Here is a 144,179-nt window from a genome sequence, read left to right on the forward strand (position 1 = left end):
GGATACGGCGCAAAAAATCTTCTTGTGAAGTGTCAAGGGAGACTAACACCGACAAACAATCAGCGAGAATAATAACATGAGACACATGGCATGGAATTTTGTGAAGGGCCATTCCAAGAGCCAAAAATTCCGCAAAGAATATAGGAATATAATCTGGGATGCGGACAGAATAGCTCCATGCCAAATCCTGCGAAAAGATGCCAACTGCAGCTTTCTGGCAGTTGACGGAGGCATCGGTAGCAAGCACCGTATGATGGGGGTATTCCTCTATGTGATCCGAGAGAATACCGTTTAAAATGTTTGCGGGCATGCGTTTCGCATGAGATGGGAAGATGTGGTTGAAATGGAATTCCACTGCTGCCGGCGTGCCATCAATCCACTGCAAAGAACTGAGATCAACACCAATCGGTGTTAAAAGGTTCTGCGTTAACATAAGTTCTGGCATTTGATACCGTGGCCAATGATGAGAAAAGAATAAGGCCGGATGAGACACAAAAATAGGAGTACTGACATCAGACACTGGGTCCATCGACCTGAGGAAAGTTCGCACCGTGAGTATTTGAAAACGGGAAGTTAGATCAGGGATACGGGCTTCCAGATAAAGCAGGACGTTTGAAACTGATTTTGGGAGACCAAGGCAGAGGCGGAGAGCGCGCCTTTCCAGTAAGATTAAGGTTTGAATCTTGTAGCTTGCGCTACCAGAGAACAGAATGCAACCAAATTCAAGCATAGGTCTTACGTAGGCTTTGTACAGTAACAATAACGTGTCGCGGCGCATCCCAAACTTTTTATTGGCGATTCCTGTCAGCCGGCCTAGTTCTTTATATGAAGGCTCCAATCTAATGCTGGGTGATAAGTAACACCCAGATATTTTACGGATTCCACATGTGGAATCTGGAGAGAGCGATGGACTAATGAAATGTGCAAAGGCCTGTCTGGAGGAAATACCAAAACTCCACATTTGTCTACATTCAGGGATAAATTAATACCCTGCAACCATTTTGGGTGGAAAAAACAGCGCGAAAGGGACGGAAGACAAAGAAGGAAACCACACGGACGAGCGCTTCTTCTTTGTCTTCCGTCCCTTTCGCGCTGTTTTTTTCCACCCAAAATGAACGCATACCAACTCGCCCAACTTTCCATTCTACTACCCTGCAACCATACTCCAAAAGCATGCAAATATCCCTGCAGAATGTGGTAAAGGGAGTGGATATCCCTGGCCGAGGCGAAAAAAGCTATGTCATCTGCATACACAAAAACTGTTATATCAGGACGAATGGGGATGCCACTGACCAAAATATTAAAAAGCAGAGGGGATAGCTGTAGGTTGGAGGATGTAGGTTGGAGGATGTAACTGAGCAAGTCTGCTAAGTAAAATAGTATGCTCTACACTGTCATAGGCCTTTGCTACATCAAGAGTGACCAAAGCTGAAACTTCTCTTCTGCGTAGCGAGAGCCGGATCCTGCTCTCTAGATCCACATGCGCGGACTATATAGAGCATCCACGACGAAAGCCAATCTGGGCTGAGCTGAGACCGTTGATGTCATGGACATGTTTTGTGAGGCGACTGTGCACTATTCTTTCTATTAATTTGACTAAATTTGAAGTCAATGCAATTGGCCGAATATTATCCAAGACGTATCCTTTTCCTACATCTTTCATTAATAAAATAATTTTCGCCGTCTTCCAAATGCTTGGAATCCATGCATTTTCCAGAGAAGCATTGGTCATATCTAAGAGGGGCTTGTAAACTCCTCGGCTAAAATTTTAATATCAACAGTGACACCATCTGGTCCAGGAGCTGCAGGATGCAACATTGCCAGGACTGAGAGGAGCTCTGATGCGTCAACCTCGGTATAATCCGAAGAGGGTGAAATTGTGCACAAAGGGACGTTTCTCTGCGTCTGGAAGCGTAACGCCAATCCCTGAGCAATACACTCCAGGCTCTCCTGAGCCTTTTGTGGTGATAACACTGTTGAACTAGTGAGAAGAGGGACGGCAGAACTCTTGTTACGTTCCATAAATCTATACAGGGATTTCCGATGACGAGGATTTGAAAGATGTGTGTTTAAATTTTGGTTGTACTCCTCCTTGGCATTTGCAATTGTTCTCTTGAAAGATGCAGAGAAGAATTTGTAATTTAACCAATTAGCCGGACTCTGGTTGCAGGACAGCCTCTTCCAGGCCGCTTTTCTGCGACGATAGGCCTTCTCACATTCTTCTGTCCACCAAGGAGACGGCTGTTTATTAGAGGCTGCTGCGGGCACAGCGAATATTGAGTGGTCTATTGCATTTTGCAAAAATGAAACCGTCTGCTGAACTCTGTCATCCCGGCTTGTATTAACTATAGAAGCAAGTGAGGCGGACATCAGATTTTTATAAATTTTGTGGTTGACAAATTTATGAGTTACACAACTAGTTTTAAGAGGAGATAACCGGATAGTGAAAGTTATGGGAAAGTGATCACTAGACGTACCCGAATCCTCTGTCGACCAATCAGTCGCATCTAGCCTACCTGCAGATAATGTTAAGTCAATGGCTGAGCGAGCAACCCCTCGTGTAAAGGTTATTTCTCTAGAATTGCAGCACCGTACAGCATTTGCAGACAGCCACGACCAGAGAAGCTGGCCGCAGGAATCAGTGCGACTTCCCCAGTAACTATGGTGAGAATTAAAATCTCCTGCGATGAGTGCACTGTTTGTGCCAATCACCAAGCTGTCTAAACAGTCTGTCCTGTGTACACCTAAAGGAAAATAGACATTAGCAATTGTAATATCAGCACAATGCGGAAATGAAAGTTTGATCGCTAAAAGCTCACAGTCAGGGAGAAGAATTTTCTTAGAGATACATGCGTGATGACATAAATTTTTAGATATCATGGTTAGCAGTCCACCTCCCCTGCCAACATTTCGATCTGACCTGAAAACTCGAAAGTTTTTCATTGAGAATGATTTATACGGTGATAACCACGTTTCTTGTAAAAGTACAATATCAGGCTTATGCTTGTGAATAAGTATGTCTAGATCTGGAAGAGAAGACTAGACGGAACGGCAATTCCATTGTAACACTTTGATACCTGCCATGATTATTGACCAATTGAAGAGGCCGAAAAAGCCTCTTTAAGGATATCAACATGGGGATGAAGTTTGGGTGGTCCCTTTTTAGCTTTCATCTGTGGAGAACTAGAATTAGATGATGAGGAAGCACGGCGCTTCTGCGTAGGGCACGACATTTTCGACATCTGTTGTGCAGATGTCACTGCGACATTCACTGCTAGGAACAGAGATGTGAGGTGGGGCCTGGGGATCATCAGGAGGTGATGTTGAGCGGCTAGCACTAACTGCAGAAGCTGAAACAGATGCAGACGTTGCTGCCAGGACGGGTGTTGATGGTGACGCAGACTGAACTGCAACAAACTGAGCCAACACCTCAGAGAAAGTGTTTAGCATTCGCTCAACCACATTATTAAGAGCTTTTCTACTGTGGTCACAATTGAGGCAGCCAAGTTGAACTCAATGTCCCCAACAGAAGCGCGCACACGACTAGCATATGAATCTTTTTTCCTGTTAAGAACAGCGTAAGGATCGGCTCTTGAGAACCGCTTCTCTTTGATAATGTCCAACAAGCTACGCTCTTCACTAAGTTTTGCGCTGTTGGCATCATCAGCCGAGTGATTGTTGCTGCAGAGGCAACAATGAGGCTGCTCTGAGGTGCAGTTATCAGCAGAATGACCTTGTCCACATAAACGGCAGCGGGACTCCGACTTGCATGCTTTGCCGCTATGCCCGAACCGCCAACAGTTGGTGCATTGAAGAGGGCGGGGTTCAAGAGGGTCCACATGGTATACAATCGGCCAGATTTTTAGTTCAGCAGGGCAGGAAGAGCCAGCAAAAGTTGTTATTACCGACTCAGTAGCAACGCGCGAGCCGTTTACCTCTCTACTGCAGCGGTAGACTGAAAGGACCCCAACGCCTGCATCCTGATATTCCTGTAGAATTTCTTGCGGGGACGATGCTGGGTCGACACCTCTTACAACACCCTTGACACATGCAAGCTGTTCGGGAATGAATGCTTTCACCGGCAGCGAGCTGAAAATTGTGCACTTAAGCAAGTCTGCAACACAAACGATGTCCGAGGACTTGCACACAATTTTTCGACGGCCAAATGGACGCACTTCAGAGATCTGCAGGTATTGGGCAGTCAATGATCTTAGCTCCTGTTGAATTAGTTTTGGGGATTTCATTTTGATCGCACCCTCACCGATTGGGACGATAGCCACGGGAACCGCATCAATGCCATTTTTGTGGAAGGACTAAAGTGGCAGCCTTTGGGCTGGCAAGCTGGCAAACCAAGCTGCCGACCCTCCACCTGGGGAGGTCAACGACATCTCTCAGCAAAACGCGCTCTCAGGTTCACATGAACTGCGTCTTAAACTACGCCTTGGCCAAAACCCCCCAACGTAGTACGGGCTCACCAAGGATGATCAAGCCGGAACCACCAGAAGATGAAGAAAACAGCAGCGGCCAGCAAGAACACGTCAGCACGTCTGTTCTAACTTCTTCTTCTTCTTCTCCTCAAGTAATATGGCACACGGTCTTCTTCTTTTTCTTCTTCTTCTTCTTCTTCTTCTTCTTCTTCTTCTTCTTCTTCTTCTTCTCACTGCTGTGCATTTGCTTGCCTTTCTTTTTCTTCCTCCTTTTACTTTTCCTCGAATCGTGGAGCTCAGACCGTGGTTGCTTTTTCAATGAAAAATTGAAAACAACATTTTGACAGATTTGCCTGTCTGGTTGGGTTTAAAGACTTATAAAACTGCTAGTCTGCAACCAAAACTGGTATTTTAGGACGCAGAATGTTCGGCTGCGGCGGTGTTGCAGTTGTCTAATGCAGTAACCAGTAAAACTGATGTGTTCTCGCCGTCCCAGGTTCGAGACTCACTCGCGGCCGTAAAACATTTCCTATTATTTTATTTCCGGTCAAGTAAATTTCAGACGTACAGACAGGCCACGTCAAAATCCAAAATTGAAGCCTGAGCGCCAGAATAAAAAATGCGACCCCGTAAGCCCGCGGTTGTTCTACCAGCTTGTGGAGGCAGCGGTTGGTACCAATGCGGCCGCTCGATGGAACCGCATCATCGAGTGGCCGTGGTTCTCATCTGCTCACTCACTGAAAAAGGCGGCACGCTGAAAGGCTTTTCCTTAGAGCCTTTACTTCGTTCCTTGTCATGCAACGTGAGCGCACTGTGCTTTTATGGCCTGTGTACAGTACAAAATAAAACCAACCATCGTGAACGGGCGACACCTTTCCGCGGCCCCGTGATTGGTGAAAGCTTCAAAAACCACGTGTTTTCGGCTTGTGTGGCAAAAAATGAGTCAAATAGAGCACAACTGTCCAACTGTCCAAAGCTGGCTCAGCATTGCATTTAACGTCGGAGGAATGAAATTCATCGAACAAATATACGGGAGGTGAAGAAAGCCGCCAAACGATTTCATTATTATTGATATGAAGATTCTTCCAAAGTCGGCAAAACATAGCAAACGTTAGGAAACTATATTCTGCTAAGCGATAATTCGAAACGCTTGGCAATTTCCAGGCTACTGCTGACAAGAAAAATCTGCAGAGATTGTTTACATCCCAGTCATTGCGAAAGCACGGATTTGTGCTACGTAGAACACGACAATGAGCGGGCAGTGCCGCGGGACGGAGCGGATAGAAGTTGACGAAGACGACGCTCTGCAATGTACAGAGCAAGAGTGCGGTGGAATTTAATGCGAGGCATGTTCGGCTGCGCAGATAACCTCAGTTGTAGCATCACAGGCTACAACTTAGGACGTTTATGACCGAACAGACTTTCTGCAGGACTGGTTTCAGCTGTTGAGCCGGTGTCTATATTTGCCGCCGTTTTAGTTGTGTTGCCTTTTGTCAAGCTCGTGCTGTGCAGCTACTAGCTGAGTGCTTAGTAAATAATCTGTATATAGCCCCTTTCTATACATACATAACCTCGTGCAGTAAGTGCCATGTTGAAAAAAAAGCTGCGATCTATATCCAAGTATTCTTGCGCAGCGGCCGTTGTTCGTGTCTCCGCGGGCTCGACTCCCATTCTTTGATATTTCTTATTTCCTTCCGCTTTTTTTCTATGCTCGGGAAGGAGTGGACATACATTGGGAAGAGACGATCTTTCTAGGCTCTGCACCTCCGGATTAGTGCTTTCGCAGATATACATGCCGACGGAATAATTTTAGACAGCCCAAAGGAAGGCTCAAAGTAAGAATTGGTAGAAATCCGCGTATCGGGCATGGCTACGACTTGATGTGAGAACGTATCTATAGCGTCACGCATGATGTTATCGAAACGAACTGCTGACGTAGCGATAACATTTCGAGGACATTTGGTAATTCAGGAAGAGCTCTGTTGGGATTCCAGCCACAAGTTTAAAACCTGGACCCAAGACTTGGTTCTCTGAGTTCGTTTTACTGAACTCACAAAGGAAATTATTCAGTGATCCTAAACATCTTCACAAAAACAGCGCGTACGAAAGTACGGATGGCAAGAACACGCTGTATGCTATGATCCCGTCACTAAAGTTGTTTGAAAGTACACAGACATACTATCGGCTAGCAAAGGACAAAAGAACAACGTAAATTCGACAGCGGCACAATGAAACACGAGTAAAACTTAAAAAAACTCATTTCCGGCAAAGGTTATCGCGACTGCGGCTTTCAAAACCGCTAATGGATTTCTGTGCTAGGACAGGCTTAGTTAAGCTTATTTCTGGGCGCTGTACACAGTGACACTGAAAGGCACGTACGAAAGGTGCCACTGTTCCCTAGTCAAAGGAGATTCGGCCATGTCCGGGAAATCAGCGTCGAATGCGCAGCAAAGCTGTCTGCATTGCTGGAAGGGAGGCAATTTTCAATTCTTAGAAAATAAGAATGCTTGGCCGGGGCGCGCACATGTGCATGTGCATGGAAGAACAGCTCTATTCCTTCCCCAAGGGCATGCCAGAAGCGGAAAAGTGTTTGCATTCCATAGGCGAAAGGCGTGAGCGAGGCGCTGGCTCGCATTCTCGGTAAAGAAGGGGTACATACAACGCACAAACCGACTACCACCATCGGACGCTTCTCCCCTCCCCCCCACACCCCCCCAAAAGACCATCACCCAAAAGAAAGGGCCCAAGGCGTTGTATAGAAAATCCCCTGCTCGGTCTGCCTGGCTTCGTGCTTAGGGGAAACGAAGAACTTCGCCGAAATAATGAGGCAACACAAGCCGGAGGTTTGACAAATTAACCGTCAGCGCAGCGCTGCGGCCGAACACTGCGAGGCATGCGACCACCGAATTGACTTTGACGGCACTATTGTACTAGACACCGAAGCTAACCCACGAAGGAGGCTTCTACTCTAGTCGTGGCACATCCAACAGACACGGAAGAATGTTAATAGCTCACAGGAGACACTTACCTCTTCTTACATCCATGGTTTGCGGATGGTGCCCCCCCCCCCTCCCCTCCATCGTCATGGCTCTAACCATAATGACGCAGTTTGTGAGGTGTGAACACTGTACCCTCGAGAGAGCTGGGATTCTTGCTCTGTGAATTCCGCACAGTGGAAGAAGAGACTGCAACGCATAACGAGGCACTATTAAACGGGAGAACAGTGGTGGCGGAAGAGCGTTCCCGAACCGGCTCCGGGGGCAAAGCAGTTCTGAACATTTTTAGCATACCGTAGACGTACTACCGGAGACGTATACCAGTTTACCGGACCCCTCCTGCGCATGCGCAGTGGCATTGTTGGGGTGATGGGCAGCCACTGCGCGTGCGCAGCCGGCCTTCCGGTAAATTGGTATACGTCTCCGGTTGCACATCTACGGTGTGCTTTGCAGTCTTTCAACGTCACGTTGTTTAGACCGGTGGAAAGTTTTTGCGGAAAGCACATGTGTGCTCGGAACCGCTCTGGGCGTTGTGTGAACAAGGATGCAGACTTGATATCTTGTTAGGTGAAGATTTTTGCTAGAAAATGATGTCTTTTCGCAAAATGAAGAAAAGTATTGGCCGGGTCGCGTGTGTGTACACGGGTTGACTCATTCCCACGTGCAGGTGTTTAACAGAGCGGCTTCCTGGCTAACAAAACTAGGAAGTGTGTTGCCGTGCATATCCGCCATCACCCCCATTACCCCTTTTCCTCGGCTCCTGCACCGTTTAAATACGGCAGGACCTAACTGTCTCGCTACTGTCTGTCATCAGCTGTATCTGGTTGGCCAGTTCCCTGGGTCCATTGACTTTCTTCTGCTGAAGATTTGATGTATCACCTGGTCGAGAGAGTCATTACCAAAACGGTAAGTAACAAGCTTCCCAAGCTATTTATGTAAGCACCTGGGTCCATGTTGTGTTTTGTGTTTGTTTGCGTGTCCTGATTACGCAATTGAGGGCGGTGGATGTGGTTTTTAGTGCGAAAGCAAATGTATTATTAATTCCCGAAGGTTATGCAAGACAAGAAAGCTAATTTACCGAAGCTTTAAGAGTTAATATGCATAGGTCCGTCTAATGCAGAAATATAGCAGTGGCCTACGGCTGGTCATAATATTTCTGAAGTGCGTAATTAACAAGCAGCGCTATCTCTTTTCTTTACATAATTTGATCTCATCATTTTCAACATAAGTGTAGACCAAGTGAGAACTTTATTTACATATGTACACATGCCAAGGTTAGCGGATACATTGCCATTCACAAGTATACATTATGCTAAGCATGTAAGGCGAGCGAAAAGTATCTTTGAGTAACTAACAGGAATTGCTCGTGGGCGATGTAAAACGGTATAGCATACCTATTGACAGAAGAGTGAAGCGGCAATACTTAAAAAAAAGAAACCTGCAGCTCTTTCGCTTTGACGAAAACAACTGAAGTTTACATTCCCATGTGGAGGAATAAAAATTACCGCATAACAATATGTTTGTATGGAAAAGATGACAACCTAAACCTTTCAAGTGTCGAATATTTGCAGAGTGCGCGGTTAATTGTTTCCTCAAGCTTTCATAGGATTAGCTGAGCGACTCTGTTTACCAGGTGTTACAGGGAAGAAATTTTTAAAGGTATGCTTTTTGGCTTTAAGATGTGACTTTTTCGGCACAGTATTACTACTGTTGGGCACCAGAAAACCGGTGAATTGTTTTAGTAGTAAGCTGGTTAACTAGATTTTAATAATTAACTTTTAACGATTGGTGTAAGGCGCTTAGTTGCAATCATAGATTTGTAGCCGGTCGTTAGTAATAGCCATACAAGTCTTTTATAATTTCGAAACATGGCTGTCTTTGGCGCTCTGCCTCGACAAAATTTGGGTTTTTTGACTAGTTACGTGCACCGGAAAGGTTTCTTTGCCTGCATGCTTTCGAAAGCGCATGTATTTTGGTGCTAATTGGTTCTTGGCGGTAAGTGGTTTTTTATTAATATAATAGTAAAAAGGAATGAAAAGATTTTTGCTAGCCCCGGCATCTGCCATCGATACTGAAGCACCTGAGCTGGGGCAGCGGAAATAAAGGATAGTAGACAGAAGGGAGAAATGAAACGAAAGAGGTGAGGGGACAGGAAGAGAGGATAGGGGGATTAATAATATATACAAACTATTTACACAATAAGAAATGTGCTATTTGGTTCTTGAAGATTGGTTTTTGAGGAAAGGAAATGACGCAGTAACTGTCTCGCCTATCTCGGCGGACACCCGAACCGCACCGTAAGGGAAGAGATCAAAAGAGTAAAAGAAGAAAGGAACAAAGTGGCGCCGTTGTGGAGAACTCCGGAATAATTTCGACCAACTGGGGATCTTCAAAGTGGACTGATATTGCACAGCACATGGGTGCCTTTTGCGTTTCACCTCCATAGAACCGCAGTGGCTGCGGTTGAGTGCCAACGCGGGTACTCCAGCTCAGTAGACAACACCTTAACCACTGGGCCATCGCACAGTGTGGCCAAATTTTGTCGAGCCACTGCGATGAGGGTAATCGCGTTTTCGAAATTACTATCGGTTACTTACCGGTTAACTACTGAGTAACTAACGGTTAACTACCGGAGCGATTACGCCGTTGCCTCACGTTTGACCTTGAACGTCTTTGCAGCACCGCAGCCATAGCAAGGAATCACGTGACTTCGCCGCGCAGCCAAGCCTAGTCTTTGCCGTCGTTGCGCAGGGGCTCCGCAGCTGCGGAGCGGCTGCTTCCGGACCACGTGATTTAGCCGAGCCTCAGCTGGATAAACAAAAAATTAGTTGTGGTTCAACTACTCCTGAACATTGTTAGAGCGAGAGCTGTGACGTGTTGTGCAAGTAGATGCGGCTTGGCGTCTGTAGCGTTGATTGCGTTCCGCTCGCTGGATAGGCAGCGCGCCCACCTTGGCAGGTGGCAGGTAAATTAATGGTTGATCGCGAGAGGTTGGTCGCCCAATGAACGCTGTGGCCTATTGCTGCAGTGCCGCGTGTCTCCCACAACGTTATGAGCGCTAATGCATGCGGCCCACATCTCTCGCCACCGCCACGTACCTCAAAGCGCGATTGAGGCGTCCACTGACCCAGGTGGCCAGTCATATGCGCCCTTCCTTTCCACAAAATCATCGGAGTCTAGAACGTTGTCAGCGCCAATGCTAATGAACACAATGAATGCCGACAGCTTTCGCTTTGTTAGTTTATAAGAGAGCCCAGGAAAATGCAAAGCTTTTTGTTTTGCCTTTTTTATTCATGTTTGAAATAATGTCGCTAGCTAAAATATATATAAGCTGGGAGGAATACACATTTTAAAGGCGTCTTGAGCCCCGCCGCGGTGGCTCAGTGGTTAGGGCGCTCGACTACTGATCCGGAGTTCCCGGGTTCGAACCCGACCGCGGCGGCTGTGTTTTTATGGGGGAAAAACGTTAAGGCGCCCGTGTGCTGTGCGATGTCAGTGCACGTTAAAGATCCCCAGGTGGTCGAAATTATTCCGGAGCCCTCCACTACGGCACCTCTTCTTCCTTTCTTCTTTCACTCCCTCCTTTATCTCTTCCCTTACGGCCCGGTTCAGGTGTCCAACGATATATGAGACAGATACTGTGCCATTTCCTTCCCCCCAAAAAAAGCAATTATAAAAGGTGCCTTGATCAGGTTTTCTTTAGGTTTTTTCAGGTTTTCATTGACGAACATGTATCACAGAAATTAGTGGTTTCGGAAATTTGGACAGTAGGAGGTCCAAAACGCAGCAGTCAGGGACACTTCTTATAACAAAATGCCTCCGTAACTATTTGTATACCGCCAGTTTTGAGTACTCGATTTCCAAACTTAGCGATGATTCCAAAGACAACGCATTTTTCATATATGTATTTTTTCACGCTGAGCGGGCAGTCTGAGTTAGGTAGATAGCGCGTGGTCAAGATTTTGAGCAAAGCCTCCCAGTAACTGAAGAAGGCATACATTTCGTCACAAATGGATATGTTAACATTTGCATAAATTATTGTTCAATTTCATTGTCTCTCATTTCGTAGCGACATGTCTTTCCTTTGTCTTTTCTTTGGTTCACTTGTGCTTCGCTTTTTCGTTCCTCGGCGTGTGTGAGTTTTCTTGCGCTAAGTGTTTCACCATGCCATCTTTGGCTTCTTTCTTACAGAGCAAGGGATACCTTGGAAAGGATATTCCAAGTGGCATTGCTCCGTTGAATCAAGAAAAAGTCTGAACGGCGCCTGTCTCCGGGAATTTAAGCACCCAAGCAAGTCATCACCACAACGACTGGAAGCTGCTGCTGAGGAAGTCATTTACGCTGTGCAAAAGAAACTTTCAAACAGCCGTCGGTCCAGCGGGCTTGTCAAGGTGAACATATACCTGGACATCTTTAGATGGGTTTTCAGTAGGAAAGGAAGACGGCTAGAAAGGGTTTGGATTCTGTGCAGTGATCATGATCGAGGCAGACTTCTCGAAGCTGAATTTTCCCTTTGGGTGGTATACTCGATTAGTACGTGGAAAATAACGAGAGACCTGAGCGAGAAACGAAACTTGCAGTGCAGTGGCGATTGAGTTTCCAGTGCGGGTGAAGGCTACTGTGACACGACAGAAAGCTTGCAAACTCTTTCCAAACGGCTATCCTGTGGAAAGTCTGCAAATGTTCCTTGTGTCGAAGGTTGTTGCAGGCAGAACCTAACGCAGAGAAATGTCCTGATTTATGTTTTAGTGAGTCCTCCGCCTTTCAAATCTATGTTTCCAGCGCATACGTTTTGCAACTTTGTTTTTGTTTTTTATATAGTATTGATTCTTGCATTTCAATTTGTGTTGTTTAGTATTTCTTTTAAAAATGAGCTCGGGAGCTTCGCGCTTAGAGATTTCTGAATGTGGCATTTCATTTACATTGACAAATCAAACAGTTCTGAAAATCTCTAGCAACAAAATGCTTTTGGAGAAATCGTATTTTGAGACAATAAACTCTTTGACTCCACATAGCATGCCCAGCTCAGAGAGTTTAAAGGTTTGTTGAGACAAGATCTAGAAGCTTCTGCACCCCGGTAGCCACTCAGCACCGAAATATTAAAGGCAGAGCAAAAGAGGGGCTCCTTAAAAAAGAGCCATTTAAACATTCCATTTGATAAGGAAAGTTCTGTCCAAAATCCAAATAACAATATCAAGGACACGATTATTCAAGCTTTACAATAAGAAATGAAGCTAATGGAGGGTGTATCAGAGCGGTCTCTTTCAGAGCTGCGTAAGTCCATTCAAGATTTTGAGAAAAAATGCCTTCAGCTGCAAGACGAAAATAAAAGCCTGTCATCACAGGCAAAAACAGCCGCTTGCTCAACAACCGCGGAAAAAGGTTCGGGGAAGGTTCGAAAAGCACCGATAGAAGAAAGCTGCATTCTGCAGGATGTGTGATAGTTCAAGTGCTAGAAGAAATTTTAGAAAGCTATGGGTTGAACTTATGCCTGTTGGTTGTAGAAGACCTTCAAGGGCTACTGCACAAAATAATTTTTCTGACATTGACGGCATCTGTGTAGCGCGAAATATCAAAAATAATACCGCAGTAATGGTAAAACTGACTATCGGAATCCATCTTCCCCCGAGAAGAAAAGCGTCCGTGCAATCACCGCGCTCTGAAAGAACCACTTTGTAAGCAATGTTTTTTGGGAAAAAATGTCTTCAACTGTCCCTAATTTACCCTCGCTCCGTGTCATCAACTCGTACATGCAAAAACTAGACGAAAGCACTGCTGTGTAAATTTAAAACCCCAGGAGAGGTAACTGGCGCTCAGGTGTCTTTTGTGCACGAACTGGAAATCTGTTGGGGAGTACGCAGTCAAAAGAGGTACGACAGGAGAAGGGCTCAGGTCGCAGTCAATTTTGGTTACAATAGAAGGAGATGGCTGTGTTGTCAGCAAACGACCAAGCTCGACAACTCTTTTCTCCTGATTGACAGCAGCAGGCTGCTGTCAATCATACTCAATCATCAATCAATCATACCGCCATACTTTTCAACGCCCGCTCGCAGTCGTCGCAGTTTCTGACAACTATTTTCAGATTACACAAAGTCTGAAGGATTTGATTGACGAAGTTACCAGTGTTGTGAAAAGGGGCAGTGTTATCTTGGAGGGACAGGAAGTTCCTGCCTTAGTCTGTGTGGGCTCCGATCTAAAATTCTTGCTCATAGTTCAAGGAATGCAGTCAGCGTCTTCTAGGCACCCATGTCCTTTCTATCGTGCAAATTTAAAGGAACGAAGCAGAGCTGGGGCGAACACAGAGCTTAATAAGCCGCCTCTTCTGCGCACTCTAAAAAATATGAGAGAGGACGGCCTTGCTAAAGAACACGGAATGAAAGTAGTTCCCTTATTCAACATTGAACCTGCGTTTGTGGTTCCAGATATTTTACACATGCGCATTAGAGTCGTTAATCGTCTGGTTGATGGATTGATTGTTGAAGCAATGGACAAAGACAACCGCGATAAAGTTACGAACCTAAACACCAAGGGCACTCACGTAGAAGCGATTGTGCAGGCAATTAACAGCTGTGGTATAAAATTTGAACTGTGGTAGGACGAAAGAAAAGGAAAAAAATTACCTCATTCAAGGAGACTCCTGCGAGCGCCTGCTCGAAATGCTGCCAGAGAGGCTCCTTGGAAAACTCAGCCCGGAAACAGAAAAGAAAATCATCTCACTTTGGAAAATGCTTAGTCGCGTTTTTGATCATATTGAGCATAACACGAGCGGCGAAAGCATCGAGCAAGAAACGACAAAATTTCATAAAACCTACTTAGAACTTGGAGAACTAGGGCATACGGTTTGCGGGGCTGAGAGAATGACGTCATATATGCATATTCTTTCCTGTCATGCCTCAAAGAAGCATAAAGAATTCAAGTGTTTGGGGTGGCTTTCCATCGAAGGCATTGAGAAAAAGAATGATATTCTGAAACAATTGCATCATGCAAAATCCAATAAATGGAATGCTGCTGCCGCCGACGCACTGAAGCTGGCAAAATGCCTTGAGAATAGCGCACACGCAACAATAAGTCGCGCGTACAAAAAAACACGATCCTTTATACTGGGTTGAAGGTATGATTATAAGAGAGTCGCACAAATAGGGCTCGAAGCGCTCCCGAAACGGAGCACGAGGATACACCTCCCGCTTGCATCGAGGATATGGACGCGGTTGAACTGCGGACCTAACTGAAAGCCGCTGGCGTTTCAACGAAACTAAAATCAGTTCCCAAACTGCGTGAGATGCTTCGCAAAGAAAGAGAAAAGCGATGTGTTCAGCAGCCGACTTGACTTCTAATGGCAAAAAGTTCCCTTGCCTGTTCGCGACGTTGCACAAGTCTGTATGCCTGTTTTCACTTTTTTAAGGAAATATCGACCAAAAATTTTTGTACTGCAGTATGTGCACACTTGCAGCTTGTTACGGTTTACTACGTCTCTTCACTCAGTGCTAAAACTCGCAGTATCGCTTGCACGACTAAGCGAATGTGAAATTCTTTGTTTATTCTTATATATAGTAACTTATATGTGCACTAAATGTTCTTCGTTCTTCGCCATATTTGTGATAATTTGTCTCGATGTGCAATATATACCCGCTGTATGTGTATTGATGTATGAGATGTTTATACTTTTTTCTATAGTGTCACGCTGTGCTGTTTTGTGTTCTTTGTGTTTCATGAAAATTAGGCCACCTGTGTTTTATAATTAGTGCAGTGCACGTTTGAAATGCCACCGGAGTGCACATATGGCTGCCCATGTTCCCTCCAAAACAGCGCGGTTCATGTGGCTGACCTGATTGTAGCGCGGCTATTGCACCTCTCCTTTCCTCACAACCAACCTAGTGATGTGTGGCAGTTGCAAGTGGTACACGTCTGTGTAAAAAGTGTAAAGTTTTGTCATACTTAATATTTACTACTGACACTTTCAGAAGCTGGTTCAGTGCATGAGTGATATTGTGTATTTCTAGGAAACGGTCGAAATGTATCATTTAGACTTTTTCTGCGCCATGATGTAATGCGATAATAAATGTATTCAGTTATGTCAAGTAAAGTTCCCTTTTGAATTTTTTCGACGAGTTTTTGTAGCGATAGCCACATTACGGTGGCATTTCGTCCCTTCAGCGTGGCGGCGCCGTGGCAGTGGCGGCGCCGACACCCTGTGTCTGCGCCGCCATGCTCTCACGTGGTTGGACACGTGGTGCGGACAGCTGCCGGCGGCGCGGCGCCGTGGCTTATCACGTGGTTCGTCACGTGGTTGGTCACGTGACCAAGTTTCACTCGGCCAGCTGTAGAGCTGTAGCTAGAGCTGTAGCTATCGCGTCACTCCAGGTTTAAGCAAAGCTAAAGCACCGCCAATATTTTTCTTGCAACTAGCTGGCACAAAAGGACAGGAACAAAGAATTGAGCAAAACGCTCAACAGGTTAGGAAATTTGGTAGGCTGTAGAGCCACGTTTAGGGTGCTGTTGCTAATGCAGGGAACATGAATAAGTGCCATACGCATTGCTACATTTAATTTTCGCTATTTTCAACTTCTCTCCGCAACTTAATGTGGCCCCCTTTTGGAGATTCTCATTTGCGACTATGTTCTATTTGAGAGCCTGTATCCGCAAATGGGTTCCGTCGATCGCACCGACGACGCAAGGAAAGCCGGCGACCGCGTAGAAGCCGCCTTGGGCTTCCCGCAGTTGGCTAGGCGACGGCCAGCTGGAAAGAAAACGGGGGTGGTCATCTTCCGTTTCACGCCGATGCCATGCGCGGGCTTGCACACACTCGATCGCACGCGCACATATTAAGGGAGTCACATTTATAATGATATTAATCTCACCTGACCATTACACAGCCTCGCACGGTGTCGGCTCGAAAGAACAGAATCAAGAAATATGCGCTCGAACACCAAAACATTCACGGCCAGCGATAATTATACACACTGCTTGCGATCCTTTCGCGTGAAAAAGAACGCATTTGAGACGTCGGACGTGCGGCAGCTGATGTTCAAGCCGCGCAACTGGTTAAAATACATGCGAAAATACGCAGAGCCAAAGAAAGCAAGCGGCAGTAACAACACAGAGGGAAAGATAGAAGGCTGGAGACAGGCTTACCAGATCCAATCTTTGCTGCGGCGGACGAGGGCGACAGCAACTCGGCGTACTGTGCGGCTTGCTGTAGATTCGTGGGCGCCGATCACACCTCCGGCAGTAATTCAGGAAACAGCCGGAGGCAAAAACTTCAGTGCCAGCATCAGCTGCAGCTCGGTGCACAAAGCGCCGCTCCGAACGCTCCAACGCGTCGAGGGCTCGATCTTGGAGCGAAGAAGCTTGGCTTGGCTCGGCGAGAAATGCCTTCACGCCCGAGCCGTAAGCGGCGCTGCAGCTGCTCCTTTCTGAATGTGTCAAGCCGATCTGTCCCGTCACTAAATACGCGTTCGCGGTGCAACAGCCGATCGGCGAGCAACTCGAGGCGGATCAACCGCACAGCAGCCATGTTGGAGAAGACTGCAATATTTTTCGTTGAGACTGCCCGAAGCAGGCTAGGTTTCCTGCCTATTGAAAGCTTCACTTCCTGCCTTGTTGCAGGCTAGTTTCTTTCGTGCAAGCAACTTTTCGGCTAGGGAAGATATACTCCAATGAGCTGCGATTGCGTCTGAAGTTTAGAGTAAGACTGGACTAACGAGTTTTGTGCAAGCGGGCCCTGGTATTTGCGTTGTCGGCGTCGGCGCCATGAGAGAAAAAAAAACTCACGGGCATGGCTCTGGCAGGTGGTCTCAAGGGAACAACGTGTTGGAGGCTGGTGGGCCACCTAGGTGACGTTAAGGGGTACGCTATCGCGTCATACCTTTAAGGCGGATATTGCGTCCCTCCAATTTTTCCTAGCACTGAATGCATAAAATCCGCGAGTATTAGAACATGTAACATCTGTCCTGGGCTAATTTGATCATGTACAGATCACGAGAATGTCTTTCGACGTAGTTGTGTGCAGCCTTCGTGTGCATGTCTTATGTTATTCGTATGTTCGCACTAATGTTTTGTGACCGCTTTAGTTGGCGATGCTCCCTGCGCGGGAAGCTGTGTTGTCAGCGTGCAAGCTGGCAATTTGAATCAGTGGTATAACTCTATGCTTGCATGTTTTTTTTTCAGGTCTTCAGCAGCAGGGCTGACTGGTGGCACCCTTTCTTCTTTCATTTTTGTGTGCAGTGGCATTCAAGGGTACTTGATGCTCTTTGTTGTTTTTGTTTGAACTTTGAAATAAAGTGACTTCTGCTTGTTGCATCACTGCGTTGTTTTATTCTCAAATTAATGACAGTAAATGAAATGACTCCAGTTCGGGTGAGCGATAGGGGCAGGGAGTAACAGTATGTAAATAATGGAGTAATTATTCAGCATCCTCTGTAGCCATATGGCTGCTCTTGTGTGGATGCTAATAGGCAAATTGCCTAGACAGCTACTACGCCATTTGCTTTCCTCAAAACCAACCTTACTACACCGTTCCTACAAACTCCGTTCTCTTCCCCCCACCCTTCCCTGCTGTCCTGCTAGCAGTCTAGGTTAGCTCTGAACACCGGATGTTTCTTCATAAATAGCGGGGTTCCCGTGGAAGCGTTTTCCTTGGTTTCATTACTTCCTTTTTACCCGGAAGGATGCGCATGGGCGGATACTAATGTGCGATTAAACCTCCAAAACCTTACTCCACCTTTGGGAATTGGGCCTGCAACTATGTACAACCTCTGTCAAGACTGTTGCTTTTCAGCAGTTTACAAAGGTCTGTTGTAGCACAAGTCCACACAATGTGTGCTGCTCCCGCTTCCTCCAGGTAAGTGATCTACGTGCACAATATTGCTACGTGGCCCGAAGTCTATAGGCAGGCAGACGGACGACCGGAGCACAGGGCACAGAGAACACTGAGCGGATAGCGCGCACACACCCGGCAATTCCTCCACGTCGTCTTTACGAAGATTATCCGTTGCGCGGACTCCCGGTCGAAAAGGCACCGTCCCGGTGTACATCAGTGCAGTGAATGGGATTGCGAGACATATCACAACATCAGGCTCATGCTGAGAGGACCTGGCACCGAGGAAGGCCGCAGCGATCTCATAAGTGTCTGCGGTGACTTGGCGCAGCACACGGTACGGTCCGATATAGCAGGACAGAAGTTTTTCAGAGCCCCACGCGGCGAGATGGCGAGGGAGCCAGGGGAGGAGGAGACCACACGGTGAGAACGGCTGTAGACTTCCTGCTGAGAGCTCTGGGAAGCGAGTAGCCGGGAAGCGAGTAGCAGTAAAAGTGGGAAGCAGCGTCTCCAGAGGCAGTAGGGGCTCGCGGCAGTACAAAAGATAAAAAGGGGAGCAGCCGGCAGTGTCATGGAGGGAGAATTTTACGCGAAGGTCACATAGGGTAGAGCGATATCCAAGTCGCGGTAGTCCGGAGAAACGTACATGGCCAACATTTTGGTGAGTGCGGTTGAGGTGTTCTGTGAGGCCGTTTGTCGGCGGGTGGTAGGCAGTGATGAGCTTATGTTCTGTAGTGCACGGCCGAAGAATGTCCGCGACAACTCTGGACATGAAGCATCCGCCTCGGTCGGTAAGAAGTTGACGAGGAGCACCATAATGTAGGATGCGGTCAGTCAAAAGAAAATCGGCAACATCAATAGCAGTACTGGTGGGAAGTACCCGCGTGATTGCGTAACGAGTAGTGTGTCTGTGGCAACAGCTACCCATCTGTTACCCGAGGTGGATTGCAGAAACGTTCCCAAAAGGTCTAAGCCGAGGCGTTCGAATGGTTTGGGTGGGACGTCAATCGGCAGAAGCAGACCGGCCGACAGAGTGGTGGGGCGTTTCCGGCGCTGGCACTCCTCGCAGGCAGCAACATAGGGGCGTACACAGAGGTACAGAGGTAGAGGCGGGGCCAAAAGAATCGACGACTCACGCCGTAGTAAGTACTGGAGACACCCAAGTGGCCAGCAGTGGGAAGATCATGCAGCTCTCGGAGGACAGCAGTGCGGAGGTGTTTGGGCACAACGAGGAGGAGGCCAGGGCCTGCTTGATTAAGGCTCCTACGGTATAAAACTCCATCACGGAGCACAAAGCGGCACTTCGGAGGGTCTAATAAGGTGGTATGGAGGTGGTCGATAATTTAGCGCAGCACCGCAGCGTGGCGCTGTTCTTCGGCCATGTTGGCGAGGGCAGAGAGAGAGAGCACAGGGCGTCCTCGCTGTCAGTGCCAGGATTGTCACACGGGCGAACAGGGTAACGGGAAAGGCAGTCAGCATCGGCGTGCAAGCGACCAGACTTGTAGAATACAGAGTAATCGTACTGCTGCAGGCTCAGTGCTCAACGACCTAGCCGTCCTGTAGGGTCTTTCAGGGAAGAGACACAGCACAACGCATGGTGGTCAGTGACAACTGTAAAGTAGCGGCCGTATAAATATGGGCGGAATTTCCCAACCGCCCACACAAGGGCTAAGCACTCACGTTCCGTAATTGAGTAATTGCGCTCCGGGGCAGAGAGGAGGCGGCTGGCGTAGGGGATGACACGGTGCTGTCCGGATTGCCTCTGAGAGAGGATAGCGCCGATGCCGTAGCCCCTAGCGTCAGTGCGGACTTCAGTGGGAGCGGTCACACCGAAGTGTGCCAGAACTGGCGTGGTAGTAAGCTTCAATATCAGGGTGGAAAACGCTTGTACTTGGTCGGGACCCCAGATGAAGGTGGCGTCCTTTTTCAGGACGTCGGTGAGGCAGCTAGCGATGTCGGCGAGGCCTTCAACAATTTGACGAAAGTAGGAGCACAGCCCTAAGAGGCTTCGGACGTCGTTACAGGAACGTGGCTGGGGAAAGTCTGACGGCTCGGTTCTTATCAGGGTCACGATGGACCCCGTGTGGTCGACCACATAACCCAAGATGGCGAGCTGACGGCGCGCGAAACTGCACTTAGACGAGTTGAGGTGCAGGCCGGAACTTGGCGGAAGAGGGAAATGATTTGGGAAAGGTCAGCGAGATGAGAGGAAAACGTCGGCGAAAAGACAATGACTCATCGAGATAGCACAGGCAGGTGGACCACTTAAAGCCTTGCAAAATGGCACCCATCATGCGTTCGAATGTTGCTGACGCGTTGCATAATCCGAAAGGCATAACTTTAAATTGATAAATGCCATCAGGGGTCACAAAGGCGGTCTTCTCTCGGTCCTGCTCATTTACAACAATTTACCAGAAGCCCAAACGAAGATCTATGGATAAGAAGAATTTGGCACCATGGAGCCAATCAAGTGCGTCATCGATGCGCGTCGGGAGGTACACGTCCTTTATAGTGATTTTATTCAAGTGGCGATAATCAATTGAAAAACTCCTTCTTCTTGACAAGTAACTTCCGCATTGATTACCTGACGCCCGGCGTGAGAGACCCGGTAGGGGCAGCAGCGGATGGGAGGGGCATCACCGGTTTCAATGCGGTGCCTGACGGCGAGAGTTTGACCCAGCGTGGTGTTGTTCACATGAAAATCAAAAAATATCCGAAAAATACTCGATAAGGGCACGAAGCTGGGCAGTTTGGTCGGGACGGAGGTCGGTAGCCATCATTGTCGTGAAGGCGTCTGTCGACAGAGGATCCTGCCGGCGCGTGGCGGCGGTGTCTTGAACAGGGGTGGCGGCCAACGTAGCGACGTGGCAAGGAGCGATAGGGGATAGCGTAGCCACGCAGATGCCGGACGGGAGCACTTAAGAAGAGACGCCGAAGTTGAGGAAATGCAGCGAGAGGGCGTTGTCTAAGACGATGGCGATGGTATGAGGTAGGGCATCGTTACGGGTCAGCAAGAGGTCAAGATTGGGACTGGGCGAGGTGGGGTCAGTGGAACGAAAGAGGCGGTTCGGGATGACAGGCGAGAGTATTTGGCCCTGAACAGTCGCAGTGATACAACGAATGGTTCTGAATCCAGCAGTGGAAGTTGGAGGTCTAGGACACCCCCCGATCAGTCAATAAGGGCGGAATGTTCAGTCAAAAAATCCAAGCCGAGGATAAGGTCATGCGCACCAGTGGTCAGCACGGTGAACTGAACCGGTACACTCTGGCCGGCAATAGTAACGCGCACGGTACACATACCGTCCACAGCAGGCGTGACGCCATCCGCAATACGCACACGGGACATTCCAGGCGTGAGGACTTTGCGGAGGCGACGGCGGAGGGCAGCACTCATCGCTGATACATGGGCACTGGTGTCAATCAGGGCGCGCACAGTAACACGGTCGATAGTGACGTCCATGAGATTAGGTCGAGTGGTCGAGAGACGATTTGTGTATTGTATGGTATTGTATTGTATTGGGATTCTATATGGCGCATAAGCTACTCAGGCTATCATGCGCCAAACACATGGTAGGATTTATTTCAAGCATTGGTTGTCCTCAGTGAAAGTCCTTGTCCGGACAGGGACTCCAAGGAGACCAACTAATCAAATGTAGACCTCAGCCGCCTTCTCAGGTCTGAGAAAATGAATGAGGTGTATCGTAAAATGCGTCAAAGCATAGGGTAAGGATTTTTAGAAATAATAGTTATGTGATATTATTTTTTGTTTAAAATCGCTGCGTCTTTCAGAAAACTAAAAACACATGAAATTCTTACAGATGAATTATCTCCTAAAAGTAAATTGGGGTGGAAGGGAATGCGTTCATTGTAAAATACGGTAAAATATCTTTTTTCTTTGCCGTTCGAGTTGTGTGCACGAGAATAGGATGTGATTTATTGTGAGCTCATCTCCACATTTCTACAATAAAGGTCTGTCTTGTTTTGTCAATAGAAAGTTGTGTTAGGTTTGCGTGTCCATTACGGAGACGGCAAAAATAACTTCGATGAAAATGTTTTTGCTTTGAGCATGACTTCCATTCTTCTATTAAGGGATTTACTAAGTGTAGCTTATTATTTCTATCAGTGTTCCATTGAGACTGTCATACCTGATTTTACACTGTACCAGCTTCATGCCATCTTTGTATGGAATGTTCACGTTATTTCTTTGTTCCGAGCTTTTGCAGCACTTGCATCCGCCTTCTCATTGCCTGTGATTCCGATGTAGCTTGACACCCAGCAAAATTTTTGTCTTCTCCCTGTGTTCTAGCTCTTCTTATGATATGAATGATGTCACCGATTAGTGGTCTAACTGTGTTTTTATGGTGAAGTGAGGTGAGTACGCTCAGAGAATCAGTGTAAATGATGCTATTCACAATGTGCTCATTTATAATTTTTTCTACAGCTCACAGACTGCGTAACACACTGCCTTGAAAATTGATGCGTACTCAGGCAGCCGTACTGTTTTTCTCAATTATTTTGAACCGCAGAACTTGCGACGTAGTGTGGAGATTTTGATCCATCAGTATAAAATGCTGTATATTCCCTGTATTTTTCGTTTACGGTTAAGTATTCTTGTAATATTGCCACAGTACCAAGCAATCCAGTGGCGCCATACCGCGGCCGAACTGTTTTAGATGGGACTTGTCATGCCTTGCGAACTCGAAGGGCTAGGGGATTCGTCTTCTTCCTCGCTCGAGATCCCTGCTGTCTTGCAATCCCAGCACGTCGAATTAAACCTGGTTTGAGTGCTTCGCCCGTTTGTCGGTGACATATTTGATGGAACCGCTGGGTAACGGTCCATGTACGCTGACCTCGAGGACGCTCTTGACGTCAGTTCTCAACGCGTGTCTACAACACCAGTCCACAAGGCGAGCCGCCGCCTGCGAGGCCTACAGCCAGAGTTCGAACAACTCGCAAGACCAGCAAGGGCCATGACGTCCGCTACGGCTAGCCAGACAAGTCCGCATTCCGGGAATGCCCCGCCGTTCGTCCTTCACACGCCTCGGTCGCCCCCATCATTCCACGGTAAGAGGTTTGAAGACGTCGAAGACTGGTTGGCCAGCTTTGATCGTGTGGCGGGCTTCAACGAGAGGGACGGCGAGCGCAAATTGCGGAACGTGCACTTCGCACTACAGGACTCGGCCAAGACGTGGTATGAGAACCACGAAGCTTCCTTCACTAACTGGGAGATCTTTCGCCGAGAGCTCTTAGCCACGTTCAACACCAGCGAACGAAAAAAGGCTGAAATCGCACTGCACTCAAGATCACAGCAGCCGAATGAGAGGGTCGCGATGTTCATAGAGGACATGACGCGACTGTTGAATCGGGGCGACCCGGCTATGCACGAAGCCCAGAAGGTACGCCACTTCATGCGTGGCGTAAAAGAGCAGCTATTTGCCGGAATGGTCCGTGACCCGCCACGAACAGTGTCCGACTTCACCAAGGAGGCAATGGGTATCGAACGCTCTCTGCAGGAACGAGGCGCCCACTACGGACGTCAGGCTACTGTAGCAGCCGCTTCTCAGTGCACGCCTACGTCGCTGCCCGCCGAGGATCTTCGGGAGCTTGTAAGAAGCCTTATGCGCGAATAACTGGCGAAACTTCGCTTTGAAGTTCCACAGGTCAGCGCCGCTGCCGTAACGGACGTGGTCCGCGAATAAATCCGACGAGTTGTGCAGCCAACCCCAGCTCCACACCCGGCGCCCTCCGTTATGACGTACAGCTAGGTGCTACGAAGTCCCGGGCCAGTGATGCGAACCTTTTTCCCCGTCGCTCCTGTGCCATACCTGCAGGAGCCAGTCGCAACTGTACCCTCCGTGCAGCAGGAGTTCAGGCCACCCGTGAGCAAAGCGCACGTTTGGCGTACGCCAAACAATCGGACGCTCTGTTACCTCTGCGGGGAGCCCGGCCACATCCGCCGCCACTGCCCTTACCGCAGAATGGGTTTAAGGGGTATTTCACCTGACGCACCTCGACCACGCTACAGTGAAAGACCACGTGATATCGAGCAGTACTTGGCTGATAACGTGCAATCTTCGACCTCGAAGCTACGCCAGTCCCGATCGCCATCCCTCCCCAAGGCGGTTCTCTTCGCCCGGCCGCCCATCATCCTCTGGCCAGTTCAGAGGCACGTCCCCACGTCGGGAAAACTGAAGACGGCGTCCTCCGCGGGTAGGGCTGCCGCTACAGGACCGAGTCAAGAGCCTCCAACCGGTGATCCGCCGCGATGCTCCGACCGACAACGACCTGAACCGACGACCTCGACGACGCGCTCCGACCGACTGGTCTCCGCCGAAATGCCGGTATCCGCCGACAACCACGACGTTACTGCACTCGTGGATACCGGCGCCGATTTTTCCGTAATGAGCAGACGGTTAGCCACGGCCTTGAGGAAGGTTCTGACTTCTTGGTCTGGGCCGCAGATCCGGACAGCTGGTGGCCACGTGGTAACTCCGATCGGTGTCTGCACTTCGCGAATCCAGATCCGCGGTGTTACTTTCCCTGGCTGCTTTGCTGTGTTACCCGAGTGCTCCAAAGACCTCATACTCGGTTTGGATTTCCTTCAGGAGTACGGTGCCCTTATCAACCTCCAGGAGCTAATTGTGTCGTTTTCCACCCAAGGCCCTGTCGACGACGATACCGAGCCACGCAGGGCTAAGTTATGCGTCTGTGACGACGACGTATTGATCCCGTCCAGAGCCAGCATGTTTGTTACCGTCGAGTGTGATCACAGCCCCAGCACTCGTGGCATCGCTGAAACCAACATCTCACTGCTTCTGTGTGTAGCTCGCGGAATTATTGAATTGAACTGTGGGCGAACCGAACATTTAGTGACCAATTTTGGTTCTGAACCCCAGTGTTTGCCTGGCAAAACAGCTATAGCGTATTTCGAAGAACTTAGCGAATTCGCGGGACAGCACTCGCTGTCCGAAATCCAGGCATCAGTGGAGGCACCGACCACTCCCATAAAAACCGACGTGAACCCGAACCTCCCGTCTAATCAGAAAGGCTGCCTCGAGAGCATTATCGAATCTTTACGCGACTGTTTTGCCTCGACCTCGAAGGTTGGGCAGACTCCGCTCATGAAGCACCGCATTATAGTTGACGCAAACCAACGACCGTTATGCCAGCCGCCTTATCAGATCTCTTCGAAGGAACGGGATGCCATTCGCCGCCAAGTTCAAGAAATGCTCCAAGACGACGTGATACAACCGTCGACGAACCCGTGGGCGTCGCTTCTAGTAGCAAAGAAAGATGGAACCATACGGTTCTGTGCTGATTACAGGCGTCTGAACAACGTCACCATAAAACACGTTTATCCTCTGCCACACATTGATGACTCCCTGGACTGGTTACGCCACGCCACGTACTTCTCGTCTCTAGATTTACGCAGTGGCTATTGGCAAATCGAGGTGGACGAATGCGACCGGGAAAAGACCGCCTTTATTACACCGGATGGTCTGTACGAATTCCAGGTGCTTCCTTTCGGCCTGTGCTCGGCTCCTGCTACCTTTCAGCGGATGATGGACACCGTGCTTGCCGATCTAAAATGGAAGTCCTGCGTAGTGTACCTAGATGACGTTGTCATCTTCTCCGCCACGTTCGAAGAGCACCTGAGGCGCCTGCGCGCTGTGTTCGCACCAGTTCGTTCGGCCGGTATTTCCCTTAAGTCCGAAAAGTGTCACTTCGCCTTCCAGGAGTTGAAGTTTCTCGGCCACAACGGGAGCTCTAAGGGAGTCAGCCCTGAACCCGATAAGGCAGCCGCCGTCGCTGCTTTTCCCGTGCAAACCGATAAGCGCAGCAGTGTGCGCCGCTTTCTGTGTCTCTGCGCCTATTATCGGCGTTTTGTGCCGAACTTCTCCCAGATCGCTGAGCCCCTCACCCACCTCACGAAAGATGCCGAATCGTTCCTCTGGGGCCAGGAGCAACAACAGGCCTTCGAAGACCTCCGTACTCGTCTCCAGAGTACGCCCATCCTTGACCACTTCGATGAATCAGCCGACATTGAACTGCACACCGACGCCAGCAACATCGGCCTCGGTGCGGTCCTTGTGCAGTGGCTGAATAGTATCAAACGTATCATCGCATACGAAAGCCGCACTTCTTCACGCTCGGAGGCGAACTATTCCACTACTGAAAAAGAATGCCTGGCAATTATGTGGGCAGTGACCAAATTTCGCCCGTATTTATACGGCCGCCCTTTTAGAGTCGTCAGTGATCACCATTCGCTTTGTTGGCTGGCGAACCTCGAAGACCCCTCGGGACGGCTTGCACGCTGGAGCCTTCGCCTTCAAGAGTTCGATGTCACCATCGTTTATAAGTCCGGTAGGAAGCACAGTGATGCCGACTGTCTGTCTCGTGCTCCTATCGAGGATAACCGAGTTTATCCCGACGACGATTCTATTTCTCTCTGCGCCATCTCTACGTCCATCCTCACGCAACACCAAATGGACGACATTGAACTACGGCCTCTCATTGAGTCTTGAAAGAAGCGCTGCGTCGCCCCCGCAAATCTTCTCACGTGGACTGTCATCATTCTGTTTTTGCGATGGCGTTCTGTATAAGAAAAAACTACAACCCGACAGAAGCTGCCTATCTGCTCGTCGTACCTGCGGCATTGCGCGACGAAGTCCTGCAGGCGTGCCACGATGACCCATCTTCTGGTCACCTGGGTTTTTCCCGCACTTTGGCGCGGATACGCCAAAAGTACTACTGGCCCAGGGTTGCTGCAATTGTCCAGCGTTACGTCAGAACTTGCCACGAGTGCCAACGTCGCAAGACGCCGCCGACTATGCCAGCCAGACTACTGCAGCCTATTGATCCGCCTCAAGTCCCCTTCCACCAAGTCGGCATGGACTTACTCGGCCCATTTTCTGAGTCCTCGCTGGGTAACCGTTACATTGTGGTCGCCACCGACTACCTCAGCCGGTACTGTGAAACTTAAGCTCTCCCTCGTGGTACCGCTGAAGAAATTGCGAACTTTTTCGTTCAAAATATTGTGCTTCGTCACGGTGCACCTGCCATCGTTTTAACTGACAGAGGAACGGCCTTCACCTCGGCCCTTACGCAGGAGGTTATGCGCCTGAGCGGCAACAGTCACCGCAAGACAACCGCTTACCACCCTCAAACGAACGAACGGCTCAACAAGACAATCGCCAACATGATTTCCATGTATGTTGACGCAAACCACCGCAACTGGGACGCCATTATCCCTTACGTCACATTTGCCTATAACACTGCTCTACACGCTTCCCTCCATTTCGTTTAGCGCATGGTCGCGAAACCACAACCATGCTGGACGCCATGCTGCTCCCGACTAGTAGTACCTCATCTGTTATGGGTGCTGCCCAATTCTTTCGTCACGCCGAGGCCGCCCGGCAACTCGCCCGACAGCGCATCTGGCACCAGCAAGCCCTCGACGCTCGCCGCTATAACCTCCACCACCGAGCTGTTAGTTACCAGCCCGGCGAACAAGTCTGGGTTTGGAGCCCAATACGCATGCGTGGGTGCTCCGAAAAGCTTCTACGTCGATATTTTGGCCTCTACGAGGTACTCCGCCAAGTCAGTGAGGTGAACTATGAGGTTCTTTCTCAGGGTACAGTTCGCTCCTCTAGACGGCCGACCCCCGAAGTCGTCCATGTCGCACGGAAGGAGCCGTACCATCCCGCTAGCTCTTCAGGCGTGTCTACACCAGCCGCCGGAACATTCGCCGTCGCTTGCCTTCCTGCTTCTCATTGTTGCGGCACCGAGTCGTTGCCCTTCAGCGAGGGGCAGTAATGCCACAGTACCCAGCAATCCAGTGGCGCCATACCACGGCCGAACTGTTTTAGATGGGACTTGCCATGCCTTGCGCACTCGAGGGGATAGGGTATTCGTCTTCTTCCTCGCTCGAGCTCCCTGCTGTCTTGCACTCCCAGCACGTCTAATTAAACCTGGTTTGAGTGCTTCGCCCGTTTGTCGGTGACAATATATGCTCATGTGGTGTTTCTCTTTGAAAATGATTTATAAGGTGATAACCACGTTTCTTGTAAAAGCACAACATAGGTTTATGTTTGCGAATAGGTAATTTTGGATCTGGAAGAGAAGAAAATATGGAGCGGCAATTTTATTGTAACACTTTTATACCTGCCATGATTATTGACCAATTGAAGAGGCATAAATCGCCTCTTTAAGGATATCAACATGGGGAAGAAGTTTGGGTGGTCCTTTTTTAGCTTTCATCTGTCCAGAACTAGATTTAGATGGTGACGAGGAAGCAGGGCGCTTCTGCGTAGCGCACTACATTTCGACATCTGTTGTGCAGATGTCGGTGCGACACGCAATGCTAGGAACAGAGATGTTAGGTGAGACCTGGGGAGCATCAGGAGGTTATATTGAGCGGGTAGCATTAGCTGCACAAGCTGAAACAGATGCAGGCGTTGCTGCCAGAATGGATGTTGATGGTGTCACAGATTGAACTGCAACAAACTGAGCCAACGCCTCAGAAAAAGTGTTTAACATTCCGGCAACCACATTATTAAGGGCTTTTTCTACTGAGGTCACAATTGAGGCAGTCAAGTTGGATTCAATGTTCCCAACAGAAGCGCGCACACGGCTAGCGTATGAGTCTTTTTTCCTGTTAAGAACAGCGTAAGCATCGGCTCTTTAGCACCGCTTCTCTTTGATAATATCCAACAAGCTACGCTCTTCACTACGTTTTGCGCAGTCGGCATCATCAGCTGAGTGGATGTTGCTGCAGAGGCAACAATGACGCTGCTATGAGGTGCAGTTATCAGCAGAATGACCTTCTCGACATAAACGGCAGCGTGTCTCCGACTTCCATGCTTTGCCGCTATGTCCGAACCGCCAGCAGTTGGTGCATTGAAGAGGGCGGGGATGTAGAGTGTCCACATTGTAGACAATCGGCCAAATTTTTAGTTCATCAGGCAGGGAAAAGCCAGAAAAAGTTGTTATTACAGACTCAGTTGCAACATGCGAGCCGTTTACCTCTCTACTGCAGCGGTAGACTGAAAGGACCCCACCTCCTACATCCTGTATTTCTTCTAGAATTTCTTGCGGAGAAGGTGCTTGGTCAATACCACGTACAATACCCTTGACACATGCAAGCTGTTCGGGAATGAATGCTTTAACCGGTAGTGAGCTGAAAATTTTGCACTGAAGCAAGTCTGCAACACAAGCGATGTCCGAGTACTTGCACACCATGCCTCTACCGCCAAATAATAATAATAATTAATAATTGGTTTTTGGGGAAAGGAAATGGCGCAGTATCTGTCTCATATATCTTTGGACACCTGAACCGCGCCGTAAGGGAAGGGATAAAGGAGGGAGTGAAAGAAGATGATGCACTTCAGAGATCGGCAGATAGTGGGCTGTCAATGATCTTAGCTATTGTTGAATTAGTTGGGGGGTTTTCATTTTGATCGCACCCTCACCGATTGGGACGACAGCCACGGCAATTGCATCAATGCTATTTTTTAAGGACTCAAGCGGCAGGCTTTGGGCTGGCAAGCTGGCAAACCAAGCTGTCAACCCTCCACCTGGAGAGGTCAACGACATCTCTCAGCAAAAACGCGCCCTCAGGTTCGCATGAACTGCATCTTATCCTACGCCTTGGCCAAAACCGCCAACGTAGTACGGCCTCACCAATGATGAACAAGTCGGAACCACCAGGAGAAGCAGAGAACAGCAGCAGCCAGCAAGGACCTGTCCCCTTTGCGAACCTGCAAGAGCGTTACAATCACCGAGGATGTTGTTGTTGCCTCAAATACGATGGCACATACCCACGGTGGGGGATTGGCCAGGGTTTGGTGCAGATCCAAACACGAAAAATCTCATCCAGGTTTATCTCAAGCGGCTCATAAATAGGACTCTGAGAGAAAAAGAAAATCAAGAATTTTGAGAGAGCTTGAGGAATTTGGAATGAAAATCAAGGAAACAAAGCGGTGCGAGTAGAATAACTAAATTTTACGAACTGATCAAAAGAAACTAATTTTGAGAGGAAAGTAAAGGCATCGAGAAGTTAACACAAAAATCTCCCGGTTTCAATGATATACTTGTGAAGAAGCTGACACACCTGCCTAATGGCATGCCCTTTGACGGTTCCACCTAACGGGAGGAGGACGGAAAGAGTAAACGGCAAACTTAATTAAGCGAGAGGGTTTTGCAAAAACTGAATTCTCTGCCGTGCAAACCGCCGGCAACACAGGATGAAATGATCTATTGTTTCAACGTCCCCGAATGACACATAGAATCGACGGCGTGAACCCAGAACGGCATAAATATAGATGAAGGCAAGGAATCCTACAGCGCAACAGTGTCATGGAAACCTCACATTGTCTTGATGCGCAGGAACGTATGTTCTATGGGAATTTCAAATGTTCGAAATGCGCTGTACCAAGGATGGGCTCAGGTAATGGTGTATTAGGTAAAGTTCATAACGGGACGTGGCCAGAAGGGTGAGGTTCGTAACGACATGGGCAAATGGCCCATTGATGGCTGATTTCGCTAAGAAATCGGGCATCGAATTTGAAGTAACGCCACAGTGCCCTAGGATCCACTGAAAGCGCACCTCTAGGACATGACGTGGCACAAAGTACATTAGGAATCGGTACAGGAGACTAGTTGCCGAACTTTCTAGTGCAGCCAAGACTGAGAGGCAGTCCGAGATAATGATAACTTGAGAAATATTGCGGGGAACTTTTTGAAGGGCCGAACCAATAGCGAGAAATTCAGAAGCGAAAATTGGTGTGTAATCAGGGGCCCGGAGAGAATAACTCCAATCAAGTGTGTGGGAATAAACGCTTACTGCTGCCTTTTCGCCTTGTTGAGAGGCATCTGTGAAAATTGCAGCATGGCTCGAATACTGAAACAGATATTCCTCCAGGAGACCGTTTAGCACATTGGCAGATAAGTGCTTTGTATATAGCTGCTGCGTATGGTCGAAGCAAACAGCTTGGTGCAGCCTGAAAACTGCTGACGCATTGCACAGACCTAAGCGAGACTGCCATCCTGGGCAAAAGGTGGTCAGTAAACACAAATTGAGGCAGTTTGTAAAGCGGCCAATGTTTATCTATAAACAAAGCTGGGTTAGTAAAAAAAATTGGAGGAGCCACTCCAGGCATTACCTCAAGCCCCGGAAGAAGGTGCGCACTGTAAGAAGCTGGAAGCGAGAGTTCAAGTCCCGTATGCGAGCTTCCAGAAAGAGGACACAACTCGCCACTGATTTTGGTAAACCCAGACAAAGCTGTAGAGCGCGCCTCTTCAAAAGAACCAGAGGTTGGATTTTGTATTTAGGACAACCGGAGAACAGAACGTAACCGAACGCCAGAATTGGTCTTGCGTAAGTCTTATAGAGAAATAAGGGAGCGTCTCTGCGCATTCCGAATTTCTTATTGCTGATTCGCCTCAGGCGACAAAGAGCTCGCTCACCTTTGAGGATTATAGTTCTGTTATGAGGTCGCCAGTCTAGATGAGGGTAGTAAATTACACCTAGGTACTTTAAGGACTCAACTGGAGGGATTTGGGCGCCACAATACAGTAGACAGATATAAAGAGGAGACGCTGGAGAAAAAACGAGAACGGAAGATTTGTTCACGATGAGAATTAAATGAGACTAAATTAAATGAGGCCTGCAAAAGCTAGTAAAGCAAGTGAATGTCTCTAGCAGAAGCAAAACAGGCGATGTCGTCCGCATACACTTACACTTTGACGTCACCTTGAATTGGTATATCCCGCATAAGTATATTAAAAATAAAAGGAGACAGTACCGAACCCTGAGGCACACCCTTAGTCCGTGAAAAAGTCTCGTAAGTAAAGGAACCGTCAGAACAGAAGAAACGCATATCTTTTAGGAATTCCTGAACCCATGCAAGAATATAAAACGGCGGCCGAATTTCGTCAAGCTTGTTCAATATTATTGAATGCTCTAGGCTGTCATATGCTTTAACGATATCCAAAGTGACTAAAGCCGCGACCTCTTCCTTCTCCATTGCAATCCTAATTCTTCTTTCCAAATCTAAATGTGCGATTCAAATCGACCACACCGACGAAACCCCATCTGAGAAGCACTGAAGGCTTCTATTGCAAGGACGTGATCTTTAAGACGGCTGTGAACAATGCGTTCAATAAGTTTAACTAAAATAGGCAAGAGGGAAATCGGCCGAATATTATCAAATACAAAACCCTTTGTTGTATCTTTGAGAAGTAAGATTATTTTCGCAATTTTCCATCCACGAGAGAGCCAAGCTGTCTTCAGGGACATATTAACCATATGCAATACATCCGAGGTAAATTCATCCGCAATAGACTTCAACATAACGATAGAGATCCCATCGCATCCGGGAGCTGGAGGTTTGAGGCCAGGAGCAATGGAAAATAATTCAGAGGGTGCAATCGCAATAAAGTCTACGCGCGGAGGGGGTAGGACGAATGGAACCACCAACCGCGCTTGAAAGCGCAGAGCAAGGCCTTGTGCTGTCTGGTCAAGTTGTTTTTTGCATCCTGGGGTGGTAACACCACTGACTGTATAACATGAGAGGACGGCGTATTATGGTTTCGTTCCATGAATCGGTATAAAGCTTTGCGCTTATTTGGGCTTGATAGATAGCTGTTCAAATTCGCGTCGTACTCCTCCTTCTCCTTACCAATGGTCCTTTTAAATGCAGAAGCGAAAAATTAGTAATTTATCCAATTCCGCGGGCAGTGGCTATGACAGAGGGTTTTCCAGGCAGCTTTTATAAGTCGATATGCACTCTCACACTTATCAATCCACCCCAGGGAGGGTTGCTTGTTTTTGACCGTAGACTGCACCGTGAACACGCAATAGAGAACTTGGTTAGCGCGATCCAAGTTAACAGATGATGCAATGAAGGTGAAAGAGGATTGCACAAGTTTTTTAAAAGTGTGCGGTTTACGAATTTTTGTGGGGAAGCAGTCACACTGAGGGGAGAAGCTGCTATTGTGAAAGATATCGGAAAGTGATCACCGGAAGTACCACAATCCACTGTAGACCACGAATAAACCCCGTTCACTGCTAATGTTAAGTTTGTGAAGAAGCAGTCGCCCTGAGGGGAGAAGCTGCTATTGTGAAAGATATCGGAAAGTTTTCACTGGAAGTACCACAATCCACTATAGACCACGAAGAAACCCCGTTAATGACTAATGTTAAGTCAATGACAGACCGAGAAAAGGAACGCAAGAAAGTAACTCCTGGACTTTTGCAGCAACGCACGTCCCTTGCCGACATCCATGACCAAATAAGCTGCCCAGCTGCCCACATGCATCAGTACGAAAACCCCAAATTGCGTGATGAGAATTGAAATCACCAGCAAACACCCCTCTATTGTTAGACCGCAAAAGATCATTTAATGATCTGTGCTTTGGACACCTGAAGGAACGTAAACATTAGCAACGGTAAGGGGAGTACACTGTGGAACTGCGATATCAACAGCCAACAATTCGCAGTCAGGTCTTTGAATTTGATGTGACACATGCACCCGATGAACAAATTTAGAAGAAATTAATGTTAGCAAGCCACCACCCTGGCCGCAATTGCGATCGGCTCGGAATACCCGGAACTTTTTGAGAGATAATGACCTAATAGGAGTAAGCCAAGTTTCTTGAAGTAAGATTATGTCTGTGTCAAATTGTGAGACAAGGTTCTGTAAAGCGTGAAACGAAGATACGTCTGAACGGCAATTCCACTGTAGTACTTTTAACCTCGCCATTGTTACTGTAAAAGCAGAGAGGCTGTGACAGCCTCCTTTAACACATCAGTTGTATGTGGATTACTGGGGGAACCTTTCTTGCTTTTGTTGTTTGGGAGGGCAGACTTCGACGGAGAGGAAGGAGCTCGACGCTTCTGGGAAGGATTCGCCATCTGGACGTCCGTAGTGCAAACGGTAAAAAGGCTTGTATCCCCGGCGCCACGTACAGGCACAGACTAGGACGCAGCAGGAATAGGAGCCAGGGGAGAGACACCAGGGAGGCTATGGGAAGGATATAGTTCATAGAACTGGAAGGCCAGCAGTTGAATGAGCAACGTGACTTGAAATGCCCTGGGATAGAGCTTCAGTGAATGTAGTCAGCATACGGTCCACAATAACTGCAAGCGCCTTCTCGACAGCTGACACCACAAACTTTGTCAGCAACGCCTGTGCCTCAGAACCAAATGATCTTGCAAGACCCGCATAAAATTGCCTCTTCCGGTCTAATTGTGCATAAGCATCAGCTCTAGAGCACCTTCTCTGTTAAATGATAACCAGAACATTCTGCTCATCTGAACGTTTGGCACAGCCAGCATCATCAGCCGGATGAATGCCGCCACAGAGCATGCAAATAGGACCCTCAGATGAGCAGAGGTCTGCGGAATGGTTCTACCCGCATAGTCGGCAACGCGTCGCAGATTTGTAAGCTTTGCTGCTATGACTTAAGCGCCAGCTGTTCCTGCATTGCAACGGACGAGGATATAGCGGGTCGACTCGGTACACTATGGGCCAAACCTTAAGCTCAGACGGGCATGAAGATCCTGCAAACGTTGCAGTCACAGACTCTGTCGGCACATGTGAGCCATTAGCATCTCTGGTGCAGCGGTAAACTGATAACACGCCGATACCAGCGTCCTGAAAGTCGTCAAGTAGTTCCTGAGGAGAGGCCTATGGGTCCACGTCGCGGATGATCTCTTTTGAACATGCCAGTTGCTCTAGAATAAAATGATTTAGAGGAAATGATGCGAAGGATGTGCAGCGCAGAAACTCCGACACGCACTGCACATCCGAGGATCGGCACAGAATGCCCCTACGGCCGAAAGGGCGCACTTCAGAGATTTCCAGGTGGCGGCTGGTAACAGCCTTCAACTGCTCCTGGATAATTTTAATTTTTTTTCAATTTTAGGGCCCCGTCTCCAATGGGTACAAGCGCCACTGGGATGTCACTGACGCCATTTCGACCGAAAGAATCCAAGGGCAAACTTTCGGCCGGCAGGCTATCGAACCAGGGAGCCGGACCCCCACCCGGGGAAGCTAAATATATTGCACGAGGCCTAGGGGGACATTGACCAATACATTGACTTTGACATTGAGCAATAAAAAACACCTGGCCAAACTCCCAACACGTGCAACGGCCTCACCGTGTCACCGTAGAAGGAAGAAGGGAGCCCTGAAGAGGCAACAAGATCTGCCACGGTGGGCAGATTGTGAAGACGTCAGTAGGTCACATGACCTGTCACGTGACACCACGTGAAACCTGTCACATGACTGAACTGACTCTGCCCCGTTGAAAACCTAGCGTAGTGAAGCTTTCGCTAAAAAAAACCTCTGATGACAATGCCGACAGATGGTCGCACCGGGGTCCTTATATTCATGTAACAAGAAGCACGGGCCCTCTTTTAATAAATAATAAATCCGAGGAGAAATGAATCCAGCAATGACTGCTTAGGAACAGCCATGCACAAACCACGTCGATGCAAGCACATGGTATACTTTCACCTGTAGGCCTCAAGGATATGCACAATTGTACTTTCGAGCCTCATAAGTGCAGCAGCAGAAGTGTAACTGAAGAATACTCTCGGAATTCGCTCCCTAAGGATGTCGCAGAGGATGCCCGCCAACAGTCTGCGGACAACGGTTTGAGAACCGGCGCCGTATTGGCATTGACCGGAAGCACCTAGTTGTCGCACCTGTTCCATGTAGTTCAGGGGTAGGACGGTGCCCCCGCAGAAGTTGTGCGTGTTCTCGAGGCAAAGCAGCGAAGTCCTGGGGCAGTAGTGGAAGTCCCTGTATCTGACGCGGGGCTTCAGGTCCTCCAGAAGGAGGCGGCTGTCCTTCTGATGGGTACATCCCAGCTATGAACCCCCGCCACCTGTGGGGAGAAACTCTTTCTAATAAAGCGACTCACAATCCGAGCTACAGTGGCGACGTGGTTATATTGAAGTGCAACAGGCGGGGGGATCTGCTCCAGCAGGTATGTACGGTAATGCATTGGTCAAGTGGCCTTCTTCGGTTTGTCCCCCTTGATTAAGTTCTGAATATCTCACTTAACTGCTGGAGCGTCCAAGGGTGCTCAATTGTCAAAAGGTGATGAAGCGAGGACGGTGAGGAGGGTGCATCTAAAAAGAAGAGCTCAAGTCCATAAAATAAAGGGGACACCTAGTTTCATTGTTGTGTGTTGGCAATGTGTTAGCGCTAGCAGCTGTTGATGCTTTACGGTATCGATGCCACTTCCGCTCTGATGACGTCACTTCCCTATAGCCAGTCTGAACGCTCCCGTCTGGTGACGTCATCTTCTTCTCCCAATGGGAATGCTCCGGTCTGGGGACGTCGGTTCTTTCCAGCAAAAGGGAGAATTTTACAACCCAAGACGAATGTTGGCCCTGGCTTCTAATGCTACCAACACTAAAACATTGTCCCGGGAACCGTCTTAGACTAGCACTTACACGAGGAGGATATAATCCGCCGCTTCCGTCAGCACTGCTTTACATATTCAAAACGCATCCGCTTTTGACCTATATAATGGCCATCAAAATGCTTGCCCGTAGAAGAAAAATACGCTCAAGACGTACACACACATACACGAGTGAACACGGTGTGGATTACAAGGTAGCGACTCGGCGACACTACACCAAAGGGAGCGGTGCAGTCCTACATTTTGACTCTGAAGATACTTACTAGTCTCTTCTATCAGAGCCATTATTGTTATTGTTATTGGTTATTTACACTGTAAACACGTATACGTCTGTATACACGGGAGTCAAAAGGGAGTAAGCACTCTAGTTCGCTCCCTTTTGTGCAAGGGAGTGCGCTAGAGAATTGCTTACTCTCTTTTTGCTCCTTTCTGTTTGAAGTGTGGGGCACCGAAGTAGACACCGAGAGAAGGCAAGCGTAGCAGAGGGCGGCAGAAGGTCAGGTGGGTGAATGAGAATAAGAAGTCTGCCGGGATAAGGGGGCCACAGGCAGCACAGTACAGGGTTATTCATTGGGATAAAGGTAAGGCCCTTGTCCTGCAGTGGGCGTAGTTAGTCTGATGATGATGATGATCATGATGATGATGCTTCGAGCGCCCCTTGCACATGCATGTGCCGCGCCTCCTTGCTCATTGATAAAGATGCGCGAGACGTCGCCCACCAGAATCTCTTGTCTCCGCTGGTCGCAGTGGGCCATCGAAATGGCCTCGGAATGAACGAGAAGGGCACAGGGTAAAACGCGCTGGCGTTCAATAAAACACACCATGTCAATTATTTCTCTGCCTAACTGTTGTTGAACAATCAGCTCGACTGAGTGAAACTACTAGTTTTACATTGGACGTCATTTTTTGCAGCAGCAATGCGGGTGACGGCAAGCTCCAAGGAGATCAGCCAAACCCGCTCACCACTCAGTTTTGCGATCCGGGCTATTTTTGTCCTGCTAAATGGCATTAAAGCGTGCCCACTCAAAAGATATTCTCCAAGGTTTTGTCATTCACGATTGGTAGAAAAGTAAAAATGATTTTTTTCAATTTTAGCTTACCCCGCTTATGGATCGGACCCCTTTTTTGGCCTAGATAATTTATTAAAAATGCGGTTATACCCTTTTTGGTACTTATTGTATGGGCCGCAACTTCAATATTCTCTCCTGCATTTTAAAAACAAAAGTGCGGCCCTCACACCAGTTTATGCGACATGTACTGCAGTTCTTGAACTGTTCCTTTTGCAGTGCCTTCGTTTTTTTGCTGGTTGAGGAAGTTACTCTTTCTCCCCCTCCCCACCCTTTGCTCACACTCATCAACATGTGACACATTGATAGACTTGTGTAGAGGGACATTGACTTCGTCATCTACAAGTTACTCGTCCACGTGCCCGTACTGTAACCTTCTCCACCTCTTTCTTTCCACGAGCCGCGTCAGACTGGAACGGCCTCTCCCACTCCGCTGCTGCTATCACCTGCCCGTCACTCTTCAACGCCAATATTGAACGTCATATGTCATCGTGAAAAAAATGTACCAATTTTTGATTACCCCACCCCTTATGTAATACCCCGAAAGAGGCCTTTAAGGTAAATAAATGAAATGAATGAAAAAGCGAACAGGCCGGGAACCAGGAATCAACTGTATTTATTCTACGCCGCACGTGGCCCCACGTAGCCAGCGCGAGCACTATGTTACGAGCCGAGGCGGCGTAGCGCTGCTGACGATGATAGTGCCGCTACAGGCCACCCCTCCCCCCCCGGCGGAGAGGAAGGAGAATGGCAGTCAACAGCCCGGCACCCATGAGACATGCTTGCTGACGGTGCGGACAGAGTCAGTGGAAGGAGTGAGGCTTCAGATTTCGTGGTGGAGGGTGGAAAGAGAAATTTAGTTCATAAACTGTTCCCCGCTCAAAAATGCCTTTGTCCACAATTTTTGGGTATGAATACTGGGTGACGCTTGAAGTGTGTCACAGCAAGAGCCTGTGTATTTGTTCCATGAAGGAAGGATTCGTTTTAACGAGTGTTTTCGCCCTGTTTCTCGCTGACATTGTACAGAGTACGTGAATTTCGTGTTTTGCTTCCCCCGAGAGGCCGCTTGCGAAGAGGCACGTATTTGTACCTGCACCCGCGCAGCTGGTGGAGAGCTTCGACTCAGAGAGAGATGCGAGTTCTGCGTTAGGGTAAATTAGTTAAGGTGAATTCCAAAGATCGGCTTCCTGTGCCTTAATATGTATTTTTTTGAAGCGAAAAGCTTCACTTCTGTAGGTAAAGCAGTCGTCGCCTAGGCCGGAGAATGACCTTCAACTACCTTCAGCCCAACCACGTAAGCCGTGTATGACCATATGTGGTACAGTTATGGCGTCAAACCCTTGACCATTGACCTTTAGTTGACCTTTAACTTCTGACCTTGAAATGACCTCTAACTTTTGATCTTGGCCTTTGGCGTTGGGTGACCTTTGGGATGACCTTTGCCCTTAAGAACATCCGATGGTGGGATGTGAGGTCACGTGATGACATCCGATAGGGGTGTCGTAAGACCCCGTGATACCACGTAATAGCCACGTGGTCGTGTGGTACATAGAACGGCTGTCACGAGCGGGCAGCGGAGTCGCCATGAACGAGCCTCAGACGCTTAGCAAGCGTCCTTGCTTTTCGCTGAATTCCAGGCTTAGCTAAGTTAAGCCACTGCCAATTTTGTTTTCTCGGGGATCGAGAACGCAAGCCTGTGTGTTCGATTCGAAGCAAGGAAGTAAGGTTCCTTCGTCAGTTCAGACCGACTCGCTTCGAGTCTACCAGCGAAGCATGCCCATCGTGCAGCCAAAGATACGAATGCTATTTCATACCCCTGAAAAAAAAAGTAATAGCTGTTGCAAAACCAGCTCCAGAATTCGCCACTACACAAAGGGAAGGCATAAATCTAATTCGCGTATCAACGTCAGCAACCCAATTGACAGCATTAGTATAAATAGATTGAAAAGCTTACACAACAGCACTTAAAGGGACACTGAGGAGAACTCTATCATTTTTTTTGTTAGCAAAATCTGATTCTTCGGCATTTCATGGCATTGTTGCCGCTTGTCCGGGCGCGAAAGATGCATTTATTTCAAAGAAATTTGGATTCGAAGTTGAGAACGTTTTTCCCGCCGCTCTGATTCAAACTCGAGAACTCTTATGACGACACGGAGAACTCTTATGACGTCACAGAACGGAGTGACGTGATACGTGACGTAAACGCAGACTCCGTGATTTCTGACGGCTAGCGGTGCGGTGCGCAACCTTCCTTTGCCAGCCTCAGAGATTCACGACTTCCATGAAGTAAGGAAAATTCCTCCAAGGTGGCGCCTCTTGTCCTAGGAAGTCATCACGCTTGTACTTGCTAGTATGGCCTGTGGCGGCGATACCTGTATTTTGGTTCTTGCTATTTTCTACATTACAAGAGCTTTGTTTTCAGTAAGAGTGGCGTTTTTGTGATCAGGAGCTGCTATTCTATCGATACAAGCCAACTTCAATTTCTCCTCAGTGTCCCTTTAATCCTGCGCTTTACAGGGCAGCGTGTATGTCTGGCTGTCTCGAATTGAACACTCAATAGCATCTGCCTAAAGCCCATGGAAGATAACGCGATACTTATAGTCGATGAACTTTCATAGTATAGACCTTGTCGCAACCCTCAGATCAAGCTTTATTCTGGGATGTGGGGAAAGCGGGAGATCCCCTCGTACCTCAACTCTTTCCTGTTTTACGAGCAAATGTTCGCAATTTCCTCGCCCAGCCCGTTTTATTGCTACCGCATTGCATGGTTGATTTAATAGCGAGGTAATTTCGGTCGAATTTTTTTTCTTGCTGTTTAAAAAAAAGCTCGGCCACCGCTTAACATACCCTTAAGTGTATAATGCGAAAGCATTGTAGATCCCTCCCATGCAAGTACTCTTTCCCCTTCAAAGATCATGGGGTGTCCTCATACCACTACTGGCGGAGTGCTGTGGCGGTTAATGAAACCCAGGCTGCTCTTCCAAGGCTCCCATCAGGCTCATTGTCGCACCAATAGTTCTCCAGGGCGCTGTTTATCCCTCGACCAATGTACTGATGCGCAGTGCCTCGGTGGGCAGGCAGCATGTGCATTGAATTCATTTGAATTAATTTCATGGTCACCTTCCATGGTGGCTAGGTTGCCACCTGCCCAGCATGGCAGGTTGACGACCTGTTTTTTCGTTACCCGGACGGGCGGACGTACGCCGGTTTTTCTCGAGAACAGGACAGGGCCTCTAATGCCATCGCATTAGTATTTTACCCCTGTGCGTTTCACCCTGCTTACCGTTGACGGTAGGGTCCTCCTTGTAGACGTCGTCCCCCACCTCAGCGTCTCTCATAGCCTGACGCATCTCGGGTGTCCGCTTGGTCAGTGTCCGACCGCAGGTCCACTACGTGCGGATTGTCCAGGGCTACCGTGTCTGCAACGACCAGCATAAGCCATTGAATTAGCTGGGATCGTCAATGAATTGTTTTTCAGTCGTTTCCCACTCGCTGCGGCGTAAGCACTCTTAAAGGGACACTGAGGAGAAATTGAAGTTGGCTTGTATCGATAGAATAGCAGCTCCTGATCACAAAAACGCCACTCTTACTGAAAACAAAGCTCTTGTAATGTAGAAAAAGCAAGAACCAAAATACAGGTATCGCCGCCACAGGCCAATCTCGCAAGTACAAGCGTGATGACTTCCTAGGACAAGAGGTGCCACCTTGGAGGAATTTTCCTTACTTCATGGAAGTCGTGAATCTCTGAGGCTGGCAAAGGAAGGTTGCGCACCGCACCGCTAGCCGTCAGAAATCACGGAGTCTGCGTTTACGTCACGTGTCACGTCACTCCGTTCTGAGACGTCATAAGAGTTGCCGTGGCGTCATAAGAGTTCCCTGAGTTTGAATCAGAGCGGCGGGAAAGACTTCTTCGTCTTCGAATTCAAACTTCTTTCAAATAAATGCATCTTTCGCTCCCGGACAAGCGGCAACGAAGCCATGAAATGCCGAACTATCAGATTTTGCTAACAAAAAAAATTGATAGAGCTCTCCTCAGTGTCCTTTTAAACGACCCAAACCATGTCACCACGACTTGACTAGACCCTTACCTGTTTGGGCACAGTGTCGCCATATGTGTGCATAACCCGTTTCGCGTCGGTTTTGGTTACTGCTAGGATATCATCAGCATCAGCAGCAGCGGTAGCATCGACCTGACTATGCCCACTGCAGGGCAAAGGCCTCTGTCATATCTCTGCAATTAACTTGATCATGCGCCAGCTGAGGCACATCACATCCACTTCGACGCGTAAGAATTAACAGCTCTGTACGGCCATCCGTATGTTAAATCAACTAACATACCTGCTGCTCGTATATAATGTGCCGCTAATGGCTGGAGCTTTTGAAAAAGTTAGGAAGGGTTTAACCACGGTTATACCCAAGCTCGAGCGATAGCATTTTGGCAATGGTCCGGGCAAAACTTGGGGGTTGACATCGTGTCGGGGACGGTCAGTTATGGTTGGACATGAATTTTGGTCTAAATCGCCCAAGGTCAAATTTCGGGGATGGCGCGGGCCGTATTTTTGGAAATGACCCGGGCCAAATTTGGAGGTCATTATCGGGTCGGGCATGCTGAATTATGGTTGGACATCGATTTTGGTCCAAATCGGCCAAGGTCAATTTCTGTAGTGGTGCGGCCGAAAATATTGGAAATTACCCGAACCAAATTCATAGGTCGCCATCGTGTCGGGCACGGTCAGTTATGGTTGGACATAGATTTTGATCCAAATCGGCCGAGGTCAACTTGTCAAAGCCATTCTGTTGCTATGTTGTGCTTCTCAAGGTTAAACCAAGGTCAAATCAGGCACGGAATGGTGAGCGACTTTTGCATTGAGTAGAGCTACTGCTCTAAAAGCAGCCGCACACTGTATTGTTCACAGTGTCGAGAGTGTGCCACCCGTGCTGCACGAGCGAGGGTGCGTGAGATGCACTGCGCATGCTCCTTCCCGCAGCTCGTTGCCGATGCTCACAGGAAGTTCTACATAGCGGTAAAAAAAAGTGAAAGCGGAAGGTGAGGCGTCCGCTCATTCGCATTGTTCATTTGCTCCGGTTGCCGCTCGCCAACATCCGAATTGTCTTTGCTTCCCACAATCCCAACATTCACCTTCTATGAAGCAAAAGTTTCGTTTTTCAGTTCATCAGAAAAATCAATTTAAGATTTGATGTAATTGCCGCGGGGAATATTCACGTCTTTTAACAGAGTATACTGAGGGGCCAGTTGGTCAGACATGTTATAAACAAAAACGTAGCATATGGACGGGACGTAGAAGGACAGGACCGTCCTGTCTTCGCCCTTCTATAGACGTCCCGTCCATATGCTACGTTTTTGTTTATAATATTCACGTCCGCAGTAAAAAAAAAACTCATCTCTATCAATGCATCCTCAAAAAGACTAGCAGATCTTCTTCTAGAAAGATTGCTTATCATCAGTCAATGTCTACCGCTGGCACCCGTTGAACCGTGGTGACGTCAATATCGCACATGTAAAAAAACTTGGTACAGAAAAGCCTCTACGTATGCAATAATATTTCGTTGCGTATACGAGCTTGCAAAAAGTGTTTCTCAAAGCATATAAAAAGCTGAAAGGGAAGAAAAGGAGTGTTCAGCGAGGTATAAATTAATTCCCCATACTTCGGCTTCTTCAGCCGTTCCTATCATGCTGCTTCTTCTTCAAACCGCACAGATGAGTGGAAATGCCAGAACAGTGATGCCGATAGCAACAGGGATCCAGGAAGACAGACAGACGATAAAAGTGGCTGCGGTTCAACTCAGCTGAGCCAGGATATACAGAGCGAAAGCTTTGTTCACCGTGGTTAGACACGGTGTAGCCTTGGTCCATCTTTAATGTTTCAAGACTTCAGCGAGAGCAAATTGTTTCAGCGAGAGCAGATCACGTTAAGCGTCACGTGCCACAAGTGCAAAAGCGAGCGTCCGGGAACGGCGGTCGACGCGGCAGCGGCGGTGACTGCCAAGCGCAAAGCGAATCACATGACAAATCACGAAAACATCTTCGACGGAAGTCCGGCTGGTTGGGTTCTTGAGATAGCGGAGAGAAAACAGACGCCCACCAATATTTTTAACTTCACCCAAGTCACCCCTGAAGAAGGGACCAAGTTGGTCTCGAAACGTTGGGTAAAGTTAAAAGCATTGGTTGGCGTCAGTTTTCTCTCAACTATGACACATCGCATGCCACAACTGGCGAGGAGGAGCGGCCGAGCAGCAGCCAACACAGCGGCGGGCGTGACTGCCAAGGACGCAGAGGAGGAAGATGTAGGCGAATAACAAGATGAAGACTGAGGCACATTAAATTACATTAAATTGGTTTTTGGTGAAAGGAAATGGCACAGTATCTGTCTCACCTATCGCCGGACACCTGAACCGCGCCATAAAGGAAAGGATAAAGGAGCGCGTGAGAGAATAAAGGAAGAAAGAGGTGCCATAGTGGAGGGCTCCGGAATGATTTCGACCACCTGGGGGTCTTCAACGCGCACTGATATCGCACAGCACATGGGCGCCTTTGCGTTTCGCCTCCGTCGGAAAGCAGCCACCGCGGTCGAGTTCGAAACCGGGAACTCCGGATGAGTAGCCGAGCGCCCTAATCACTGAGCCACCGCAGCGGGTACCTACCACGCGCGATTTTGCACACGCGACGCGCCTCCCGTTAGAGGTGAAATCTAAGAGCCAGACTAACTTCAGGCTCTGCATGGGAGCAGTATAGCTTTTCGCTCTAAAACGTTATTAGCTGATTGGGAAGGGCGGGGCCCCTCAAAACACAGCACGTCAGCCCCGCCGGATGGCCAAGAGCTTATGCGCCATCCCTGGAGCCATCTGCTCAAGTGATCTGATACCTGTTCGAGTGGACTTGGTGGCACCGACCAGAGACCAATGCTCAAATTCTTTGTCTTTGTTGTACAGGTTGTTCTGTGGCCGTCCAGCCTGATCACCAGCACGGAGGCACATGACCTGCTGGAAGGCAGTTTATCGGCGGATGCGGCAAAGCAGCTGCTTTTCCAAAAAGATGCGTGTGATCTGCGCTACATCGAAGCAAGCCCTGAGCGCCACTATCACCGTGCTGTTGCTGGGACTTCAACGGAACCACGCCTACCCGGAAATATAACCAGGATCCCGCCAGTTGGATACTTCAGTGGACTTGGTGGCACAAACCCGAGACCAATGCTCAAATTCTTCGTCTTTGTTGTACAGGTTGGTGGCAAATACTCTGTTTCCTCAGTTAGAGACAATGATGTAACCCTGATAATGCTACCAGGTCCACAATTTCTCCTTAGTATGCTTTGTGATTGTAATAGTGTCATTAGGCTTTTACTGCTGACATCGGGTAACATTGAACTCAACCCAGGCCCCAACTCTGACTCTGATTCTGACGGTCAACCTAGCAATGAACTACTGAAAAAGATTCTGAAAGAACAAGCAAAAACCAACAAAACTTTGCGGGAACTAGTTACAAACCTAAAACACGTCGAGAAAACGGTCGATAATATGAGCCTGAGAATTGAAACAATTGAAAACGATTTGGGTAGGCTGAAGAAATGCGATGAAAGAATTGATGAAAGTGAAAGACTATTCAGGAGTACGAACAAACACATTCAAGGTATAACGGCAAAATAGATGATTTAGAAAACCGTAGTAAGCGCAACAACTTAGTGATTTACGGTGTGATCGAGAAACCGGAGGAGGATGCTAAATCACTTGAGGAACACGTTAAGCAAGAAATCTTCAAAGACAAGCTGGGCATGGAAGTAGAATCTGTCTAAAGAATTCACAGGATAGGTAATCCTAAGAGCAAAAAAAACCACGTCCAGTCATAGTTCGGCTCTTCAATTTTGCAGAGAAAACGGATATTATGTCAAGCTGTTTCAAACTAAAAGGTTCTAACATTTCCATGTGTGAAGATTTTTCAAAAAGGGTACGAGACTTACGCGCTAAGCTATGGCGCTCATCGGAACGCGAGAGGGCGGCTGGGGCGAAGGTTTTCGCTTTCCTTTGACAAGCTAAAGGTCAATGGCAAGGTTTTCATTTGGGACGAAACACAACAAACCAGGGTCGACATAACCAGAAGGACCGATGATGCAAGGCAAACCCAACCAATTTCCTCTCCAGGAACAGCAAACTCGAGCAGCAATCATATCTGACCAACCAAAACCAAAACACTAAGAATCCTTTCATTTAATGCTAGAAGTATAGTAAATAAATTAGGTCACCTTGAGCAGCTAATTCTGGGGCACCATCCTCACATTATAATTATAACGGAAACATGGTTACAAGCAGGGGTACGTGATTCCGAAGTTGTCCCATCAACATATAAATTGCTACGTAAAGATAGAGGATCACGAGGGGGAGGAGTAGCTATAGCATTTAAAAGCAACATAAAATATTCAGTCCTGAAGAGTATCGATGACCACGAAAGTGTGTGGTGCAAAATAACATATTCCGGTAAAAGCATATTACTGGGAGGCGTGTATCAACCGCCAAACGCCCCTCCAGATTATATTGAAAAAATGTACGATTACCTGTCCCAGCACACTAATTCAAGATCTAAGTTGATTTTATCGGGTGACTTTAATCTGCCAGGGATAAATTGGGCGGACTTTTCACATGACGGAAAAAATGCCCAAAGCGCGGAAACACTTTTATTTACTGCATTTGGTTTTTCCTTAGATCAGGTGGTTGCCGATAACACCCGAGTTCTATCGTCCTCCTCTTCACTTCTTGATTTAATGTTCGTTAGCAATACACTTCCAGGGTGTTCAGTGCGTATCGAAGATGGCATATCTGACCACAAATTGCTAGTACTATCATGTCCCATATCAGTCACCTGCAAAAAAAAGAAAACACCACCTACCTTTGTCAAGGACTATGAGCGTGCAGATGATCCTGCAAATTTTAAATGCCCGTGAGTGCAGCTTTGCCGAATTCAGCGCATTGACGGATGTGCGTGAACTGTGGTCTTGTTTCAAGAACATTGTACATACTTGCGAAAAGAGATACGTTCCGCTCCGAAAAAAACGCATAAACAGAGAGTACCCGTGGATAAAGCGCGAGATAATTCAAATTAAAAGAAAAATAAAACGACGGCGAAAAAAGGGAAACGAGAACGAAATTGCAAGCCTTGTTAACTGTTTACAGAGCAAAGTCCGAGATGCAAAATCTCGTTTCTTTGATTTGACGCTGCCTTCCTTCATAGCCCACAACCCTCATAAGTTTTGGCGGTACTTATATGAAGACCAGTCAACTGGTTCCATCATTACAGATTTCAGTGATACCACAAGTAAACCTGATGCTATTGCAAATGAATTCAATAAGTTTTTCCAGTCAGTTTTCACCCGAACAGCCTCCCACGCTTCGCTACCCGCTTACACAATCAAGCAACCCATGACAGAACTAGCCATTAGTGAAGTCGGAATCCTTTCTCTTTTACAAAAACTTGACACCAAAAAATCTCCGGGTCCTGATTTCATCTCAAACACATTTTTAGCCCGATACGTTGAATGGGTGTCCAAATACCTGAATATAATTTATACAAGATCCTTAAAAACACTCGTAATCCCAGATGACTGGCGCTGTGCCAAAATAATTCCTATAAACAAATCGGGTTCTAAAACTGAACTGAATAACTATAGTCCAATATCACTAATAAGTACAAGCTGCAAAATGATGGAACACGTTATTTTTAAAGATATAGTTTCATATCTAGAAAACAATAATCTAATTTACGAAAAACAACATGGTTTCAGAACAGGGCTTTCAACAGTAACGCAGCTTGCTGAAATTACTCATGACATAGCTAACACAATTAATGAAGGCAACCAGATAGATGCAATATTCTTAGATTTCTCTAAAGCGTTTGATGTTGTTCCTCACGATTACCTTATAACAAAATTACTATCTTTTGGAATTGATTGTAACATTGTTTCTTGGATTTCTTGCTATTTATAGAACAGAAAATAATGTGTTAAAATAGGTGAATACGTCTCGCAGAACCTGGATGTGTATTCGTGTGTACCCCAGGGATCAGTTCTTGCGCCTCTTTTGTTTCTCATTTACATAAATGATATTAATTCCTGTGTTAGTTCATCGATCCAGCTTCGCCTTTTTGCAGACGACTGTGTCGTATACATAGCTGCAAAAAAATTAGAAGATCAAATTCTCCTTAACAATTTTTTAGAATCAATCCACACTTGGTGTAAGACCTGGGGAATGAAACTTAACGCGAAAAAGACCAAAAGCATCACATTCACTAATAAGAAGCAGCCTCTAAGTTTTACATACACACTTGGCGACACACAGGTCAAAAAATTTGATCAGGTGAAATATCTAGGACTCATCCTAACATCCAACCTGCGTTGGGAACCCTACATCAAAACAATTTGCTCTAAAGCTAAAGGTAAATTAAATTATTTAAGGAGAAAGCTGCGTAACACGCCGGCCCATATTAAACTCAGTGCCTATAAAGCTCTCATCAGACCTACCCTAGAATATGCGGATATAGTCTGGAGCCCCCATCAAAAAATTTTAATCAACAAATTAGAGCGCATCCAAAAACTAGCAGTAAGGTTTGTATACTCAAAGTATTCTCGCCAGACTACCGCTACCAGTCTAATAATTCAATCAAATTTGCAAAGCCTGTCACAGGGAAGAATCATTTCAAGATTAAAGTTTTTGTTCCAGCTTCTTCACGGCCACTTCAAAATAACAAATTCACAATACTTACACCCTCCTTTCGAACACTCGTCTAGAACTAACCATAGTAAAACAGTCCGTCAACCAGTCAGCCGTGTAACTATCCACAAGTACTCCCTGTTTCCAGATGCTATATCCTATTGGAATAAACTGCCTGAAGATGCGATGAAGTGTACGTCCGTGAAATTATTTGTTAATTATATTGAAAAAATTGACTTTTCTGTTTATTTTTCTTTATTATTTTTGTGTTTAGATCACAGAAGATCTGTATTTTTGTGTTTGATCACATTGATGCCTTGTTAACACTCCTGCATGGGCCCGAAAAGGGCCTGCAGTATGTTGAAATAATAATAAATAAATAATAACCGAGGTGGGGACGATTTCATTTGATTTAGCCATGGTTTAACGCCATAGAATGGTACATACGTGTGACCGGACGTGGGGGCCGAATTAACGGAGGTCCAATTAACGAGATTTTTTCTGTTCTTGCGAACTTGCAGTGTTTATATTTTAAACTTCTCATTCAATCAGCTTTTGTTTTCTGTGATGACAAGAAGAATAAATGGCAGTGACCCATCCACGTCTAACTGACGGTGCCAATTTTCAATTTTCTATCTCTCTGGCACATGGGATGGTGCATCTTTATATTGCCCATGGAGATCATACTTACGGCGTTCGAAATCCGTTTCAGTGGAAGCCTTAGCGTTTTACGGTGCAGTTCACGTGTCCGCCGATATGTGAGACAGATACTGCGCCATTTTCTTTCCCTATAATAATAATAATAATAATAATAATAATAATAATAATAATAATAATAATAATAATAATAATAATAATAATAATAATAATAATAATAATAATAATAATAATAATAATAAAAATAATAATAATAATAATAATAATAATAATAATAATAATAATAATAATAATTGGTTTTTTTGGGGAAAGGAAATGGCGCAGTATCTGTCTCATATATCGTTGGACACCTGAACCGCACCGTAAGGGAAGGGTAAAGGAGGGAGTGAAAGAAGAAAGGAAGAGAGAGGTGCCGTAGTGGAGGGCTCCGGAATAATTTCGACCACCTGGGGATCTTTAACGTGCACTGACATCGCACAGCACACGGGCGCCTATAAACCAATTTTCATTTTCATTTCTTTATACGACCACAAAAAAAATTGCGGCATGTGAAGCTGATGCGCCAGTGTTACTGAGCCCGCCGAGTAGATTTGCGGGCGCAAGTCAGCCCAATAAAGAGTTCATACGAGGGCTACACCTACCTGCCAGTTCATTTGTTGCCTGCGGCATTGTCACCACCACGTGACATTATAGCATTGACAGCAATAGCATTTGTTGATGACTGCCGGACATGTTAACCTCAATGTTAATTTCTCACTTTTCTGCATAACTGCGTTCTTGCTCCTATGCTTATTTAATGTATCGTTGCGACAGCAACTTAATTTGGTTATTTTACCATGTGGTGTCCTATGTCTGCACTAAAGTTCGCTTTTCACTTTTTCAGAACTGTCAGCAGTCTCGTAAGGATCATGACGTCTGTTTACAGCGCAAGAATCGCATCCAGGCTCTAACAGTGTACAGCAAATCAAGGACTTCCTGCAGCTGTTATCACGCTGTGAAACGCATGCAAATGGTGCAGGATTCAAAAGTTTGTCCACAGCAGTTGGCTTTAAGGTCACACTTTCTACCACCCTCGAACTATTGGACTTCCCGAGTACACAGGGCTTTAAGTATTTAATGACATCGCGCTTGAGCCAGGACCAATTGGAGAACTTTTTCGGTATCGTTAGGCAGTCCTGTGGATCTAACGATCACCCTAAACCAACCCAATTTTTTATTGTAGTGAATTGTCTTTCGTTTTACAATCTAGCGAGCGTAGTGAGATCAGGCAACGCCGACAGCAATGAGCCACTTAGGTCCTTGCTGGACGCATATGATGCCAACACTGCAGAGAAAGACATTGGCAAACTCATAGAGTCCGGCAATCTCTCATTGGCTGAAGGCGAACTACTCCAAATATCTCCAGATCACAGCGGTTATGTTACTGAAAACAGCGATGACCGGCTAATACACTACATGGCGGGTTATGTAGCGCGCAAGTTCACTGCACCTAGTGACTCTGTCGAATGCAAAAACTTGCTTCTACAGGCGCCAAATCAGGAAAGCCAAGACAGTGAGTGTATTGCAATTTGTGACAAAGGAGGGTTGCTCTACCCGTCCCGTGGGCTTTTTTTTTTGACGGTGAGAAGGCTGGAAAACCTTTACACAACTTTTTTTAGTCAGGAAAAGCTGTGCAGTAACAGCATAGTAGATGTTATGGTGCTGGGCAAATCTCAGATTTCATGTGGTGTAGGGTGCAGCCAGCACGCAGAAGCACTCACTGCCAGCACTGTCAAGTTTTATGTTTTGACAAGGCTGTATTTTTATGTTAAAGCAATCAATGAGTCGCGAGAAGCTCGCAGGAAAAAGAAGCTTCATGCTAAGATGGGTAAGTGTTCATAGTGACGCGGCTAAATGTACTGTGCAAAGAAGAAAACACGCCATTCCTTTGAGAAATTCAAGAATATGTTTCACACTGTGCATAGTTGGCGCGCTGCAATAAAGGAGTGCTTTATTTTATAAAAAGTTATTTTGCCTTGTCTTGCATTCATCAGCGTTTATACATCGGCGGCAATTGACCCTTCGTTTTGAAGAGAAAACAAATGCATGCATCAGAACAACAACTAAAACAGGGGCATGCATACCACACTTAAAGTTATCGCATTCTCATATAGTTCGCGGTACACACAACGCTCTCTAAGTGAAGCGTTTTTTTTTTTTATTCCAATTTCTTGTTGCCGTCCCTCTACTAAAACATTTCCGATAGCTCAAGCTGGAGTACGCTCGGCCACGTTTGCCGACAGCTTCGAGTTGGCCGCTGGATAACCCCGATGATCGATAGAATGTTTACCCCTCTCCCTTTACTCAGCCTTTCTTAAGGGCGGCGATAATACTGCTATGCACTAACGTTGAAGTATGGGAGCCGTACCTGCAAAAGAGCACGATCAGCGTTGCGAAGCATTAACGGGGCCGCTCGTCCGCACCACCGCGCTACCGGCTGCTGGCTACTACTACATCTAATTCTCTTGATTCGCCGAGAATATCTGTGTGCAGCTTCACCTATTTGTAGGACCTGTTTTAAAAGACAGAGCCTTGTTTATTTCTCAGACGATTCTATGCAGAGCGCGCAGCCACGGCGCGGCGCGCCGCATTTCATACAGCCCATGCTCTGGTGGCGCCATCTGGTATCGTCGACACAAGTCGCCTCACCGGCGGCCGCTCCCTGAACCCACTACCCATATTCTAGATCACTGTAGCAGGGGTGCATCACGTGACCACTACACCAGTGATCACATGAATAGAAACCTAGACAGCTATTGCTGAATCTCGCAATACATAGTCGCAACCATGCAGTGAGGTTTTTTATTTTATTTTTCAACTCTGTTTCATTGCAGGTGTTCATCACGGTGTCTGTTTATTCGTTCGCGTCGTGTAATCTGTAACTGCTGTCATACTCCTGTATGTCCTAGTGTCAGTCATTGAGCTGCGATGAGCCTCTTCCAAACAGCTACCCAATTCATGCAGTACAACACTTCCCTGCGATAAGTGACTGGGAGAGAGCAGATTTGCTTTAGCGTACAAATGCCTGTTAATGGTTACTGTACTGCGGTAACAGCTGGAAATAGCAAGTCACATGCCGGATGTATGGTGTGTACCTAGCTTATACAAGTTTGCACTCGATGATTAGCTTCTTTGTACAGTTACTGTAGAATTCGTGGACGCGGACTACACCACTGCAGTAGCCACACATCCACATTTTAAGTTGGCGTGGCTCCAGGACGAGAAACTTCACCAAAAACAAATGGCCGCTTTCCACTCCTGTTACCAGGGTCATTTCAGAGGTGATGAGTCTGAAGATCAAGCCACTGCACCGCCCACAACTGACGCTGATGACAGTTTGTTCAAAATAAAGAGGACACGACCACATGACGCAATGAACGATGACTTTCGCCAGCGGATGAAGAACGAAGTAGGTGATTGTACAACTTTTGAGTTGTAATCAAGGGTGAAAAAGTCATTTATGATGTAGAACCCTGAGTTGCCCTCATTTGCCTCTGCAGAGAGGCTGTTCAGCATGGCGAAGAACACCCTTTCTTCAAAGCAGGGCAAAATTTCCGATGGCCATTTTGAAGCTCAGTTATTCTAGCAATAAAGAAATATGAAATGCTTGACAGCTGTAACCAGAGTACTTCTTTAACACAGAGTAAGATAGACAGGTGCTCCAGTTCAGGCTTGCCGCAATGCAATCAGCAGGCACGATTTTGCTACACGAATGCCCAGTGCACGTCGGGCACTAAGCTTTCAGCTTTGCACAGTACTCTTTCCTTCCGCTATCCTTCGCTCACTGTTGCGGCTATGTACACATTTTCCCCATTTCGCTGTTCACCTTGCAAAAATAACCTCATCGATGCTCCACGTTTCGACAAACGAAATGCTGTTTTGATCAGTGGCTGTGCCGTTGCAAGTGGTGTGCTAGAGCGGCACTGTGAAGCAGATGACAACCACGACGCTTGCGTGTGCCTGCAGAATAAGAGGGAGAGAGTTTCCAGCACCAATGACCCTGGAACCGGTGGAGCTGCAGTGCAGTGGGAGTTTTCTACCCGCGCCAATGCCAAATCTAAGCACCGCCAATCAGATGGCCCACTGAGGTTTCACCAGTGTGGTAAAGATCATGTCCTGTTATCAGCCAAACAGGCGCTCCTTTTTATGTTATTCCGTGGTCAGAAACCAAAGGTAATTTAAAAGTAATTGCTCTAGTTTTATGAAGTAATTGTAACGTAATTAAATTACATTTATGAGATTTGTGAGGAAGTAATTGTCAATATAATCTGATCAAAAAATTCGTCATGTATGCCGCATTTGTTGAGCTACCATTACAGGGTATTATCCGCTAAGGTATGAGGACACTCGTGAAGGAAGAATTCTTTTTTTTGTAATAAACATTAATTAGTAATATTAATAAAATAGTAAATATAAGTCAATTTACTATTTCTAATTTATAGGCATACCATGTTGATGTCATCAGTGAGTATGTTTTGTTTTTATTTTTAAACATGATGTTTTACTTTGAAATGTGCTAAATTTGCCTCTAAGTTAACAGTGATAACACGGAAACGTACCATTGTGAGCCATATTGCTTCGGAATTTATGCGGGTCTATCTATTACCTGTGCAGTGAACTCGAATAAAGAGCCTGTGATGAGTTTTCAGGCAGTTATCACAAGAAAATTAAACGCATACACAAAAACTGGCTTTTCACAAGCATGATCGTTCAGATAACAGGCTACAACATAAAAAATATTAGCGGATTTCGGTAATCCTTGTTCATTGGTCCCTTGATACATAATTAATGAGCGTACAAAGTTTGAAATTTTCACTGAGTGCAGCTCTATCCATATTGGAAAAACACAACAAAGAACTAAACTTCATTTTAGAAAAACAAGATTTAAACAGATGCGTTATAGACACAAGCATGTTGCAGGTAACAATGTAGCCTGTAAATTTTGAACACCACAAGACCGAATCATATTTTTTTTCGTAAAAGGTAGAGGTGTGTTTTTGGCTACAAAAAGTTTAAAAATTCATACCATTTTTTAAGGCAGAGAGAAATAAGTTCTCTCTCTCTCTTCAAAAAATGATAGTTTGCATTTTTATATTTTTGGTAACCTCAAACGCCCTTATAACTTTTGCCAAAAAAGTGCAATATAGCATTTTTTTAGAATTTCAGGAGTGTCCTCATACCTCAGGGAGAGTAATGGTTATGAATTTGACTTCGAATTTGGTGCATATAGTTGCATTTTGAGTAAACACAGGGAAGAATCTCGGAAGGTAACTTGGAAGCATGTTTTTGCTTGTTGGCTTCATTAGTAAGTCATAACATGAATAAGTTTGCTTCTTTGCGAGGAGTTTGTACTTCTGGCCTATGCAACTCTTATTTTTGCTGGGCTTCTTGGGTATTTGAAGGTAATTTGGCTTGGGATTAGTTTTATAAAATGTCTTGCAATCAAGTATAGCCACTTTAATGCAACTTAGACCAAAGGCGAAATATTTCGTAATGCTTTATGCTTTTGGGACTCTAAAATCCACTAGGAAAGCCCTTTAATGCCAGATATTTGAACTGCCTGTATATGTTGGCAAGTTAAAGCTGCCTGTGCCCTTGGCAAGTGGAGGTGGTGCTGAGCAGATGTAATTTGCACCACAAAAACATTTGAATTCAGTAGTGGGCACCAAAAGGTAACGGCAACTTGGGAGTCAGATGAGATGCTTAAAAGGCTCTGACTTTGTAATTGCTATTAAATAACTTTAAAGGAAGGCCACAGAATTACTCTCCACAACTACACAAGATATGTCCAAACAGGATGTCGTAAAGGAAGGTGGAGCTATCTGAAGAAATCATTTTTTTGCATTGTCACTTTGTTAACAGAGTACTGAACAGGTGGGTGTCTAAATGCAGTCAAAGTGTACCACGCGGCGTGCCAAGGATAAATGAGTAAAATGCAACAAATGCAAGCGACGTAAAAGATGCAAAAAGGAAGACGACGGACGTACGCGCGAGCCGCATGGCCATCGCCTGGTGGACGCTCCTGGCTGGAGTAGTTGACCTCGGACTGCTGTTGGCCCTGCTCCCGTTAAGAAGCTTCTCCGAATTAAACCCATCTTACATTTAGCGCAGGTGCCGGGTAATATCGTCTCGCCCTGGAACTCCGCAACCGAACGCTACCCCCTACCGCGATGCCTTCGGATGCAAACCACTAAACCGTACAAGTGAGCCCGACCGCCGTCGTCTGTGCTGGTTCTCTCCGCCAGCAAGACCCCGCTATCTTCAGCGGCACGGATGACCATGATGTTGAGGATTGGCTCACATCGTATGAGCGAGTGAACGCATACAACAAGTGGGACGTGGATACCAAACTGAACAATGTGATTCGCTATCTGACGGGTGTGGCGAATATGTATCGAAACCACGAGGCGGACGTTACAACATGATCCGTTTTCAAAGCAAACTCCTCAGAGGTATTCGGCCTTCCGGCTGTCAGAAAACTCCGTGCCGAACAGCGCTTGCGTGCGCGGTCGCCGCAGGTAGGAGAGACCTTCACGAGTTACATCGAGGATGTTGTCGATCTGTGCAAGAGGGTGAACGCGCAGATGTCCGAAGCCGACAAGATCAGGCATACTCTCAAGGGCAATGATGACGATGCCTTTCATATGTTGTTTGCGCGAGACCTTCGCATCGTCGCGGAAGTCGTAACCCTGTGTCAGAGCTTCGACGTGTAGCGGCGCTGAAGATGAAGCTGGGAAAGCGACCTGAAACGCGCAACACAGAACGCTTTGGGCAACTGGCCTGGCCAGCGACGTCAACAGCCCGCTCCGCCGGCTCACCAGCTGCGGCTACCGGGACTTCAATAAATGTGGTCTTCCCACCTCATCTGGTGACACTGGACGACAGCTTCGACGCACGCAACGCCGCTCCCACCGGCTCGGCGCTCCTGCCCGTTCTGTCCCTCCACTTGGCCTTGCCGCTGCACGCCCACTGTTCGCACCAGGCCTTCGGCAGTTTCTTTTCTCCTCGCCACCATGCATGCGCCTATCATCGCATCCGGTGAGCTTCCCCCGCCGTATCAACGCTCCTTCCTTCCTCGGGTGCCCGGCCTGCCCGCGTTTTATGCCAGGGACCCCGTTTTGTGGCTGGCGCTGCTGGACTCGCACTTTCATGTCAACAACGTGTCCAGCCAGCTGCTGCGCTATCAGCACGCCAGCCGCGAACTCCCACCCGGTCCCCTGGCACAGCTGCGGTTGCAGCCTCCTGGCCCCGACATATACGCCGATTTCAAGAAGGGCCTGACGGGGTATTTTGGCTTGGAGCTCCCGCCGCCTCTTTGCGCTCATCTTCCCGACTCATAGGCTGCGGCTCCACTCGACCCACCACCTCTGGCCACATTCCCTACCCGAGCTGTTTCGGCTTTCCCTCCGCTCGCTCCTGCGTCGGCGCCCCTTCCCACACCGGTCTCTCCGCTATCGCCGCCACCGCATGTACCCCCACCCACGGTTCGGCAAGTGCCACGTGAGCGCGCGTCGGCCTCTTGCCCATCTTCACACCCAGCTGCCTCGTACTACATCCCGGTCTCTCCCAAGTTTGCTGCAACGGCCCCTACGGACGGCCATACACCTGCGAGCTCCCGTCCCTGGGCGCCTCCTGCCCAGCCCTGCTTCCCAGCTGCGGCACCTGCCCTTGGGCCATCACCGGCAGCACCCTCGCTCGACCCGGGCCCAGACTCCCTTCTAGTCCCAAGTTCCCTGCTCCTTGAAGCCCAACCACAGTGAGCCCAACTGTCCTTCCCGTCGCGAGGCGCGCATGCAAGTCAAACCGGAGCCTTGTCGCGCAAAATGCGCCACCCGAACCGCCTGCCACGGCTCCTTTCCCACTTGGTGCCTTCCCACGTGACTGTGCCTCTGCGACAGACGAGACGGCCACCGAAAGTGGTGGAATGCTTACGACGCATTACAGCGGGCTCCATCCACCACCTGCTATGGACTCGGCAATACCTCATCCTTCCGATTCCGATAGCTACGCCCCGGACTTGCGTCCTCTGCCCCAAGCCACATGTCCCAATGCCACAGTGAGTTCGTTTTTGCAGACAGCCGGTGCACCCCGTCGACCATTTCGACCGCTTCCTACACGGCAGGCCAGGCCCCACGAAGCAGATCTCCAGCCAAGTGTCGTGCGCCATCGTTTTACCGTCGGCAGTGGGCGAGGCATCCCCTTCTCTTCTATTGCTGCGGTTTCCGCAAGCCATACGTTCGTCTGCACTCACGGGGCCAGCGCACATCACATACCGTCCGTAAATACCGCCCGCCCGATCAGCTACTTCTGCGGTTTGCCAGGTCATGTGGCGCGGCTCTGCCGTCGACGCATGAACGTCTCACGAACACCTCCTGAAGTTCCCGGTTACTGGTCCCAGCGTCAGTACCCACCTCCTGCTGAGCCGCCCCTAAGCCGTTCTCTGTCTCCTGAGCGCACTGCTTTATCTGGACGCCGTTCGCCTTCTCCACGTCGGCGCTCCATCTCTTCGATGGGACGGCGTCCCTCGACCACTCAAGAGGAAAACTAGGCGCCGCAGTTCCTGAGGCGAGAACTGGGCCGTCGTCGAAATTTCAAAGTCCTCGTTTGTCTGCCACTAATTTAATTGAAGTATTTGTAGAGGGCGTATCTGTGTTGGCGCTTGTCGACACCGATGCTGCGGTTTCTGTCATGGATGCAGCGCTTAGCCGCGCTCTTTGAGGAAAGTGAAGACGCCCCTTTCTAGCCTGTCGTTACGAACTGCAAGTGCACACCTCATCCAGCCGTTAGCAGCGTGTGTTGCTCGAGTAGTCATAGAAGACATTTTATATTTGGTTGAGTTCATCTTTCTACCCTCATGTTCGCATTCGATCATCTAGGGCTGGCACTTGCTATCGCTCCACGACGCGGTCATCGACTGTACTCGGGCTCAAGTAGCCCTCTCTACATTGCCGAATCCCGTGCCAGAGACTGAAATTTGTGGCGCTCCTGTTTCTGCCAAAGCTTTTGTCGCCGACAGTACCGATTTTCCTGCGTGCTCTTCCGTGATTGTGCCCTCTGTCCTGTGCTTGTGTTCGCGATGTCAGTGTCATCGTCACGCCGTCTCCTACTTTTCTACGCCGCCATTGTCTGCCGCTGCCTTATGCCCTGCTCACTTTCTCCGCCGGCCTAACCGCACTGTGGGTCTTCAACCCGTTTTCAAGCCCATTCGCTTTGCGCCGCGGGGAATGCGTCGGCACCGTGCAGCTCTTTGATTCTGTTTTCAAACACCCCGACGCTGCCGCAGAATCAGCGCCGGTCGGCATGGACGCTCTCAGCTCACCTACTCCTGCGTACGCCCCGTTGTTGACCCACCTACTCCTTCGCTCTATAGACGCCACTCTTCCTCCAACTCAGCGCACCCAGCTTCTTGCGCTTCTTGAGGAGTTTCGCTCCTCCTTCGTTTGCCACTAACGCGTTTTGGGGCGCACGTCGACTGTCGAGCATCGCATTGAAACCAGCGCCGATGCCCCTCTGCGACAGTGCCCATATCGTGTTTCCGCCAGTGAACGACGAGTTATTGAAGAACAGGTAGACACCATGCTTCGGAGCGGCGTTATTAAGCCTTCCACCAGCCCCTGGGCCTCCCCGGTTGCCCTAGTCAAGAAGAAGGATGGCTCCGTTGGATTTTGCGTCGATTGCCACCGCATTAATATTATCAAACGCAAAGACGTCTACCCTCTGTCTCGTATTTATGATGCTCTAGACTGTCTACAAGGCGCGGAGCTCTTTTATTCTCTTGATTGGCCCTCTAGTTATTGGCAAGTGCCAATGGCAGCTGCAGATCGTGCCAAAACCGCGTTTGTGACCCCAGACGGCCTCTGCGAGTTTACCGTCATGTCTTTCGGCCTCTGTAACGCTCCTGCTACTTTCGAGCGAATGATGGATACCGTTTTGCGTGGCCTCAAGTGGAAGACGTGCCTGTGCAACCTGAACGATATCGTTACCTTTTCACCCGGCTTTCAAACGCATCTATGTCGCCTGAAGCACGCCTTGACATGCCACACAAACGCAGGCCTGCTGTTGAACTTAAAAAATGCAACTTTGCTGCCCGTGAACTGCCAATTTTAGGTCACGTTGTGTCGAAAGACGGTGCACGCCCTGACCACGCGAAACTTCGTGCCGTGACTGAATTTCCCAAACTTTCCACCAGTAAGGAACTTGGCAGCTTCCTAGGGCTCTGCTCTTATTTTAGGCATTTCATTCGCAACTTTGCCTCAATTGCTGCCCCTTTGACTCAGCTACTCGGCATTGATTTATACGGGCCCCTCCCGCACACTGCTTCTGTCAAACGATGGATCATTATTGCCGTCGATCACCTCACGAGGTATGCTGAAACCGCCGCGCTCTCTGCTGCCACGGCACAGGATGTGGCGTCCTTTCTTCTGCGTCGGTTCATACTTCGCCACGGTGCCCCTCGAGAACTCCTAAGCGACAGAGGCCGTGTCTTCCTATCTGATGTCATCAAAGCACTGCTCCGTGAGTGCAACGTCATCCATCGGACTTCCACCGCTTACCACCCTCAGAACAACGGCCTCACTGAACGCTTTAACTGCACTCTGGGGGACATGCTGGCTATGTACGTCGGTTCGAACCACACGAACTGAGACCTTATTCTCCCGTATATTACGTTCGCGTACATTACTGCTACTCAGTCTACAGCAGCATTTTCTCTTTTTTTCCTCCTTTATGGCCGACACCCCTCCGTTCCCATTGATACTTTTCTGCCCTATCACCCTGACGCATCTGAGTGCACTACCATTTCCGAAGCACAAAGGCACAGTTAAGGCTGCCGCCAGACCGCCCGGTCACTCACGACAGCTACCCAGTCCCTTCAAAAAATCTGCCGAGATGAAGATCAACCTTCCCAGCATTTCTCGCCCGGCTCTCTTGTCTGGCTGTGGATACCTCCCCATACTCCGGGTAACTACCGGAAACTGCTCGCTAAATATCAAGTGCCCTATCGCATCTTGTACCAAACATCTCCAGTCAGCTATATTGTTGAGCCCCTCACGTCGTCAACCGATCTCAGACGCCGCGGCCGTAAGGCTGTAAATATCTAGCGCCTCAAGAGATACTACGACCCCGCTGTCTTATCCGCGCCTTAAGTCGCCAGGATGGATCTTTTTCTGTTCGGGGGCCATTCTAAGGAAGACGACCGGCATACGCGCGAAACGCATGGCCATCGCCTGGTGCACGCTCCTGGCTGGACTAGCTGACCTAAGACTGCTGTTGGCCCTGCTCTAGTTTAGAAGCTTATCCGAATAAACCACCATCTTACACATGACAAAATCAAGAGCGAGCCATAAAAGCCAGCCAAAGTAAAGCGAAATTATTTGGCAAAAACTATCAAGCAACTGCGTGTGGCAAAAGGGAAAAGCATAATCCTAAGAGCGTGGGAATGTTGTACCATTTGCGCCAACCTGCGCTAACCTGCGCGATTTCATTAAACCTGCTGCGCGCTGGTACAAATCCATGATATTTGATGAAATTGCGCCAATGCTGCACCAAAATGCCATTTCAGAAACCAAGAACTGTGGCACATCCGAGGTGGCACAGGTAACCGCTGAAATACGCAGGCATCAGTCTGGTTTCTTCTCTCAGTTTATGACGAGACAGATGAACTACAGAGTCCAAATCCGCCCCGTTTCACTTGTTAGTCTTTTACCGCCTACTGTGAGTATACGGCATCCATGCATTTTGCACATCTGCCTCGACGACGCTGCCAACATTGTCCGAAACGAACACGAAAAGTGCATATTAAAAAAAAAAACGCTTTTGAAGAACCTTATGTAGTGCTTGCCCGACACCATCCCCTCTCCCACAGGGTAAATGTTTGCCCACGAGTAAGGTTTCGCACGTGTTACGGCTGATACCTCTATTACACTGGACCTCATTCATGCTCGCTGTAACCCCGGACCAGCACTAATTTTTCCTCAACTGCAAGGTTTCTGTGAAATCTGTTTGGCTTTCCTTTGTAGCTTTATGGCTGTGCTTGGGTGGATGCAGTGAGTAATTACTTTGGTCTGTTACCACAGGTAAAATACTTAATTGAAACTTTCGGAGTAGAAAGTCAGTTCGCTTAAATAGGAGTTCATATTGTATTACTTACAATGACGGGGCGGACATACCGCGACCACACTGTACGCTCATGATCTCGAGCTTGTGCCATGTGAGCTTGTGAATTATAAATTCACCATGGTGGCTCAGTGGTTAGCGTTAGCGTACAGCAGCAGCGGCAGCAGCAGGGCAGCGGCAACAGCACCACCACCGGCAGTAAGCCCTAGACCATCTGGCAGCTGTGGCTGCAATGACACGCCGTGCTGGCGTGGCGAGTTGTCGTAGCCACTCTTGCTACAGGCAGTGCCATTGCCCTCTGTTAGTGCGTGAGCCCCTGTGTGATATGATGCCCTTGGCCACTGGTAGCCACATTCCAGCATTTGTAAATTACTTTTTCTTACGTGTGCTTGAAAGCCTCCAGTGGCAAGATATGAAGTGCACACACCAACTGCTGCTCCACCGGCAGTGGTCACCAGTACGCCTTTCAGTGCATCAGCAAGCTTGCCGCACAGCTACTGCACTTTCTCCTTCTCAAGTCGAAATACACGCCGAAACAGGTCGTCCAACAAGTGAAATGCATCCTTGTACACCGTCTTTCGCCGTTGGGTACGTCGACCTGCCCACTTAGGCAAACAGTTGCTTGCGGTAACTATGTGTTTGATGAATGTGCACGAGGGAAAAGTGTGGTGTGGAGACTGCTAGGCACCAGTAAAGCGTTTGTTTTTGCACCACGTTTATTCATTGGTCACAATAAATTTTTTCGCCACAGCTCTTCATACTAGTTTCCCAACTGTAACACACAGCAGGGAAACAAAAGCATACAACATCAACAGTGATTTGCATATGCCATTTCGAGTGCTGCGCAGAGATTGCACAAGAACAGTTGTATCTTACACTGTGGCCAAACGGGCGAGTTGGCTGTACATTTTTAAGGCGAACAGTGCGAAAGACATAGCCGGAAAGCACAGGAAACACAGGATGAGCACTCGTCCTATGTTTTCTTTGCTTTCCGTCTAAGTCTTACGCGCTGTTTGTCCCTTAAAAAAAAAGCTTCATCTTGACTGCCAGCTTGAATGCTAGTAATCACAGGTTTGGCATGTTGTGCATACTTGTAGGCCCGATGTAGCCCTGGTTTGCACTTTGCTGAAACACATTACATAACTGGTGGAATGCACAGCAAGTGCTACACAAGACATTGGTCTTCGTAGATTTTACTGGACTAAAAAAACCATGTTACGTGTAAAAGACACACGAGTAACACAGACGATGATGCCAACATGGCTGCGTTTGAAGTTGTAAAGGGACCCACAAACGAGAGCCATTAACATTGTTGCATCATACCTTTAAAGGCGGAGCTCAAGCGTCCGCCAATTTTTTTTTTGCCTGCATTCAACACTAGTTCAGAAGTGACTTTGGACGAATGCTGGCAAGCCTCATTTTTCCTCGGGTCTACTGAGGATAGAACATGTTACAACGCACACAATGGACACTGTACGGAAAAGCAGGAAAAGTAATGCGAAAAAAAACGACTCAGGAACATGCAAACAACCTTAACAGACACAAAATCGAAGTGTTCAAAATGTATCCAGAATCCCCATATTATGATGCCCTTCATAACTACAGTCACTTCGGAACAACTTTGCCCCACATATTGCACTTGCCCACATATTGCAATGAAAGAAAACAAGCACTAGAAATTGCACCTTGTGCACCTGCCACAGCTGCAGGTAAACATTTTAAAGGAATGGAAAATAAAAGAGTATAGGAGGCTTTCACACCTGGCAGAGCTTAAATTACATAACTGGAAGAAAATAAAGAGTGTGAAGCATCCTAGTCTGCAGAGCTTACAAGAAATAAAAAAATGATGCTATGGCGCATGGCAGAGATGATCTTGAATAAATACAGAAACCTGACAGAGAAGCAAACAATGTAAATAAATATAAACACATAAAACGGAAATTTTAACAAGCAAACTAAAAATAGTTCAATGAGTCTGCACCTGGCAGAGAAGTAAATAATGTTCTTGAATAAATATAAACATATGAAGCTGTTCTTTCATAAATATAAAAACACGCAAATAATTCAAATAAATATGAACAATTCAATGTGGTGCAGGTGGCTCAAGCTGCTTTTGTAAGATTAGCGTCGGTAGTTCACGTTCCGGATGAGTAGCTCTTGCTGACCATTTGACGCCTGCACAGCATCTGTCACCTCCCATATGGCCTGCATGTAAAAATACTTCCAATTACAAATTATTACTGACAACCAATTTTGAGATCTCGCTTAAGCTTTATGTAAAATTTCAGGTGCTGAGATATTTTGGACAAAGTATGGTTGTAGAAGACTCGTGTCAGTTTCATAAACTCAGCTGTCCCAACGACCTCCCACAAGAGGCGTCAAAATAGAAGTAGAGGTGCTCAAAAGAGAGCACTGATATTTATGCTTCAGGTGACGGCTTCGACTCTTCAAAGTGCAGTGTGCGCAGCGAGTACACACCTCCAGCATACTCTGATGAAAAGCAGCGTCCTGGCGGTTCCGGGCGTCAGTGAGGGAATCCAAACGATGCGATTCATACAGCATCTGGCGCAGCACCTTATTGGCCCCATCGTCTCGCCGTCGCTTCCCAAGAAGGCTAGGCGTGGCACGCGTTGAGGGCTGCAGTGGGGGCTCTGGTGTGTGCTGCTGTGAGGGCTGCGGTGAGGGCACCGGTGTAGCTGTCGGGAAAGAAAATGTGCTCATCACGTGGTGGAATACGCAAAACATTTGGTACAATGTGTTAGAGGACTTGACATAAATATACAGGACAGCAATCTTGGGCAGCATTGTAGTAGCATATTTCATGTGCAGATTTGCTAGACTGCTAGGAGATGTCACAGCCTCACTGCAAGAGAAATAAACATTCTGCACTGCGTGGCAAAGCCAGAGAGAGTTTTGTGTGTACTGTAGAATCACTGCAGTATTTTGGCTACTGCTGCAAATGCTGCCAGAGAGTATAGTGCTATTACTTTCAAGCAGCTGCCAGAAAGGGTAGTATGGAGCTTGAATAATGACAAGCCAACTCACGGTCTGTGGGGCTCCGTGTGTCTTGTCGACAACTTGCTGAGGCTCCCCGTTCATCTCCTCTGCTGTAACAGGGTAAAAGGTGCGGCTGATTGGTACTGGCAATTCATGAAACTAAAAGAGCACTAGCAAAAGAGATGCAATCAATAATGCTCAACCACTTGTCTATGCATTCCTGCACCTCCTCCGAGACTAAAATACACCACAGATGGAATAAACAGTGCTAGCAAGGCGCAAGGCACAGACATCAAGTTTTTAAACGCCCGACCCCTTGTTGTTGAGAATTGACGCAAGCTGGATCCACAGCTCGCGCTTTTCAACAGCTGTGTATGAGTTTGTTAGGTCGGCAGAAGCCCGAGCCAAGAGCGGATGGCTCTCCATAAACTCTATTATGATAAGCTCTTGCTCGCTTGGCATTCTTCGTGTTGGCACCATTTCGAGACTATAATTCCCGCTTAGAGAATTGCAGCAGCGAACACAGCGGGGAAAACAAACAGGGAATAGTTTCTGCTCCGCTTTTCGAAAGCAGGGAATAACAGGGAAAAACCTTTGCTCTGAGTTCGGGCTAATATGTTTTTACAGGAACATATGCATGTGCTGCGCTGCAGCAACTTATAGCACAGCCAAGAACGACCGAAAACGAGCAAGGTTGTTAGCGTGCGCCCAACCGCCTTGCTTGGTTCTTCCTCCTTCCCAACTGAATCATTTGTGCCAGACGTTTATGAATCCAAAAAAGTTGATTTTATCCAACAAGCCGTGCTTCGTGGACGTCTTGTATTTGCTAAAGCAAAAGAAACAGAACCCGAATCTTATGCTTGGCATGTGGCATCTTTAAACCAATAACACAGCCCATAGGCTTAACTGAAGTTGTCTTCGTCGATTTTCGGGCCCGACGTTTCGTGCAGGTTCCTTTCTGGAGGCCCGTGACCTTCACTGGCTTCGATAATTGTTATCCGCTCACTTTGGACAACCAAATAGAACCTTGATTTCAGACGACGCGTAAAAAAGCAGGAACTAGCCGTGGGATCAGCTGTTTTTTAGAAGGCCGCCATGTTCAGTGTTTACATCTGCCAGCGCGCCCTCATGACAACAAAACTTACCCACGAAAGCAGTTAATTGCAAAAGTGAATGTCCTTCTTGTTTTACTCTATGGCAGTGAGAGTGAAATACACTTTTATGAAAGAATAAAACAACGTTTATTTTATTCACAGCGTGTTCTCATAAAAAAGTTAGCATACGGCCCCTTGCCGTGCAAATTTGGCGTCTTGTGCAAATAAACTCTTCCGGGGCGGCACCCTACTAACCATTGGTTGATTCCGCGTTCCGTCACGCGTTGACGTCTCGCCTTGTCGTCATGCTGTCGTCATTTTGACGTAACGCTCTACAACTTTAGAGCGAGTTCCGTAATTCGGGCCCAGTCGTACCACGGACAGGACACGGACAGCTCTAGGTCTTTTATAGGAGAGTGTGCATAAGCGACCAAAAGCTCTGGATATCAAGCGACCGCGGCCTCACACTGTCACCAATGTCAGACGGTCGGTGAGTGGCGTTCAAGCTGTACCAATCCGATAGCCAAACGAGGAGGGCCATGAATTATTTAGTTTGGTTAATGGGTTCAAATAAGTTGCGAATCTTGAGCGGGTGATTTAAAGAATATAAATCAGTGCTGGATGTAGATGCCTCTGAATAAAATATGGTTTGTTTTGGTTTTATGGGCGTTAACATCACAAAGCGACTAAAGCTATGAGGGACGCCGTATTAGAGGGCTACGGATAATTTCACCCATCTGTTGTTCTTTAGCGTGCACTCACATTGCACAGTACACGCGCCTCCAGCATTTCGCCTCAATCGAAATGCAACCGCAGTTGCCGGGGTCGATTTCACGTGCTCCGGGTCAGCGGCCGAGCACTACCGCCGCGGAGCCTCAGCGGCGCCTTATAGGAAAGAGGATGTTGTACTCAGCATACTATATGGGTGCGCTCAGGTAAGGACAGCATGCGAGGACCCATGACAATTTTTTTTTCCATGAAATGCTTATGTGTGATGTGCAAATGCGTCGACACAACAGAATGTACCGTCTGTTACAAAAGCTTATAGTCCGCATGGTTCGAATGAATGGCATGGTGGGCTGTCAACATTTGCAGCGGACGGTAAAACGTTATGCAAGAACCTCTGTAGTTTTCTAGGGAAAAATGTATATAACATGATGTGGAAAACATCGTTTCGCAATTTCGCAAAATTACAAGCTTGAAGCTATATTGAACGAAGCAACATTTTCTAGAGCTCAAATATTCTTAAGTACATATATGAAAATATTTCCGTTTTAATAAATACGAAAAAAACCTTTCGCAGCTGCTATTTCACTGCGATAAAGACAAACATTGAACATTGCTCAAAAGTTATGCGTTACAGAAAAGGCACATTTCACGGCAAGCATTCTACAAGATCAAGTGAGAACATGACGAAGAAGCTTGTCCTCAGTATTTTTCTGTGTGTTCTTCTACTAAAAGATATTTAAAGAAGTTGCCTTCACGCAACTGAGGCCATGCAATAACATGCAACGAACCTTTGATCATCAGTGTTATTTTAAGAACCAATAAAATTTGAAACAGCGGGGACTTTACAGTTATATGAGCAGGAGCACACTTATATTCCTGTGGACTGTGGTCTGACCTCAAAGTCCAATAGATAATGACAAAAGCAGCAAAAGCTCCTTTTTTCACACATTAGCAGCCGCCTAAAAATACGATCCTTGCTTCTTTGCTCAATCAGTTTCTGCCGTTAAGGGGCAAAATCGGTGGTGCTGTGCATGTTAATATTTTTGTCACAGTTTAAAAGGATGAAATCAAGACAGTGTTGTGTCTTCTCTTTTAGAAAGGATCTTTGCTCTCGGTGCTCAGATGCTTTGTGAGAAGTTTGTCACAGCACCGCCGCTACTTATACTATGTGATGTGCTGTACCACTCGCCGGTTGATGGCTCGGCGCACGTGTCGGTCAACCCATGCAGCATTCCAGTTTTTTTTGCTCTTCACAAAGTTCTCATTCTCAAACAATTATCAACGTGTACGTGCGTAAGTGAAATAAAAATTTGACGAATCTTACTGGTACTCTTAAATGAGAATCTATTGCAGAGACTAACAACTAACTTAGAGCTGAGAACAGTCCAGCAACCAATGGAAAAGCAAATATTACGAAGCAATTGAGGGAGAGGAAAATATGTGTACAGAGAAGAAATACAAGTTGAGGGTAATTCAGCTTAACTTAAGATGATGAATGATGTATAACCTCATGGCATATCATGCAATCTCATGTCGTGTAATGGCATCACATGTGAAGGCAAATGTACAGGACAGGTAGAAAACTCGCTAGAAAATTGTGTAGAGTGGTAAGGTTGAGAAATTCATGGGGATAGTTCGGCTGGGGCTTAGAGAAGACAAGGGTATTTAAAGATTCATTAAAGAGGGCTGTGTACTAAGCCAATTTCACTTAGACTATGGTGTCTAGTCAGAATAGGTGAGCCAAATGGCAATGGAGCAAACGTGTTTTTTTCGACCATGGCACGGCGCGTGCGCCACCATTGAAAAAACGGCCCGCGCCCGCTTCCTGCTGCCTTTGTCGTGTCTATATGAAACCGATTTACCTTAGTTATTTTCGAGTACGCCTGAATTTATTGCGAGTAAACTGCCAGGATGACAAAAGAGAGAGACAGAGAGATACGCATATGTATTACAGTGGCCGCGATGCTGAGTTTGTAGTGGTTGTCTCGTTCAATTCGCCCGCTGCAGTACCTTATTTTCCCTCGAAACGCCATTACGGCAATCGTTTCTAGTTTTCTTCACTATATGCCTGCACTATCATGTAACCGTATGACATGTATTTTAACAGAATAAATGCATATCGCATTTAATCGTTGAACAGGGATCTTGCGAATCGGGAGTGATGAGTTGATAGAATATGAGCTTATACTTCAAAACAAGGTGCCATATTTGAAGCGAATCTATAAATGAGCAAAGTGGAGTAAATCACGGAGACAGGAGTGTTGTCTGGCATTCAAAGTGACATAAGAGAATGTGTCCATGCAGTAAAGCATGTTTTTGAACGATATGCTTTTTTCCTTACGGTTCTTTTATTTATTTGGTGGGGGGGGGGGGGGGGGGTGTAGGTAGTAGAGGGGCCTTGACCATGAATGAAATGGTTTGCGATAGATTGAAGCTTGATGGAGTGGTTTTTGAGTTGGCCTTATGTGCTGCTCAATACAGCTCTCATTAAGGCGAATGCTTGAGCAACGAAAAAGAGCTCGGTGAATTCAGCCAGGCTCGACCATGCCTCCTCGAAGTAAACGAGCAAGTGATGGTTTCTTTTTCCAACGAATCGCAATGCTGTCCAAAGCATCAGGCGGGAATACGAGGTCTCTCATGTACACGCAGGCTTGCTGTGATTACGGTCACAGAGGAATGGGAGCTTCAGCCGGCACCGAAAACAAAACAAAGAACTTGTCTTGTGTACGTGTCTTCTGTACTGTTGGCGTTTATTTCTCGGCTGTAGTTTTCTTGCCCTATAATTCAACACAGAACGTTTGCTCCACGTAGCCTGCTATGTAGAAAATGACTTGGGCATGCGGAAGACATAAGGCAAATGTGTAGTCCTGGTAGATGAAGTGCTCCTCGAAGTGGCATTCACTGACAACGCGGAGTGCGGTAGTTCCTCAGCCCAATGGAGAGCAAAGTCGCATTTTCTAGACGATTCGCAATACTGCAGCGCCAAAGGAATGAAAATTTAGATATCTTTTCCACCGATTTCAAGCCCGATTTAAATTGTCTTCATTGTTACTTTAAATACCAAGGCCTGATGCGAATTGTGCTGCTCGAGAACCGACCGAAACACACGAAAATAACATAACGCCTGGCTAGTACTTTTAATTTTCATTGCCAAACACTCCATATCTGCTTTAGGCTTTGTGTCTAGTAATACAACGAAGCGCGCTTATGACCGGCTGCCGATATATCGAAAGCTTGCTTATTACGAACAAATGTGGTGGTGCCGTCCAAATATGCGTTAGGACTACATTGGCAAAACCCATCAGATATAGCGAACTGTGCCCACTCCACTCGGTTATAGCTTACGAGGAGGCGCCGTGAACTCGTCCCCCATGGGAGAAAAACTCGCGCCTCCTACAAGCGCAGATTCCGGAGAACGTCTCTCAGCCCCATGACGTGGTGGCCAGGCAAGATTGTGCCTAGACAAAAAAGCAATAAAAATCAAAATTGTAGATACCGACCAGTCAGGCACGTGCCGAAGGTTTATAAAGTAGATCCCTGTTTGCGTGTATGCCGACTGAAAAAGCGTCTCCTGGAGAAAGATTAGCGTGGTGGACACGAGTCAGGCGAAACGTCGAAAAGGAAGCTCCTGCGCTCGATCAACTAGCGGCAGAGACCTCAGCAGTTAAATGGCTTGCTGGTCCTGCCATTCACGTGGCTTGTGTTGCCTCCGGGTCGGATCCCCAACTTTTGGGGTGTTACCGAGTGCAAGAAGTGCGCAGAGCAGGCAGTGCGGCCCATATGTTCGGAGCGCACGCGTGATTCGCTACATTTGTCGCTGCGTGAGCCTATGAACGACCGCTTCTGCTGTGAAAAAACAATGTGATCATTAGCATAAAATTTGTGGCAACGCACCGTTGATGAACCCAGATGGCCGGATTCGTCAAACCACGTCAATGCCATGTTGCCGTCCGCAACAACATTGTCATCCCAGGTGGCCGGATGCCACCTGGGATGACAATGTTGTTGCGGACGGCAACATGGCATTGACGTGGTTTGACGAAGACAGTGTTCCTGCTACCAGCTGCGGAGAGAATTTCAACCGTAATTATTTTTATCGCATCCCTAAAGCACCTGGTTTGCGGCCTGGGTGTCAGAGAGAAGACATGACTGCGTTGAGAATTTTGGAATGCGCTATGATAGGATGTGATTTGGAGGAATCGACGAACATAACGCATTCTCTAAGAAATGATCGCCACTTTTGTCGGGGAACCGTATATCTTTAGATGCAATATGAGAAGTGTTCTTACTACGAGCGCAGCGCTCGCACTAGGCCAGCTGCGAAGAGACAACGCGACAACGGACGACTTTGTTCGGAGCTGATACTCACCGGATTAGTGCTCACGCACTTAGTGTTTAATCTTCATAGATAATATAAACAGTGCTTCAGGTACGTATCGCATAGGACACCTCCCCTGCAGTGTAAGCTGAATAACATGCTTCAGTTACCAAAGATTTATATAGATTAGGAACAAAATTTATTACAAATGCCAACTCCGGTTGGAATGTTTCGGAGTGTAAGATTAAATACTAACATATCAACTCATTAAAGTAGCTCCGAGCCATTCGAAGCGTCCATCGTAGTACAATGCAGCATGACTGAAGGCGACGATTCTCCGACGTAACAGTGGTCCGCGCTCTAAGCGTTTGGTTGTAGTTCAGGTCTGTAACCTTGAGTGCAACGCCACTCACTCTGACTCTAGACTGGCAAGTGTGTAGTCGACAGTCCGGAATAGGTGCTCCCCCATGGCTAACATTTCACTGTCCTAGCAGTTCGAGCGGGTGACGTACAGCAGGCAATGTAGCAAAGGGGGCGTGCCGGGTGGTCAGATGCAGCTTAGTGTCAACAAATAGTGCCGCAATCCTCTGGACCTGCACCATTTTATGAAAAAGGGGTACAGTTATCTATCACGAATTCCGTGAGAGTTGTGGCCCGAATTAGCTATTGTCAGCTACGAAAAAGACCAAAATATATGCGTTATGGATTGATTGAGGGCCTGTAAAAGAGCTGTGACTCGGGTGAATAGACTGCTCACAGTGAGTGCTGAGGGATAACTGAACCTTCGCGTCTTCGGCGCCAAGAAAAAAACATCACCACTTATGTGATCTGTGCTATAGACGGAGCACTGTGGTATCAGTACACATGTTCCGGTGCGTAGTTGGCTCAAATGGTTGTTCAAAAACACCTCGCTTCCTCGAAGAACACATTGGTATGGTGTAGTACGGGTAGCAGACAGCCAGGCTAAGGGCGGACAATGACATACGGAGGAACACAGGAACTGGACTTGACAATACCTCAACAACAATACAGGAAACAATGCATGCAGAAGAAAATAGCTTCAAGCTACCAAAGCTGACGTAGTAAGTTCCACTCGAGCTCACTGCTCGCACTTTACGGCTTTCTGAAATCTGGGGCCTGTACACTTCCTTGAGCGAAGCCTGACAAAAAACTGCCTGACGACGTTTAACACGCTCTTTTATAACAACGCCCGAAATCTCTAGAAGCGGGCGATGGCGCTGTGAAAGGGGAGTAGGCGCCGCAGTGCGCGTTAAGCTGAATCTCCCTCCCCCTGTCTTCAAAAGGGGGCTCGAGCCACCTCGAACCGCCTGTCCGCGAGCCCCGCTTCGCCAAGGTTACGGGGAAAGGAGGACCTGGGCCGTGAGCTGGGACGCACTCGCGGCCGGTTTCGAATCCGTTCAAGAAATCTCTCATTCTTTTCCTCCGGCGGGCACGCCATGCGTTATCCAAAGCGACCTTACAAACACCTCGTGATCAGTCAAGAATGCTGGAATTTTTACGCACTCAATGTGAGTTGGAACGCTCTCTCTCGGGACTCTTAAGTATGCAGTTGCGACTAGCCTAGGTTCGCATGTCACGAAGGCCAGGTGGAGTGCCATCTGTGAAACGAATAAAGTGGGCACCACTCGTTTTTTTTTCTGAACAATCTCTATCAAGGTTCAAAGCCACCGGTGGCAGCGACTACCGCATGTTTATGACTTTTTCGACTAGCCTTGCAGAAACAGTGGCTTTAAGACCTATGGACCTGTGCCTGAGACCATCACGTTGGCGTCACAACACTGGCGTGTCACCTTTTTCTGTGGATATGTTGGATGCCACAAAGCTTCAGGTTCCTCATGTCTGCACAAAACCTGGAAAACTTTGCGCTCTTCACCATGTAGTTTTCTTTGCAGCCAAGACACATCAGGAACAAGTCCCCTTTCGAGCAATTGTCTGCGAAAAGTGTGCATGGCAACTGAACGTCTCCAAGTACTTGTAGCAACACCTGTCAAGTTTACACACTGATGATCCTCTGGTCATAGCGAACTCGCTAGCCCTTGTTCTTCAGGACACGAACGTGACGACATGCAAAGTCTTCAGCATGAACATGAAGGATTTATACTATTCTTTACCTCAAGACAGTGCTTTGAGGTGTGTAAGCAACTGAATCACAGAGGACAACGCCGAGCACGCCTTCATAGGCAAGTGTGGGATTTCTGTAGAGTTTTGTAGTTCTGCATTTTTATCTGTGTTGCGCGTTCCGTGGCTGGGAGGGCACCTGTTCGCACAAAAAGCGGAAATTTGTGCTGGTTCAAGTGTAGTGCCGATCCTAGTGCAGTTTTGTTTAGCTATGTGGATAGATCCCAGGAAGTGGCATTGGCTGGGCTTCACCATAAGACGTTTAAATTTGTTGATGACTGCCTAATATTTGCTGAACGTTCGTCTTTCAACACCAAGAGTATTAAAATTCTATAAGTTTTCAAGGAATGTGGCTGCGGGCTAAAATTCACATTTGAGACCGCCAAAGACAATTTTCTTCAATTTTTAGACAAACAGAATAAATTGGAAAAAGATCACGTCTTCTGGCGTTGCGACACAAGGACCAGGAAGTCAATCCTAAGTTTTAACTCCGGGCATTTCCAAAATAGTAAAGAACTGCGTAGCCAAATTATGCCTCAAAATATCATAAAGAGGTAATTTTTCACATGACGAAGACCAGATTTTGAATTCCTGGTCACCAGATTGAGGCAGGACACGGGCAACAATTGACAGCACGCATCTCCGGAGAACTGGTTTAAGTCCAGAAAAAAAAAGCATGGATAAGAGGAAGAAATTCACAGTCAATCATTATGCTCACTCCTCCCACATTGTCTAAAGAATATGGCTAAGCGATGTGAGGTAGAGATATTTTTATTCGCCCCCATAAAATAGGCCAGCATCTGTCCATCTGTGCATCGCAGCCTCGGCACATAGAACCGAGCTGCCCACAATGACTGCAATACACGCCATGAAGCAGCTTTTGCTGAGTGCACAAAAGGCATCGTGCACCTGTTTCGTTTTTCCTGTGGCGCTCAGTACATAGGACAGACGTGACGATGTTTTAACACGCCTTTGAGAGCACAGCAGTGATGTCCAAAACAACGACAAAGATTCACACGCCGTAGCCCACTGGCTCACGTGCGAGGGGTGCTCGCCAAGCCTCACTTCAACAAGAGTGTTGAGCAGGCACTTCGACACGAAAACGCGAGACCAAAAACCGAGACATGTGCATGATCAAACCAAATATATATCTAACCGGCAATGAAACTGCAGTTCTTGACACCTAAATATAGGACTGTTTTGTATATTCTTGCGTGTTTGTAAATATTTAATTTACTTTATCCTCGTGGTCTGAGCCGCTCAGGAGTGTAAATTGTGCAACATGGCGAATAAAGTTTGTTGAGAGTAAGTGCTCATCTTGTGTTGTCGTTTCTTCAGACTGTTTTTTCGCGCTGTTTGCTTCAATGAATTTAAATTCCCATTGTGTCAGTGCCGTTGCAAGCTGCCCTTGTCGTAAAACGTTTAAAAGTCTCTTTTGAGCAGCATTTATCGTGGTCAATACAAGCCTATACGAAAACCTGGCAAATTATCAAAAATTTTCTGCGTCCTGAGTTAACAGTGCTATTTTATGCCACAAAACATAAAAATCATTATAATTCGATGTTCGCTTCTGCTTTAAACTACTGCTTTACTTACTAGGGAACTACAACACACTCTGATCTATGAAGGCTTCATGTAATAAACAAACCGCAATAACAAGCATTGGTTACATTCCGCGCGACATTAGGACTTAAGCTTTTTTAATTATTTGAAAACAACACCAATACCTTTATTGTACACAAAAAGCCTAACAAAGCGGTATAACAGAAAAAATGCCCATCAAAATTTTCTTGAAGCGTCTTACCTAAAACGCAGAACACACACTCATACGCCAGAAGAAATCACGGCGAATGGTTCATTCCACAGATTTTAATCAATCACGGAGGTTAAGTTCTCAGTCATTACTTTCCATCATTACTGAATTCCTTGAGTTAGTGTCGTGAAATTCTTTTTTGCATATTTTAATGATTTCATGCCTTTTTTCTCCTCTGCAGTGTCTAGCTTTCTTTTCTCGAATAAAATTAGTTTACGAATTTGCCAATGCATGATATATAAAACATTTGTTATCTTGTACAAGGGCGCAGGCGCGCAATCTAACTTCAGAGTGAGCTTTTTGTCTGGCGCTTCTAGCATCTGGATGATGTAAATAAAGACTTGATTGGTTGATTTTATGATGTGCGAGTGACTCATGCGTCTGAGGCTAGCTGAAGTGATAAATAATTTCCCACAACTAAATTAGCACCGTTCCGTGTATTTAAGGCAGAGAAAACACCCTGGTTCATGGAATCATGATGATTACAAAGCTTCAAGTGCGAACATTCGGTACACAAATCATAAAGATGGCCATAACAAGAGCGAGTTTTTGGAATGTTACACACATTTATGCACGAGAAATAAGAACTAAAGGCATAATTAACTGTGTAAAATTGTAGACATGGGAAGAACAAGCACAATTAAAGAACCCGAAAAAAATTGTGCGGAACTGCATCGCGCACTTGGATGACATCGCGAGGATTTTTCCAAGTGCTCGTACGCGCACCCAGGATAAGGGCGTGCTCTCGACGAACTCCTGGAGAAGCATCCCTGTCTGCACTCTCAGCGGCCGTCTGAACACAGCGCCGACTACGGCGTATGCTGCCATCTGTTGAGACAGCGCGTGATCCAGTTGCTGCTATTTTTTGCGGAAATCAGTGCCCCTGGTGGAGTGTGGTGCGCAGTTGGTCATGCGGGAGATTACTGCACGTGCCGCGCAGCCAACGTCGCCGGTTCCCCCAGGCAGAGCTCGCGCGCCATCGGCATGGCCGTGAAGGGCGCAGTGTCCAGGACACGCCCTGTGAGAGTGTTCCGTAGCCAGTGTTAAAGCGATACTCCGTAGTCACTTATTCTCATGTGCAGCGAAATACATATGAGCATGCGGTGAAAAAAAATGCCAGCTTTCCGTCATGACGGCAAATTACGTAAAAAGACCTTCAGTATTGAAGTATATATACCCTGAGATATTTATTTTTGTGATCCTCAAGAAAGACGCTCCTTTTGAAGACAGCCTATTCAGGCCGTTTTAGCCGAAGAAAGGCAGATTTGAAGCGTATACATGTTTAATATCCGCAGGGAGGTCGGGAAGGAGGAGAAAGAGCAGAACCTACACATTAGAATGCTGCATGTGAGCCGCAGAGATAAGGCAGGTACTAAAGTAAGAGGTTAACAACAACAAAAGCAACAAAAACGCTTGAGCCACCGATCACGTAAAGAAGTTCTAGGTGGCGCGCCGTCTGAAATATGGCTTGCATCTAAGCTGACGTTACGAGCATGAAAATGCATATGACCATTGGGCAGCTATGTGCACTTAACACGCCTGTTGTCCTACAAGACTGCAGTCACTAACTACAGCTCCTTCGCTACGGGCCTATCCCTCGCTGGCGGCGCATCCTTTGCACTGGTCTTTTGCAGGGAAACGGGAGGAAACAGAGATGAGAGGACAGGACAGGGATACAACAGACTCTTAAAAAGACTGCACTAACAAGTCCCGTTTGGATTTTTGCTGCTACACACACTAACACCCGTGCATCATCAGAGACATAAAATTAACTTCATGACTATTTCCGAAGGCGCAACTCGGCTTCACCCTAGACCACATACAATATGGTTCTTAGGAAACTATATGTCGCTCAGGAGACACCTATTACGAGCATTTTTGTACATTTTTTCTTTTTTTTTTTTGGTGCCGATGTCGACATGAAAGCGGTAAAACGCGGATCCCGGCGGTGATTCCATAGCAAGTACCCATTTTTTTGGCTTTTATTCATGACACTAGTCACAACATCGCCACTACACGGCTTCAATGCATGGCAGGAATGTCTTGCGGCGAACGTGCACGCCAGACCGAAAGTGACTTGATTATGGTCGCCCTTTGACAACACGCAACGTCGCGCGCTTTCGTTTACCGCCGCTCTCGCTGATCTTGGCCTTGCGAAACCAGGGGGACGTCGATACTGCCAAGCTCAATAAACCCACTGCTAACAAATCACATCACGAGCCCAAGCGACAGTGCAGACCGCACTGGCAGCCGACAGTACACACCGCGCTGCATCACGTCGCTCGGCAGGCGTCCTGCTTGTTTCCAACGATGATGGGTGCACCACCGTCAATATTTTGTCGCGCCAAATCAGTGCCGACGAATCGTCCACGCGAGCCCCACTTCCCACGCTTGAAAAGCTGTGCGCATGTTTCATGCTTTTTATGGACAAGCCGGGTAATGCGTGATAATTTCAATTCGCCTCTGCCCATGGCCACATAGAGTTGTTTCGCAACATTACAAATTTCTATAGTCAGCGCCAAATGCCCCGTGACATTCGTTTGGGGCTCATTATGCCCCTTCTCGGGAAGATTTGACTTCTAAAAACGAGATAATAAATGCATGGTCTTCTAAGAGAGCTCACAGAGGGAATCACTGTTCATTTGTTGTGTACATTATTTCGTTATAAACCGTTTGGCTATAGCGAGGTTTGACTGTACATGCAGTTTGTGCTTACTGTACATGCAGGCCAGGATTGAAAGATGCCAACCAACTTCTAAGAAGCCCTTATTCTAGCTGTCATCATGGCAAAAAGCACTGCTGTGGAGATCGAAATTATTTTAAACGAATGCGGGCGTTAGGGGACAGTTTGGGAACTAAGAAAAAGTGTTTTTTTTTTCCGAGGAAAGAAATAGTGTTGCAAGTGTGAGCCTTAGAGCGCATCAGGGGTTTGCAAACTGTTGCTAACAAAATTGCTGAGCAGTTCTGCAAGCTTCCTCCAAGCGTGTTGAATTCTGTGGAGCTAAGGTGGCGTAGCATGTGAGCATGAAGTTCTCCCTCGAAGCAACAGTAAAGTGTTTCCGGGCTTGGGATACCAACAGCTCATGAATACTCCGGGGTGATGAATAGCAGTTTATCAATATTCTTAAAAATATCGGGAGTTTATAATTATTCGATACACGTATGTATTTCAGATGCAGTAAAATATATGTTGGTGCGGTCTCTCCGGGTCACGCTGCAGGTGGATAGTATGGCAATGCGGTCATTCTTTATGTGATAGAGTGTAATAAAATTTTATTAACTAAAACAATTAACCAACCTTTTAATATTTAAGTTTGGGTCAAAAGATAGTATTGAGCAAGTAAAAACCCTCAATATTGAAAGTACAAGTAATAGAATATCCAAATCAACAACCTTCTTCGAGATATAGAGCATGAAAAATATGAATTCGAACACTGAATTGGCTTTCCCTAGTTGTGAATTCCTTAAATGAAGTCGCTGCATGTGGTGACGGCATGGAAGTAATGTTAACATCTGCTCTGTCACAAAATACATGAAGTGAATCAGCATCTCCTGCATTAAACAATTAGCAGCGCCATACGAACAATTTGTAATGTCGGAAAGTCCACAGAAGTTTCTCAAAACCACGTTTTTCATGTTCGAAAAGTCGAACCATAATCGCAATTCTGATATTTTAAAAACTAGCTCACCTTTGATGTTAGCGGTGTTAAATTCACAACATTGTAACCTAAAGGTAAAAATTAAAAAGTTGATTATTAGTTTTACTTGTTTATCATGTTAAGAACTGCGCTCAGTCACAAAAATAATGGCCGCCTTGTCATATAATTCATTGGCAGAGATCACACCAAAGCAAATTTCAAGACTTTTATAGGTAAACATCGCTAGCGGGTAATTTGAAACAAACCAATATGTAATTGTACTCTGTCAGTGCTCATATATGGATGGTAGCGGCTTGATAGAGGAGGCTCGATATTAAATGAAGGACAACGGAGCAAGTTATGTAAAGAGAAGTGATAAGGGTAAGAAGACACACGAAGAGGGGCGAATGGGTTGTGGAGGAAGGATGAGTTGTCGCTTGTACAGCGTAGAAAAATGCATTTATCAAAAGAGATTTGGATTCAAAGTCGAAAAATTTTTTCCACCGTGCTGACTCAAACTCGGGACACTCTGATGAAGAAATAGCCGAAACGTGGCTTATAACTACAGCCGGTTCGACGTTGAAGGCCTCGATCAGCCACCCGTTCCTAAGTCGCTTCGTTAAGGCTTGCACCAGCATTACGATGGATCCCGTTTCCAATCCCGACCACTAAGTTCTCGCAAAGACCTCCGCCCAGAACATCAGCGACCTCAATTCCACGCAGAGGGCGATGCTTTTGAGGACTGAGACGGCGGGTCTTTCAGGATAGTCCGAGTGCAGAGGAGTCGACAGCGTCAGCAGCTGTCACCGCCGAGCCACCGTCATGACTGATGACAAGAGAAGGGACGTATTTAAATTCTGTAATAGTACTCGTAACGCTGGTTAAGCACCTGAGCGCTTTGGTATTTTGACTAAGTGAACACGCTGAGAGGTGCGCTTGTTAACCTGGATGCTGGTGCAATATTAGCTATAGCCACAGGTGTTTTCCTCGTCGCGAGGGCATGCCTCAGCATAAACTTCTTCTGAGGAGCCCTTAGAGGTGCACTTGGAGGTCCTCGGCCGCACGGCACTTGTAGATCGAGGCGCGTCAAAAACGAAACCACGCAGGCAAGCAAAGCGCATAGTCACGAAGCACCAAATTACACAGAAACTCAGCTGGCCGCCAGTTGCGCCGCCAAGTAGAGGTTTCATTTGGCGTCCAACATTCAGGATGTCTTTTTTCATTCTTCCTCATGTAATAAAAGTACCTAGTGGTTTAGAAACAACACTTATACCCTTCAATATCCAAACGTGTAACCGTGATGCACGTTTGCCAGCTTCATAGATCCATGGTTTCGGCTGTTTTGGTCATCGCACATTTACTTGCTAGATTTCCATGTGGCGGCCATGCCTGTATTTTAATTCTTGCTTTTTTCTACCTTGCAAAATATTTGTTTTCAAAAAAGGGGCCTTTTTGTGGTTAGAAGCTAATATTATATCGATATAAGTCAACGCTAATTTTTACTCAGTGCTTTTTTAAAAAATCATGGCTCAAATGAAAAGTAAAGGAAAAGTGACAGGAGGTGCGCTGTGCTGTAGAACAAACCGATGGTTATATAGGGTAAGGAGTGGGTTCTAATGGAAGGCAAAATACAGCGGGGGAAGGCACAGTGTCGGGTGAGCTATCTATATTAGGAAATTCATGAGGATTTGGTGGACTGAGCTGCGTAGGACTGCGCTAATCGAAGGTAAATTGAAGATGCATTTGTCCTGCAGTAAACGTCGATGGGCTGAGAATGATAAGAGCTGTGTCATATGTCCCTACTCTGTAAGAGGGCTCAGTGTAGGCCCAGCTCATCGCACGACCTCTACAGGAACATTCTTGAGAGGCGCTGCAAGAGGCCGACCTAGACAGCGTCAAAAGCGACCGGTTGATCTGAGCAGTGGTGTTCCATGCCAAAACCCGAAAGTCCTCTCAGTTAGGTCAAAGAATGCCTATTTTACGCCCCCTCTTTCCCGCAGAATCATAAAAACTCCGCTCATTTAAAAAAAAAACGTCAAAAAGCAGTGTTGAAAATTCTCTGAAAACAAATAAAGGACACTTCTACGGATGGAACATCCCTGGGTCTGCGCACAGTATTCGGTTACGACGTATGGTGGCAAAAGAGATGCCGTTAGCGTGGAACAAATCTCCTGTTCAGCTATCGTGACAATCGTTAACTCGAAGTCGCCTCGCACGGCGACTGATTTTGATTTGCGGAGCGTAGATGGCCCGTTTTCTCTCCATGAATGAAAGGTATCGCATGCAAACCTTTCGGAGTGTTCTAAGGATGCGACCATGGGGAAGAGCCTTCCTTGCTTACATTCTGCGAGGTCAAAAAGTGCCAAGGGTTAAGTGCCTTCCGTCACATGTTCTGTCAGGTGACCTTCCTTTCTTCACTGCCTTTCTTCCTCGCCAAGCCAAACTACATCAGTCACCTGCCTCTTTTATCCGCCGTGAGCTATGCACAGTCCTCTGCCTGGCAGGTCTTGTGCACTTGTAGGCGCCGATGTACTGGTCGCGAATTCTTCGTGGCCGTTATTCACCACCAGGGTCTTGGCACTCCTAGTGCTTGTCCATGGAGTCCAGGATTCACGGCTGCGTAGATGTTTCAAATGTCACTCACCTGAAGTAACTGCCTACCATGCATTTAAACGCTGAGTCAGTAGGAAGGCATATTCCGAGGAAGTTCTATATGTTCTTTTTGGTACAGGGATAGCCCCGTTCCCCCGTGGGCAGTAAGCCAAACTTACAGACATGCAGGAATTCATTGAAGACCATTTCTTTACTGTCATACAGTGAAACAAAAAGGGTCGCGAAAGCACTTTTGCAGGAACAATAAGGACGCAGAAAGCTGTCTCCCTAGCCACAAACAGGTGGCAAAATACTCGCAGTCGCACTGCATAGATGCTGAGTTTTCCATCCGTCGAAGGGGACTGAGGCGCAATTAGCTCCCTCTCTCTTTTTTATTCGTTCCTCTCTCCCCCTCCCCCACCTCGCATGCTCATTGACCAGAGAAATACACAGTCGGGGAGGAAATATACGTAAACATAACTTTTTTTATTTTAGTCGAGCGTATATACTAAATAGATTGACAGTCATGGTTCTTGCCATACTAAAAAAAATAAATGAACAAAAGAAACAAAAAATACGTTAATTATTGTTAGACATTCATACCGTTCTTCGTCGAAGTGAGAGAAAACACCAGGCCACACTAACATTTGTACAAGCTAACAATACAGGTATTACTAGCTCTACATTTGTAAAAAACCACTGGCCAGTACTAGTATATCCGCAATAAGCTCTCAATTCATGAATTAAACTTTTGGTGTCTAAGAAACACTGAGAAGTGAAAACATTTCCACAACAAGCTAATTATTAAAAATTTAAGGCCAAAGTTTCTTGGTCTTTTAAAAATGCAACGAACTATCAAACTCGGTAGAAAACAAAAAGACAGAAACAAGAGTCAAAGAACAAAGGTTTTAACGAGGAAGGCGCCACATTGGGAACTGTATGCCTAATTGAGGGGAAAGTTTAAGCTCAGGGGTTGTGACAGCTTGAAGAAAGCTGGCGTATCTTACTGTGATGAAGTTCACTGTGCTTCATTTTATGCAAAGGCTACTGTACAATCAAAAATGTGTTTCTTCGCACAAGTTTATCTCCGAATAAAATCGTACGCGATGTCAGACTTATTTTGCGGGCGTCGTGCCCATGGAGAACTGCTTTAACCGCACTTGTCACATTGTTGACCTCAGGTACGCTTTCACGAGACGGAGGCATGAAAACGATTTCTCCGGTGCGCACAAATGACGTGACTACCCGACAAACGTGGCCACCTCTGGAAAAAGATCGCGTAGCTGCTAACCGTTATCAGTCGGATCCCTTGAACCGGATCTTAAACTCTTAGCGTTGTCATGCTTCACCTTTGCTGGTGGGAGACCCATCATTTGGTTTGGTTTAGGGGGTTTAACGTCCCAAAGCGCCTCAGGCTGTGAGGGATGCCGTAGTTAAGAACTCCAGAAATTTCAACCGCCCGGGGTTCTTTAACGTGCACTGACATCGCACATTACACGGGCATGGAGAATTTCGCCTCCATCATAATTCCACCACCGCGGCCGGGATCGAACCCTTGTCTGTGTCATAATCATTGAGCCGAGTGTGACAACCACTGATCCACTGAGGCGGCAGGGAAGAATAATAACCGCAGGTCTGACTTGTTTCGCAGGCCTCCTAAAAGCCCAGCAGTTAAGCCGAGTTGAGCGAATATCAACACACACTGTTAGGCCTGACCAGTGACGTTTGCACATACTACCTGATGCTGCGAGGAGGTACGGCACGGCGGTAGCGATGACCAATGCGGCAAAGTCGATGGCGCAGGTAACACGGTCCGGAATGTTCCAGCGTAGCAAGTGGTCGCTAGCGCGCCAGACGTGCCTCGGAGCTCCTCGAAAAGCGTGGATCGGAAAGGGACCAGCGCTTTGTGGGCGCCTTGCCTTGTGGAGTACGCGCAGCTGCACAAGCCCCGGAGACATATTACGCAAAGGGCGCAAATAACAAGTGCAGTTTCACTCTGTGTTTCGAGTACTGTGTGTTGGCCCCAATGTGGGCTATCTCATGCGGATTTAGCCCTGGTAGCTGGGCCCCTCTTGTAAGAGCCAAGAAGAAACCGTCATTGACTCCAGGCGCGTACAGGCACATTGACAGTTTCCAAATTATTGTTACGATGACATAAAATCCGACAATGTAGAGATGAAATGACACTGATACCCTATTCCGATTACGAACGAGTGAAGAGAAACTGCTGTGCCCTAAACCTACGCGGCGCACTAGAAAAAGGGCGTTCGGATCCAACCAGGCACTTCGCATTTCTGCGGATGCTAGCTGCTGCTAGAGTAAAACGAACCTTGCGTTTCTTTATAAAATATGGCATGCAAAGGGATTGCCTTGAGAATGTAGGAGTATTTCTGTTCTCGCCTAACGGAAATATTTGAGTACATCCAACTTAAAGGCTGGAGATAACCGCAAGTCTTCAATTATAAATCTGTGTAGAGCGAAGAGCGAAAACAATTAGGGTGATCGTTGAAATAGTAAGTTATTTTTTTAAAGTGCTATTTGTGCAATATATAGCGAAGGCGAAATTCAAAAACGGCGTGGAACGAACCCACCCTGGACCCTCTACCGACTGCCAACCTTACTGTTACAGCTTCAGTGTTCCAGCTTGGTCGTGCATTGTGTAATCTCAGCTCCCGCTACGTGACACGCGTTCCGTGGTTGTAACCGCGCCAAAATTGTTAGCAGATGGAAGGATAATCGAGTATGGTAAGACGGTTTGGAACTCAGCTGATTTTTTTATGTGTTGTCAGGCATCTGCTTGAAAGTAACGCAAAAGAAAGTGGAGAAATAAGCTAGACAAACACGACTGATCAAAGCTTTTATGACGTGATCAACTACGTACAATAGAAGCAACAGAAAAAGACAAACACCCCAAAAATGCTAATGCTGCATCTAGAAGCCTGTAGCAACATTTAACATCGGTTAGCAATGGTTGTACGCCGATGTGATCACAAGCTATTTCTTTAATCGTCAGCTAGGTTCCAGCGGCTGGGGAAAATGATGTTAAGTGGGAAATGCCAAAGGGCGCCCACTCACTTTCAATGACTAAAGGTAGGTAACGGCGCTAAGATGGGACAAAATATAACGAGAAGCAAGTGTGCGTCTCGTTTCCTTTGTCCCCTCTTAGCGCTGTTACATACTTTCCTTCAAACCGCAGCGGTGGCGAAGTTGTTGAGCATCCGCCTCGCATGTGGGAGGTGCGGATTTCGATCCCCAGTGCCGCCGGTTACCCACGGGTGATACAATGGGTACAAGCTTTCCGTCGGACTGGTGCTCGGCTTATTTAGGGTGAAATGCTTGGGAAATGGGTCATTGAAAAAAGCTAGAGAAAAAGAAATTACCTTGTGTCATGGCGCTTTTTGGCCATAGATGCCCTTGCGCCATAAAAATCCATCATCATCATCATACTTTCCTTCAACGTGTACCAAGTCCGTATCAGCACTCTTCTTCCTTCTATTGTGGGCATTTACAAATGAACGTTATGAAAACAAGGTGTTCATTCCTGGCATCGACTATTTGGCGCTAGCTCTTTAATGAATCAGTGCATTTTACACGCTTCGGTTATTAGGTGTACTGTAGCGGAGGACATGGAATCAATATCGGTAAACCGGGGTCTTATAAACGCTCTTTTCGCCTCTGTCAAATTGGGCCGCAGCGGTCGGGAATTGAAACCGAGAGTTTACACAGGAACACCACAAGCCTCTATTTAATTAGCACTTGATGATGGTTTGGTTTATGGGAGCTTAAATTCCCTAAGCGATTCAGGCCCTGAGGGACGCCGTAGGGAAGGGGTCCGGAAATTTCGACGAACTGGGGCTCATTAACGTGCACTGACGCAGCCCATAACACGGGCCTCGGGAATTTCGCCTCCATTGAAATGCGACCGCCGTGGCCTGAGCATTAGATTAGTATTTTGGTCAGAATATAAGCTCCCCATTTAACGCAATATCTAGTCCCCGAGAAGTACTGCGGTTACGGACTGTATGCAGTAAATTCAAAACGGGGCTCCTTCTGCCATCGTTCACGGCAGGAGCTAGTTTAGTGCGCTTTGTGGCAGGGCTGGCTGTGGAAGTAGATGTAAAAGTCATCGAGTAAGTGTGCCCTGTTTACCTTTCGGACATGTTTACTGCACGCATCAAGAGGCAAGCATGTGAAGCAGCACAGTTTCGTACCTGTTATTTTGAATCGAATCAAACGACACAGCTCCTCATATCTGTAACTCCCCGAAGGAAACAAGCGCTGAAGAAGGCCTCATATCTAAACACGCACTTTATTAAGGGCCGAAGGAAATACAAACCTGATAATGATAGAAGAAAAAACGTGCTGTCCCAGTACATAAAGAAGTTATATCTCAACACATTCGCGTCACCAAATTATGCTTTGCATTTTTTGCTTCTGTACGACTTCTAGCTCTTCGGTTTTGTTGCTTTCGGCCCTTTGTATATTCTCTTTTAAAAGCCACTTGAATTTATTGTTTCACTTGTGGAAAGAACATGGTAAGGTGGGAGTGAATAGAAAATAGAAAAAATGGCGCGCCTTTAAAGGGGGCGGGGTGATTATGGAAATGGTGCTTTAATTTGACAGCTGAATGGCGTGGCAATGCCTATTTTGTAAAAATCATTTCTTGATGCGAACACCACCACGCACCATCATTGTCATTCAGAGGCCACATTTTGTGACGATTTTTTTTGCCTTCATTTCGTTTGTTACTCTGCGATTGGGTTGTTCTAAAGATCACGTAGACATTGTCGGCTTACCCCAGGTTGGATGTAGCAGACACATGCCCATGAGGCCACTTACTGAAACGCTCTCCACGCCCGTGTCAGCGGTGATGAATGACGGAGGAAGAATTTGCGTTTGACATCACACACGTGCCTTCTCTGCTGTGACAACCTCACAGGAAGAAAAATGAGCGCTAGTTTTCCGATGCATGGACGAATGAAGGTGCCTCTTACTGTGTCAGACTTAATGCAGCGGAATTATGGCGCCTGGCGACGGCTCAGTGACCAAGGGCGGTATATTTTAAGGATCCACTTCATTTTCCACCTCATTTGGCGTGATGCCAGCCGTGAAGATAAAACAGTGTTCGCGGGGGAGGAAAATGGCCAAACACGGTGACGGCTGGTCTGGTCACGGCTCCGGCGCTTGTCGTTCTCCTACCCGCCGTATCCAGTCCGGCTGAGCCATACGGACCACGCTGTGTCACTTAATCGCATAACTGACACGATGCCGATTCTTTGGCGACGCTGGATTAGCGCCGATAAACCTCATCTGACGCCAAAAACGCGTCGCCGTGCTCCGTGATTAGTCGGTATTGGTGTCGATCTACCAGTGCGACATGGGCGCAGCACGCGTTTGCGCAAGCAGGTGCCATCATGGGCTTGTTTCTGTTACAACCGGTGTAACAACTTCTCCCAGGGTCTACGTCACTGGGAGCAGCTACTAATGGAAGAGGACGAAATGAATGGAAAATGAAATGGACCACTATAATATATGGCCCCAATGCGGCTGTGCTCATGATTGATCTTTTGTTCCCCACATCCACGATTGCTTTCTTCACGATACATGTCATGACAAAAACTAAATAATGTGGCCCATGATCACGTCTGATGCATTCCGCTTCCGATTCATTTCGCCGATGTATTCGGGGCCTCCAAATCCAGAGAGCAGAAGGCACAAACTGCGTGTCTCATACCTGCTTCGCGCTGTCGGCGGTGCTGGGCCTTGGACGGGGACACCAGAATGCGACGTGCGGGGTGCGTCCTCGCGTGGCCAGCAGCTGCAGGGAGCCACGCGTGCGACCGACGTGGGCGCTGCGAACCTGGACACACCCAGCATACCAGAGAAGCTTGTCCGCTCCGCCTAGTGGCAGTGGTTGGCGCATGGTGGGGCCAAGAGGTGCTGCCCCCTCTCGGTTACGGGCATCCAGTGTGCGGCGTCCCCGAGGCGCATCACGATGCAGGCATCCCTGACATCTTGTCCGGCGCCCTCTCGTTGACTGGCTTCGATGGCCGTGATGAATGGGGTATTCGGCGTTAGCGGGAGGCCTCGAACCGAATATTCTTTGGCTTCCTTCTTTATGGGGAGAACGTATGCGTGAGGCCGACGTCAATTGTGCAGTGCATCATAGTGTTCTGAAGGTCCCGTTCAGGAGCCTGTGGTGAATGTAGACCACAGGCGCCTAAACGGCGCCCCCATAAGGTCTCTACAAAACCGTTGTTCACTCATTCCTACATCGTTCTCCGTTAATGACTATTCTTCGTCATATCAAGACGGCCAAATGGTACATGATCATCACTACAGCACGTCACATTTGTTCAAAATTCCTCTTACTCCCCAGCTGTCTCACATTCGTGCCCACTTTTCGCCCTGAAGCAAAAATACGCGAGAAGTATGGCTATTTGGGCCACTTTTCGCCAATTATATCCCCGCCTCGGGTGTCTAGCCTGGAACTCGCAAGATACTGAGGCTGACATGTACCACTTCAGGATTTGCTCGGCGATGAAGCCAACCAGAATACGCCACCAGGCAGCAGCGGGTCTCCAGCCAGACAACCCGTCCTCATATATTCCTTGGACGCAGGGACCACATCAACGCTCCCTCCTCGCCGTCATTAGATTGGCCCACATTTGCTCCTTCATTTAAGAACCAACCACTATATTCTTTTCTTTCTGTCTTCTTTCCAACTCCCCTTATGTCCAGAGGCAATAAATAACACTATAAAAAATACAACCGTGAAAGGGAGATTAAACTATCCCGCGGTCTTGTGAAGGGGAGACAAAAGACCGCGTGCGTGTTTTATCGCTCTTTCATTGTTCTCTTCTTTCGCGCCATTTCTTATTAGAGAAAATACATGACCGGAGCACCGTGCTCTTGCCGAAAAAAAACAGCGCTAACCGCCTTACCAAACAGGGTGAACCTCTGGACACGGATAAATAGTGCACAGATGCTTGCTATCATAGTGATCCGTACCGCAAGGCAAGGATGTCATTATAGGCCCACACTTCTCACTCCACTCGGCACGAAGCAGCGCCCGCGTCCACGGCGGCCGAAACTTGGAACTGCTGAGATCATCACCTGTCCCCCAATCGACCGCAATCAAACTTTAATTCGCACGCTCTCTCTCATGCTGTTGAGAATATCTGGCGGCTTTCAATTTATGGTCTTTGAACGGGTGCGTACTTCCGCGAAGAAGACGGGTCACAACAGTGGAACGCAGGCGACGTGTACAGAGCGCAACTTCTAACCAGTTTATTTTCCTAGAAGGCAGATACAGATTTAACCGCGCTGGGCAATCACAAGATTAACAGACAAATACACGCACTGTTCATATCAGCATGCTTCCGCCGAGTGTGCCGCCAGAGAGCAATACATGTAAAATATATACAAAACCGTTCAATACCATAATCAAAAAGAAGAAAAGAAAAAGACAGAAGGAATTAAGAAACATAAGGTGAACGATGAACGCAGCTTTAAAACAGGTTACTCCTACGATGTCATCAGAAGTGTCACAGTGAGACTTCTACACAAGATAAAAGAAGAAATCCTGAAGCCTTCGAGCCTCACAGTCTCCAGACAACGCATGAAGGTTATTCCGCATATCCACAAAATTTCCCACAACTTGAAGAAGGTAGGCCAGAGACATGGCGTGAAGGTTCTTTTCTCCGCTCCCAGTCGGCCGTCGAGTATTTGCACTATCCTCTCCTGGAAGCGGCAGTAATGTGAAAAGAAGCACGAAAAAAGGTATGTCGGTTGGGCCACCAACGCTGCGTAAAGCATTCCTTTAACTTGTGGTCGTGTACAAAATAGATAAACGTGGAAGTGCGTCAACGACAGACTGCGCGAGCATAAGAGGACAGTCGAAAACAATGAAATACGCCGCCTGCCAGAGCATGTTGCGACTCATAAATGCAAGCCTTTGTTCAGAAGTGCCTCCCTCCTGGCACATGCTAAAACTAAACGCCGGAGAGAAATAATTGAAGCCTTTCATAATACTAACACTGGTGACAAATGCATTAGCACTGCTTCTGTTGTACTGCTGGACAAAGAGATAACATTCTAAGATGTACAAGTGTGATTTGCTGTATCTCTTGTTTGCCTTGCCTCGGTTTCGTGGCAGTTTCTGTTGGTCTAGCCTTCGATTCGTGCTTCTTTAAATAAGCCTTTCTCCACCATTTTACCTTGCTACTGGCCTTTTGGTTTTATTTATGTTTTGTTTTTGCTTTTTGACCATGCCTTTGCTACAATGAATAAATTTTACGCATTGACCTATCCATATTTTGTGTTTTTATTTACTTTGACACTGCTTTTGGTAAGAGATGTTTTAAAGCTACGTTCATCGTTCCCCTGATGCTTCATCATTCCTTTGTCTTTTTCTCTTCTTCTTTGCTGCTTATGCTTTCAAGGGTTTTTGTATAAATTTCACACGTATTGCCATCCGGTGACACTTGGTGGCGGTATGCTGACATCAACAGTGCGAGTCTGTTATTCTTGTGGTTGCCCAGCGCGAAAATAAATGTATCTGCCTTCTACGAAAATAAACGAGTTCCAAGTTGCGCTCTTTACACGTCACGTGTGTTCCTATGTTGTGTCCCGTCTTCTTCGGCCAAGTACGTACCTGTTCAAAGATGAACAAACTCGGCCTAACAAGAGTATTACTTGAATTTATGGTCTGAATCCTATCACACACGCGGACATCGCAAGCAAATGCGAGAAAAGACAGCTATCCTTCAAGAGCTCTGAAATCCCGCCAGTGCTTTTAGATCTGTTCGTGCAATAATCGCACGTAGACAGGTTGCTATTTTGAGCCCGGCTCCAAGTGAAAAGCTGATGGTGCCCCAGTATAAAAACAATGTAAAGGGGCGGCTCGGACAGCCTTCATCATCAGCTCCGGATGCTACCGGTTTAATACAGACATAATACGGCGTCTAACCCGAACAAGAGAACTAATAACAAACACCAAACGCGACCTTCCCCAAAACTTGCAGCTTAGCTTTCGGGGTAGCTGGCGCGGATAACCAACAAAGCAACGCTTACACACAATGCTGCCGCTTCTAAATGAACAATTAAATAACGTCCACCCTAGTAGTGTTTTTTCCACTTTAACCGGTACAGTTTCCACCACTTTGTATAGAAACAATGCTAGTGCACTAGAATGAGCGTTAAAAGTAAGTTCATTTCGAGCACTCTCTCGTCCTGTATACTGCGACTCGTAGGATCAACTGCCCCAACGAAAGTTCGACCGATTGTTACTTTTCGTGCACAGAATACAGATGAAAGCTCTTATCGCATGGATCACAGAAACGGAGGCTGAAACCGCTCCATGATTGACCTCGATCGCGCGAGATGCAGGCGCTGCGCGCGGCGTGGCCCTGCACCATTCGGCCTTCTGTAAATACAGCAAGAAACCCTGAGCCAAATATAGGGAAAGGTTCTCAATAGTGTTTAAAGTCTCTTTGTGTTCACACGCACAAAAAAGTGAGCGTCAAGCTACATTGAAATATTACGTTGAAGCATGTAACTGTCCTGATGTCGTTGTTTACCATCACCGGAGCGTACACAAATAAAGAGGATACAAATATCGTTGCATCGTGAGAACGTGCGTTCATTTACATAGGAGATGGCCATTAGGGTGGTCATAATAGCGGACCAGGAACGTCTGGCTTCCCCAGCTCACCTGTGTCGGCGGTGCGGGCTCAGAGCGCTTGGTCAAGCTTGCGGGGAAACGCAAACCTCGTTCATAGTCCCGGCGTGTGAGCCCGACCCATTGAGGAACAATGACCCGCTGCGTACTCGCCTTCAACCTAAAGTGCCTCGGAACGCGGCGCATTAGCATGAAGGGCATGCCACGACATTGTCATTCGACATCGCTCGGAGCGTATGACAATGAAGACTCCGAAATTTTGATGATCATGATGAATTTTTATGGCGCAAGAGCAGCTTTCGTCAAAGAGTGCGGTAGCACGATGTAGTTTTGTATCACAACGTGGGATCAAAGATCCGTTTCCCAAGCATTTCACCCTAAAGTAGCCGAGCCCAAGGCAGCGGAAATCTCGTAGCTATTGTATTACCGGTGGGTAGCCGGCGGCACTGGGGTCCAACCCCGAACCTCCCGCATGAGAGGCGGATGCTCAAACCAGTAGGCCCCCGTTGAGGTCTCTCTAAATTTTAGGGGTGCAGAGTATGTTTGATGGCTACGAACCCATCAGTGGTTCGCGTGGCGTAAGCAGAGCAGCGCCTGAACGCTGACAACGCTCAAACGTAAATGCTTATTGCACCTTCTCCGAGCATTGCAAGTGGGTCGGCGGTAGCCATTTCCAGAGGCCGAGATCACTGAATGCGACAACGTCATGAAGTAAGCCCGAATCGCGGCGCTGCATTTTTATGAAGGCGAAAGAGGCACTCCTGAGTGAGCCAAGATATTTAAAATGAGCACGAAGGCTATACCTACTGCCCTGCTCACACCATAGGCTTAGCTGTGGAGCGAAGAACACTTAACTTGCGTAAATGTGACGCCAGATAACTGAGATCAGCCTGTGCGGAAGCTGCCAGTCAGCACTTTTTCTATCAATTAAAGATTCTGAATGCCCTGGAACGCCACATGTAAAGCGTTTGCTCTTATCTTAAGTCGGTCGCGACGCAGCCAACGCAGGACACGTAAGAACAGCTGCGCCGAGCACGCGTAGAAGGCGCGAGGTCACCCGCTCTCGGTGACGCGATGCGCAAGATTTCCAGAGCATAAAAATAATAAGTAGGGCATACGGGCGGAAATAAAAAGCAAGAGGTGCAAGTTCTGCGAGGCATGAATATAGTAATTGAGACCACTAGCCCCGGAGAAGCACCGCAAACATGCCAGATTTGGTAATGTGGTAAGCATTTATGTGCTGGTCTAGTGCACCCGTGAAAAAGGTGGGACATCAGCGGGAGGACCACCGAGCTTTTACACTTTATAGATTAAATCAAGTGCGCCAGTCAAAAACCGACAGCTATGGAAAAGGACAAGTCATTCTTGCTTCCAATCGCGCAGTTTAAGAGATTCTATTCAAGCGCTGCTTAAACAGCCGTCATCACTGGCACTCTTTTCTTAGAACGAACAGCCTGCCAAATGCTGACTGGGCTCACAAGATGAAATGTATTCGCTTTAAATGTTCGCAACTCCAATACGCGCCCATTGCTCGAGGAAACAAATCCTCCGCATCTGTGACTCAATTTATCTATGATAACCTCAGGTTGCTGCCTAGTTTCTACTCTCATGTTTATTTTCGTGGTCTCTGCCACTACGTTACTCTTGAAGGTATATAGCACACATTATTGCTCATTAAAAACGGGTGATCAAGGACCATTACTTTCAAGCCAATAAGAAAGCACTACGTGCTTTGCGTGAACATATGCTCTTCCCGCGGTGCGGTAGACTAACGTGACACGCACTGGGGTAAAGATAGGGAGGCCAATAGGTTTAACAGCAACCTGTTGTATCCATCGTCAATGTTTTGTGCTAGAAAGACGCGCCATATGGCGGTCACGATGTTGTTGTACGAGGTCTCCCAGGGGTCTGGCGCTCAGTCGACCTATGTACCGGAAAGTTAAGGGTGGTGTAGGGGTCGACGAGTCAGCTTAAAATTCGTGGGACAGTGGGAAGAAGTACGGCATTCCTTGGACATATCTGCCTATGTAGGAAGGGTGGCCAATGACAAGCATCATTGTGTGGCCGGTTGTCAACGGTTCGTCAAAGGCCAGGGCCATTGCCTTTGTGCCTGTAAAAGGAAGAGCCTCCATCGGCCGGCCACGTTCCCTTCAATGAAACCGCTGGTAGCAGCGCGGCGCAACAGTAAACCCCCTCCCCTCCCTTCCAAGGGAGACTGCATGACGGTGCCTGTGAGACTCTTTGGAATGTCTCATGCATGGGAACCGCATGCGGGCTCATAGCTGGTTGTTCTAGGCAGGCACCGTATTGACAACTGTGGAAAGAGACTCCGCTTCCGTCTAGTTTTTTTATGTTGTTTGCTTTTCTTTTACCTTGAGAGAGGGTGTGGCATGCAATATCAAGGTTGCAGGGCGGGACACGCTTTGGAGAGCCAATCGCTTTTGCGGAGATTGCTCTGTGCATCGAATTTTGAAAATAATTGTATTACTTTTCTTTGGATATTGTGTTTTGAGAACGAGTGTTAACATGGTCAAAGTTGAAGGGGCAGCAAGCCACCAATCGTGTTTTCCTTGCTGCTGTTGGACGCTCCTTAAGTGCGAGAGGGACTCCCGAGGGGTTAAAACCGTGCCTGGGAGCCTAATTCGTCCTTCTGGGCTAGGTTCAGATGCTCTGCATCTTCGGCTAAGGCGAGGAGGGAAGATTTCACTGTTAGCCAGTTCTATCTTGTTTGCCACTCTGTTTAAATGGGCTGGTTTTTGTAAATTGGCTGTTTTTGTAAATATCATGTATTAAACTTGAGTTTATTTTTTTCGGTAATTCCCGCCGTCCAAAGTCGTCGTTTCCCCGTCACTGACGGAGCTAGTCAGGTGCGACTACCCTTCTCCTCCCGAAGCCGTCTCTGGCAGCGCACCCGTGGTGCAAGGAAACAGATCAAGCGAAGAAAGTTTACTGGCGCAGTGGGCAAAGATTCCGGTGCTGTCGGATGACAGAACCGGAAGAAAAGAAGGGAGGAAAGAGGCGACTTTCGCGCAGCAAGCCAAGCATCGGCGGCCTGGGAATACCAGGTGCAGCCGGCGAGGAGTGGCAGCTGATGGGAGGCCAAAGCAGATGAGAAAGCGGCACAGACCACGGCAGTGGACCCGCGACGCGAGGGCCCGCCAGGAAAAGCGGCGACAGTCGATGACGCCGGACGGCACGCGACAGCTGATCGCAAGCTGCCATACAGGAGGGACCAGCAGCGCCCAGCGAGGGACTGAAGTGTTGGGCAGAGTTTCTTCGTTCTCACCTTTTGAACATTCCATGTGTTTCAGAACATAGCGCAGGAATGCAGAACCCAGTTTACAGTTCAATTCATTCAGCTAAGAGTGGCAGAGGCAGGGGAAAAGACCACGAGGAGACAGTGGCGAAAATGGGGTCAATTTTGGAACCAAACCGGGCGCGATTGAGGGATCTGGAGGCTGTACTGCAAAGGCTAAATGGCGGAAAGGCTCCAGGCTTCAGAATGGCCTCGCTAGAATTTTACCGCCAATTAGAAAAGGTAGACCGGAAGCTAGATGAGGCAAAGCGGTAGTGTAGGCCATGGGGTGCAGAAACACCCTACATAAAGGCAGCGGTTACGCTGACTGAGCCAGAAGTAGATGCGGTGTGTGAATCACGCGCAATGAGAACCCTTTTAATATGAGTAGTTAAAATTGTATCCCCCGGGAAGGCGAGTGCTCAGACGACGCAGCGATTGCGTGCGCCAAGTTGCCGACTGCTTCGTTGGTGGTCACCGAAGAGCACGACGATCTCGAGGGCGTAGAGGCGGTGAGCGACCTATCGAACGAGGCATCTCAGTTTCAGAAGGCGGCCGCAGGTGAAACGTTGCAGAGGGAAAGAAGGAAAAATTTGTCTGGCGAGGCGCTACAAGCGGCGGACGCTGATCTCAAGGACAGTACGAACAAGGAACTGCCAGTACGAAAGCAAACCTTCGAACGCAAAGCGTGCGAAGCTCCCAATAAGGCGCACAGTGGTCACTCTTTATCAGGACCAGAAACCGACAGTGTACCCTGTGGGGTGGCCTCAGAAAGTGACGAGGCAGAGTCATTGGAGATACCTTCAAAGGGTCTGGTCAGGTCATTAAGGAGCCACAGAGCAGGGATCGAGCACCAAACGGCAGTCAGTCAGGTTACCGAAAGCCCGTTGATTCACTGTCTCTGTAAGGTGGCATTGAGAGGCGAGCGAGTGCTAGCCACGCTAGGCGCGTTGTTTCATTATTCGCAGACTCAGACTGTGAAGGCGCCTTTGAGCGAATCGAGCCAGCAGCATGCTCGAGACTGAACCAAGGGCACGTAACAGCGGGGCTCCTTTCGCTCTGTCTAACCTTGACAGGTAGATCCCGCCCGACTGGTAAGGGGGAATCGGATACGGTCCTGCGCTCCAGAAAAGGCTCATTGAGAGCATTGGAAATTGGGAGCCCATCTAAGGAATATTCTTTCAAAGGGTATTGTTTATGATTTCGGTCAGGGTCGTGTATGACCCCGGAGGGCGCTAATGGCGTGAGATTTGCCACTGCCACCCGACCCAAGGCGCCTTCGAAGGGCATCTTGACAGTTACGCTCCTTAGAGTGTGTAGTGCGCCAGGTTGCTGCGCAAATTCAGACACGCCCATGGGCAGAGGGCCGGACTGGGGGACAAGTTTTTGTGGCAGTGCGCGAAGTGTGCGACACGAGTCAACGCTGTGTGCGCAAGCGGACGGCAGCGGATCCGTAGACTGACCGTGAGTTTTCGGAACTGCCCATTTTCAGGTTGAGTTGTGTTGTGCATGGCCTGTGCGGTCGTGAGATGGAATTTGTGTGCATTCGTATTGCTTTGTCCCCCCTCCCAGCTATCAGTCATTGTGTTCGGATTCCCGCCTAAGTTTGTCCTCTTGGTGGCGTTATAGTTGATGATCGACCCATGCAGGGAAGTCTTTCTCCAAGGTGCCATTGGGGTCGATGAGTCAGCATCAAGTGGCGTGGGACAGTGGGAAGAAGTAGGGCTTACCCTGGACATATCTGCCTACGCAGGAAGGGTTGGCCGTGACAGCGTGGCCGGTTGTCAACACTTCGACAAAGGCCAAGGCCATTGCCTTTGTGCCTGTAAACCGGACAGCCTTCCTTAGCCGGCCACGTTTCCTTCAATGAAACCACTGGCAGCAGCACGGCGCAACAAAGAACCCCCTCCCTTCCCTTCCAAGGGGAGACTGCATGAATGTGCCTTTGGGACTCTTTGTAATGTCTCAAGCTTGGGAACCCCACAAGTGGCAATAGCTGGTACTTCTAGGGAGGCACCGGTTGACACCTGCGGAAAGGGACTCCGCTACCGTCTAGTTTTTTTGTGTTGTTTGTGTTTGCTTTACCTTGAGAGAGGGTGTGGCATGCGCTATTGAGGTTGCAGGTCCCGACGAGCAATTCGGAGAGTCAATCGCTTTTGCGGAGATTTCTCTGGGAATCGCAGTTTGTCGGTAATTCGATTACTTTTTGGATTTTGTGTTTTGGGGAAGCAGTGTTAAAATGGTCAAAGTTGAAGGAAGCAGCAAACAGCAAGCCAGCTATCGTGTTGATGCTTGCTGCTATTGAACGCGTCTTATGTGCGAAATGAACTCCCGAAGGTTCAAAATCGAGCCCGGGTGCCCAACTCGTCTTTCTGGGCTAGGTTTATATGCTCTGCTTCTTCGGCTATGCCAAGGAGGGAAGATTTCCCAGTTAGCCAGTTCCATCGTGCTTGCCACTCTGTTTAAATGAGCTGGTTTTAGTAAATATGCTGTTTTCGTGAATCTCATGTATCAAACTTAAGTCCATTTTCTCGTTAACTCCCGTCGTCACAAGTCATTTCTCCGTCACCGACGGAGCACCTCAGGTGTGACTAGCTGTCGCTTCACAAAACCGTCTCGAACGGTGCACCCCTGGTGCAAGGAAAAGGACGAAGAATCTTCACTGGCGGTCTTATAAAATATGTGAAGCGCAACCACAATCTGATGTCTCTGATGGCAGGTTAGAGTGATATATGACACTCTATATAGAATTTTGCTTTGTGCTAATGCGTGGACTAACTGCTTGTCTTGACCTTCGCGTAGGCGGCGTGCTTATTGACAATGCGCTGGGCTAGATGCGTAAGCTGATGGCAAACTTTAAAGGTTGTAGTAACATTGGCTTCATTAGATTGCTCACGGATATGAAGTTCAAGAATCCGGCAGGAGGATACGCGAGGGATGCGGTGATCCGCCATTGTGAGTGGGATGAGATGGTTGTGTTGGCGCTCACGCCGGGTTTTAAGCAATCAGTAGCAGTTAGGATTTGTCAGATGCTGAGCCGAGGCCTACTGCGTCGAGATAACTAGTGACTGCATCGATACCTTGCTGGCAGGTGTCCTCTACTATGCAAGGAGACCCAGAGGTGCACCAAAGAGTAAGGTTGTCTGCACAGAATGTGTGTTTGATGTTAGGTGTATATATGTCAGAATGCGAGATAGTGGAGCCATTCTGATCTTAAAAACAGTGGGTGATAGAAATGTGCCTTGTGTAGTACTACGCGTGAGGCAAAAAGGATCTGAGACAGAGTCGGGGTAGATGGAACCTGGGCGCGCAGTCACTAAAAATGCAGTGAGGTAGCCATACATCTTTAGCCCGCAGCCGGCAATGTCAAGGATGGTTAGGAGAGGATCGTGAGCAAGGTTGTCAAACGCCATAGGTCCATCAAGGGCAAATAGGGCTTGTATCTGTGAAGATGGTTGACGGCATATTCATGTGTGAGGAGGAAGAAAAATTCCTGAGTGGGCACACCCTTTCGGAAGCCAATTTTTTGAGAAGGAAAGAAGTGCGTGAATTCAAGATGGACCTCTAGCCGATTCAGAGCCATCCATTCCATGGTCTTCCCCTGGCATGAGGTTAAAGAGATAGGACAAGAGATTTTGAAGGGCGGCCTTTTTGCCTGGCTTTGGTAATAGGGACATAAGGGACTGTTTCCAAGATTCCGTTAGGGTGCCTTTTTCCCGGTGGAAGTTTTAATTTTCAGAAATTGCTCTTCGTCCTGGTCATTGAGGTTTCGAATGAGTCAGCAGGTAATCTGGTCCTCACCTGGGGCCCACTTCCCCTTTAGTTGTTCTAGCGCCCACTCGAGGTACCAGAGGGTAAACGGTTCATCGAGTTCCGCATTGCAAGAGCCCGGATGGTGTCGCACGCACGTGTGTGTGGGCGTCCCAAACAACCAAACCTTGTCTTGTGCCCAGGACATGCAAACTCGGCCAATCCCAGAGCTTCCGGATGTATACGGCCTTGTGCTGAACCAATACGCACACACAAGAACTCGCAGAAAAGAAATTTAATGTATGTAAAAACATTACGCGTAAACAATGAACCCATGGACAGTAATGCTTTCGCAGTCTCACACGTAGGCGGTGTTAAGTGTGTCTGCCGATTTTTATTAAAGCGGTGAAATTGTGGCTGAGATTCTTTGATGTACAGAAAACGTACTGGGGCCGCATTCTATAAGCTGTTCATTTTCCCTTGCCCATTTTGCGTCCATTCGGTCCTCGCTGAGTGGTCACTCAGATACAAGAGCGATTTTTAAGCGTCTGTGGGGAGCGAGCCGGCTATTGGGTGGTTGCCGACCAGATCTCACCATTGGCTGCATATCGCAGCCATTGGCAGCCAGTGGTCAGGTCCGGTCACCTGCTTTTGACAGAGCGCTGCAATGGACCTCACCATTGGCTGCATATTGCGTCCAATTTCAGCCATTGGTAAGGTCCGGTACCTTGCCCCTAACGCATTAAATTCGTGTTTATGTCTGAGTGACCACTTATAGAAGACCAAATGGACTTCGAAAATTGGACAGCTAATAGAATACGGCCTCTGGTGCGCATTTGCTGAAATCTTGCAGCTTAAATCCGAAATGTAGAAGTTTAAAATATCACAGGAGGGTTACGAGTTTGTAATGCGAATAAACCTTCATTTATCTGGATCGTGTTGGTCGACTGATGGAGTCAGTGTGTACAGTTGCCTAAGGGCCAGCACTTTTTTGTTTTTTGTTTTCGTTAATGTGGGCACTTTGGTCCCCGAGCAAAAGTGTCTGTAAAGCGAGTCGCATCCGTAATAACGAATCATGGATAAAAACGAAAAAAAATAATTTGAAAACGCGTTTTATGATTACAGACTCCTTCTCAGCACAGTGGCGGGCGGTGAAGTGGAAATTGGGCAATCATAGCAGCTGAGGTGTATTTTTCTTGTTGCCATTATTTTGAAAATCGAACGATTTAGGTTGAAGCAGGTTTGAAGCGCCTTGTGGTCCATGAGACGGATGAGTGTCTGTTGATGTACTCACTCGGCTGGCAACTGCTGAATGTGGTCTTCAACGGAGCATACAGAGAATTCTCTTTTGCAAAGTGTCATCCAATGTTGCAAACGTAATGAGCGTCGACATGGCACTTTTCCACTGTAAAGCATGAAACCATTCACACACAGAAACACAACGTTTGCACACTCACCTGCCTTGCGCTGGTGTTCTGCGCTCAGATTAAAAGGGGCGGAACATCTGGCAGAAACACTCGATATTTTGTTTCCATCGCTGTCCATATTAACGGGACAAAAATACACGGGTGCCAATGGACTCAGTGCTTTTTCACTCTGTCCATTGTGCGGACAACGAGTTTCCATAATAACGAGAGATAAATACACTGAAAAAGCTTGGTCCCCAGAAAAACTGTCTATAATTCGAGTCGTCCATATTTATGGGGGTCCTATTAGCGGGGCACGAATGTATTTAGAAAAGGTGAGAAACCAGGCACTACTCAATAATTAATAAAGAAGTCAAATTTTTCGCAAACACTTCACGATTTTGAAGCGAAAAGCTTCAGTACGCTAGGTAAAGCAGTCGTCGCGTAGGCCAGAGAATGACCTTGAACGACCTTCAGCTCCACCCCGTTAGCTGTGTATGACCATATGTGGTGCATTTATGGGGTCGAATCTTTGACGCCTGACATTTACCTATGACCTTCAGTTGACTCTTGACCTCTGACCTTGAGTTGACCTCTTACATTTGGTGACCTTTGGCTTGACCTTTGACGTTACGAACATCCGATTCGGTGATGTGAAGCCACGTGATGACATGCGAGGGGGCCTGTTGTAAGACCATGTGATACCACGTAATAGCCATGTAGTCGTGCTGGTTGTCGCCAGCGTGTAAGGGAGCTGCCATGGACGAGCCTCAGGCGCTTAGAAAACGTGCTTGCTTTTCTCTGAATTCCGGAGTTGGCCATGTTCAGCTACTTACAATTTCTTTTATTGATATTTGCACAGATTCTGGCGTTCGATGTAATTCGCAGTATGCTGGTTTATACAGCATAAATAGTTTAAAAAATCGAATGAAAACATGAAAATGTATCATTTCTTCTCATTTTTTTAGAATATTAACTAGCCCACGGAAATTCGATGACAGCTGTTTTGCTGCGCTAGATGTATAGGGCCTATAACCATTGTTACACGTGATATATCTGCGTACATCGAAGTAAAAAGATGCTAAATTTGCAAAAAAAAGTGCGTTTTCAGCCAGAAACACTGGTTAACTTCACCTGAGGTATTTTAAGTAAATAAACAAACACTAGCGGGCAACGTAGAACAGTTTATTGTCTTTCATGTGTGGAAATTTTCTCGAAGTAATTTTTGTTTGCAGCGGCTGAATAGTTTTTGAAGTTGAGCTCTAGCGCCGCCAGAATTAAATGCCGCCACTGACAGATCTTCATAAAAGAAAGGAGAGTACGTTCACTCGTATCTGTCAGAAAGGAAGCCTTATGAGAACCGGCACAGTGCCGGATGCCTCGCCGACGACCGTCAGGCCTGCAGTTGCTGGGCTTGCCGTGCGCTTGAAGTTTTCAGCAGGATACAACGCTCTGAATGCAGCAAGCGGGCAGTGGGCAAGGAACCGGAAACGCCGACCGGAAGCTACTGAAGGCAAGGACACGTATGCGTTTCATGTTGATGATTTCACCACTTGATAATTTCCATGTAAATTTAGGCGATTATGTGCGCATGTGCAAAGCGCGGTTCCTACGTCAAAATATTAGATGTCGTGATGGCATTGCAGCTTAAACAGACCGTAAATAAATGAACGGAACAAACACCGGTGCGCCGACGCATCCCGCGCTCGCTCTGCATTAAAGTCGGAGGAGATCTTTACACCGACTTTTACGAGAGGGGCACAAGAACGATGGGCTTAACGGAAGGTGCACGCCTGCCGGCGAATGCGGGCTCGCCGCGCTGGGTAAAGCCCAGTGTTAACGCCAGCTTCGTCCACGCACAATGTACCGGAGTGATGAATTGGAAAGGCAGTGACGCACGCCTGGCGAGAAACTGCTGAACATTATTAAGATGACAGCAGTGCGATCCAATCACCACTGCCAGGGTAAGCGCGTAGATTTGAAGCGCTAAAAAGTACTAGTCGCAATAATTCCTTTCAGGGCATCGAGATAGGCGCCTACTAAACCTGCCACGAATGTCCCTGCGATAGTGTTCCTTTATATGCTCCCACAGGGAACAGAGTTTCGCGAGGGTCCGCCATCATGTTCCAAGCTGTGCGGGAAAGCAACTGCTCGTGCGTACAGGGGCTGCGTTCTTGAGCTCGCTTTGTAGAGCGTTTGGGCTTGTTTTTTTGCGTACAAATTGCACTCTATTACAAGTATTTAAACATAACGCCGTAAACTAATCTGTGTTTTTCCGAGGCTGTGCATACAGCATGAAAAAAAAGCGCCAAAGGTTCGCAGCAAATCATAGTCACGACAAAATGGCGGAAAAATAGTAGTGACGGCCTGCGCGTTTTTTTTTTCTTTCTGTAACAAATAATTTCAGATGAACAAGCAGCCCCGTTCCGGACGGGACAGCATCTGTCCCGTCCGGTCTTCTTGCGTGCTCGTCTTGAGAGAAAAAAAAAGAGTATAGCGATAAATTACTCTTTCCACAACTAGCTCCGCAGTGCGTTGTGTGCAAATTATGGGCTAAAAATACGAATACGCATCTCCTTAGAACCACATTAAAATGATTCTGCAGCTTGTTGCAGGCAATTGGACTAAAGCAACACCAATGTATTTAACAAGCGAGTGTGACGTAAGGAAAAAATTTCAAACTCTATTACTTGTCCAGGCGTCGTGCGTGTGCCTCGTCTCTTCGCTATGTTCTGTCTTTCGACTGTTTTTTTCCTGGACATGTACCAACTGACCCACATTTCACCTCTATTGCACGAAACATTCACAAAATGTAGCCCGTTGCTAAATGCAGTGAAATGAAGAATATTTAAAATACCTTGAAACTTGAAATTACTCTTTCTCGTTGACATAATTAGCGTTAATAATTTTTATTAAAAGCATTGTCTTTTAATCTCAGTTATTAAATTATTTTTTGGCGCGCTTATCGCGGTCTATTCTCAAAAGCCACTTCCGTCGCCGGCGCACTTCAGCCGCGACCTTCCAAATGGCGCTTCGTAAATTCTTTGCCGTGTCCATTGTGGTTGCTGCAGTTTGGCGCACTGCACCCAGTCATTGCTGACGACTGCGTCCCTCAGTACCACAGCAGAACACCAAACCTGACGCCACAGGTGTGCACGGAGAATGTGTGAAATGTAGCCGACAGCGTGGGCTCACATGGGGCGTCGAGCTGAAGAGGGGTCGCTCGGCACTGCGCCGGTGGTCAGCTTCCCCGTGGAAGGTTGAACACTCGACGTCACGAAAGTCATGCGATCGGCTCTCGGAGAATAGCGTTCGGACCGGAGAGGGAAAACAGACGTGCAACTCTGCCCCCTGGGGGAGCATATACAGGAGCACTACCCTGCGCTATCAAAGAATGCCACCTGGCGAGTAGGAACCCAAGAAACGAGACGTTTCGTTTTATCTTATGGCGGATACCAGGCAGCTACCAAATGACACGCGAGGCTGCACGGGTCGTAAGAAGAGGGATCAGATGGTTAGTTATCTGGAGCAAAGTTGATTGCACTTCCTGCAACATCATAACACTTGTTCAGTTGGCTGTAGAGCTGGGCGAGTCGGTACATGATTGTAGAAAGAAAACCAGCGCTAAGGACGGAGACACGGAACTGGAACACAGGACGACACTGGACTATCGACTGCTTTTATTTCAGTAACGGTCGCATTTATACCCTTCAGTATGAAACCACGCTTGCGCACACAAGACAAATTTACAAGAAAGTGTAGATTGCAGCATCACAGACAACCATCAGGACCTCAATCATTGTGCGACGCGTTTATGTTAAGGAGTTCAAAAATCTAATTTCTTCATCGAATAGGCTCACCGTGGAGTCACTTACGCAACGATCTGCTTGTTTAACGATATGGTATGCCTCTGGGATTTCGCGTTGGCTATGAGTTTCAATGCGTCCAAAATTGTAGTCTTTTTGAAGAGCGGAGTGCACTTGTGCTTCCTGCGATGTTTATGTAAATTTCCCCCTCATCTGTGCAAAGCGACCTTTCACGTTCTCTGAGCCGGGTGTAAAGACAGCGGCCAGTCTGCCCAACGTACACTTTCCCGCCGGATAAAGGTATGCAGTCACTGTCTGGGTGACACAGGTGACCTGTTTCAACTCATGATTGATCGTGCACAGTGAAATTTTACTCTTCCTATCGTCAATTCTTCTGTACAAACTGGGCAGTTTTCGCGAGGCTGAGAACACTACATCGACATCGTGCCTACTCGCGACCTTCTTTATGCTGTGTGAAACTGCGTGCAAGTAAGGCATAACTTCACACTTTCTCTTGTCCTTCCTTTCTTCCGTCACCTTACGGGTGGTTTTTATTTTTTGAGAAGCTTTTCAGAAACGCCTTTGATAGCGCGCGTAGGAAAGCCTGCCTCTATTTGTCTTTGCCCTTGCTGCAGAAAGCTTTCTTGCACAGTATGGAATCAGCATTTCTCTAGCGTGTTACTGAGGCATAAGGTTGCAATAACCTTTTTCGGTAAGTTTGGAGCGGCAGAAGCTGTAAGGAAGCAAGACTTTCTTGGTTCGTTGGGCGTATGTCCTGCAAAGGTGTCCACTGCAATTAAAATTAAAACAATGTCTAAAATCTAATACGGTTGTCGTCCGGTCATTCATGGGTAAAAGTCAATGAGCTAGAGCGCGAAAAGTAAAACAATCTAAAACACTAGCCGCCGCATCCTGCAGATTGTCATTGGGTAAAACTTTAAAAAGCACTAGAACATCATTAACATATACACCGGAACACCTTTGCCACATGGTTCATGTCATATTTTTCTTTCAGTAAGGTATCAAACCTAGAAAGGTTGTTGTGGGTTAAGATTGGTGCCACACAACACCCAATACAAATTCCCTTTCTCTGGACGTGCACTCCACCATTACAGTCAATCATTGTAGACAAGTAGGCCGTAAGAAGTTCTGAAAAACCTTCAGCTGAGCAACCACAGGGGTTATGGAACTGAACCATGCCGGATACTTTTATTAAGTCGCGCACTACCTGCAGCATCTGGTCATGGGGCACTTAGTAGTACAGCTCCTGGATGTCTATGGACACACCTGTATTGACTCCGTGACCTCCTCGCTTGAGCGCGGCTGTCATATCCTAGGAACTTCCATCAGAGAATGAGTCAAGGGGCTCCAGAGTAGAAAGCTTGGATTTTAGGAACTGTCCGATCACTTTTTTCCACGATCCCCATTCTGTGATTACAGTCCTCAGCGGGCAATCATTTTTGTCCTTTTTAGCAGTGGAAAAGATGTGAAGTCTTTCACCTTTGCACGAATTGACGGCTTTTTCAAGCCTCGCAAAGTTGAGCTCGTGGAGAAGCTTCAGGACATCATTTTTGGCTCTTGTCGGTCTTTTCTTGGACTCGTGAAATTCTTGTTGATAGCATCCAATGCTTTGTCATTGACGGCTTCTTTTGACAATACAACAAAGCTTCTTTCCTTACCACGCTGAAGTAAAGTCAACCCTTCAGCCGGAAAGTGGTCCTCAATATCCCGCAAACCATTTCTTTTATCTCCTTCTTTCTTGTTGTTGGGCGTGACCCGCAGAAGGCAGTCAAATCCTTAAGAGGTGCATCTTGACCTCTTCTGAGAAGGTGGTTTGTCAGCGATGTGGCGTACGGTGCCTAACAGCTCATGGCCAGCACCGCGTGGTTCTAGGCAGCACTTCGCTCCTTTCCTTCCTGAGAATTTTATCATAAGCACGTGGAATCGTCTTCCCTTCTCGGTAGATGCGGCCGTTTGGAATCAAGTACGGCCGCATCTACCGTGAAGGAACAGGCCTCCAAAGCCTAACAGGACGGTCACATACTTGCAAGGGAAGACCACTGAGCAGAGTTTCTTGGCGTCAGTCGAGCCGGAGAGAAATCACCAACTTCAACTGTAAAGCACGCAGTGGGGACACAAAAATGCCACATGCAAGACACCAGACGCGAGTCGCCGGGACGACCAGGTACGCGGCGTAACGCGATCGCTGTTTTCCGCACTCAACTCGACCAGGTCACAGATGTCACTTTCGGTCTTGCCACCCCCGACCATTTCATTGCTTTTGCCCCAGTCACATTCACGGCAGCATCGTGCGCAGCTAAGCTCACGAGTTACAAGTTTGAGAGTACGGTTGTAGCGCGGTGCGCGAGCGCATGGTCACTGGGTATGTTTTTATATTTTACGTTCTTTCTTTCTTACTCGGCGAAACTAATTTAAACTGCACTGAAAACCCGCCGCGTTAGCTCAGTGGTTAGAGCGCTCGGTTACTGATCCAGAGTTCCCGGATTCGAACCCGACCGCGGAGGCTGCGTTTTTATAGAGGCGAAATGCATTGGCGCCCGTGTGCTGTGCGATGTTAGTGCACGTTAAGATCCCCAGGTGGTCAAAATTATTCAGGAGCCCTCCACTACGGCACCTCTTCCTTTCTTTTTTCACTTCCTCCTTTATCCCTTCCCTCACGGCGCGGATCAGGTGTCCTCCGGTATGTGAGACAGATACTGTTCCATTTCCTTCCGCAAATATTAGTCTTGTAGTGCACTCAAAAACAAATGAACTTTTGCATTAGAGGTATTTAGGGAAGCTCTACAATTTACCACTGCAATTTTCGCCCCAAACGCAATATCCGAAGCGCTATTTGTTTCAATGCATTTAATTACTGAATTGAGCAGAATATAAAAATACTCTGACTTGCTATCCACAGTGTTCACAAACATGGTTCAAGTTGGATTCCTCTATTGTGCCCCGTATATTACGAAACGTTGGCTAAATTTAGCTGGGACGTCTGGTATAGAAATGTAAATGAATGCAGTAAGCCACCTCTGGCATCATGTTTGAAAACTAAAGAAATTGTCTAATTCGTAAAATTTACGAAATTATCTTTGCAGATTAGGGATATTTTCAGAAAAGTATGCTTAGTGTAGGTTTTGATGCGCACCTGAGCGAATAAATCATCCCGAAAACGGAATATCAGTGTCCACTCTTCAATGAGGACACAAGCTTGAGCTTGAAGAGAATACAAAAAAATGAACATTGAAGTGGCAAATTTCTCTGGTATATTTATATGACGTCGTTGTCTTCGCTTCGAACTTTGAAGAGCTCCTCAAAAGACTTCGAACAGTACTAGACGCCATCAAGTCGTCTGGCCTCACCTTGAAAGCAGTGAAGTGCCGCTTTGCCAATAAAGAGCTGGTGTTTCTAGGCCACATTGTTAGCAAGGAGGGAGAACGCGCAGACCCGCAGAAACAGCTGCTATTGAACAGTTTCCACCACCGGCCGATAACAAAGCAGTGCGCACATTCCTCGGACTTTGCGCATATTACCGACGATTTGTGAAAAACTTTTCGCGCATCGCCGAGCCCCTGACGCAACTGACGAAGACAGACGTGCCATTTAAATGGGAAGCGCTGCAAGCAGAAGCCTTGAAAGAACTTCAGCACCGTTTATAGTCCCCACCGATCATCGCGCATTTTGATGAAACCGCCGTTACTGATTTTAATACCGACGCAAGTAGCGTGGGCCTAGCCGTCGTCCTGGTTCAAAAAAGCGACGGCTGGAGAAAGTCGTCGCCTACGCTAGCCGCTCCCCGTCCAAGGCCGAGACTAACTATTGGACTACTCAGAAGGAGTGTCTTGCCTAAATATGGGCTACGCCGCAGTTCTGTCCCTACCTGTAAAGACGAGCGTTCAAGGTGGTCAGCGATAACCACGCGCTGTGCTGGCTTGCCAATTTGAAGGACCCCTCTGGCCGCCTCGCTCGATAGAGTTTGCGCCTCCAGGAGTTTGACTCACCGCGTTTACAAGTCCGGACCCAAGCACTCTAACGCCGTCTGCCTCTCACGAGACCTTGTAGATGCGCCGCCGCCGGACGACGATGAGGACGCCTTCCTATGTCCCATCAGCCCCAGCTCTTTTGCACAGCAGCAGCGCTCGGACCCCGACCTAAAACGTCTCGTCTAGTACTTGGAAGGCGCGGTTTTCCCGCCCCCCAACCTCTCTCAAGCGAGGACTGTCTTCCTTCTGTGTACAGAATGATATACCCGTGATGAAGAACTTCGCTGCGACCAAGAAATGGCAGTGGCTTAGCTCAGCTTTGCCAGGATATACGTAGAAAGAGGTACGGTATTCTTTGGTTTGCTTATCGTCATGGCTACGTGTTAGATATTAGACGAGACTTGTGGTGAAGGCGGTACGTTTTATTCAACTTTATTGACTGTTAGCTAGACAGCCCGGTAGTCCGTAAATTAACACGTGGCCGTCTCAATGGTTCCGACACACTACTGTGACTTGTCGGTTAGTCTTTTGTATGCCAAATCGATGTTTGAGCCCCATTGCGTGGTCTGCATTCTGGGATCAGTGGCCAAGTCCAGACTGAACGTATCTTTCATGTGAGTGCTAAGGGAGTCATGGTGCTTGTTAAAGTCCCCCAGCGTCACACACAGTTCATCCATTGCTCCACGGGTGGGTATACACGCGGTTATTACATCGGTCGTTTCCTTGATTGAGGTGTTTGATGCCACGTAGAATCCCTGGACGACTATACCGCTTTCTAAGATCTGGACGACACAAGTTTTACCCCTGTGGACTGCGATGCAGGGCAGATACCTGGTGGCTGGGATGCCTTCCTTGATGTACACGGAGACACCTGTGTTCTTGTTAGAGTCAAGACGACTGGCGTCAGCAGCCAGGCTAAAGCCGGGAATTCGGAGAGCTTCCCATCCCGGTGCAAGACCAGTCTCTGCATCACGAGCACGTCAGCTTTGGTTACCAAATGTCAGAACACGCATCCGCCACATGGCACTTCAGCAACCTAATGTCTAGGAGGGCGATGGAGTAAGCTGTGGAGCAGCGCTTCACAGCGTGCATGTGCCGTATCCAGGCCGTGCCGGTCGAGGCGCTCGAACTCTGCCGTCAGGGCTCTGTCTGCGTCGTTGAGATGGTCTTAGAAGCGGTGGTGTTGCTCCTTGTCGGTGACGTATAGCCCCTGGATGCTAGTCAAGTGGCTAAGCGTAACGTAGACCAACTTTTGCGGGTGCGTATTGGCGTAATCGTAGATAAAGAAGTACTTGCAACTGGGCTTATTGGTGCGTATTCGTGAAAGACATGATAGCGCAAAAATGGCAACACGGACGAGTAAGGGAAGAGGACGAGCGCTGCACTTTCAAGAGGATTTATTCAACGAAGAGTGTTTATATAGAACCTGCCCTTATCCATGCTGTTAATCGCAGTTGACAAACAACACCTTTCACAGATGTGCAAAGCCGAGATAATACAAGCTAAGATAAGACAAGCAAAGATAAGACAGGACGTGAGCTCGTGGAAGCCTTCTATATCAAGAAGCGAGGTGATTATTGCATCAGTGACACGTCAGTTGTTATTCGCCACAGTGAAATGCTGTTTCTAGATGTACGTCTTGGAGGGGTGATTGTCAACTGCGATTAAGAGCATGGATAAGGGCAGGAGCTATATAAACGCGCTTCCTTGAATAAATCCTGTTGAAAGTGCAGCGCTCATCCTGTTCCCTTACTCGTCCATGTTGCCATTTTTGTAATCGTAGACAACCGTGTCAAATGTTCCACCTAGACAACTGTGCCAAAGGTTCCACCTTGCTACTTGTGGTTCGTCGAGCGCTGGCCGGAACGAGGGGAAACTGAGTCAGCTTAACCGACACGTGTCTCAGCACCTTGCCCTTCATTGCAAACGACATGGCTACGGCTTCGATGGGGACCCACGAGCCATACCACCTCACACTGACTCGGCAGCTAACCTTGGCCTTGGTCAGGGTTCCTACCCAGTGTGGTTATTTCAGCGAAACCCTTTTAGGCGAATCGTCCACGTGAAGTTCGACTACCTTTAGCGTGCCGACCATGCCGTTGACTAGGCCTTCGGTGACGTCAGTGTTCCTGACCAGCATGTAGGAGCAGTTGACGCAGAACGTCACGACAAAGGGCAGGTTCCCGCTTTCGGTGCGACTTAACTACTCTATCCGTCTTAGCGCCTCGCGCTCTTCTTACCTGCTATACGATGTCCGGTCAACACGTGTCTGGATGCACTGACAAACTTTATTTCGCACGCCTCGGCTACCAACCTATTGTGTTCGTCCACGTCTTTGTTACTGAAAAAGAGGCGGACTGCCGTGGGACACTTTATAGCAGCAACTTCTCGCGTGACGACGCGCTCGGTGAGCATGAGAATGTTGTCCCCGTTCAACTCCTTTCCGTTGCCAATCTTTGAGTAGGGAGGAGAAGACGGCGTCGCTCTGCCTTACACCTCGGTTAGGGGCAAGTAGGACAGGTGGTGCCACGAGAGCACGCACGTGTTGTATACACTACCGCCGCTTCGCGCCCTCTTGTATTACTCCCTGTCACGCACCGGTCGCAGCTGCTTTAGGTCCCTGTAGAAGGTTACGTAAATCCCTCCGAATGGCTCGGTCATGTTCGACGGCCGGATTTCTCTCAGCCTGACGTCGACTTGTTTGAGAAGGTCACACGACAGCATGCTCACCTCGCGGATGATGATGCACCTCACGTCTCGAAACAGCATTCCCCGTTCAATGCCACGGCCGTCTTGCCGGTTGTCGCACGGGCCACATGCGCATGCACTGCGCTGCTTTCCTGACCGTCTCCGTACCAGATGGTTAGTTTGCGGCAGTATCTGTTATAAACGTCCATGATGAGGCGTAGCGTAAACGCCTTGCCACAGCCAGCGGGACAAGTAACGATTTGCAACGGTTTCGACGACTTGTACGTCACGCGCTGTATGACTTCTCGTATCAACCCTACCTGCCTCTCGTTAACCATCCTCATCCTATCGTAGAAGCCCTCCAGGGGAATTACGTCATTTCTGCGCCTGTCGCCCGGGCAAGTGCTGGAAACGACTTTGCTACTCTTGGCATTGTCCACGGGAATAAGGTCAGAGTTATCGTTTGTATCCACGAGGCATGACACAATATCAGGGCCTGGTTCCCGCCGTTTTTGTTTGGGTGACACTTCTTCATCTTCCTGACGGTTAACCGACTCACAGGCGGCAATCTTCTCGGCAACGGTGACGCCAGCTGAATGCCGCTGCTTCACTTCCATGATGGATTGCCTATTCTCGTCGAACATTGTTTCGAAGGCGTTACCGTCCAGAATGTCAAGCTTTTTGCGAAATGGCAAGTAGAGCATCACGTGTTCTCACTTATAGTTTAAACATCGTTTACGCTGTAGTTTCGGGATCTGAGAATTGCGGCTTTCTGACTCTTCTTCAGTCTGATCGGATTGTATTCGACAATGAATTCAGCGTACGTGAGCGCCTCTATTTCAGCCGGCCGTTCCTCGTAGCGCTCAAGTGGGATCTGGTGCCGAATGTCCGAGCTCGTCTGCGAGAGCGCCTCTTTCTCCATCTCAGCCTCCGACTTTCGGCTCCGGTGCCCCTCCTCGGGCCAGTGCGTGTTCACGTAAATGACCTCCCGACTCGTGGTACACATGTCAAACCGAAGGGGAAAAAAAGGCCGCTTCCTTCAGCATCTTAACTCCCAGTTGTCGCATGGCGTCTTCGAAAGACAGTTGAGCTTTTGCATTCTCAACGATTAAAGCCTTGTTGGCTCCTCCCAAGTTTGACACGCCTCCGTTAGCCTTGTTCACGTACTCCACAACGTACGAGGCACATGCGTACACGTCGAGTATGATATGCAGGTCCATATTGGAGTTGAGGACAGAGGCGATCCATGGATTGAACGGATTCAGCCCGGTCTGGTCCAACGCCCGCTTAAGCAGCAGCGTTGGCCTGCGAGGTCGACCCGGATCACATCCTCGCACTCAACGTAGTTGTGAATCCCGTGGTGTTCCCACATCGTCTTAAACGCCGTGTATTCAATCGTGTCGAGCGCTTCGTGCAAGGCCCCGTGCTTCTTCTTTAAGAAGCGGTGGCGCTTCACTTCGTCCTCTTCCATCGGCGGCGGTAGCGGCGTGAGAACCTTCGTCTTCGGCCTCAGCCAAAACGGGGCGTGAAACCTGTCTTAACGCGGCCACCTTAGTAGCGCGTGTGCGTGTGCTGATGCTCCTGGCACCTCGGGTGTTCCAGGGCATCATGGTTGACAGACAGAAGGTGTTCGGCCATGGCCACGGTGTTCGGCATGGCGTCATTCTCCACCTCCTCGTCGGGAGCCTGGTTCAGTCATAAAATCAAATGCGCGTGAGGACTGCCTGTATGCTTAAACTCTAGCTATGCTTAAACTCTAGCCTCTTGAAAGTCTCGACCACGTGGTAAGGCTTGAACGGGCTGATTCGAGTGTTGCGCAGGACCTTTATTATCACCCTACCATGTGTTCAAAGTACATGGCGCACGTGGCTGGGTCGTTGTTGACGAGAGTCGCGGCGAAACACTGGCTCATCTCCTCCTCATCGACTCCCAGCGCTTGCGGCCGCACCTGCAGTTTCCCGAGCAGTTCAATCAGAGTGGGCCAGTGAACCTCGAAAGCCGAAAGCGTTAGGAACACCGACGGCTTGCCCACCTGCCTGATCATGGCGAACGGCTCGCTCCTTCACTTGTACAAGTACTGCATGATATTCGTCACGCCCTCCATGAAACCCATGTCCTGTTCAATCGTCTGTATGACTTTGGCAGGGTCCTCCACGCCTTGCCTGGTCAATTTGTGCGTATTCTCTTTGTTGCGATACATCATTGTCATATTGGTCGAGACCCGGTTACGCCGTACCTTCATTGTCATGTAGAGCACGTGCAGTGGGAGTGCACCGCGCCGGTCCTTGCGGCGAATCTCACTCAAAGCCATGGCGAAGGGGTACAGTCTAGCTTGGGAGGCGATACACCGGGCGTGTCCCAAGTAGGTGCGCGGAAACGGCAACTCTTCGATGTGGCTGTCCTACAAGATACTCACCGGTCTCCTACCCTCACCGGGTGCCATCGTCAGGACGGATTCCTCATCGTAGACGAGCGTGTGTTGGTCTAACGTCAGGGCGGTCGCCACGCTCATCGCATCGGTTAGGTCCTACAGGTCTGGACAAGCCTCTACATTGGTCTCTCCATCGAGGGAAATGGCCTCTTGGTACACCCTCTGCAGCCTCGCCTCATCAATGTTGATGCCGTAGTGCCGGTACAACGGCGAGTCCCGGAGCACCTCAACCCACGTACCGAGCACCTCCCGCAACAACACGCTAGACAAGTAAATCGTTTTACGTTAGACAAGTAAATCGTTTTCACAAACATGCGTCTCTTTTTGTTTACCACCATCGCCTTGTCCTGCTCCAACTGTGCGGCAGCTGCTTCAGCATCTCTGCCGTGTCGACCGGCACGTTAACCACAGGACCCTTGATGCCGAACCACCCGTTTCTCCGGTTCAATAGCCGGCGGATCTGCACGAATGGAATGCACGGCGAAATCAGACGTTCGACAACATCGTTCAACACCGGAAGCCCCGGCGGTAGCGGCGGGTAACGATACCCGTTGCTAACGCTGTACAGAGGATTTTTATGCCTCGCCGAAAAGTTCTTGCACGTCGCACAAACACTCGGCACAGCTACGTCCTCACTCCACTCGGATAGGGCCAAACCAAGCGTTTTATGCATGCCACTATTCGCCGGTAGAATTATAGAGGCCCGTGTACTGTGCGATATGAGTAAACGTTAAAGATCCCCAGGTGGTCGAAATTTCGGGAGACCTTCACTACGTCGTCCTTCATAGCCTGAGCAGCTATTGTACGTTAAAGCCCCATAAACCAAATCATCCACTTCCATTGGGACAGGTGTTGAGCCACAAGGAAGATTGAAACTTTCTAGCAGAGGTGGTAGCGGATCAGATGTCACTGCAGCTGGGTGTGCTCTATAAACTTTATGCGCATTAGCCTCTTGGTTGGCTTGTGTTCCGGCTTCTTTCGTGGTAGCCTTCTCTGTCTGCACCTTTGCAGAAACCAGAGATTTCACCCCAAGGCTCACCTGTGTAGCTGACAAATTCACTTATCGCTGTAAGCAGTTTCTAACCTTCCTTTAACTGTAAGTTGTATTTTAAACGCAAAATACATTTTTGCAACACTTTAGCTTTCTCACTAACCACTTGACAACTGACTGGTGTTCTCATGTTGTTTGTGTTGCCACACTATGCCTGCCAGCAACTGCGAGGCATGCTTTAGCTGCTTCCTAGATAAGGATGATCATGAAAATATGGAATGCTATATATTTATTTATCATGCTCTGGTGTCAAGTGCTGTAGAGAGGGAACTGAAAAGTCTGAGCATTTAATATGACTAAACATTTGCACACACAAAACTGTTGTCAATTTCTTTCCCGTGCAATACAGTTAAATCGGAATTCAAAAGCATATTAGCAGAACAAATAATAGACATCAACAATGAGGGACAACAGGCTACTCTGTTCCTTTTGCCAATCAAGCAACATACATTGAACTTTATGTCTGCGGGTTAATGCAGCTACTACTTTTGGCATATTTTCTGAAATTTTCTTTTCCTGATGTGGCAGTGCACACTATATACCTTGCATTCGCAGGCCAAAACAAACTGCTTTAAAGAACTGTTGTTTTACCTTCGAAAATATACTCGCCTTCCTAGGAAGAGCTACGGCACCCAGTCCACTTCGTGCACATCCAAGTGATGTCTCCGCACACAGCTGCATGAAAGCACAACATGAAGACAAATAGTTGTTTTACTAAGTCCCATATCTTACGCTCCAGCAATCCAGTCATCTTATGCAGCATATAGTGCAGTGCTGTTTAGTACAGCTTACTCTTGAGGATGTGTATAAGCTATGAATGCGTGCAAACTGCTCACACTGCTAACCTGTCCAGTGAGAACTTGTGTAGTGCTGCAGTCTTTCAGGCTTCCTGTTGAGGATGACGAACCCTGGCAGGAAAGGAAATTTTTGTGCAATCAACACACGCACACGCACGCACGCACGCACGCACGCACGCACGCACGCACGCACGCACGCACGCACGCACACACACACACACACACACACACACACACACACACACACACACACACACACACACACACACACACACACACACACACACACACACACACACACACACACACACACACACACACACACACACACACACACACACACACACACACACACACACGCACACACAATTGGCAATTTTCATTTTCTGCATTTTCGCGATCTAAAAGTGCATAGTGAACACAGAAACAAAAATAGCGCCATCGCAACGATCACAGCAAGGCTTGATGACACACCGGACTTGATAAATGACATGTATAGAGATGTTAAAAAATGGCAAAGAACTAAGCATGTTGTAGTGGCTAAACTTCAAAAGTAGACTGTACTGAACGCGCGCAGTATAGATTTAGAAGCGACATTTTTTTCGGAGGTATGTATTATAAGAGCACTGTGTCACCAAGCTGCCCAATTACAGCAGTTCGTTGCGATAGCATTGTATGTTGCCATTGTATGTTCGTGCTTGCATGTGCAGCTTGCGTCATTCTGTTCTGGACCATGCAATTTCAGAACGCGCCAGCGATCGAGCGACTTCGGAGCGAAGCAGAAAATCCGCGTTCTGAGTTCTCTTATGAGACCGTACGCAGGACGCGTGCTATAGCTTTATATATTTCCAGCTAATTTATGGTTGTGCTCGAGTGGTATGAGCCGCGAAACTCATTCTGGCTCAGTCACTGCTGTCAATACATCCTAAAAGGAGTTCCACGTACAAAATGTGCGCGAGGTATGCGGTCGCAAAACATGCGTACGGCTCATTCACCCTTGAGTGCATGCAAAATTCCTAGACTTGAAAAAACTCGCTTAGGTAGTACTGTTATATTCATGCTGGGCAATTCCTGTTTCGTTTGCAGTCAGAGTCATGCATGGAGCTACCTGGGCAAACCAAATACCAGGACAGGAGTGACGGCAAGTCCAGAACGACTGTTCAAAGAAAGCCCATATTTGAATATCGCGTTTCCACGACGACTGCACTTGGCCTCGCGAAAGAAATGACAAGCAAGGGAATCATGACGCATCATTCTTTTTTTGTTAGCGCTACGCGCAGCAAACGAAGGCGAATCGGTTGTGAAGCAGACGCCTCCGCTTCGCCGAGCGCCGACATTTTCCACGCCGCGAGAGGGACCGATGCCCCCTAGATAGAGAAATCTAGGGAGCATTGGAGGGGCATGTTGGGAACCGCTAGGAAGCAAGAGAGAAGCTACACTAAACTAGCGAAGATTCTGCCACTCTTTCGTCATTTTATTCTAATGGTGTCTTCGGCTGACGGCACTCGTGGAGTTTTCCGCGCACTCGTGCGGTGCCCCACGTTCGGCTGGTTGCCACTCGTGCAGTGCCGTACGTTCGGCTGGGACGAGCACGACACGAGTGCGCGCCCCTGCGCCACCGTGGAGACCGACGGTGGAGCGCGGTGCAATCCCGTCGTGCAGCTCGCGCTAGCAGACGTCGCGGCCGGGCAGACGACGCTGTTGGCGCAGGCAATATCACTACACAGTGGCCGATAGGAAGCATCGACGAAGAGGAAAAAACTCGAAGCATCACAAGTGGGCATACTTTAAAGAAATGTTGAATATTGTAGCGGCTGCAATGCATTTATTCGCGCTGCAATCATGCAGCCACCGGCCGGTGAGCGCTGTGCCTTGACCGTTTGAAAAAATAAAAGGTTCGTCAATATTTTAGTGCGGCGGACGGCAAATGCGGTTCATCTGGCACGCCTGCACTTTATGACATCATACTTTTTGTCAACGTGAGCATTGGATAAAAGATATATCAATACAGTGACAATGTGGGGAGCTGACATTGGATTGAGAATCGTCGGCAGATATTTTCGGAAGTCCCTCTAGCTGCTCTAAAGCGTATGCATCAAAACCGGCAGTCACAGTATTTCATGAGCATGGTCGTGGTTCCCGCATTGTCCACCGTCGCTATGAACGCCGGTCCTGCGCACTGTCACTGAAGAGGTTGTTGCTAGCTGTACAAATTGCCGACAGCAGTCGTTGGCGTCGGCCGCTCGTAAAAATGGCCTCCGAGATTTTTGAGAGTCTCGGAGGCCATCGTGAACAGAGGGCAGAAAGAGCGACAGCACGATGAGAATGTTTTGCACGTTCGGCTGAGGTGCAAGTGGACGTGCCACTCGTGCAGTATTTGACGTCACTTCCTAAGCACCGGCACGGAGGCAGTGCGGCTCAGCCGAAGACACCATAAGAGTGAATCAACCCACGTTGAGGAGAAAGATTTGTCGGCCCATCGACAGCGGAAGACTTTTCGTTTACTCGAAATTGCGTCGTCGGCCTCAACGGCTTGGCAGCGACCAGCGCCGATCGCACGTGCGCTAAACAGGCGAACTAGTCGGGGCGGCGACAAACGGCACTCAGCCAACCGGGAGAGACGACGAGACTACTTGCAGGCTGGAAGGCGGCGAACCCTCGTGCCCGTGCGGAGTGCTGTCGCTGCCTGTGCCGAAAGCTGCGCGCTGCGACGTTCGCCTTTCGTTCCGGCTCGGCGGTGCACCACGCTTTGCAACTGAGTGGAGAGGTGAGCAGAACATTTTGCATGCTTAGACGAGCCCATGTAAACTTCGTAGTTCTTTCGGAGTATGCGCGTTGAAGAGGTTAGAATCTTGTATCAACATCTTGCTTTTAGACAACTGTGTATAGTGCCAGCTTTGTATAACAAATTGTGCAGTAGTTATACCTGCAGTGAGTATGGGACACAAACTTGGAGGGTAATGAAAAGACGAAATTGAGTTGAAGGCAGCGCAGCAAACTATGAAAGGAAAAATGATAGGTGTAACGTTAGACAGGAAAAGAGCATAGTGGGTCAGGGAACAAATGGGAGTAGTGATATCCTAGTCGAAATCAAAAAGAAGAAGTTGGCATGGGCAGGTCATGTATTGCGAGGGAAAGGTGAACGATGTCCCTTCGGGTGACGGAGTGGAATCCAAGAGAGGGCAAGCGTGGCAAGGGGCTGCGATGTGTGAGGGGGGAGGGATGAGCTTAGGAAGTCTGCGGGGCACGGTGACCGCAGCTGGCACAGGAGGTGCTTAATGGAAGGCTATAAGAGAAACCCTGTAGTGGACGTAGTTAAGCTAGTGATAATGATGATGGTGACAGGAATTTGAAATTTTCAATTTTTAACGCTAAATGTTTTTGCCTTCGAGTTTATCGCGATACTTAATATCTTCTCGAACGAGTTCAATCCTATAGCAGTACAAACGTATCAATTCGCGCTTGGAACAAGAATATTTAACGAGTCTTTTATAAAAACATTCTTATTCTAGAAGCATTTTTACTATAGCTTTCAAACCTTATTGGTCACTCCTGAGAAAGCTTCTTACCTGTTTTGTTTTTGACAATTATGGCAATCTGATTAAAATGTGTTTTCGAAAGTTCACTGTTTGCTGCGGTAGTCAGTGCTGCCTGGCTGAAAGGCTTGCAACCAAGAAAGAAAACAAAAATGCCTTGGGGGCGTGACGCGATTGGGGTCCTTTGCGCACGCGTGCCGTTTAGGGTCTGGTGAACCGCCGAATGCGGGGAGGAAACAAACTGAATGTTTTCTTTTTTGACTCATTGGCATATATGTGCCGCATTTTCATGGCTACCCGATTATGAGTCATCACCCCTCAGAGGGAGAAGGTATATTAATGTAAGTCTGTTTGTTGTGCATTTAGTCTCTTGGCTGAAATGTCAAAATCCAATTTTTCTACGTCAGTAGATGTTCTCACGATTTGGCTACAGTCGGATACAAATTAAGTCTGCACTGACCGCCGCACAGAATTTCTCCGTGACAAAACGTAGTTCGCTGTTAAAGCCTTTCCTTTCTTATTAACTAAACAGAAGGCTAAACATAAGACGAAATTATAAGCTCAAGAATTTTGATGTCTGTGGTTTGCTTGGTAGAGTAAAGCATTAAACTGTTTTCCTCTACTGTTGTCAGCAGAGTGATGCAGGATGCCGTGGACCGTGGCCCAATATTGCCAACTGCTGTTTTTTAAACTTGTATCCTGCTCTAGAAGGGATACCTCTTGTGACGGCGCGCAAAGAGGCGATCGACTGCTTTCAGTAAAATTTGGTTTGATTCGCAGAAGTAATTCACGGCGTTTCTAAGTTCCGAGTAAATTGTGTGGTTCTAGTACTATTAGTGGTAACGGTAGAAAAAAAAAATCGGTACCGCTGAAGGGTATGTGTTCCGAATGGATTTTTTTAAGAACTGCTGTTCCAGAATAAATTGTCCTGTGCCCGGAAGAGCCACCGAAGCCAACACGAGTGACCCAGAATCATCTTGTTATGTAATTCCTTACCAGGCTGAATACTGCCTGCCTGCGGACAGGCCACTTTGCCGCTTTGCGCGCTGTCGTTGTGCTGTGGTTTGAGTTGTCTGTCATGACTTTTCCCACTGCGACCGCGAGCAACCCATTTGTTCACCATTAGTTCACGCTAACGGTAGCAGCCCTGTGAGCAAGGCCTTCCGGCCTGCACGTCAAATAAATGTGCTCATCCGGGTTATCCTGACTCTAGTGCCGGCGTTTAAGGTGGGCGCTAGGGAGAGTACGAACTTTCTCCTGACTAACCTTCCCTCTTTCTTTCCTCCCCTCTCTCGTCTGATTAGGACCATGAACGCTTGCTCTGCTCAAGACCCCTCTATTTTGGAGAGGCAGGGCGATATCCGCGAGGTGGGAGCCGCGGCTGTGTGGTCGCTGTCTTCCTGCATGCCCGGTAAGCTATGAGGCACCTCCCAACCGCCACGGACGGCGAATCCTGGCTGGGCGTTCTGAGGTATCTTGTCAACGCACATTTTTGCAGGATTTGGTGTCGATCAGTTGCGAGACAACTGCCTGGATACGTACTGGCAATCGGATGGGGATCAACCGCACGAAGTCAATATTCAGTTTCACCGCAAAACGGCAATACAGGGGGTCTATATCTACGTCGACTACGAACGCGACGAGACCTACACACCTAAAAGGTACTTGATTTTTGTTACTCTCATCGACGTTTCATGCAGTTGCACGGAGCACAGAAAAGGCCGTCGCGGTGGCTCGGTGGATGTATGGCACATGGCTGCTTACCCGAAAGACCCGGGTTCGATCACACCAGCGGCGGTCGCATTTGTATGGAGACAAATTGCTAGAGGCCCGTGTACTGTGCAATGTTAGTGCGCGTTAAATAAGCCCAGGTGGTCGAAATTTCCAAAGCCGTTCACTAGAGTCCCTCATAGTCTGTGTCGCTTTGGGAGGTTAAACCCCATAAACCAGAAATTTTTTCGTGCCACGTGAGGGTCGAGATGGGCCACGTGGCTGCCGGTTCGCGCCGAGCACACGCCGCCGGCGCCATGCCGCCGCCGTCCGTGATCTCCTGTTCGCGCCGAGCACACACGCCGCCGGCGCCATGCCGTCGCCGTCCGTGATCTCCTGTTCGCGCCGAGCGCGCACAAACCGCGACTCAGCGACTCAGCCGATGCCTCTACGGCATGGCTGGGCGAACTATGACCTTGGTGGAACGACGTAGTTTTCCGGCGCATCGCAGCCATCGTAGAGTCAGCCGTACCCCTCTCCCCCCTTACCTCCCTTTCTCTCCTCTCCTGGTCCCCAAGAGTGATGCCCAAAGGGACAGCATACGTCGGGACCACTATCCCCCCCCCCCCCCCCCTTCATAGCAACAACCACCACTCAGTCGTTCGCTGTGCTCCGCTTGCTGCGGAGCGCTGTGGAAGTTGATGCTCAATACAGTTCTTTTTGTAGACTTTGCGTGTACTACATGTGTTTCCTTGTGTTTACGTAATTACTTCACATGAACACAAAGCCCCCTGCGTCTACAGTGCTGTGGGAAAAGAAAAAAATGTTTACTGCTGTGGGTGGTGTAAGGTTTAAACCTGTAATGTACCCTAATGTCTGCTGCCCTCCCCCTCCTTTTTTTGCCCACTGCGGCGGCGGCTCAGTCACTTTGACTTTGGGAGGCTTATATCATGGTCGGGCTATGGAATTCCGCTGCTGCATTGCGCTCGAGTCGGAATGGAAATGGGCCGTATGCTGTTCATGTCACTCCATGTTGAAGAAGCCAGGGAGTAGGAATTATTCGGGAGCCCTCCACTATGGCGTCTCGCGGTGGCCACGTGCAGCTGCGGGACGTGAGACACCACATATGCCATTGTTGAGGCATTTCAGTCGCGCAGTCGTGCCTTTCTCCTCGTGACCTCATGGCCACGAAGCATGCTCAGCTAGGCTCGAGTTTTTTTCCTTCCCTCACTCGGCCAATCCATCTCATCGTCTGCTTTCCCCGTCTCCCCTTCGCTTCCACTTTTCCCATGATCATTGCCTTTCTCTAATGAATCCCGCCCTCTCAGTGTGAGGCGAATGTGCCGAGGCTTTATCTTCATGATTTCAAGTGGCAAGGAACGCTTAGAGGTGGAGAGATGGATAAGGGACCTATATACTTTGATACACATAAGAATTGAACCAGCACTCACTGAAAACAAGGAGATCACCGGGGAATTTTGTTTTTAAAGTGAAAGTTTTACTGGCCTAGTCAAGCCAAGACCATCGGCGCCGTAATTTGACCTTCAAGTGGAGGACCAGTGGAGGTGTGGCAGCCACGTGACATACGCGACACTAGAGCAATAGACCGCCGGCGTTCATCTGGTTCATCGGCGTTGGCAACGCTGTAGACCATTCATTTTTAGGAAATCAAAGGCGCATAACTGGTTCCCAAGGTCAATGGACACCCCAGTCACGGTGGCACTATCAACCTGCAAAAAACCGTACTCTCGCACATTTTCTGCTTAGAAATGCTAATCCATCAGCCATTTTGCTTTTCAGTTTATGCTACCCGAACGCGAACACACTCAGAAACAAGAGGTTGAACAGTTGCCGTCGTAGCACAATTGTTTGTCGGGTAACTTACGAACATGTTTCCTCTTCCTCTAGTTTATCCCCAAATTTCCGTATGTCAACTTCCCCGCTGCAGTAGCAAGGAATTAACTCTTGAGCAGTACACTTTGTTATTCATATTAACCAGTATTATGAGATGCGACTTGCGGAGGTCGTAGGTTCGTATCCCTACGGGAATATAGGCTATTTTCTACTCTGTGCTAAGTTATCATTCATGTAATGATGATTACGTTCAGTTGGTAGAGCGACTGCTCCGCTGAAGCGGTGGTCCCGAGTTTGAACCCCGGACAACGACAAATTTTTCTTTAACGACGAAGTTTCCGAGAAAGCTGTATAGCTTTACTTTGTAGCCGTACGGCTGCTCTTGAGTGGATGGCAGTGAGTAATTGCGCCCTTATTAGAGGGTCGATGGGGACAGAGCACTTAGAAACGAAAATTGGGGGCGGGGGGTTATGAGGGACGCAGTAGTGGAAGGCTCTAGGTTAGTTCAGACCACTTGTTCTTTAAAGGGCGCCGACATCGCACAGCACATGGGCATTTTTGCATTTCACCTGCAGCGAAATGCGGCCGTCGCGGCCAAGAATTCAGCTTGTGATCTTTGGATCAGTAGCCGAGCGTCAAAGCCGCTGGTCCATTGTGGTGCATTCAACTTAATTAACGAGAAGGGAGTAGCAGGAAGGATGGAACGAAGCCAAAGTGTATTATGACACTTTTACGGCGACAGCCATGTTACAGAGCCCTCCCAGAGCCGAGCTTCAGTGTAACCCGCACGGCTGGCGCGACGCCCAAGCTATAACGCGAGATAGACTCGAACTGCGGAGCAGATGGCTGAGATGAGACAGAACTCAGAAGAACGCGATAGGTGGGGGTCAGACTTCGTGCGACGCAAAAGACTTTCGCCCGGCCTGGCGCCTGAGCCCACGCGCAGCTTAAGATAAGAAAAAGGAGATAGCGGGAGCCAGAGCTAGCCACCCCCGAGGCACCACACGGACGATGTTAGAGGTACGGTATGGTGCCATGATGAGTCTGCGATGTCTCAGATAAGAAGAGCAAGTGGTTTAGTATTTTTGCTTTACCATGGCCGTCGAAGACGCTTCGACCGCCGCCACGCACAGCAGCGTGGAAGTCGTCGCCGCCGCGGCTGTCGTGCGCGCTGCAGAGCGGGAAGCCGATCGGCACCGGAAGCAGACTGAGCGTCGGTGTCATGCGACCGTGAAACATTGGAGAAATGTGTGCTGTGCGCTCGCCTGAGTGCGCAACGTCGCTGACCTGTCAGCGCTTCATTTGTGTCTATCTGCAGCCGTGCGGGAACGACCCGCTGGTGCTTGTGGTCGGCTTCAACACAGAAGCGACGCATGAACACTTGGTTGAATATATGCCGAACTTCGGCCTGCAACTCGCTTAGGACGCAGAAGAGCCAACGACAAAGACGTAATTGACTTGTGCGCTAAGCGTACATGGAGCTTATTAGCATGCATTTTAGCTACCACAAGGCCCTACTTATGCGCTGTGAAAACCAGCCAATAAAAAATAGGCGTTACAGAATACCGCCCGTCTTTTCCATACGTCGACAACATGAGAGGCGGCTCAATCACGCTGGACGCAAGTGGCGACTATGAATGCTTTTCGTGGCTTGGGAAATCCAGAGTGGTTTTGAAAAGCCCGAGCGAGATCCTCACGAAAATGGAAATGGCTGGAATGGGCCCCAAATACACATTTACCCAGCGGAAAAAGGATCCAAAGGATACAACAGCTTCTTTGGCTTACTTTTGGGCATAGTTAAGAGCAGGGCTTGCTTCGTCTTGCCGGAGCAGGTATGCGTGACCGATCTGTGGACACGCCTGCCGTGCAGTACGTTGCCTGCGCCGCGCATAATCCCTGTTTGAAGGAGGGTTGAGAAACCAGCGCGGTGGTTCTCGCTTGAGGCCGATGCGTGCGGAGACCACGAACGCATCTGCGCAGGCATAGGAAGCGCTATGGAAAAAAAGTGATAAGTATCACGTTAAGAGACTGGACGCAGAGTGGGTCAGGGGTCAAACACTGGTTAATTGTCGACATCCTAGTCGAAAGGAAGAGGAAGAAAGCTTCCAAGAGAAGGGAAGCGTAGCAGGGGGCGCAGAAAGTTAGATGCGCAGATGAGATTAAGAAGTTTGCGGGGATAGGATGGCCGCAGCTGGCACAGGACAGGGTTAAAAGGAACGTTACAGGAGAAGCCTTTGCTCGGCAGTGGGCGTATTCTGGCTGATGATGTTGAGTTCGCTGCGTTGTTGGTCGAGGAACATCGTTCGTGGAAGAGTGCGTATGCAATTTAATTGTGAGCCATTCCGCCGTGCGTGCCCTTCTGAAACGGTAGGATGTTTCTGGGAAAAAACGTATATCCAGAAGTTCTTAGAGGACATTGTAACATCCGGTTTAAAACATTCCTCATGCTGTCCAGATATCAATGCAGGTAGAATTGCTGAAATCGGAGCGCGCAAACAGAAGTTAGTTTACTTACGATATTGAAAGCACCAAGATAAAACAATCGAATTTCACACGCCCATATCTCTCGCCCAGTGCCAAATATTGGGCGCCACAAATCAGACACATGCCTTGCACACATGCAGCGAAAGCTGGTATGCAGTTCTTGACATTGCAGGGCGGCCTGCCCTCCGCGCACTTTATGCATACGTATGCTTTGCATGACCCTAAAAAACACAGTCTTTTTATCTCCGGGGGAGAGGGTGGAGGAGCTTAATCCTCAACTCGTTCCTGTTCTAAGAGCAGTCCAGTGTGCAACATGCTGGCACCCTTCGACCTATATATATAAAGCTCCCCCCTCCCGCCGCCACACTCCTGTTTCCTTTTCGTCACATTTTTCGCCGGATGGTTTTTCTTCGCTCCGTTCTATGTGTTGGCAGTTTTAACAGCAGCACCCACATGCAAGATAATCTTAGGCGAAACGAAAACTGCCGCTCAAGCTTGATTCTTGTTAGCTCTCATTCACTTGTACTGTTTTCCTTTTGTAGTCTTTTCTCGATCGAAATTTTGGGAAATACTGAGGCATTATATTTTCGATCCTTTTAGCGAGTATAGGAGAATTCAGTTCGAAATGTACGTCCAACCACTCGAAAAGAATGCGGCCAATATGGTTGCCACCTCATAAAACCACTATCGAAAATCGTCGCAATGTTTTGTCACCATCGGCACTGAAACAAGTATTTATGGAGCAGATTTAAACCTCAAATATTACCACTTCGGCTGTCTCATAGGCGTCAATGCTATTCACAGAAAAAATAAACACCACATGCTTGATTTGCGACGCAGGGCTCCTTCAAGTATATGATAGAAACCAGAACCTCTGGCGTTACCTCAAAGCGCACATCGTTTTCGCGTTGTTTCCGGCCTTCAGCCTAGGTTGTGCAGTTCAAGAGCCAGGCCAAGTAGGGCACGTTCTTCGCGTCGGCAATGGAAGGTTCTGCCGGTTCCAGGTCCGGTTCAGTAAAGAAGTTACGACCAGTGCAGGGCGGCTCTACAAAGCGCACATCGTGGCAGAGAAAAAAACATACTCGTCCACTGCAGTACTCAAGAGCAGGGCCAAATAGGGGACGTTCTTCGCGTCGGCAATGGAAGGCTCTGCCGGTTCCAGGTCCGGTTCAGTAAAAAAGTTGCGACCAGTGCAGGGATATACAAAGCACACCTCCGGGCAGAGAAAAAACCTACGCGTCCACTGCAGTACTCAAGATCCAACCTTACGCTGGTTATTGCTGAGAAGCGGGTAGTCATTGTTTCAGCAGAAAGCATTGGAACTCTGCGTACATGAGCTTCAGCCGCGCAGGAGGCGTGACAAGAGACGTCTATGTTTCTAGCAGTGGCACCATATTCGATCTAAGGATCTGACACAACACGTAGCGGTTCATTGCACTAGTGAAAAGTCTGCGGTCAAGCCAGCGGTGAACTATACTCCATTTCATACATCAGGTGCAACGCTGTAAAAGCTAGCGTTCATGTTTGCGCTGCCTGCATCCGCGACCAAAAAATATTTCGCTTCTTGTTGTGAACGAAGCATAGAAAATGCTTTTCCTGCAGGCTTACTGCACGACACATCTGTCGTGAGCTTGATTAAAATCACTCTTATTGGTGATGACACGCTGTCGCTTTCTCATGCCTTAGACCACTCGGTCACAGAACAAGCGCGGAGTAACAAGCCTCCCTTTATTTTTCCGTGCGGACTGCTCCGTACCTTTCACAGCGTTGCACCTGATCTTTAAAACGGAGTTATAATAAGGCAAACAGCAATGGAAGATTGCTGTTCCCGTGCCAGCGGAATCCTCTGCTTCGGGCTTCCAAATACTCCGGTGTCGCGGAACACACATTGGACGCCGTCGTCGCGAAACACAAGTTGCAAACTTGGCTGTCGCGTCCATTCGTCACTCGCATCTACTCGCCACTCACGTTCACTCAGAACCACTCGGAGCCACTCACATCAACTAGCATACACGATTCTCCTCTCACCACTCATCTCCCCTCACACTCACTCAACTCATGGCCACTCACACTAGCAACCACTTACTCGCACTCACTTATCTCCACTGATAATTAGTCACGTCCACTCGCTCGCACTCACACACACGACCATTCACTCACACGCAAAGGCGTTAGTGCGAGTGAGGCGATATGAGAGCACTCATTAGTGAGTGTGCCGACCTAAGCTTACCACAGCAGAGCGCCTCTGTTCTTTACTGTAGCCGAACTGCGGTGTGTAAGCAAAGCACCAAAGCAGCACAGTTAACCGACTCCAGCAGGAAATTTACGCGTTAAGCAACAAAGTTTATCAATGTCTCTCTTTTATTAGAAAATGCGACTGCATTACGTGAAAGTGAAAAGCATTGACCGGCATCCGTCTTCAACAGCGTGAAAGAAAGTACCAGAATTATCACCATCTCTCGTGGCGAAGTGACAGCTGTTGTATTCATTGGCATGCACAGGTCTCTCTATAAAGGGGGCGAAGTGTATATGGTAGCGCCTTTTCTTGACTTCTGGGTAGAGGGGAACAACATGGGGCGAAATTGCCGCCCCCATAATAGGACGCTCACTGCCTCTCTTGCTCCGCTCATTCGTGCCCGCCTAGCTACGTTGCGCCTCTCTGTCCCCCAATTGTGTTCCAACGCGCCTTGATACACGACCCAAACTGTGTGACGAATGACGGCCCTGAATGGCGTGACCAAAACTCCCAAGATTTTTGTCACCGCTCGTTTACAACCTCGTAGCCCAGCTACATTCCATATTGGGCACATGTCAATGACAAGAATAAAAATGCGCTTTCAACGTGTAACTTGGATTTCGCACCAAGCTCTGTCGTGCCTGTGCTTATGTAGGTTTCCTAGTATTTCACGCTCCTCGCACAAGGAACAAATGCATCGTAAAATATGCCTCACGTCCTCAAAGTAAATTGTCTCTGCAACATGTTGCCTCTGTCGCCGCTTAGCAGATGCGAGCGCCAACAGCGACAGGGATTGTGCATGCATTTGAGAAAAGCTTAGCAGACGACGTTCGTGCTGGCGTGAGCTCTCGGCGCTCGCGCCTATTGTGGTTGCTTCTGCCGGCCCGTGCCGTGATAAGGCGTTGATATATCGCCCGGTCGACGGTCCTACGGTACTCCAAGATAAATGGTCGGTTGCACGTGACTGTCACAATGTCAGGCCAGAGGCGTACTGCCTGTCGGACACGTCGCACGCATGATTAAATTCATTGGCTTCAAATAGCCCGCATTCCCAGCTTTTTGGACCTGCCGCCACCTCGCTATTATATTCATGGCGTCACCTAATCTCGCCGCCGGTTGCGCCTTCGGGAGCGCTTCGGAACGCGGCCTGTGCAGCTTGCTATTCTTGGTGGCGCACTTGTTCGGACTGCGTCACTCGTTGAACACACTGTACGGCTCACAATTGCCCTCGCGTGCTGCAGGGTTATAGTGGTTAGGCGATGGCGTTCAACATGATAATTGCGTGCTGTTTAATCTTGCATTACGTTCCGTTCGAGTAGCTTCACCTCTAGCGCTGAGATTCGCACCTTACCTTGGGTGCACGCAACCCACGGCACACGCTGCGCCCCGGCGCGTTTGTATCTTACAGCTGTTGATGTTCTTCAGACAGGACGTACTCAGGTGTAATTGTTAGTTTTCTTTTATTCACACTTCACTACGCACTTCATTCTCGGTTCTCTTACTCGGCAGAACACGCACAAAAACATGAACACAATACATAAAGCAACGCACTGCCCCACGTGGCTGGAATTTTTCTTAAACGCCGCGGATTCTGTTCTGGTCTAGTTACGCCTCCGTTGTCTCCGCTGCTCACGTCACAGGGCCGTCATTCTTCAGTTCGCCCTCTCGCACTCTTGCGTAGGTGTTATGCCCAAGAGTGCAGTGCGGTTCAGGTGGTCTCTGCGTGATCTCTACACACAGGCCACTGCTTTCTTTCCCCCCCCCACCTCACGGCACTCACTGATTGGAAACTGCGCGGAATGCTTCACATTCGAACCATGAACGTATGGCTTAGGCTAAAAAGGCTGCGCTAATCAGCTAACGCCGGTCAAATTCAGTTTGCGTCCCGCATTGCTGATTTGTGTAGCCCTATGAACGAAAGTGCCTGCATGGTGTTAACATTTGGTCTGACCTGTGCTTTCAGAATTGCCGTGAAAGTGGGAAGCACTTTCCACGACCTGTGGGTGGTGGATACTGTTGACCTGAATGAACCAACGGGATGGGTGCACATTGCAACGCAAGACTCGGATGGCCGCCCTGTCCGCGCCTTCCATGTGCAGATTGCAGTGTTGGCGAACCACAAGTATGGCCAGGACACCCGCCTGCGGCAGATCAAGTTGTACTCTCCTGTTATGCGAGCCACCGTCAGTGTCTTGCCCGGTGTAAACTTCACAAGTGCGGAATGCATTGCCTTCAGCAGCATCCGCTGAAAGATCAGCGTTGAAACATTCTCTTACCCATGCAGGATATGCCTTGGTGACATTTTGTACTCATTTAAGCTATTAAAGCGATTCGTTTCTGCACCCGTTTCGCGTTTATATACCTTATATTCAAAATTAGTCTATTCTAATCGCTAATCTTGCTCAGGGTCAAGCATAATTGACTGCATGGAAGCAGGTAAAGCAGCCGTCACGTCGTCCCTAATCGCTTAAAGGAAACAAATAACTCCTAGACGTCCGCATTAGTTGTACACAAAAAGCTACCTAATATCATACGATATGTTGGGTTGGTCCAAGTATTGTTCGTCATGGTATATGGGGAGCGCAAAAACGGCACAAGGGACAAAGAAAGACGGACAACACAGACCCTTGTGCCGTTTTTGCGCTCCCCATATACCATGGATCATCGTTACCGACTCGCCCAAGTTTCCACCCTTGTGAATTGTTCGTCAACGTGTGTGCGTTCAGATATGCCCGATATGTGAGCGCACCACGCAGTATTAACGAAGATTATAAGGGAAAGTGAGCCGTGATTTTCGTTGTGCTGGAGACAGCGTTATAGTACCGCATGTGTATGTAGTAGCCAGACCAAAACAGTGAAACAGGATTTCGCAACAGAGCATCATCTTCAATGTTATCTTGTATTGCATATAAGAACCTTAGGGTAAACAGGAGCGCCGGTCGAGTCAGCGCTACTGCTCCGCCTTCATAGTCCAAAGCGTGGCTCGCGAATACGTCAACTGGAGGGCGAGTTGGTCAGACATGGTTCTTGTAACGCAGCGCAACGGCTCGAAGCCTCTTGGCTGCCTCTTGAGCCTTTTCAATAGTGTAGTCCGGTGACGCATTGTCTATGGCATTGACTGTGGCTCGGTATTGTACGCGTCAGCATCAAGGTCTGCCCTAAAGATGCTTGACCCACTTTGCCACCTTGGAATCCGTCTCGCCGCCAGTGCTTCTCGAACTAGCCCAGTTGTCAGCCTCTCCGTTTAGGCGGACCGGTGGTCACTGGAACGACGAAGAGAGTGTACGGGTAAAACTTACGCTAGAAGAGTACAATCCCAACTGGAGCACCTACGCCGTCAGCTTCTGCTGGACACAACAAGCGCACAACTGTTTTAAAGAGAGCCATCGATAACAGCACCGTGTCCCACCAGTGTAGCCACGTATACTGAAAACCTGGAACATTCCGGCTTCCAGTCTTCAAACGACCTCCACAAAAATATAATCGCTCCTTGGGAATTGCAGGCTGTTAATTGTGATTTATCATACCCTATGGTAGGAAAGCACAGACTACGGATGGCTATACAGCAACGCTTCATGTCATACAGGCATAATACTGGTGCAATGAACACTGATGCCTCCAAGACTTCTCTAGTATCATGCGCAGCACATGGACCATAGTTCTCCAAATCAAAAGCGATGAACAAACACACAAACATATTTACTGCCGAATGTTCTGGTATCCTATTGGCCGTAAGGCATATCATAGAAAAGAAAATATGCAGATCCGTCAATTACACAGACTCCCTAAGCGTGGTAACTGCCTTATCCTCTGGGTAACGTCTTATGAGCCCAGCGATGAATTCCGTCTTCAACAACCTCTTGTCTGCTCACAAATAAGAGCTTAAAGTTACAGCATACTGGGTGCCAGGACACCGTAGCATACCTGGAAATGCGGCAGCTGATCGGCTCGCAGTGTCAGCAGCTCTCCGGAATACAACATACATTGAGAAAATACCATACTAGTACCTCAAACCACACATCAGGGACACGATTCGAGAGCAATGGCAAGATGAATGGAACGCAGCAACGAAAACAAACTACACGCAATAAAGCCGAGGATAGGAAGTATACTACCGAAAAACAAGACAAATTCAAAAAAGTAACTTTGTGCGGGCTGTGGATAGGCCACACATATGCAACACAATCCTATCGTCTAAAGAACGCCCCGATACCGCATTGCCCTAGATGCGGTGACCGGGTTACTGTTATTCATGTTTTAACCATGTATTGGAGGCTAGAACCGGAAAGGAGACGCCACTTTCCAAAGCTGTATGCCTATACATCAAATACATACACACCCGTCCTTCTTTATCGGTTACCGTCAAATGTTTCCTTTAAAAAGAGTTTTAAGTTTTTGTCCAAAAGTAGATTTGCTACATGAAGTTTCTTACCAACATGGACCATAGCGTCTTCCTCATTTTTGAGAAGATGGGCGTGTTTATTTTTAAATCAGACATGTCAGGAGCCTTGCAGCCCTTGCCAATGTAAGGACTTCCTCTAAGGCATTTTGACCTTGTAAAGCCTATACACGTAGCCTTTTAGTAATTTGTTCCTCATTTCATAATACAGCGCAAATCAATTTTTTAGGCCCTATACAACACCTTTCAAGTTTCAAGTTTATCGAGTATCGCACACAGTAATAGTGACGCTCATTAAAAAACTTCACACCCAGCACATTGATTAATTTAAGTCGACCAATTACCTTGCGTTTGGCGCTCTTTGGCCTCAGATGCCCTTGCGGAATAAAAATCTATCATCATCATGGGGAATGGGTATCCGAGATGGGTAATCAACATTTCTGCGAGAATTCGTAATTTTTGCTTGTATTAATTAGCCTACATATTTAGCGCTATTCACAAGCACAGCTTCGAAATTAATCTGACAAAGGCAATAAATGAGGTAAGCTACAAAAAGAGCGGCTGGCTCATCGCGAATTGTTTGGTTTTATTAGCCTGACACGACAGCCCACTTTAATGTCATCGCTGGGTGTAAAAACACAATGAGCTATTTATTTAACATGTAATAGTGTACCGTAATTCCATGCGGGTTAAACGCGCTCCTATTTCCGGCGGCCTTGACCCCTTTAAGGGTCTCTGTACATAACCCGATGCTTTTTCTGAGAGTGCTGCGCTTGGCTCTGGTTTATTTGTTTCAGGCGAATTTAGTCTTTCGTGTAAAAAAAAAAATTAGGGGCCCTCTTAAGACACCTTAAGAAGGAATTGCGAAAGCAGTGTGTACCCACTGCGCACGGATAGAAATTTAAGACGACGACATGCTAAGCAAAGTGCGAGAGACTGGCAGAAGTGTAACGGTGTAATGGCGATGGCGTTTAAGTGTTGTGAAGTGGTCAGTGAAGGTGACCTTTTCGCGCCTCCGCGGATTCGAAATCCAGCCGCGGCCATGAAGTTTTCATTTATTAGTGCGAAACACTCGGATGCTCAACAACCACGACCATGAATTTTGTCGACCAATCCTACGGTTTTGAGCCGTCGCCAGCAACAGCGACCCCACTTTCTTGTTTCTTGTGTGTGAAATAGATAAATAATAAATATCGCCGCGATTGGGATTTGAACCCGCGGCGGCGCGAAGACATCAGCTGTGCTAGCCAGTGCACCAAAGCACTATGCTATCGTCGCAGTATTTTTTTCTTTATTGCATGGAAATAGTGCCGAAAAGGAAAATCTGAGTATGATTATGGCACAAAAAGCCAGGCTGTGTAATACGAGCCCACCACACCCTTGCTCATGCCCACCTTCGCAAACATCAAAAGTCTGGGAGGCACACACATACATCTAGATAGCTAAATATGGGAGCTAGGAAAGCGGCTTTTCCAGGGCAGCATTTCCTTCCCGCACCAAACCGCACTGCTCAAGAAACGAAGATTTCCACTACAGTGGTGTTTCGGTGCGGCGGTTCATCATACGGATAATCCAGAGACTAAATATTGCCATCAAAAACAATAGATCACATGGCACAAGTTTTTTTTTTTTTCACGGGCAAAAAACAGATACTGGAGTGTGTGATTTCAATGTCCTTTAGTTTTCGCTGTAATATGTCGGAGAAGCGCATAGCGGCTTCGCATAGAATAACATAATGGCCAATGGTCTCTGGCACATTGCACAGTGATTTCAATGTCCTTTAGTTTTCGCTCTAATATGTCCGCGAAGCGCATAGCGGCTTTGCATAGAATAAAATAATGGTCAATGGTCTCTGGCACATTGCACAGTGGTTTCAATGTCCTTTAGTTTTCGCTGTAATATGTCCGAGAAGCGCATAGCGGCTTTGCATGGAATAAAATAATGGTCAATGGTCACTGGCACATTCCACAGTGATTTCAATGTCCTTTAGCTTTCGCTGTATTATGTCCGAGAAGCGCATAGCGGCTTTGCATAGAATAAAATAATCGTCAATGGTCTCTGGCACATTGCACAGTGATTTAAATATCCATTAGTTTTCGCTGTAATATGCCCGAGAAGCGCATAGCGGCTTCGCATAGAATCAAATAATGGTCAATGGTCTCTGGCACATTGCACAGTGATTTCAATGTCCTTTAGTTTTCGCTGTAATATGTCCGAAAAGCGCATAGCGGCTTCGCATAGAATAAAATAATCGTCAATGGTCTCTGGCACATTGCACAGTGATTTCAATGTCCTTTAGTTTTCGCTGTAATATGTCCGAGAAGCGCATAGCGGCTTTGTATAGAATAAAATAATGGTCAATGGTCTCTGGCACATTGCACAGTGATTTCAATGTCCTTTAGTTTTCGCTGTAATATGTCCGAGAAGCGCATAGCGGCTTCGCATAGAATAAAATAATGGTCAATGATCTGTGGCACATTGAACAGTGATTTCAATGTCCTTTGGTTATCGCTGTAATATGTCCGAGAAGCGCATAGCGGCTTTGCATAGAATAAAATAATGGTCAATGGTCTGTGGCACATTGCACAGTGATTTCAATGTCCTTTAGTTTTCGCTGTAATATGTCCGAGAAGCACATAGCGGCTTCGCAAAAAATAAAATAATGGTCAATGGTCTCTGGCACATTGCACAGTGATTTCAATGTCCTTTAGTTCTCGCTGTAATATGTCCGAGAAGCGCATAGCGGCTTCGTATAGAATAAAATAATCGTCAATGGTCTCTGGCACATTGCACAGTGGTTTCAATGTCCTTTAGTTTTCGCTGTAATATGTCCGAGAAGCGCATAGCGGCTTCGCATAGAATAAAATAATGGTCAATGATCTCTGGCACATTGCACGGTGATTTCAATGTCCTTTAGTTTTCGCTGTAATATGTCCGAGAAGCGCATAGCGGCTTTCCATAGAATAAAATAATGGTCAATGGTCTCTGGCACATTGCACGGTGATTTCAATGTCCTTTAGTTTTCGCTGTAATATGTCCGAGAAGCGCATAGCGGCTTTGCATAGAATAAAATAATGGTCAATGGTCTCTGGCACATTGCACGGTGATTTCAATGTCCTTTAGTTTTCGCTGTAATATGTCCGAGAAGCGCATAGCGGCTTCGCATAGAATAAAATAATCGTCAATGGTCTCTGGCACATTGCACAGTGATTTCAATGTCCTTTAGTTTTCGCTGTAATATGTCCGAGAAGCGCATAGCGGCTTTGTATAGAATAAATTAATGGTCAATGGTCTCTGGCACATTGCACACTGAATTCAATGTCCTTTAGTTTTCGCTGTAATATGTCCGAGAAGCGCATAGCGGCTTTGGATAGAATAAAATAATGGTCAATGATCTCTGGCACATTGCACAGTGGTTTCAATGTCCTTTAGTTTTCGCTGTAATATGTCCGAGAAGCGCATAGCGGCTTCGCATAGAATAAAATAATCGTCAATGGTCTCTGGCACATTGCACAGTGATTTCAATGTCCTTTAGTTTTCGCTGTAATATGTCCGAGAAGCGCATAGCGGCTTTGTATAGAATAAAATAATGGTCAATGGTCTCTGGCACATTGCACACTGATTTCAATGTCCTTTAGTTTTCGCTGTAATATGTCCGAGAAGCGCATAGCGGCTTTGCATAGAATAAAATAATGGTCAATGGTCTCGGGCACATTGCACAGTGATTTCAATGTCCTTTAGTTTTCGCTGTAATATGTACGAGAAGAGCATAGCGGCTTTGGATAGAATAAAATAATGGTCAATGATCTCTGGCACATTGCACAGTGGTTTCAATGTCCTTTAGTTTTCGCTGTAATTTGTCCGAGAAGCGCATAGCGGCTTCGCATAGAATAAAATAATGGTCAATGATCTCTGGCACATTGCACGGTGATTTCAATGTCCTTTAGTTTTCGCTGTAATATGTCCGAGAAGCGCATAGCGGCTTTCCATAGAATAAAATAATGGTCAATGGTCTCTGGCACATTGCACGGTGATTTCAATGTCCTTTAGTTTTCGCTGTAATATGTCCGAGAAGCGCATAGCGGCTTTGCATAGAATAAAATAATGGTCAATGGTCTCTGGCACATTGCACGGTGATTTAAATGTCCTTTAGTTTTCGCTGTAATATGTCCGAAAACGCATAGCGGCTTCGCATAGAATAAAATAATGGTCAATGGCCTCTGGCACATTGCACAGTGATTTTAATGTCCTTTAGTTTTCGCTGTAATATGTCCGAGAAGCGCATAGCGGCTTTGTATAGAATAAAATAATGGTCAATGGTCTCTGGCACATTGCACAGTGATTTCAATGTCCTTTAGTTTTCGCTGTAATATGTCCGAGAAGCGCATAGCGGCTTCGCATAGAATAAAATAATGGTCAATGATCTCTGGCACATTGAACAGTGATTTCAATGTCCTTTGGTTATCGCTGTAATATGTCCGAGAAGCGCATAGCGGCTTTGCATAGAATAAAATAATGGTCAATGGTCTCTGGCACATTGCACAGTGATTTCAATGTCCTTTAGTTTTCGCTGTAATATGTCCGAGAAGCACATAGCGGCTTCGCAAAAAATAAAATAATGGTCAATGGTCTCTGGCACATTGCACAGTGATTTCAATGTCCTTTAGTTCTCGCTGTAATATGTCCGAGAAGCGCATAGCGGCTTCGCATAGAATAAAATAATCGTCAAGGGTCTCTGGCACATTGCACAGTGATTTCAATGTCCTTTAGTTTTCGCTGTAATATGTCCGAGAAGCGCATAGCGGCTTTGTATAGAATAAAATAATGGTCAATGGTCTCTGGCACATTGCACACTGATTTCAATGTCCTTTAGTTTTCGCTGTAATATGTCCGAGAAGCGCATAGCGGCTTTGCATAGAATAAAATAATGGTCAATGGTCTCTCGCACATTGCACAGTGATTTCAATGTCCTTTAGTTTGCGCTGTAATATGTACGAGAAGAGCATAGCGGCTTTGGATAGAATAAAATAATGGTCAATGATCTCTGGCACATTGCACAGTGGTTTCAATGTCCTTTAGTTTTCGCTGTAATATGTCCGAGAAGCGCATAGCGGCTTCGCATAGAATAAAATAATGGTGAATGATCTCTGGCACATTGCACGGTGATTTCAATGTCCTTTAGTTTTCGCTGTAATATGTCCGAGAAGCGCATAGCGGCTTTCCATAGAATAAAATAATGGTCAATGGTCTCTGGCACATTGCACGGTGATTTCAATGTCCTTTAGTTTTTGCTGTAATATGTCCGAGAAGCGCATAGCGGCTTTGCATAGAATAAAATAATGGTCAATGGTCTCTGGCACATTGCACGGTGATTTCAATGTCCTTTAGTTTTCGCTGTTATATGTCCGAGAAGCGCATAGCGGCTTCGCATAGAATAAAATAATGGTCAATGGTCTCTGGCACATTGCACAGTGATTTCAATGTCCTTTAGTTTTCGCTGTAATATGTCCGAGAAGAGCAAAGCGGCTTTGCATAGAATAAAATAATGGTCAATGGTCTCTGGCACATTGCACAGTGATTTCAATCTCCTTTAGTTTTCGCTGTAATATGTCCGAGAAGCGCATAGCGGCTTCGCATAGAATAAAATAATCGTCAATGGTCTCTGCCACATTGCACAGTGATTTCAATGTCCTTTAGTTTTCGCTGTAATATGTCCAAGAAGCGCATAGCGGCTTTGTATAGAATAAAATAATGGTCAATGGTCTCTGGCACATTGCACAGTGATTTCAATGTCCTTTAGTTTTCGCTGTAATATGTCCGAGAAGCGCATAGCGGCTTTGCATAGAATAAAATAATGGTCAATTGTCTTTGGCACATTGCACAGTGATTTCAATGTCCTTTAGTTTTCGCTGTAATATGTACGAGAAGAGCATAGCGGCTTTGGATAGAATAAAATAATGGTCAATGATCTCTGGCACATTGCACAGTGGTTTCAATGTCCTTTAGGTTTCGCTGTAATATGTCCGAGAAGCGCATAGCGGCTTCGCATAGAATAAAATAATGGTCAATGATCTCTGGCACATTGCACGGGGATTTCAATGTCCTTTAGTTTTCGCTGTAATATGTCCGAGAAGCGCATAGCGGCTTTCCATAGAATAAAATAATGGTCAATGGTCTCTGGCACATTGCACGGTGATTTCAATGTCCTTTAGTTTTCGCTGTAATATGTCCGAGAAGCGCATAGCGGCTTTGCATAGAATAAAATAATGGTCAATGGTCTCTGGCACATTGCACGGTGATTTCAATGTCCTTTAGTTTTCGCTGTAATATGTCCGAGAAGCGCATAGCGGCTTCGCATAGAATAAAATAATGGTCAATGGTCTCTGGCACATTGCACAGTGATTTCAATGTCCTTTAGTTCTCGCTGTAATATGTCCGAAAAGCGCATAGAGGCTTCGCATAGAATAAAATAATTTTAATGGTCTCTGGCACATTGCACAGTGATTTCAATGTCCTTTAGTTTTCGCTGTAATATGTCCGAGAAGCGCATAGCGGCTTCGCATAGAATAAAATAATCGTCAATGGTCTCTGGCACATTGCACAGTGATTTCAATGTCCTTTAGTTTTCGCTGTAATATGTCCGAGAAGCGCATAGCGGCTTTGTGTAGAATAAAATAATGGTCAATGGTCTCTGGCACATTGCACAGTGATTTCAATGTCCTTTAGTTTTCGCTGTAATATGTCCGAGAAGCGCATAGCGGCTTCGCATAGAATAAAATAATGGTCAATGATCTCTGGCACATTGAACAGTGATTTCAATGTCCTTTGGTTATCGCTGTAATATGTCCGAGAAGCGCATAGCGGCTTTGCATAGAATAAAATAATGGTCAATGGTCTCTGGCACATTGCACAGTGATTTAAATGTCCTTTAGTTTTCGCTGTAATATGTCCGAGAAGCACATAGCGGCTTCGCAAAAAATAAAATAATGGTCAATGGTCTCTGGCACATTGCACAGTGATTTCAATGTCCTTTAGTTCTCGCTGTAATATGTCCGAGAAGCGCATAGCGGCTTCGCATAGAATAAAATAATCGTCAACGGTCTCTGGCACATTGCACAGTGATTTCAATGTCCTTTAGTTTTCGCTGTAAAATGTCCGAGAAGCGCATAGCGGCTTTGTATAGAATAAAATAATGGTCAATGGTCTCTGGCACATTGCACACTGATTTCAATGTCCTTTAGTTTTCGCTGTAATATGTCCGAGAAGCGCATAGCGGCTTTGCATAGAATAAAATAATGGTCAATGGTCTCTGGCACATTGCACAGTGATTTCAATGTCCTTTAGTTTTCGCTGTAATATGTACGAGAAGAGCATAGCGGCTTTGGATAGAATAAAATAATGGTCAATGATCTCTGGCACATTGCACAGTGGTTTCAATGTCCTTTAGTTTTCGCTGTAATATGTCCGAGAAGCGCATAGCGGCTTCGCATAGAATAAAATAATGGTCAATGATCTCTGGCACATTGAACAGTGATTTCAATGTCCTTTGGTTATCGCTGTAATATGTCCGAGAAGCGCATAGCGGCTTTGCATAGAATAAAATAATGGTCAATGGTCTCTGGCACATTGCACAGTGATTTCAATGTCCTTTAGTTTTCGCTGTAATATGTCCGAGAAGCACATAGCGGCTTCGCAAAAAATAAAATAATGGTCAATGGTCTCTGGCACATTGCACAGTGATTTCAATGTCCTTTAGTTCTCGCTGTAATATGTCCGAGAAGCGCATAGCGGCTTCGCATAGAATAAAATAATCGTCAATGGTCTCTGGCACATTGCACAGTGATATCAATGTCCTTTAGTTTTCGCTGTAATATGTCCGAGAAGCGCATAGCGGCTTTGTATAGAATAAAATAATGGTCAATGGTCTCTGGCACATTGCACACTGATTTCAATGTCCTTTAGTTTTCGCTGTAATATGTCCGAGAAGCGCATAGCGGCTTTGCATAGAATAAAATAATGGTCAATGGTCTCTGGCACATTGCACAGTGATTTCAATGTCCTTTAGTTTTCGCTGTAATATGTACGAGAAGAGCATAGCGGCTTTGGATAGAATAAAATAATGGTCAATGATCTCTGGCACATTGCACAGTGGTGTCAATGTCCTTTAGTTTTCGCTGTAATATGTCCGAGAAGCGCATAGCGGCTTCGCATAGAATAAAATATTGGTCAATGATCTCTGGCACATTGCACGGTGATTTCAATGTCCTTTAGTTTTCGCTGTATTATGTCCGAGAAGCGCATAGCGGCTTCGCATAGAATAAAATAATGGTCAATGGTCTCTGGCACATTGCACAGTGATTTCAATGTCCTTTAGTTTTCGCTGTAATATGTCCGAGAAGAGCAAAGCGGCTTTGCATAGAATAAAATAATGGTCAATGGTCTCTGGCACATTGCACAGTGATTTAAATCTCCTTTAGTTTTCGCTGTAATATGTCCGAGAAGCGCATAGCGGCTTCGCATAGAATAAAATAATAGTCAATGGTCTCTGGCACGTTGCACAGTGATTTCAATGTCCCTTAGGTTTCGCAGTAATATGTCCGAGGAGCGCATAGCGGCTTTGCATAGAATAAAATAATGGTCAATGGTCTCTGGCATATTGCACAGTGATTTCAATGTCCTTTAGTTTTCGCTGTAATATGTCCGAGAAGCGCATAGCGGCTTCGCATGGAATAAAATAATGGTCAATGGTCTCTGGCACATTGCACAGTGATTTCAATGTCCTTTAGTTTTCGCTGTAATATGTCCTAAATGCGCATAGAAGCTTCGCATAGAATAAAATAATTGTAATGGTCTCTGGCACATTGCACAGTGATTTCAATGTCCTTTAGTTTTCGCTGTAATATGTCCGAGAAGCGCATAGCGGCTTCGCATAGAATAAAATAATCGTCAATGGTCTCTGGCACATTGCACAGTGATTTCAATGTCCTTTAGTTTTCGCTGTAATATGTCCGAGAAGCGCATAGCGGCTTTGTATAGAATAAAATAATGGTCAATGGTCTCTGGCACATTGCACAGTGATTTCAATGTCCTTTAGTTTTCGCTGTAATATGTCCGAGAAGCGCATAGCGGCTTCGCATAGAATAAAATAATGGTCAATGATCTCTGGCACATTGCACGGTGATTTCAATGTCCTTTAGTTTTCGCTGTAATTTGACCGAGAAGCGCATAGCGGCTTCGCATAGAATAAAATAATGGTCAATGGTGTCTGGCACATTGCACAGTGATTTCAATGTCCTTTAGTTTTCGCTGTAATATGTCCGAGAAGAGCAAAGCGGCTTTGCATAGAATAAAATAATGGTCAATGGTCTCTGGCACATTGCACAGTGATTTCAATCTCCTTTAGTTTTCGCTGTAATATGTCCGAGAAGCGCATAGCGGCTTCGCATAGAATAAAATAATAGTCAATGGTCTCTGGCACGTTGCACAGTGATTTCAATGTCCCTTAGGTTTCGCAGTAATATGTCCGAGGAGCGCATAGCGGCTTTGCATAGAATAAAATAATGGTCAATGGTCTCTGGCATATTGCACAGTGATTTCAATGTCCTTTAGTTTTCGCTTTAATGTGTCCTAGTAGCGCATAGCGGCTTTGCATAGAATAAAATAATGGTCAGTGGTCTCTGGCACATTGTACAGTGATTTCAATGTCCTTTAGTTTTCGCTTTAATATGTCCGAGAAGCGCATAGCGGCTTTGCATAGAATAAAATAATGGTCAGTGGTCTCTGGCACATTGTACAGTGATTTCAATGTCCTTTAGTTTTCGCTGTAATATGTCCGAGAAGCGCATAGCGGCTTTGCATAGAATAAAATCATGGTCAATGGTCTCTGGCACATTGCACAGTGATTTCAATGTCCTTTAGTTTTCGCTGTAATATGTCCGAGAAGCGCATAGCGGCTTCGCATATAATAAAATAATGGTGAATGGTCTCTGGAACTTTGCACAGTGATTTCAATGTCCTTTAGTTTTCGCTGGATTTCAATGTCCTTTAGTTTTCGCTGTAATATGTCCGAAAAGCGCATAGCGGCTTTGCCTAGAATAAAATAATGGTCAATGTTCTCTGGCACATTGCACAGTGATTTCAATGTCCTTTAGTTTTCGCTGTAATATGTCCGAGAAGCGCATAGCGGCTTTGCATAGAATAAAATAATGGTCAATGGTCTCTGGCACATTGCACAGTGATTTCAATGTCCTTTAGTTTTCGCTGTAATATGTCCGAAAAGCGCATAGAGGCTTCGCATAGAATAAAATAATTGTAATGGTCTCTGGCACATTGCACAGTGATTTCAATGTCCTTTAGTTTTCGCTGTAATATGTCCGAGAAGCGCATAGCGGCTTTGTATAGAATAAAATAATGGTCAATGGTCTCTGGCACATTGCACACTGATTTCAATGTCCTTTAGTTTTCGCTGTAATATGTCCGAGAAGCGCATAGCGGCTTCGCATAGAATAAAATAATGGTCAATGATCTCTGGCACATTGAACAGTGATTTCCATGTCCTTTGGTTATCGCTGTAATATGTCCGAGAAGCGCATAGCGGCTTTGCATAGAATAAAATAATGGTCAATGGTCTCTGGCACATTGCACAGTGATTTCAATGTCCTTTAGTTTTCGCTGTAATATGTCCGAGAAGCACATAGCGGCTTCGCAAAAAATAAAATAATGGTCAATGGTCTCTGGCACATTACACAGTGATTTCAATGTCCTTTAGTTCTCGCTGTAATATGTCCGAGAAGCGCATAGCGGCTTCGCATAGAATAAAATAATCGTCAATGGTCTCTGGCACATTGCACAGTGATTTCAATGTCCTTTAGTTTTCGCTGTAATATGTCCGAGAAGCGCATAGCGGCTTTGTATAGAATAAAATAATGGTCAATGGTCTCTGGCACATTGCACACTGATTTCAATGTCCTTTAGCTTTCGCTGTAATATGTCCGAGAAGCGCATAGCGGCTTTGCATAGAATAAAATAATGGTCAATGGTCTCTGGCACATTGCACAGTGATTTCAATGTCCTTTAGTTTTCGCTGTAATATGTCCGAGAAGCGCATAGCGGCTTTGCATAGAATAAAATAATGGTCAATGGTCTCTGGCACATTGCACAGTGATTTCAATGTCCTTTAGTTTTCGCTGTAATATGTCCGAAAAGCGCATAGAGGCTTCGCATAGAATAAAATAATTGTAATGGTCTCTGGCACATTGCACAGTGATTTCAATGTCCTTTAGTTTTCGCTGTAATATGTCCGAGAAGCGCATAGCGGCTTTGCATAGAATAAAATAATGGTCAATGGTCTCTGGCACATTGCACAGTGATTTCAATGTCCTTTAGTTTTCGCTGTAATATGTACGAGAAGAGCATAGCGGCTTTGGATAGAATAAAATAATGGTCAATGATCTCTGGCACATTGCACGGTGATTTCAATGTCCTTTAGTTTTCGCTGTAATATGTCCGAGAAGCGCATAGCGGCTTTCCATAGAATAAAATAATGGTCAATGGTCTCTGGCACATTGCACGGTGATTTCAATGTCCTTTAGTTTTCGCTGTAATATGTCCGAGAAGCGCATAGCGGCTTTGTATAGAATAAAATAATGGTCAATGGTCTCTGGCACATTGCACACTGTTTTCAATGTCCTTTAGTTTTCGCTGTAATATGTCCGAGAAGCGCATAGCGGCTTCGCTTAGAATAAAATAATGGTCAATGATTTCTGGCACATTGCACGGTGATTTCAATGTCCTTTAGTTTTCGTTGTAATATGTCCGAGAAGCGCATAGCGGCTTTCCATAGAATAAAATAATGGTCAATGGTCTCTGGCACTTTGCACGGTGATTTCAATGTCCTTTAGTTTTCGCTGTAATATGTCCGAGAAGCGCATAGCGGCTTCGCAAAAAATAAAATAATGGTCAATGGTCTCTGGCACATTGCACAGTGATTTCAATGTCCTTTAGTTTTCGCTGCAATATGTCCGAGAAGCGCATAGCGGCTTTGCATAGAATAAAATAATGGTCAGTGGTCTCTGGCACATTGTACAGTGATTTCAATGTCCTTTAGTTTTCGCTGTAATATGTCCGAGAAGCGCATAGCGGCTTCGCATAGAATAAAATAATGGTCAATGGTCTCTGGCACATTCCACAGTGATTTCAATGTCCTTTAGTTTTCGCTGTAATATGTCCGAGAAGAGCAAAGCGGCTTTGCATAGAATAAAATAATGGTCAATGGTCTCTGGCACATTGCACAGTGATTTCAATCTCCTTTAGTTTTCGCTGTAATATGTCCGAGAAGCGCATAGCGGCTTCGCATAGAATAAAATAATAGTCAATGGTCTCTGGCACGTTGCACAGTGATTTCAATGTCCCTTAGGTTTCGCAGTAATATGTCCGAGGAGCGCATAGCGGCTTTGCATAGAATAAAATAATGGTCAATGGTCTCTGGCATATTGCACAGCGATTTCAATGTCCTTTAGTTTTCGCTGTAATATGTCCGAGAAGCGCATAGCGGCTTCGCATGGAATAAAATAATGGTCAATGGTCTCTGGCACATTGCACAGTGATTTCAATGTCCTTTAGTTTTCGCTGTAATATGTCCGAGAAGCGCATAGCGGCTTCGCATAGAATAAAATAATGGTCAATGATCTCTGGCACATTGAACAGTGATTTCAATGTCCTTTGGTTATCGCTGTAATATGTCCGAGAAGCGCATAGCGGCTTTGCATAGAATAAAATAATGGTCAATGGTCTCTGGCACATTGCACAGTGATTTCAATGTCCTTTAGTTTTCGCTGTAATATGTCCGAGAAGCACATAGCGGCTTCGCAAAAAATAAAATAATGGTCAATGGTCTCTGGCACATTGCACAGTGATTTCAATGTCCTTTAGTTCTCGCTGTAATATGTCCGAGAAGCGCATAGCGGCTTCGCATAGAATAAAATAATCGTCAATGGTCTCTGGCACATTGCACAGTGATATCAATGTCCTTTAGTTTTCGCTGTAATATGTCCGAGAAGCGCATAGCGGCTTTGTATAGAATAAAATAATGGTCAATGGTCTCTGGCACATTGCACACTGATTTCAATGTCCTTTAGTTTTCGCTGTAATATGTCCGAGAAGCGCATAGCGGCTTTGCATAGAATAAAATAATGGTCAATGGTCTCTGGCACATTGCACAGTGATTTCAATGTCCTTTAGTTTTCGCTGTAATATGTACGAGAAGAGCATAGCGGCTTTGGATAGAATAAAATAATGGTCAATGATCTCTGGCACATTGCACAGTGGTTTCAATGTCCTTTAGTTTTCGCTGTAATATGTCCGAGAAGCGCATAGCGGCTTCGCATAGAATAAAATATTGGTCAATGATCTCTGGCACATTGCACGGTGATTTCAATGTCCTTTAGTTTTCGCTGTATTATGTCCGAGAAGCGCATAGCGGCTTCGCATAGAATAAAATAATGGTCAATGGTCTCTGGCACATTGCACAGTGATTTCAATGTCCTTTAGTTTTCGCTGTAATATGTCCGAGAAGAGCAAAGCGGCTTTGCATAGAATAAAATAATGGTCAATGGTCTCTGGCACATTGCACAGTGATTTAAATCTCCTTTAGTTTTCGCTGTAATATGTCCGAGAAGCGCATAGCGGCTTCGCATAGAATAAAATAATAGTCAATGGTCTCTGGCACGTTGCACAGTGATTTCAATGTCCCTTAGGTTTCGCAGTAATATGTCCGAGGAGCGCATAGCGGCTTTGCATAGAATAAAATAATGGTCAATGGTCTCTGGCATATTGCACAGTGATTTCAATGTCCTTTAGTTTTCGCTGTAATATGTCCGAGAAGCGCATAGCGGCTTCGCATGGAATAAAATAATGGTCAATGGTCTCTGGCACATTGCACAGTGATTTCAATGTCCTTTAGTTTTCGCTGTAATATGTCCTAAATGCGCATAGAAGCTTCGCATAGAATAAAATAATTGTAATGGTCTCTGGCACATTGCACAGTGATTTCAATGTCCTTTATTTTTCGCTGTAATATGTCCGAGAAGCGCATAGCGGCTTCGCATAGAATAAAATAATCGTCAATGGTCTCTGGCACATTGCACAGTGATTTCAATGTCCTTTAGTTTTCGCTGTAATATGTCCGAGAAGCGCATAGCGGCTTTGTATAGAATAAAATAATGGTCAATGGTCTCTGGCACATTGCACAGTGATTTCAATGTCCTTTAGTTTTCGCTGTAATATGTCCGAGAAGCGCATAGCGGCTTCGCATAGAATAAAATAATGGTCAATGATCTCTGGCACATTGCACGGTGATTTCAATGTCCTTTAGTTTTCGCTGTAATTTGACCGAGAAGCGCATAGCGGCTTCGCATAGAATAAAATAATGGTCAATGGTGTCTGGCACATTGCACAGTGATTTCAATGTCCTTTAGTTTT

At 47.2% G+C, this 144,179-nt stretch overlaps 1 protein-coding gene, 1 long non-coding RNA gene and 1 pseudogene across 2 annotated transcripts; 1 reads left to right on the forward strand and 2 right to left on the reverse strand.

Annotated features, from left to right (window-relative positions):
* Nucleotides 1–21,157: 21,157 nt before the first annotated feature.
* Nucleotides 21,158–56,680, reverse strand: LOC144122305 (uncharacterized; annotated as a pseudogene).
* Nucleotides 56,681–63,395: 6,715 nt separating this feature from the next.
* On the reverse strand, nt 63,396–64,482 carry LOC144101371 (uncharacterized). Its single transcript, XR_013307995.1, has 3 exons — nt 64,313–64,482; nt 63,746–63,963; nt 63,396–63,472 (listed from the first exon to the last, which is right to left on the reverse strand). It is a non-coding gene; the product is annotated as an uncharacterized LOC144101371 (long non-coding RNA).
* Nucleotides 64,483–115,859: 51,377 nt separating this feature from the next.
* LOC144101375 (anaphase-promoting complex subunit 10-like) lies at nt 115,860–127,603 on the forward strand. Its single transcript, XM_077634511.1, has 4 exons — nt 115,860–116,249; nt 118,323–118,429; nt 118,517–118,679; nt 127,266–127,603. The coding sequence occupies exons 2-4, from the start codon at nt 118,327–118,329 to the stop codon at nt 127,549–127,551; spliced, it is 552 nt and encodes a 183-aa protein (XP_077490637.1). The 5' UTR covers nt 115,860–116,249; nt 118,323–118,326; the 3' UTR covers nt 127,552–127,603.
* Nucleotides 127,604–144,179: the final 16,576 nt, after the last annotated feature.

The sequence above is a fragment of the Amblyomma americanum genome, chromosome 1, assembly GCF_052857255.1.
Source record: "Amblyomma americanum isolate KBUSLIRL-KWMA chromosome 1, ASM5285725v1, whole genome shotgun sequence".
Classification (NCBI taxonomy): Eukaryota; Metazoa; Arthropoda; class Arachnida; order Ixodida; family Ixodidae; genus Amblyomma; species Amblyomma americanum.

Bases quoted from the DNA above. Each gene is read 5' to 3' on its own strand.
- LOC144101375 (XM_077634511.1), top strand. From the start codon at position 118,327: ATGAACGCTTGCTCTGCTCAAGACCCCTCTATTTTGGAGAGGCAGGGC. The intron at 118,430-118,516 runs GTAAGCTATGAG...ACATTTTTGCAG, and splicing joins GCTGTCTTCCTGCATGCCCG to GATTTGGTGTCGATCAGTTG. The intron at 118,680-127,265 runs GTACTTGATTTT...CTGTGCTTTCAG, and splicing joins GAGACCTACACACCTAAAAG to AATTGCCGTGAAAGTGGGAA.